This window comes from Tetrao urogallus (assembly GCF_951394365.1).
Source record: "Tetrao urogallus genome assembly, chromosome: 1".
Classification (NCBI taxonomy): domain Eukaryota; kingdom Metazoa; phylum Chordata; class Aves; order Galliformes; family Phasianidae; genus Tetrao; species Tetrao urogallus.
This window is the reverse complement of record NC_136813.1, coordinates 61,537,215-61,681,393: the sequence shown is the minus strand read 5'-3', so window position 1 is coordinate 61,681,393 and position 144,179 is coordinate 61,537,215. Positions and strand designations below refer to the sequence as shown.

Here is a 144,179-nt window from a genome sequence, read left to right as displayed (position 1 = left end):
GCAGTGCCATTTCTATTCTTTTTGCATTTCTTTTGTGCACTGCCTTTATTTATCAGCACTGGATTGAAATAGTGCTGATGTACCGAAGCTATGTGGCCCACAATGAAACTACAGAAGGTAAGAAATATGGTATAAAATTACTATTCTTCACTTTTATCCTATTGTCTTTTGTTCTCTGAGTTAATCTGGTGTGGGCTAACCCATTAATTCAATTCTCTTAATAACCCTGTTCTGCAGCTCCGAAAAGGACCTGAGGGTCCCGATGGACACCAGGTTGAACATGAGTCAACTATGTGCCCTAGCTGCTAAGAATGCTTAGTATTCTTGGCTGCATTCAGCAAAGTATTGCCAGCTGATCTTTCTGCTGGCAAGAGGTGATCTTTCTGCTTCAGTCAGCTTTGGTGAAGCCTCACTTGGAGCACTGTGTCCAGTTCTGGCCTTCCCAGTATGAGGGACATGGATGTACTGGAGAGAGTCCAATGGAGGGTCACAAAGATGATCAAAAGAGTAGGTTTTCCTCTGAGGAGGGACTGAGAGGTCTGGACCTGTTCAGCCTGGATAAGAGGCAATTCAGGGCGATCTAGTCAATGTGTACAAATACTTGAGAATAGGGTGTACAAAAGTTGAAGCTAGTCTCTTTTCAGTGGAGTCCAGTGCCAGGACAAGAGGCTATGGGCACAAACTGAAGCACAGGGGGTTCCCTCTGAACACAGGGCAACACTTCTGTACTGTGCAGGTAACAGAGCACTGGCACAGGCTGCCCAGAGTCTGTGGGGTCTCCTCCTTGGAGATGGAGCCAACAGCTGCCTGGCCACAAACCTGGGCACCCTGTTCTGGGTGGCCCTGCTGAGCAGGGCCAGAGGGACACAGAGGGCCCTGCCAGCATCAGCCATCCTGTGGTTATGTGAAATAAGATAATGAGGAACACAAGCTTAGTGCGCTTTGAGGCAGTTTTTGCTTTCTGGAAGTTACGTTGACTATCACGATTTTACATCAGTGATCAACTTTTTCAAATTTCAAGTCTCTGTAGCAGCATTGCCACATCATCTCAGCTAAAATGGGCCTCCGACATATTAGGTAGCAAAAAATGTATCAGAAATCACAGTGCCTACTTCAGTGAATTTAGCATTTAATTTTCTCTAGTGGATTTAAATAAATCTGATAGAAATTACCCAAGGAAATTTTTATAAAAATCCTTGAGTCTTGATGCATCTTGAGATATATAATATATGAGTTTACTTTCGTGTTTCCATAGGTGTATTTCAATTATGTGTGAGTACCAAATACATTTATCTATGTATCTATTAATACATAAATGGTGAAGCAATTCTGCCTTTTCGGAAAGTATTGTTGTAAGCTCTAGGACATCTGTCAAAAGTTATTTGGGAAATCACTTAAAATTTCCCCTCTGCTTGGTAGCAGATTGCTTTAAGAACCTCTGGAAAGTCCCCTTCGACCTTACAATATTTGTCAGCAGGACAGAGACAGGCCTGGCAAGATTTGTACATTGAAGTTTAAGACCCTTTTGTATCTCATGCGTCTTCTGTCCTACTCCTTGACTCCAGTGTACTGCATGTGCACAACCCCATTTATGGCATGGGGGGCATGAAGTGTGCAGACTAGATATGCCTATTCAGCAGGTTTTATGCCTGAAGATGACTCACCCCAAAGATGTTCTCACCTCATATGGATGTCTATCAATTTACTTGAGATTTGAAACGGCTTGCTCATAAAGCAAAAAAGCAAAAATTTGATGTCATTTTGCCATTTCTTCCTTTCCATCATTCCTTCTCTCCCACTCCTATTAGCACAGCATTAGAAAATTGAAGAACCACAGAAGCTGGTAGGGACCCTGGAAGTCATTTAATTCAAGTTACTGCTGAAAGCAGAGCCAGCCTAGATTGGATGGTTTTGGACCTTGTTCATCCAAGTTTTGCATGCCTCAGGAGATAGACAATTCACAACATCTCAGAACAACCTGTTCCAGTGCTTGACCATTTTTGCAGTGATAAGTTTTTTTACTAACTTCTAATGGGGATTTTAATTATTGCTGCTTGTATTCGTAGCCTTCTCTGCTATCACTCTGGGCCTCAGAGAAATCTCTCTCCATCATCTCTGTACCCGTTCAATAGTTAGCTAAAAACAGCAGTAAGCTCATTCTTTATCTCACACCTTTCTAACCCTTGATCTTCCTCCATAGCTAATTAAGATACACTTCTTAAAAATCTTGCCTCTCCCACAGGGAGAAAGAAACAGTGAAGAAGCTGGGGAATTAACGTTTATAGACAAATTTTACAGTAACTTTGCTTAACTAACATCATTTCCAACATTTTGAGCATCTGAAACATATGTCCCCAAAGTTTCTCAGGCTGTACTGAGAAACTCTCCTGTACTGTTTCCTGTTCTGGAAAAAATATCCTAATTGTGCTAACTATGTATGCATTTTTTAAATTGTTTTTGCAGTAGTGATGCTAAAAAGAAAAGCAACAACAACAACAACAAAAACCGTTATGTATTTATCAATGGTGGTTGTCTAATAAGATTGCAGTGACCTCTATGGGTGAAATGAGGAAAATATCTGGCTTGTTTTGCAAAGAATTTATTGTCATTTAAAAGTGGCGTTCAAAGAATCTTTAGATCAGGGTGTAGCTGGACATTTCAGCTAAACCAATCTAGTGATCCACTGCCCCACCTCCAAGCCATGTGTGTTTGCTGTTGCTGATTCACTCTTTTGGGCCTACATTGGCTCAAGTTAGCAGTAAAATAGCCCAGCAGAAGGTAATAGATAACTAGAGAGCTAGTTCTGTGGTACGAACTTCTGTTACCACAAGAGTTTCAACACTCTTACAAGGAAATGGCAGAAGTGTATGGCCAGGAGCACTGGGGATAGTCTCAGCCTCTAAGCTGAATTTTCCAATTTTCACGCCCATGTTTTCTTTTGATAATATACTTTCTGTTATCTGCTAGTTATGAATGTAGTTGTTCAACCCCAACTCATGCGGGTCATTAATTTTCCACATGCATTTCCTTTGCTCCCAGGGTTCCATATGATTTCTTCTGATCCTTATGATCCTAATCTAACACCTAGGGTTAGAAATCACAATGTTAGCATTGAGAGATAAGATTCAATGCTATTACCTATGTGACTGTGCAGGGATTAGATGTCTCAGTTCCTGTTCTGTGAAATGAGATCAACATGGTGAAATCTAGAGAGCTTTTCAGCTCATTCTGCAGAAACACCCCATGGAATATGAATCAGCTGATTAAATAAAGATATCTGCTGTCATTTGACTTGCCTGAGAATATCCTACTATTCCAAAATATTTGGGTCTCCAATAGCGCCTATGTAAAATTTGGCAATCTCATCAACCAGCCTCAGGGCATCTCAAATAGCATTAGGAGCATTCATATTCATATTGCACTGAGATCAATGTGCCTTTTGCATCATGAGCAATTTCTTACGTTCTCTTTCATCTTCCCTCAAGTGCAGCTCATATTTCATTTAGCAAATAGGTTTCTTTTGTTTTGTTGATAGGAATGGGTAAAATCTGGGGCATTAGTACCAGAATGTTTCAGAGCTGAGAGTTCTTTATGTATTCAGCAGTAGCACTTTGCAAACATTCTTTAAATGCGACTGGAGCAAAGTTCAGGAGCTGGATAGTACTCTGTTTCTGAGCTCATATTTGAATCAGATTTAATCTTTGCCACTTCCGCCCTTCTCTCTGATTAGAAATAGCAGTGTATGAAAAGAGCATATCTTTCACAACAGCTAACATCCAGGGACATTGTTCCTCCCAGCTTTTTAAAGTAAAATTCACTATATTTATAAAGCAGATTGGGCATTTGTGACTATCTTTGGACTCAGCATTTGGGTGAATGACAAAAAAGGTTGGGAATCATTTCCTAGAGCATAGAATTTTCCTGGGAGGTGCCAGATCTCCCACTGGTTAAAATTGGCACATAGATGTAAAAATACAAAAAAAAAAAAAAAAGTGCCTAATTTAAACTTTCTTGCATTGGTCATCTGCAATGTCCTCATTTACTTTGGTAGCATATGTCTACAGAGAAGAAAATGGAGAGACAAACTTGGCTTTGTGTAACTGAACTGCTGTTCTTCATGACTGCTTTATAAGTTTCAGTTTGTGTTGGGTCTGCTTAAATAGGTAGCAAATGTATAGAACATAAATGGAATTATTGCATTAAGTAAGAAGCTGAATACTTCAGACACCTGTTAATGTATGCTGTGTTACTTATATATATATATTTATTTCTTTCAGATGGCAAAGAATTTGATGCCTTTGTATCCTATGCAAAAACAGACTCTTCTGAAAGTAACTCTGCTTTTATTAGCGAGGAAAAATTTGCCCTGGAGATCCTTCCAGACATGCTTGAAAACAAATACGGATACAAGTTATGCATTCTTGAAAGAGATATTCTTCCAGGAGGAGGTAAGGTTCCTGTGGTTGGCAGAAGGTCTTCAGTTCCTTGTAATATTATTTTCTTTCCTAAAACCTTATGCACTAGTTCAACAAATGGTATGCTTTGGCACAGGAGTTTCTGCTCATATCTTGCCATGTTTGGTCTTTTTACCTGGTCTCTGCAACCAAGGAATGTGTATATTTGAGTGTGGTTGTTGAGGAGGCTCTGGGCAGCCTGATCTAGTAGTTGGCAACCCTGCACATAGCAGGGGATTTGAAACTAGATAGTCATTATGATCCTTTTCAACCCATTCCATTCCTTTCCTTTCCATTCTATAAGGTACTTGGCTGAGACAAAGCTTCTCATCCAAGAATTTATTCACAGGCAGACTCTGTTCTGAAAAATGAATACCCTGAATTTTTCATTAGTTACTTTCTGACTCACCTTGGTCAGTGCCACTAGCAATAACTGGAAGTCCTGAGTACCTCTCCCTGGGAGAGACAGACAAATCCAAGTGTCCTTTGATAACTTGCTTGAATGTGCTGTGGTTGTGATCTCAGCTGTGCCCTTCACCTTTTGAGCATCCAGTTATGTTCTCAAAGCTGCATAAAAATGGCAATGATACCCTCTGATCATGAACGGTTTTAAGGTTAATGCGGTTGCTCAGCACTTCTATTTCTGGTTTTCTATGTATTTCTGTATTTCTGTATTTCTGGTGATTATCCATTCTTAAATGAACTGATTTGGATAAAAAGTCCAATACACTTCACAATAACAATTGTAATTTCTTCTCCAGCATACACAGATGAAGTTGTTACAGCTATTAAACAAAGTAGAAGAACAATCATTATTCTGAGCCCAGCCTATGTCAGCGGACCAAACATCTTTGAACTGCAGGCAGCAGTGAACTGTGCACTGGAAGACAAAAAAATCAAATTGGTTTTAATAAAGTTCCAAGCTTTCCAGGAGCCAGAGACCTTGCCTCCAGTAGTTAAGAAGGCTCTTCGAATTTTACCAGTCATTACCTGGAAGCCTTCCATTTCTACTGCTCCAAACAAAAAGTTCTGGAAATACATGCACTACCACATGCCCGTGAATACCACTAAGGTGTTGCGAAATTGCAGCCTAAAGGGCTTTTTCCAAAGGTTATTCAGCCTGGTACATCGATAGCACAAATTTCACAGAGGAATGACTGCTATCTCAGGAGTTAATGGATTTAAACTTTTTTTTTTTTTTTTTTTTTTTTTTACATCAGCAGACTACTCTGGACTGTCACTTGAGCCAGCAATATCTCACTCTAGAACTCTGAGAAGGGCTGCAGTGCAAACATGCACACAGCAAAACTATGTGGCACTTCTCACACATGTATATGTAAGCTATCTTTAGTAAGTTATTATTAGGATATTTATTATGTTGTTTTGCAATGATGTTGAGACATGCAAATGTTCTTCTCTTTCCGTTGTTTTTCTGTTGAAGCATTTTCATACTTTTTTTTCCCTAGAAAAAAGATTAAAAAAAGAATTCCTGAGAAATCTTGTAGTTTAATTTTCTGCGCAGTTCTGCAGGACAAATCCAAGCTCTATATGTGAGTTACCTCTTCCTTGGAGAATACCAAGGATGAAAGCTCTAGGATGCTCCCACATCTAGGTATGCTGAAGGATTTGAGACAAGGAGGAATGCTGTGTCAGGGCTGATCCCAGGAACGACTATCCTTCATGAAGTGGGATAAGGCATTTCTACCAGCTCTGAAACATTTTGCACTCAGAAACAATTTGCATTCTGCTGATCCCATGCGGCAAGGGTCACTCATGCGTCCTACCAAAACTGCTGAACATCATGGCACTAAATCCCATGATTTTCACAGCTAGTGGGCTTCCAAGGGCTCTGAAACATCTGTTTTTTTCTTGAAGACCTCTGCCAAAGTTCATACCACTTACCCTCAAAGCAACTTGCAATCTGTGTGTATGGCTATACCTAAGCAAAATGCAGTGGTTCCTGTTCAGAAGAAAATCTTCTTCTGTTGTCTTCTTTTGGACTCCAAGTGGTCAAATCAGATCAGCTGAGATAATCAGCCTTTTTTTTTTTTTTTTTTTTTTTTTTAAATAACGCTTGTTATTATGTGCCAAGTGAAATACATGCCTTTAAAAGAGGTAACAAGTTTCTAAAGGAGAATGTAATTTGCGTGGCCCTCCACCAGATGTCCCAACTGCAAACCCTGCCGATCACGTTTATTTGCACACCGAGTGGTTTTGTTACAAGGTGAGACAGAAGCAGGGAGCAGTGCCAAGAGTGGTACCTGCAGTGCAGCTGCTCTAGGGAGGCAGACAGGGACTGAAGGAAGCAGAAGAAGGCATGGAGCCTGTCCTGCCCATCTGATACTGTTTTCCTATGCTACCCTTACTGCCTGAATAGTGCACATCGGTGATTTTTATAGTTATTAGTGGGAAAAATATCAGAGAGGCTGGAAAAATAATGTGTCCGGAAAGCTCGTTACTTTTCAGCAGAGTGATGCTGTGTCTGGGGTTTATCTGGGTCTGAGGAACCTGCAGAACTGGTATCTTCATATAAACTTCAGCTTCATCTGTAATACGAGGAGCAGTGCAGGTACGTTAGGGCTTTTAAAAGGGCCTCTAATAAGAAACTGAAGGAGTAGTGAGGAAGAAATGACTGTGGCTATGAGCAGTGGGAATTAACAGGTGTGAGTGTTGTGTGCTTTCTTGCACCCCTCTATATGCTCTATAACAGATAGCCACAGCCCTCAACATGGGCTCTCCTGCCTTTGAACATATGAAGATGCTGAGTTACTTGCTGTCACTGTTGACTCTGGCATGCCCTTCTGCTGCTGCTTATTTGGATGAGCCTAGCCTGGGTAGTAGTTTGTTGCCTCACTATGAACATGATCGTGCTGATGCTGTTGACTCTTCACAAAATAAGAGGCTGCAGGTTTTCACAGTGGACTACAACAATGTGCAGATTCCATATGAAGTCACTCTTTGGATACTTCTTGCTTCTCTTGCAAAAATAGGTAAGTGGAAGTGGTGTTTTGGATCCTCCTTTATTGGTAAGAATTTAAAAACATACCGTGTAACCAAGTATCTTGCATAGTCTTTTGTGCTAGGGACTGTTTTTCTGTCCTATCCTGGAAAGAATAGGTCATTATAATGACAATGACAAACTTTCACCTCTTAATGCTTTCAAATTATTGAAATAAGTATATGATTTCTAACTCTCATTTCTCTTGGGCTGTCTATGCTAATGTGTAGCAATGGATATCCTCCTCACACTGCTGTCCATCCTTTGTTCTAATATTCAAATATCTTGCGATGAATATTAAATATCACAAGACTATACAATCTGACACAGCTGTAGAAATCAGGAAAGCAGCTGACTGAAACCTCAGTTGTACTTACTTTGGGAAGGAGGAAAGTAAGAACCCTTCTGTCATGTGAATAATAAGAAGCAATTTCCTATAAACTTATGTTTTAAATGTTTGTTGTTTAATGTTGCTCAGAAAGCAACATCAGAGGAGGGTGGTGAAGCCTGAACGGATACTGGTCATAGGAAAAGCAGCATAAATGCCTATAGAATATACTTCAATACATCTAGCTTCTCCTGGGGCTCAGTGTACATATCTGAAAGAAGAGAGACAACTCTTGGAGAAATAGGGACTGTAATTAATAAAAAAAAAAAATGCTCACCCTGTGTCTTATGCATCTATATGACTGGACTTAAGTTGATTTTGGCTTTTTGGAACTAAAGCAGCAATATGAAATAAATGAAGATGATTGCAGTAACGAAGAGCTACACATAAGTGATTTCCCTGCCCTTTTGAAGTTCAGTGGGATTTTCAGGCACTCCTATAGAATGGGCAGAAGAATGGGAAGAAGAATCCCTTTATTTGATAAAACTGATAGAAGTCTTGAACACGATTTAAAAATGAAATTAAAATTAATTAAATTTATTTTTAATCAAAATAATTAAAATGCGATAGTAGTGTTATGATCATAGCATACTTTAAGGTAAAAATAAGTATATTTCCCAAATAAATAATATTAAATTTCAGAAAAACGTGTTTTTGTTTCTTTTACTTTTGAACATGAATAATTCACGCATCACAAAAATGCAAACTTGTCACTGGCTGCTAAAGTTATGAGATGAAATTTCATCTTGCTTTAAGTATGAAAACAGGCCCATTGGATTGCACACAGAAGCACAGAATGGCTGAGGTTGGAGGGTACCTCAGGAGGCCATCTGGTCCAACCACCATTCAACAGAGACACCTAGATCTAGATGACCATTTATGACTGTCTTTGTCTCATTCTCATTCATGTGAACTCTGAACAATTCCTTACATTTTGAGATAAGGCATCTCTTATTCACAATATGACTAATTATGCAATCCCTAATACAGCAACTGGATGAGGCATTATTAGATACTATCTCAGTGTTGGTACCAATACTCATGTCAAATGTGCAGAATTACATAAACCCACAGTAGCAGGGCATCAAGGTAGGTTGGAAGAGATCCATACCCATAACATTTATAAGTTAAATGTAGCTCTTTCTCTCTAAAATGTCCTGGCTGCATCTATATTTTAAAGGGAAGGCACACTGTGGCAGCAAGCTGTGCCCAACTATCCATGCTGCGTCAGTGCAGACGAGCTCTTTCTGAACTTCTGCCCATGTCCGACAGCCTTCTCCCAGGCAGTGTCCAGGCAACCTATGGGTCAGGGTCTGTTCTTGCAGGCAGATCAGATATGTCTGTTTGTTTTCTGGGGCAGAGAAGAGCATCTGGCTGTCTGGATGTAAGCTGAACCTTTTTGATGGGAAATCTCTTTGGACTGCTTCATTTGGTAGTGTAGACTGAACTTTTATTTTTAGCAAGGAGAAAACCTTCCCAGGATCCACTGTTTTCTATTATTTGATGTCAATAGCTCTTTCAACTCAGCTGAAACCACTGTTGTTGTTTTGGTTTTTTTTTCTTTCTTTTTTTTTTTTTTTTCCACGAAACTAGCTCATAAAGTTCTTTACAGAGTACTGTTTACCTTATGTAGAAACTAGAACTCCCAGAAAAGCAAGGTTAGTCAGCTTGTACAAAGCATTATGTGGCCATGCCTTGATTCCTGGTGATAACGAAGCTGCTTTGTATTTTGTGGTGTTCACGAGTATTCACTTGCTCAGCCTGTGGGTCATCTGGTGTCTGGGAAATTATTCAAGGTGTTTCTGGAAGTGGAAGGAGATGGGCAGACCTTAGCATCTGTGCTGCTTGCTCCCTGCTCCCTTGGGCTTATCCTGGTTCCTGGTCAGCCCAAACCCAGGATTGTTTCATTTTGAAGGGAATGGTGCTACTTGTGCATTTACTTTTGTAATAGTAAAACTAGAACCTGACAATATGAAGACTAAGTGTTTGAAGGCAGGTAAAACACATCTGACTTCAGGCTAACTTAAATGTTTTATTAAAGGTTTCCGTCTCTATCACCGATTACCAAGACTCATGCCTGAAAGCTGCATCCTGATTGCCATTGGAGCACTAGTTGGAGCGATCATCTTTGGTACTGACCACAAATCCCCACCGGTGATGAACACAAGTATTTACTTCTTGTATCTCCTTCCACCCATTGTGCTGGAAGAGGGTTATTTCATGCCAACTCGTCCATTCTTTGAAAACCTTGGGTCCATCTTGTGGTGGTCCGTGCTAGGATCTCTGCTGAACTCATTTGGGATTGGCCTCTCCCTCTATGGCATTTGCCAGATTGAAGTCTTTGGTCTGACTGACCTGAACCTGCTGCAGAACCTGCTCTTTGGCAGCATGATCTCAGCTGTGGATCCTGTGGCAGCTCTGGAAGTTTTTGAAGAAGCTTCTGTTAATGAGCAGCTTCACATGATGATTTTTGGAGAATCACTGCTGAATGATGGCATAACTGTGGTGAGTTTCTTTCCAGTCTTCATCTGCTTCTCTTAGGACTCTTTTTGCTTGTAGGGTTATTGGATGCAGGGCATTGGCAACTTTGTGAAGATCTTTGATGCAGTATAATATGCATATTCTACTGGTAACTCACAATTAATTTTGATGTATGTAAAAACTACATCTTATATTAATTCTTTCATAAACATTTCATTTTCAAGCCACTGAAAGAAATATTGTTTCTAGTTAGACATTAAGACAGCACACCCTAATCTTGCATTCACTAAATTGAAAGGATAAGTGAAAGCAGATTTTGCTGATAGGAACACACTCGGTGTTGTGCAAGCAAATAAATAGAAAACTGTACTCCTTTAGGACTGAGAGCAGCAGGGATAGCAATGCAAGAGATCCTCCTTTGTCTTATGCCTTAGAGAGCACTCAGCAAAAAAATGGACAGCCTCTGGTAGCCTTGATCCCTTCCAGGAAATTCTCCAGAGACCTTAGACAGGAATTTCAGAAACCATGAATGATTTTGCTAAACTGTTTCTATTGATAAAATAATTGTCATCAAATAAGTATTCACCTTTCTTGAAAATCTTGTTCCAAGTACTCAAAACAGTGCTTTGCTTTTCATTTTTAAAAAAGAGGGTTTTTTGTGATTTGTATGTTTTTGACAGAGCTCCTTTTCTACTACTTTCCCCATTTTCCCTATGCTTTTACTGAAGTATGGAGCAACTAGAAATTCTAGCTGTGGACTAGTAGAACCCACATGTTTTTCAAACAAGCAGGAAATTCATTAGGCGGGGATCAACAGGAGTGTTTATGTGCTGAAAGTTAAGTACAGGTTAAGGAGTTTTGCTCGATATGATCTTTACAGAATTTAAATCACAGGAATCTAAAACACATAAAAAGTATCGAGATACAGTTATACATTGGGTACAGCAGAACCTGGACTTGTAAAAGCTGTACGGAGTTCACTGCTCAAAGGCTTCATGGGAGAAATACAGCTCATGAGTAATGTTTAGTGGAAAAAGAATGAAATAATTTATTGCAGCCATAGCCCAGTGATCATAAATCCTTCACCTTGGTGAATCAGAGATATAAGGCAAAAGTAGAATTAAGGGACAAATGTTACTTAAACTTGCATACATACTGCTTATGCGTTATAGATGTAACTAACAAAGCACAGTCCATCTATCACTGCCACCTGTCTTTTGGTTCCTTCCAGTGTAGACTTCAGAAAGTAGTATCTGTTCTTCATTCTGGAATAACTTGTTCGGTCTGTTGTCTGCCTGGCTTTCTACCCTGTCTTTCCTTTGTTCCCATCTGTGTTTATGATGTGGGTCCTGAGAATTCATGATGTGAGAATTTATGTGAGCTTTCAGTCAGGATCCTGTTACAGTGTAAATTTATAGTGTCAGAAAGTCTTAAAAAACAGAGGTGTTTAGGTATTCTTATACAGCACAAGGTGTGTTAGCAAAGGAAACAAAAGGGAGGTCTCTCTACATGACTGTGAGGTCCCTTTGCCCCATGCACCTCCTCATTAAATCTCTTAAAGCAGCTACATGGCAATCCATTTGTTGACTTATCTGTTTCATTTCTGTATCAGTCACCTCTCAAGACATTTTCTGGGCATTCAGATTTGCAAAATCTCTATCAAGCCATATGCAGAGAAGTCTAGACTATTTATCATGTTGATGGAGCCCAAATAGATTGCTTTTTCCTCTTTCACACTTCACTTACTATTTTGAAATCTTTTAAACTGTTCTTACATTACCATTTCCTCCTTGTTTCTCTCTTACCAGCTTTATTTGACTTAACATGTCTAAAAGGCAGTACCACCTAGATACAATAAATAAAGCTCAAGGTTGAACAAGTGAAGGACCCTAATTTTGTTGCAAAGGGTTTCAAGTTTCTGTAATTCAATTCCTGCATGTGCCCAGTCCATTTCATCTTGACAGGAGCTGAGCACATGTGCATCAGAAAACTTGATATTTCACCTGTCCACTTCATTTCTGATCTCAGAAACCCTGAGAACACCTGTGTACCATGTCATACTGAAAATGAAGCTGCAGAGACCATTTTCTCTAATGGTGTCCTCTCTTTGTGTGCAGTCACAGAGCTGTTAAAAAATCTCAAGCATGATGGAGATCCAATAAAAATAATTTCTGTTTGAATGAATTTGAGTTTACCTCTCTGATGTCTCTAGGAAAGCTTTGACCATTAGATGTGTTAGGGAGGAGAATGGAGATACTCCACCTGTCATTGAAGTTGACACATTGTGTTTAAAATAAATTAAAATTCATGTGATCTAAAAGAGGAAATAAAGCGTTTTCATGGCTGCCTATGTTAGTAGTTAAGGCAGTCATCTGAAAATCTTTGCTTCCAGAGCTCCTGATGTGAGCACTGTGTGCAGTGTTCGAGTCCTGTCAACTGCTGAAGCAGCAGCCAGAGCAGAGAGCCCAGCACCAGGAGACATGCATGAAAATGTAATGTTTGCTCTTCTTCACCCTGGCTCTATCAGTCATTTAGTGGTACACTGCTACATGGTAGTGTCTCCTCCAAAAAACGCAAAGCATGACATTCACAAAGTTAAGTGAGGGCAACTATCAATCCATGCCTTCTTTGTGAGCGACCCAAGGCATCCTGAGCTGTTCCAAGCTTTTCTGCCATATAAGGAAATATGGTATTTCTTCTGCTAGTAGAAACACCCCAAGTTAACTTTGTCGAACAACTTTTATATGGAGGCTTACTTCTGTGATGCCCAAAGTAAACCGTTGTAAAGAACAGTTTATTCTCACAAAACACACTGCCAGGAGGAAAAAAAAAAAAAAAAAAAAAAAAAAGAAATAATGTCACATTTCAATGATTTTCACTTTTATGCTGATATTTTTTGTGTTTTTGTCTGTCCCCCAGAAATATTATCAATGAGACTCCTGGAGAACAGCCAGTTTGACAGCTCAAGGTCATACACTCCCAGCAGCAATTTAAGATGGGATAGTAGCTGGGGAATAATTATTATCCTAATGAGCTTGATTCTTCTATCTGAAAATATCTACTTTAATCTTCTTAATAGTCTCCTGAAATTAACTGTATGAAGAAGAAAGAACAAAGAAGAACAGATAAGATCAATGACTTTCCTCTGTTTTGATGGAACTAATGCTTTGGTACAACAGCTGCAGTGGACCGGAGTCTTTAGTTGTTCCCAAAATTCTCTTGAAAACTGAAAGATGACTCCCATATACTAGACATTCCCTGTAAATAGATCTGACAGGACTTAATGGTAGTCAACTGTCAGCAGCTTCTAAGAACTTTTTACTACTACCCCATTCTTTCAATTAGTTTTTAAAAGATGGATGAAATTACAACAGAATTGAGATTTTTCAACGTGAACTTCTGCAGAAGAGAACTATTAATAATATGAGCATGTTAAATTTATCTGATCTAGACTACATAAATGGAATCATCTTTTATTTCCTACTTAAGGTTGTGAAGAAGGTTAAGTGGCATTAAATATAAAACATGTGAGAGTACAGAGATTGTGAACTTCCCCTCCCAAACTTCCCCCTACAAAACATGTAGGGATCAGTGTGGGTGGGGCAACTGAGTGTAGCTCTGAAAGAGAGTATTAAAAGTAAAGAGGTTTAGAGTCAGACCGGTGCTTATTTCAGTCAGGCTGGGAAAGTGTCTTTTGGGTATTTCTTTGTGTAAATGCAGTTGTGACAGCCATTCACTCTGGATTATTCAGTGTCAATCAGCATAGACCATAATTATTGTATTAACAAGACAATTCATTAAAACTTTGATTAACTAAGTATTCTACTTTAACACCAATAACAGAACTGTAATAACTGTACTTATCTAGCTAGAAGAAATCCGAATCTGAGGTTGCCATTTATTTCCCCTTCCCTTCCCTTCCCTTCCCTTCCCTTCCCTTCCCTTCCCTTCCCTTCCCTTCCCTTCCCTTCCCTTCCCTTCCCTTCCCTTCCCTTCCCTTCCCTTCCCTTCCCTTCCCTTCCCTTCCCTTCCCTTCCCTTCCCTTCCCTTCCCTTCCCTTCCCTTCCCTTCCCTTCCCTTCCCTTCCCTTCCCTTCCCTTCCCTTCCCTTCCCTTCCCTTCCCTTCCCTTCCCTTCCCTTCCCTTCCCTTCCCTTCCCTTCCCTTCCCTTCCTCCTGCTTCCTTTCCCATTGGAGATGTGATGTTAAGCGATTTTTATGCATCAAGCACTACTGAAGGACATTTGATATTTCAGAGTCCACCCAATGAAGTGTGTTCAATTTACAGATCATACAGACAAGGTAAACAGGATTTATGTAAGAAGTACATTTTGCAGTTTCTGCCCTGCCCCATCATGAGTCAGAAAGAGAATGTGAGAGTGCATGTGGGCATGGTAAGGTACTCAGCTGAGCTTTGAACATCTGATACAAAAACCAAAAAAGCAAGAGTATTTTTCAGGTACATTAATTACATTTGATCCCTGAGAGTTTTACTCTTTTTACATAACCATAAACCTACTCTCCATTTTTTTGCCATTTTCAGAATACTTGGAAAGAACCTAGTTTGGGATGTGTTATGAGCCATCTGAGATTTTAATATTACTTTGCTGATTTGCCTAAAGCAATATCTGGCACACGTACGTGCATAGATACATGTATCAAATGAGTAAGTCTGCAAGCTTCTGAAAGACACCTGGCAGCTATCATCTCCTCATTTTGCACACAGGTGTTATACAACATCTTCATCGCCTTCACCCAGATGCACAAGTACGAAGAGATTGAATCCATTGATATCCTTGCTGGCTTTGCTCGCTTCTTTGTTGTGGGACTGGGTGGCATGCTGTTTGGTGTTGTCTTCGGGTTTGTTTCAGCCCTCATGACTCGATTCACCCACAACGTCTCCGCTATCGAACCCCTGCTGGTCTTCATGTTCAGCTACCTGTCATACTTGTGTGCTGAAATCCTTTACGTCTCAGGTATCTTGGCGTGAGTATTCCTTGTGCCTTTTCAGATGCTCTCTTGGGGAAAGGGGCAATGTTTCATGGAGATGGTTTACTTGAGATTGATGTTGTACTAATATCAACATTTTCAGCCTCAGGCCTACAGTAAACAGCTTCTAAGTGGTCTGTAAGTGCAGTGATAATTAGGAGAAGCAAGCCTACACTCAGTGTAGGCAGAGATGTACTACTGAGGAATAGATATCTGTGCTGACAATTTTTTTTTTATTTTTGCCCCCTGGAAAAAAAAAAATCTTACAAACTGTGAGTATGATGTCTGCTGTTGCCACCAATTGACAGTTTTCTGTTCCACAGAGCATGAGGGAACAGTCTACCTCTGGTAGAACCAGTTCAGTGAGAGAATGGATTCATAATAGACTTGTGTATGTGCCTTTATGCTAAGCATTCAACACTGGATAAGAATAGAGATGAAAAGTAATGAATGGAAATTTAAAAACTTAGGAATGTTAGGGTTATTGCTCTTGTGTATAGTTTTGAAAATCATTTATGACATGATTTATTGGAATTACACTAGGTTTGAGTAGCATTACTGGAAGAAGAGAAAGGAATAGGGGGTAAAAGTGAGAGACATTAGGGTAAGACTTCTCGTAAGGAGATTCGAAGGATTCTGCACCTAACAACTCTTCAGAAGAAGGAAATGTAAAGAACAGGTCATTTGGCAAGGTAGCTAAACCTGTAGCTAATGTGAGATGCTATGGAGATCAGTGATCAGATAGTGGGTGGCTTTGAGCTCATGTGCCAGTGGAGTCTTTGTGGATTTTGGTCTCTTGGAGGACAGGAATCTCCAGAAAGTTGCTTCCTGCTGGGGGCAATTCAGTTGACAAAGGTAATAAATAAAAGTATGTAACTGTTGAGGTATTTACATCTGCTCATTTCTACCTATCAAACTCAGGTTTGGTTAGCTTCAGAGAATGACTGGCTTTGTACTAACTCTGGAAAGCCAGATTAGAATATTATCCATATTAAACAATTATTTAGATAAGAAATGAGTTTCTCTGAGCTATGAGACAAAGGAATTGAGTCTTGGGCTTTGTTTTTTGTCTCCAACATCTTTGCTCTTAGGTATCTGAGATACTTAACCCTAACCCTAAAGTTAGGGGGATGAGCAGGATGAGACCTACTACATAGTGAGCACTAATACCACATGGGCTCTTTCCTACCAGCACTGCCCAGAATACTGCTTCCTTGCCTACCCATTACACTATACTACATACCTCTATATTCTCTTACTTGTGATTTTCATTAGAGCACTGAAGTTATTAGTAATAAAAAATGTTAATATAATTGGGATTTATTATTCTTACTGCTTCATTAAGAAAATTATTGCTTGTTTTGGGATGGGAACTTATTGTCACCCTTCTAAATTACTGAGGAATTCATTCATTTTTCACTTATATCATGAAAGTTGATTATGCATGTATCTCTGAAAGTCAACAATATTAAAATTTAATGCCTAATGACATTGCCTTAGAATGTCCTTGGACCTGCTCAGTTCTACCCAGAATACCCTTGAGATTTCTTCAACAGAAATTAAAAGAACAGAAACTAGATAAAGGCTTATTTAGTGAGCAGTCAATGTTCTCCAAATTTACAAGTTTGGAAAAATATCATCACAAGAAGCCCCCAAAGACTAAATAACATCAACAAAATTAGATAGATGATGGGATATATTATTAGCCTTGCACTAAATCTATCTAATTATCTACAGCTGTGGAAAATGAAGGAGATAAGAGTAAACTGTTCAGTAGTCCTGCTTGAAGACTACTGCTCAACATGAATATGACAAGTATCTGTGTTGGGTCATGGCTGATATCTCTGAAACTGGCTCTAGCTTGAGTAACAAAGACTAAAGAGTGGAAAAAAATTCCTTTCCTTCCTTAGGAGCATTTTCCACACCCTGGTTAACTAAAAGGAATGAAGGACTTATCTGTAGGGTAATTAAATTTTCCCCTGCTGTGCAGCAGTGGACTTCTATGGGAGGAGAATTTCTGAAGCTTGTCCTGGTCCTGCTGATCTGCCAACCAGCTGGCAAGGACTCACTGGAGTCTTTGATCCCTGCATAGAACTACAGCCGTGTTCTCTTTGCCTTGCACCTCAAGGCAAAGATCACTCAGAGGCAGGTTATGTCCCTCTAATTAATACAGCCACAGCCTGGTACAAAATTGACTGCCCTTTGTTTGATACTCAAATATTTGATGCTTGGTGGTTGTGCATTATGCATTCAGAATAAAAAGGACTTTGAACAGGAATGTGATATCCTCATTTCCCCTCAAGGGAAGCTGACTGATTTGCTTCCTTTTTCCTGTATACAAAATGGATTCATAAAGCTGAATGAGTTCTTTTACTTAACTGAAATAGCTAGCATTATTGAAGAAATAAAATGCTACATTATACTAGGCAGGTTAAGATTTGATAGTGAAGACTATGAATGCAGTCTCAAGTTGCTATTAAATCAAGAACAAACAAACAAACAACAACAAAAGCAGTTTGTGGTTGCTCTCTGATGTTTTACCTCCTACAGGATGACAGCATGTGCAGTGACTATGAAAAAATATGTGGAGGAGAATGTTTCCCAGAATTCCTACACAACAATAAAATACTTCATGAAGATGTTGAGCAGCGTCAGCGAGACCCTGATCTTTGTTTTCATGGGAGTGTCTACAGTGGGGAAAAATCATGAGTGGAACTGGGCTTTTATTTGCTTCACTCTGCTTTTCTGCCTCATTTGGAGGACACTAAGTAAGTCAGTTTTTGCAGACAACCTGGTCTGCATCTCTGAAAGAAATCTTTTAGTGCAAAGGTATGTTAGAAAAACTGGTGCAGACTGGTATAACCAGTTTAATAATGAATTTACTAGGTATGCATTACTGACAGCTTCATTTCATATATCCCCACATGCAGAAAAAGAAGGAAAAACGTCAAACAAATCTTAATGCCAGTTTTCAATCACAGACTACATGATTAAGTAAGAATAGAACATATTAAGCAAAATTGAAACATTGTCATGATTATGCCTATACAGAAGCAGACATCTTAGTTAACTATATGCCCGTGGATAAGTGGGCTTCACAGTATTTTCATCACATTGTGTAACCGTTTAGCCAGCTGCCGACCTGTACCCCACGTCCTTTTCTTCTAGGCAGATTTCCAGCTGCATTTCCTCAAGTCGATAGCACTGCACAAGGTTGCAATCCACGCTATACTAATGATCTTTACAAGTCAGTTTGGACACTGAGGTTTTAAACCACTAGAAAGTAGTGCCTATGAAATTATTCAATTTCTGCATGCAGTATTTTCCTGTTCTTACAAAGGTCTCCTACTTCCTCATCTATGAGACTATGATTCCTTGAGCATGGGCAGAGGATTTCCTAGAGGATGTCACAATAGCTGTGGGACACCATTTCTCATCTTCTCCTGATCACAAGGATGGGACAGCAGAAACTTTGAAAAGTTGAGAAAGACAGAATGGGAAGACAAGGAAGATGAACTGTGCTCTTTATAAAAGAACAGATTGAATGTATGGAGCTTTCCCTTGGCAAAGGTGACAAGCCAACAGAAAGCATGTGCACAATAATCGGAGGATCAGTGGTTCAGAGAGACCAGTACATCTGATGTTTTAATAGCTGTCTACTGCAGATCTTCTGATCTAGAAAAGGAGACAGACAAAGCATTGCTTATGCACTGGAGAAAGTATTACAGGCCCTTATACTCATGGGAGATTTTAACTATGCCAGTATATGTTAGAAGGGCAATATGGCTATCCAGGAGTTTTCTGAAAAATGTTGAACAAAATTTCTTGATGCATTTGTCAATGAGACAACCATGAATTATGCTTTGTCTTTTCTTCTACTCACATAGAAGGAAGGAACATCTGAAGATGTGAAGATATGTGTGACCAGCAGGTTAAGGGAGGTGATTCTGCCCCTCTACCCTGCTCTCATGAGCTCCCACTTGGAGTACTATGTCCAATTCTGGTCCTTCAACACAAGAAGGACATGAAACTGTTGGAGAGGGTCCAGAGGAGGGCCACGAAGATGATCAGAAGGCTGGAGCACCTTCCCTACAGCAACAGGCTGAAAGAGTTGGTGCTCTCCAGATTGGAGAAGAGAAGGCTCTGGAAGGACTTTGTAGTGGCCTTGTAGTACCTGAAGGGGGTCTCCAGGAAAGCTGGGGAGGGACTTTTCTTAGGGAAATGTGGCAACAGGACAACAGAGAATGGTTTTAAACTGGAAGAGAAATAGATTTAGACTAGATATTAGGAAGGAATTCTTTTCTGTGAGGGTGGTGAGACGCTGGAACCTTTTGCCCAGGGAGGCTGTGAATGTGTTCAAGGCTAGACTGGATGGGGCTTTGAGTAACTTGGTCTAGTGGGAGGTGTCCCTGTCTGTAGCATGGGGCTGGAACTAGATGATCTTAAGGGTCCCTTCCAACTAAGACCGTTCTGTGATTCTATTATTCTGTGATTCTAGTGACATCCCTCACGGCTCAGTGGAGGGATCAGCATAGCTTTCATTAATGACCTGGAGGGTGGAATGGAGTGTACACTCAGCGAGTTTGCAGCTGACATCAAGCTGAAGGGAGTAGTCAATATAATGGATGGCAAGGCTAATATTCTATGAGAACTGAAGAGACTGGAAAAAAAGTTCTGAAGGAGAGCTCCCAAAGCTCAGAAAAAGCAATGTAGAATCCCTACATCTTGGTTGCAGTCTTGGTTGCATCTTGGTTGCAATCACTCTATGTACTAACACAGGCTGGAATTAGCTTTGTAGAGAATGACCTCACTAGGTAGACAACAGGCTGAACAAAAGTTGAAGTGTGCCTTTTTGGTAAAGAGAAACAACTGCATCCTGCACTTCACTAGCAAGTGTGTAGCCAGTAGGTCCAAGGAAGAATTTCTTCCTCTCTATTCAGCAACAGTAAGAGTATTTGCTGTGTCTGGAGTGCTGTGTTCAGTTTGGACTTCCTGGTAAAGAGGTCATGGATTAAGTGCAGTAGAGGCTGCCAAAGTGGTGAGCACTGGACGTACAAGAAGAGCCTGAGAGCTGGCTCTGCTCAGCCTAAAAAAGAGGTAGCTTGGAGTAGACCCTATTGATATCTACAAGTAGTCGGTCAGAGGATAGAAAGATGATGAAGCCAGACTTCACAGAGGTGCAGTAGGATAAGAGACAGCAGATACAGATACTGGAACACTAAAATTCTTAATTAGAGAGTAGGAAATAATTTCTTAATGTAAGAGTGCTCCACTGTTATAAATGCAGCACAGCTCTCAGTCCTTGAGTGCATTCAAGACTAGATTGGAACTCTGAACAGCCTGATCTGATTAGATGCTTTGAGCAGGAGTTTGAACTAGATGACCTTCAAAGTTCGTTTCCAACCGACAGTACTCTGAGTCTGGGACCAACTAAGTTGGCACTGAGGAACTGACATTCAGATGACATTTTGTAGAATTCTGAAGTGGTTCATTCCAAACTCAAATAGAAAAACAAAGCAGGAAGAAATAGTAGTTTGACTCTCAAAGTTGATAGAAGTTTCAAGATCTTTGAAATTCAAGACCTGGAGGAAGGCGTTTAACTAGAGGAAAAAGAGGAAGATCTATGGAGATTCAAAAATATGCATGAGAACAGCCCTGTTATATGGTGTTGACACAAGTACTCAACCACAGAGGTGATATGACTCTTGCAGGCTGACAGCAAGAAGGCAGCAATTATTAAATATTTTCTTTCTAATTTTGGACAAAGCATAGTCTGTAAGTTTTTAAAAGCTTAATTTTGGAGTCCATATAGAAATATCCTTCAGACAAAGACAGCAAAATTGCTTTTGTAATACAAAGGTCACTTTTCTGCCACGTTCGTTTATCTCTCGGACACCTAGGTGAGTGCTAGAGTTTTCTTGAGGAAGGCCAAAATATTTGTCTTGAACTTGCTTGCCAAAATGATTGCATCATTTTCTCTGTAGCTTGAATAAAGTAAAAAGAATTGGCCCAGAGGTGACACCTCATATAACACAGTTTCAATGTGAGTAGTTGATGTCTAGCATAGTGTATTAGGTTTGTCTGCCCAATATTCAACATTTATTTCTGCAGCGTAACAGTTTACACAAAATCATAAGACACATGTCTTATGATAAAGAAGATTAAGAGAAACTCAAGCAGTTCACTAAATGTACTCTATAAAGCAAAAAACTGCAGCCCTTGCACAGCCACAGACTGTCTGATTAACTTTTTATTAACAGGGAAATGAAAGCAAAGAAATAAACAGAATTACAGAGACGATAAACTGGGGGATTCAAAATTAAAATGCTATTACTTTCTGCCTTTCAGGACATGTTAATAAATAACTGTTCAAACATTTTGGGCAGATCATGTGCAGAAAGCAGGAAACATTGCAAGGGAAAGCACACGAAAAAATGTTTTCTAGTGGTTTACCTTTTTTTCACAACATTTCAAAGAACTGTTCAATATAAGTATAGGAAGTAAATATTTTCCCCTAATCTCACTTCAAAACCCATATGTACATTTAAAACTTGAAGCAGTTAGTAAATATACTATTTTACTAAGATGTTTTTTCACATAAGGCAGATACAGCAGTTGATCAAAGAGAACTTACCAAAAAAAAACCAAAAATCAAAAGAAATGTCTGTCAACAGCTTCCTAGGACAAGATGTCGTTTTGTTTTAAATAATCTTTTCCTGCTTGCCTACTAGTAATGCTTTTTGTTCATTTGTTTGTTTTTGTTGTTGTTTGTTTTTTGGCCTTTCTAGGTGTATTTGCCCTCTTCTATGTTAGTAACAAGTTCCGAACGTATCCTTTCACCTTCAAAGACCAACTCATTATTTCCTACAGTGGTCTTCGAGGAGCCAGCAGCTTTTCTCTTGCGTTCTTGCTTCCAGTGAAACTCTTCCCAAGAAAAAAATTGTTCATTACTGCTACACTTGTTGTTATATATTTCACCGTGTTCATCCAGGTAACTGTATTTCTTAATGAGTTGCTTTCACATATCTGAGGTGATTAGTTTATTCCACTTGGCTTACAGTGCCCTCCAAGGAGGAACTGGATCTTCTGGATGTCCCATGCTCTTTATTTCCCCATACAAAGATTTCATATACTTTAGAGTGCCCATGAAACTCTACACACTTGTGGTTAGGCACTTAGATCCCATCAGAATGTTTCAATAAACCAGTTTTGTTTCTGTATCCCCTTTTTAAATGCCAGATTCTCTAGTTGTGCAATAGGTAATTGGGAGCAGCTGAAAATGGTTTCAACATTACAAAAAATAATAATTTTGAAAATATTGAAGTGTCAGGATTGTGGGGACCTTGAAAAGACAATGTTTTCATTCAAGTGAAGTTTTTTTTGTGTGAAATTTGACAAAGAGTCACTTACTTTACATAGTTAAAATGCCTTGATAAATATGATATTGACTTTAAAAATAGCCATATATATATATTAAGTTTTTGAGTTTTAATCCTCTTCCAGTTTAACCCCTAATTACTCTCTAAGAGAAAAATTTTATGACAGATTAAAATGAAATCCATTTACTTGCTTTCTCTTTCTCTTTCTTTTTCTTTTTTTCTTTCTTTCTTTTTTTTTTTTTTTTTAATGTTTATTAACATTTTAACATCTCAGCTCATTTTTTCCAAATGCAGGGAATCACGATTGGACCATTGGTCAGATATCTGGATGTTAAAAAGACCAACAAAAAGGAGTCCATCAATGAAGAAATTCACATGCGAGTAAGTTTTTGGTATCAGTAGCTGGTACTCTAAAAAGAAGAAAAGAAAGGGTGTTTTAACTCTGGATGCAGTTTAGAAAATTTGGAGGAAATTCTAGGCATAATATTTAAAACATGATTTTTCATTTGAACCCATAGTAACTGTCATATTTGTACCATAATAGTCACAGCATAGCAGATCTCTTACATCTGGATACTTGTAACTGTGGTAGGAAAGACACATAAAAGTAGAATTTATTAAATGCACTTATCATCCTTTCCAGCTAGATTTGTCAGATACCTTTGTTGTTATCTTTTGATTGCTTATAAACACTGACACCTTAAAGTTTTAAAGTTTTACTGAACTGAAATGTGTTGAACCATTGGTCTGCAAATTTCACTCCAAATTATTCTGAATAATGGTGTTTTTCCCGTTCAAACATTTGCTTTAGCTCTCAAGTTACCAATATACAAAATAACAAAAAACTGCTCAAACCGACAGTAGCACTAAACAAAATATAAGTACATGCTTTCCTTTTCACAGTAGGAATGTATCCAAAATTAACTAAAAGTTGTGCCTTAAACACATTCAAGGACACTGGCAAAATCAGAAAATCTCAACTGATTTCAACTTGAGGTGAACTTAATTCTTGCTATTTCAGCTTTTACACTTAGCTTTGAATAAACTAAGTTTTGTTTAAAATCAAAATGTATGAAGAATTGGTCATTTTCTATCTATTTCTGTAATGCTGGAAACACACAAAATAAAGATGACTGAAGATTCTGATTGTAGTGATGCCGTTCTCATATGCAAAATCATCAGAGGATTTGCAGTCTCAGGGTAAAATTTATAGTGTAGAGTACCTGCCCTCATGCACGTGGAAGGATGTCAGGTATGCTGAGAGGAGACTTGTGTGACAAACCCAATAATTTAGGTTTTGGTTGTGGTAGACAAAGAAGAGAATGCTGCTTGGATGCTCAGTACTGTTTTCTACTGGGAACAGTCCTTTACATGGGTCTGTGTTTTGCTAGGTGATGGTAAGATTATGGTATATTGACAGAATTACCACTTCAATCAACATATTGACACAGCAGCCAAGCACAGGACCCGTGACAGTGCATAATGGGATATTGGCCCTGATTTTTAGATGTTTTCAGAATTAACTCACCCTCCCCATTTAATAATCTCAAGATCTTGTCAACAGTTGCATATTTGAGGTGACACCATTTTCTCATAATGACCGCTTTTTTTTTCTCTAGTTGATGGATCATTTGAAGGCTGGTGTTGAAGATATATGTGGACATTGGAGTCATTACCAGCTGAGAGATAAGTAAGCATATCTTACTCAGACTGTTACAATAAAATAGCCTATCATCTGTGATGTAAAATAAAAAAAAGTAAATAAAATAAGAAATCCATCTTATGCCCCACGAGGCAAAAATAGCATGAAAATACTTGAGACATGCAATGTCTCTTTTTAAAGGCGAACTCCTGAGTAACAACTCTCTTGCGAGTGCAGTGCCTATATGCTGTCCGCTAAAATGCTTCTGCACAAACACGGAGAAAATGAACCCTTCTTAAAGAAAAACACAGTAGATAAACTCATGTTGCCTGCCTCAGCTTTGGATGCTGTGTGTATGCTTTGGCATAAATCTTTGATTTGTGTCAGTGCTTCCTTAGGATTTAGATTGGATTTGAAGTAGGGAGTGGTGTTTCACTGCCTCTCTCTTTAAGCCTCTTTGGCAAATATTATCCTTTGTAGGTGAAAACGAATTCAGTGATAGTTACCCATTTGTTCTTACAGGTCTTTGTACTCAGTCAGCTTTAAATACATAGCATGCAACATATATAACACTGCAGGAAATAGTGGAATATAAGTATCTATTAGCACAAGTTGAGCTTCAAGTTAGTCTTTACTCAGAAACCACAGAACCTGTGATAGGTCTTCTATGAGCAAGATAAGGTGATTTTTTTTTAAGTTTTGTGGATCCAGGCATTGCTCAGAAGAGACCAACCCAACATTCTGAGCTGCCTTCTTCCCCAAGTGATTGCAGTGGTCATGCTGGCCAGCACCTCAGCATGTGAATGGAGGTGTAGAGACATACCTTCCTTTTTCTCAGAAGCTATGGGCTAAATGTTGTCCTTTAGGCTGTGCTTAGACTTCTGTGCCTGAGTCCTTTGACTTACCTTTCAGTACTGGAATCCAGTAATCCAGATTGGTGTCTGCTGGGTCATGTTGCAGCAGCCATTACAACTGGGTTTTTCCCTATGGGAGTGTGAAGAAGAAGGCTAGTTTATATACAGTTCATGTCCCATCAGGGTATGAAGATGCAGATAGGGCACATAACTGGACCTGGATGCCAAAATGTCTTTCTGGTTCTCAAAGTAGAGATAGCTTTAGGCTACCCCCTGAGGCTACATCAATGCCTGTGCGGCCAATAGGCTGAACAAATCACTCCTGAAGCAGTAATTCCACTCAAATAACTGCATTTCCACATTCCAGTGAGAAAAAAGTATTATTTCCTCTAGAATGCACATCTTGGCAACTATGATAATTTTGTCCTTTTTTTTTTTTGTGAATGTAATGTTTCAGTTCAGAAGCAGAATCAAATAGCACATTGTATGTGAAAACATTTAATGTAAGATAATTGTATTCGCTAGATTTTTCTCTATAGCTTTAAAGATGCCTAGCATATATGTGTCAGAATTAATTTGATAACCAGATTCAGATAACTAGAATTAATTAGATAAATAGATTAAAAAGAGATAACACTCCAAATAGCTGCCTGGTACACAGAAAAACATAAAGAGCTCCATTTTCGGTGGAAACTTTTATATACCTGTCTTTTCTATTAAAGTATAAAGACCAGATTTTAAGAAAGGAAAATGTGCAAACTCTATTGCTTTTTCTTAGCATTGTGGAATGCATTACCTTGCTGTGATAATATGTTCCTTTGATGGAAAGCTGTAAGAGAATTTGCTGCTGTGCTGATAAACATCTGCCTGAAAGGACATACCTGTTCCAAACCACACACATACATTCACACTTAAATTATGCCATACATTAGAGATATTTTTCAATCTGCAGCATGCGTGTACATAGCATTTTGAGGTCCATTCAACCCCTCTGACATTCAGAATACAAAGAAATATATTTTCTCTGCTCTAATTGTTGGGATTCAAAATTATCAGCAGCATAATGGGCCCAAAATACTTCAGGGGCATTTGGAGTATTATTGGTGGCTGGCTGAATAGGCCAGGATTACTGTAAGAGCAGCTGCTGCTGTTATGCTCTATTAGAATACAATGTTTGTATGAAAGCATGGAAACTGGCCACGGTCTTTTCTTACAAATGTGGTAGGGTTATATGCAAACACATTCCCAGCCCTTTTTTTTTGTTTTGTTTTGTTTTTGTTTGTTTGTTTGTTTTGTTTTGATTGTAGCTTTATTCTTTCTGTCGTCCAGTGGGTTTCACAATCTCTATGGACCAGCAAACCACACCAAATGTGCCCCAAAAAGTCTCTGTTCACTTGCACTTCAGGGGTCCACAGGCGCCTCCAATTTAGATTCAGTTTCTACTGCTAATTTATGTGTGCACATTTGAATGAACATCAGCTTATTTCCACAGAAATAACAACAACAACAACAACAACGAAAAATTTCCCTACCCTTTATTTTGGCATCTCTTTTACAGATTTAAGAAGTTTGACAACAAGTATTTGAAGAAAATCTTAATTCGGGAACATCAACCCAAATCCAGCATTGTGTCATTGTATAAAAAGATGGAAATAAAACTGGCCATTGAGATGGCTGAGAATGCCATGAGAATTTCAGAATCTTCTACAGCTTCTTTACAGTGAGTATGGGATTCTTTATCCTTTGCAGAGTAAGGACAAGATGGAAGGAGAGAACAAAGAGGAACCACCCAAGAAATTTTATGACTTTAACAGAGAAGTCAGATAAAGACAGTAGTGAGAAGAGAAGGTGTTTTGGGCCAGCACTTTGGCACTCATCATATTTGCACATTGATTCTTTGTTCATAGAGTGAAAATTAAGAATAACTACCTTTTTTTTTTCTTTTTTTCTTTTTTTTTTTTTCTTTTTTTTTCCTTTCTATATTTTTCTTCAGTGATGGGCAGTTTGGAAGAGACATCATGAGTCAGGTATGGAAGGGTTTTGCTCATCACTGCCAGCTGCTGAGAGAAGTGAAGGAGAGGATAGAGGAAAGGTCTTGATTCCAGTATCTCAAGCAGAAGAGAACAAATTTCCTTCTAGCATTTGCAGGTTTTTTTACTTCAGATTTCAGTCCCTCAAATTTTCTTATATTTTGGTACTTCTGTACCCAGCACTAGCAGAAAATGGTTGCAGAGAAGACAAGAAAATGGAAAAAGAGACAGGAGGGGACACAGAGAACACTTTCTGAAACTTACTCTGGATTTTCAGCAGGGAAAATAAGAAATTTATATCAGTAAGGTTTCCTAGTTTTCTCAGTACACTAAATGAATGCTAGTTCTCCCAAGGCATATGCCCTTTCATTTTGCAGCATCCTTTGGCATGGGCCAGCATATCTTCTTTAGTGAATGCTCTTCTCACATCACCCCAAAAAGTTCAAGTAACAACTGGAATTTAAACTAAAATCTCTCTTGAAACTGACATAATCGTGTCAAGATTCATCTACTTTCTTGAAACTGAAGTCAGTTTGCTGTGTAAGACCTAGCCCTTCTCTTTCTAAGTCATTCTTTGCCAAATGGATCATATTAAAAGAGATTGTGTGTCTGCAGGCTCCTTTCTGTCTGCTGTATTCCCTTAACTGCTCTGAGTCTAGAGTAAATGTGCAAGGTTGGTAGACTGTCTATGGTAAACAAACAATTTTCCTTTCTTTTTTCGACAGAAAGAGAAAATAAGACAAATTGCCTCAGATTAGTTCAGAAATTCTCTCCTGAGATAAGTATTTAGATCAAAAAATATTCTACAATAAACAGCTGAGATGATAGACTAAGATTTGTCAGCTCTACTTTAGCTGCAAATGAATTTTACTGTGCATCAGTCTGTGATGTACAGTTTTTCCTACTGAGATAGCCTTTTTAAAAATAAAATGTCACCTTTAAAAAAGGTGTAGCTTTCCTGTAGCTTGGAAACTTTCTGGTCCTTGGGGGCTACAAGAGTGTTTCAGGAAAATACAAGCTTTCTCAACTCTGTTCTTGAAAAGGTATCTGGTGCTGAGCCCTGGAGGAGGCAGAATAGTGAGCTAATTGGATCTGTGGTCTGAGCCAATGCAGCAGTTCTTATACCTCTGTTCTTTTGAGTAATTAACTAAACTTGCCTAAGACTAACATGTTTCTGAATGAGAGCGTGTGTAAATAGATTGATTAAATATTGTCTGTTCTTAGATGGGATACAAAAATCTGGCCATGAGCCCGTAGCAATTTGAAGCCAATTTCCACCTTATACCATATAAAGCAGTATTTGCAGTGCCATGGTAGTGAGAAAAATGATCAGCAACTCTGGTCACTTCAGTCGTGTTAGAGACACATGGGGAAATACTCTATAACAATCAAGGCAGCTGTCCAATGCTGTGGATTAGCTCTGTGCTCGGGTATTGAATTCACGTGGGTGGGAGTCCTGTAGGTGAAGTTAGTATTCAATATGCAGTAAGCGTTTTCAGTGTGAACTGGAGAAATGGAAATAGAACATTATGTTATGATGGCTTGGAGAATATCAGTCTTAGAAGTAAGGATTTTAATGGCAAAAACATAGCCAAGCAAATACAATTAAAACTGTGTTTTTATGGTTGCATTTTGGGGAAATACTCCCTATAAATACCTATTAGAGAGATGTTTAACTTCTGGCATTTTATTTATTTAACTCACTTCAAGAGATAGGCTATAAGCCTTCAAATGACTTAGGACTGGTCACTTTTTCTGTATTGACATGTGGACAAGTATGCAACTAGAAATGTAAATAGGTAATCTGATGTCATCTGCTCATTATTTCCTCCTGTTTGCTCCCATCTTCAAGTTGCAAAGGCCTAATGGAGACACCGGGTGAAATGAGGATCAGAAAGGTTATTCCCTGTGACATCAACATCGTTTGTATCAGCTATGGTTATTCAATTTGCTGTACAAAAGCAATCCAACGCTGTGTTTTAGAGAGCAGTACAAGTTAACAGGCTGATTGCCATTAGCTTATGTTTGCTTTCACAGTTGTGCCCTAGCTTCTCAGTCCCTGTCTTATCCAAAGAGAACTTCGAATAGGGGCTGCTGAGAGACTAGTTTCCTTGCTCTGGAAAGTAGCATACATGGGCTGTCCTACAGCCTGGGATATGCCAGACTCAATAAGGCAAAAAGGTGCACTGAAAATACTCACATAAGCCTGGGAATTTGGAAGCATAAATGATCCTCTCAGTGTTATCCCTGAGAGCTGGAAGCAAGTAAAACCTATCCAAACAACCAACTAACCAACCAATCAAACAAAAAAGCTAGCTGGATTGAAATTAGATGTTTCTGTTGGTCTGTTTTCCCTGCTGGTAAATATCTAGGTTTGTTGTTGCTGGTACTGGGAATTGATCAGTGTCAGTCATACCTTAGTTGGGATAGATTTCTTGAAGCTGAGATAAGATTCATGGTAAAATTCAGAAAAAGAGTACATTTATTTCCCTCTGTCTTCTTTTATTATAGTACAAAATATGGTAATCTTGTTAAACTAGCTGTGATTGCAAAATTCAAGCATTCAAGCAACATTCAGATGATTACAGCATATTCTTAATTAAATTTCAATCTACCTTCCTTTGCTGTTAAAATTTATTACAGAGGGAGTAAAAATTGGGTACACAAAACTCTGGCAATACTGTACATTGATAATAATCTGTTCTTTAATTGCACAGTTTGCAAGCAGAACTTTAAGGACATCATTTAGTTGAGAATAAAGACATGATAAAAGTTTAAATAAGAGAAAAGAAGGAAAATGGAGAAAGGAAAAAAACAGAAACAAAAAGATGAACTCGACTGATTCATCCTGGATAATGACTTTCTTCTTTTCCTTTCTTTTCTTGGGAACCAAACGCTATCTCTCACACAGACTGATTTAGTAAACCCAGTTAATGTTTCACAGCAGCCTTCATCTTTGTTTTGCTAGTGAAAAGGCCAGGCAGTTACAAATGACTATGCACTTCTTGTCCCAGTTTGCTAAAAAATGCAAAGATTACCATCTTTTAGGTAGTTCTTTCATTTTAAATGGAGAAATGGGCACAACACCAAAGAAACCCTGCATGTTCTCCTAGTCACAGAGTAGATCTCTCAGACTTTTCATTTAAGATGTGCTTTATTTCTTAAGGATGTGCTGAAGAGGAGTTAAAGCCAGGAGGACAGCAAAGCCCAGACCCTAATGAAGAACAGATTCAAACAGAGGAAGAAACTGGAATGCCTGCCTGTTGGCTGCTCAGTCCAACATATGGGGAGTTTCTGATCACCCTTGTGTATTGATAAAACTCAGGAAGGAGTCAAGTCTGCTGTAATTCATTCAGCTTTGAACGATTTTGTGGCAACACTGCTCACTGAAGGGCTCTTCACAGTCTTAATGCTGAAATCAGTTCATGCTCTGTTTGATGACAAGAGCATTTAATCAGCTTAATATTGTATTTAAACTTTTTTATTTACAGGCACTGTAGAAACCGGCGTGATACCAAGCTCTCCCCTGCAGAGGTGGAGTCCATGAGGGATGTCCTGGCCCATAACCTGTACCAAGTGCGACAAAGGGTGCGTGAGCAACCTGCTGTCATGCAGTATTTGCTGATTGAAGGCTTTTGTTTACCCTCCCCACCTCATGGCAAGGGTGATGGTAGTGGTGGGACCAGCAGCAGCTGTGCAGAGAAGGCAAGGAGTTCTGCCTAAGTGGAAAAATGGAAAGCAGGGTTTTCCACCAGCTCTGACAGCAGTGGGAAAAGCCAAGAATATCCAGGAGTGAGCTGTAGAGGTCAGGCTTCCCTCACTGAACCTGCAACTTAGAAACAGCTTTTGAGGCTGACCTTCCAACCTTGTCCTTACAGGCACCCATGACCTGTAGCCTGCTCCTGCTGAAGTTCACCCATCCCTATAGCCACGTGTGCCACCTGCCTCACCCTAGTTCAGCCCGTAGTTCAGCCCGTAGTTCAGCCCGTGTATTTGAAGCAGCAGGCACAGGCATGTTATATGTGTGACACCAAAAAGGCATAGCACAGCCTCTCGGGGACCCAGCATTCTGCCCAGGTATGGGAAATTGGGCAGGTGCCTTGTTTGTCAGGACAGTAGATGGTGGCAGATGGCACTGGCAGCTGCTGAGGAACCCTGGGGTAGCAAGGCTTTTTTGGGGAACAACAGGATGGCAGGTCGCCAGCAGCCATGAAACTGCAGTGCGGAGTGGTAAACATCATGTAACTGAAAGTCAGTTGGGAGGCAGGCTGCTGCATCCTCCCTCTGCGTGGGAGTTGCAGCTTCCCCTCGCCAAAGGAGGAAAAAAGAAAAATTCCACATCCTCTGCAGCTTTGTCTGACAGGCTTTTGCTGCTCCCCTCAAAAATAATACCTTACTGGGGATTTGTTTTACCAAAATTTGTACAGATTCCAATGCAACCCAAGACATCCTATCTACTTAATTCAGTCTTGAACCCAGAATATGCAACTGTACAACTGAGTGATCTCATGCAGCAATGAGTTGGAGAGGATATATTACAGTAACCTTGAAATTATGCAGATAAACTAAGCTAACTCACATAACATACATTAGCTAGAAAACATTATGCCCTGCTCATTTAAATATGTCACTATTAATATGATATTCATTCTCAATTTTGTTTGATTTGCCATGGCCAATTATCCTTATAATATTAATTTCTTATCTTTCCAGTAACAATTTGCATATATGGCTGCCTTCATTTAGATAGCTGAAATGAACTCTCTCTTTTCAAAATCAATTACAATAATGACCATTAGTGCCAGTCACTTCCTATGTGGCATTGAAAACTGTGTGCTTTGGAAATGAAAGATTGGAAGTAAAGTAATATTGCTTCTAATACTTCACTTTAAACTTTGAAGGCATGGGGATACTTTGCCCTGCCAGACCAATTTCAGAAGGAACCAATTCAGGTGAGATTTAGGCTAGATTCTGCACTTAAGTTTCTCTTGTCTTAAAATCCTCTGTTAAACATTTATTTTTATTTATTTTTTAAGTCAGAGAATTATTCTCTTCTCCTCTGTTTCACAAGATATTAGCAATAAATTAAGAAGCTTATCCTAAAAAAAAAAAGTTCAGTGCTAGGGTAATATTGAGGTATAATATTAAGGGATTAAGTTCCAAATATGGAAAGCAAACTGAGCTGTGCATTGCTTTCAGGAGATACTCTCTAAGCATTACCTTTACATCTCAACATATCTGCAACTTGCTCTGGCTCAGTAATATTAATACCAAAGTTCAGAGATGGGTTAACAAGCTATCCTGAGACCTACCTGAGATCTGTTACTCCCAATTCCATGACCAGAAGAGGGCTGAGAAAGGGAGGCCAAGCTCAGAGGTGCTGACAGGCTTGTGCAGGTGGATATGTTTTATGGTGCACTTTGAGCTGACATGAGTCTACCAAAAAGGACATTGAAATCATAGTATCAAGGTTGGAAAAAACACTAAGATCACCTCATTCAACCACCAATCTACTGCCACCATGCCCACTGAACTATGTTCCACAGTGCCACATCCACATGTTTTTTGAAGACTTCCAGGAACAGTGACTCCACCAGCTCCCAGGGCAGCCTGTGCCACTGCCTCACCACTTTTTCTGAGAAGGAATTTTTTCCTGATATCCAACCTGAAATGCACCCTTGCTGAGCAGGAGCAAGGTTAGTGAGGCTGCCTTTTTGCTCAAGGTACAGAAGAGACTCCTATCAAGTTGGTAGTGTGCCCTTGGCCGTGCTATCTTTGGTCTGCACAGCTTCTCCTTATTAACATCACATGTGCAAAGGGAACTAACAGGGTGTGCTTTCTGTTACAGGCATCATCATACAACCGCCACAACCTGCCTTCCAACGCCAGCGAGAAACAGGCCCAGGAAATCCTCATCCGTCGGCAGCACAGCCTGAGGCAGAGTTGTAGGAAAGGAAATAGCTTACCTTGTGGAACACCGGTACCTGTTATGCAAACTGCTATTCCTGTAATCAAAACACTAAAAAGTGCCTCTGCTTCTCTGTAAACAGAGCAAGAGGCACCCATCTGTATATGCTTTTTGCAACAATTAAAGTGGATGTTCTCTTCAACATGGTCATACAGCATCTTAACAGAAAAAGTCCTTCACTTAGCATGTGGACAGCAGCATTTCTTATGCCTTCCTTTTTATACCTTGGTCAGAAATCACCTACTGTGGCTGTAAGAAGTAATGTAACTTGCATTGCGGTCTCATGTGCAAAATAAGAGTAAGATTTTTCTGATCAAATGTTGACATTAGATAGCATAGACATTTACAGCTGAGATAATCACAGTTCAAGAAGAAAAGCAAGTTCTTGCTGGACAAAGTTCCATTTAATTCTTAGTTGTTACCTGAAATAGGATAGGTGAATCTTAGAAGAGCATATTCCTATTCTTTGACTAAACACTAATTTTCACCAGAGGTGAAGTTGTGATAAACTCATTTTTTTTCTGTACACAGGTTAATGCCACAAGCGTGCGCTACCTCTCCTTGCCGCAGGGCCACAGTGGCCAGCCCACTAGGCAGAAAGCCAGGCATGTTACTTTTACAGGTAATGGAAATGTTTTGTGCTGTATTCTGCCCTAGCAGTGAGATAATTGGCCAGTTGTTTGATGGATTTAACAGTACTCAATGAATACTCGCAAGGAAGTCTCTGGTCTCTTTAAATGAGCTACACCCTTCTCTCCTATCTTTTTATCTCCACTGTTTATATGGTTATGACTTGCAGTTTCTGTCTTGTTCCAGCACCGCCTACTTTTCTGTAATTTCCTCTTGCACAAATACCCCTGTGATCCCTGCAATTTAACACGTGCATGATGACTTCCGTGTAAGCCCAAGAAAGGAAACCATTTCCTTCAGCCCCATGGACAAAACTGTAAGCACATTTGTTAGGAGATTCTTATGTCACTAGCCTGATAAGTCTGAGGATGACATACTTCCGTGCCCACATCTCTATTTCCCAGGACAGTGAGGTTGAGAAGGAGTTCCCAGTAGCACACCCACGTACCATAATTCAGCATACACATACACACAGCCAGCCACCCCAAGTAGCACAGCACTCACACAATCACACAGCACTAACAGCTTCTTCCTGTTTCCTGTAGTGGAAAACTGTGCATACATACACATGTGAACACACAGTCCCCCAACACGAGCATGCACAGAGTAGATCCCTCTGTAACTGGCACTGGACATTCAGTCTTGCCCCTATCTGTCTCCTGATTTCCCTAGTCTCCCCTTGCTTTGCACTCAGGGATACATGCATACAAACCCGTCTCACTGGTACCTTGTCTGGGCTATGGCCCTACCAGTAGTGACCCTACCAGTAGTCAGTCACAGACCCCGTGCTCTCTCTAATCACTGATCTGGACCTCCTGGTCCATCCAATAGCTAACCCACAGACCTGATCTCTTCAGCATCTGCTATGGTTGCTCCAACATTTACTTCTTAAGCCTCTTATCCTACTGCCTGTGATAGCTAGCAATTTTGCACTGACGTGCATCTACACATTATGTATGAACCTCAGTCTTTCTGACTGCTGTACTCAGACCTTCATACACACATATGCACACTATACAGGGAGCTGCTCTCTCAGGAAAACAGAAGTAGAGTTTAGCAACAATATGGACCAGACAGTCTCGATATGGCATATGGCATGGCTGCACACACATACTGATCAGACTATATTTACATGCAACCATCTCCTTTGTATCCCATTCTTCCTCTATTTTTTTCTGCTCTTGTTCCTCCCCAAACCATACTGATCCTTCACATTACCCACTTATGATTCCTTCCCTAAACATCCTACTGTAAGTAGTGTATGATCCCAAAATACTGTCCCATGGTATCCCAGCAATTACCTCATATCTTCTTTCTTTTTCTCAGCTTGCTTTCTGTGAACATTTCTTTAGTAATTATTGGACAAACCAAACATCTAGTCATTACTTTTGGAGGTGGTCAGGGGTGGAGCAACATGGAATTGCCCAATGAAATATGCAACAGTAGTGTCAGAGAAAACATGGAATTTAGGACTTGAATAGTCATCAGTGTCTCCTTCTGTAACGTCTCTGACTCCTTTCTGAGCTTTCATTGTGATTCTGAAATATAATCAACTATCTCTGAAAATCACTCTTCATTTCTGGCCAAATTAACTGGAAGAGATTAAAACCATGTTTTTAATCATCATCTTCATATCAAACATTGGATGACAAAGATATTCCATGCAGGTGCAAAATTTTTTCTTCCTTTTCTTTCTGTTTTGCTCTGAAATAAATTAAATCAGAAGAGATTTCTGTAGATAAATCATCCCCCTCGTGCTAGGCACTTACACATGTGGTGGAGGCAGAGCAGAAACCCATCTATTTAGAAGTGAAGATCAAAATTATTCTAGCTGGGGGTTTCAATTTTATTATTATTTTTTTTCTTGAAGAACAAGTTCTTTCAAGTTGTCTGGACATCATGGTGGGGAATATACTTTTTTAGTGTTTTTCTAAAAAACTCAAATTTTTCTACACATCAGCCTCAAACCTAGAAGCCTTTCACACACTGTCAAAGGCTCAAGTCTTGCTAGCACAGATAGGTACATTATTTTAGTGGAGTGATGAGTAAATCCTGAAGCGTTTAACATAGATGTGTTTTTACTAGTAGCTAGGCCTGCATTTGAGACCTCTCTTGTGATATATTTGAATAATTAGGCTTCTTGGTATTGTTTTTGACTTCATTAAACTCCACAAAATATTCTGTAATGCTCTTAGAAAATCAATTATATATGAAATTCAAGGCTGAATGCACTGTGCTATAGTCTCTGTCCAACAAATAATTCAAAATGAACTCATCTAAATATAGTCTTATTACTTCTTGCTTCTACTAGAGTGTAAAGATTTTCCTGCAGTTACAGGGGTCTTTTTAAAAATTATCAGATGGAAGGGAAAGCTGGGTGGGGAGTCATAAAGGTATAGAAATCAAATACTTCAAATAATTTAGAATTGAATTTACTCTGAAATGAACATTCAGTTAACATTTTCTTATTCTATGATCTGTTGTAAAATGGTTTGGGTTGGAAGAGACCTTAGCATTCACACCACTTGAAATGTCTACAGCAGAAGGGAGACCTAGAGGTCTTTCTGGAGTAAGCACCCTCCAGCAAGCTTGGTTTAACTTATACATAGCACAAGCAAAAATTTTAGCAAATGAGAGGACAGAAGTGACTGTGAATATATAGATCCTTAAACTAACAGCTCTTCCTGTCATTCATTAAATAAGTCATTTCTTTGGCAGAATATATCAGTCATAGCTTGTGGCACTGTTGTCCTTGACGAACTAAGTAGAAACCCTTTAAATTGGAAAATATCTATTCTGTCTTATTGCTCATGGGTGATTGTGGTATGTCCACATGGCCTAACAGAAGAAGGTTCTGATGGTAAAAATTTGTGCTCCTACTCAGTGGAATTAAGTGGAAGTGCATGTCCTCTTGTTTTGTGCCAGTGATCTAATCAACATTAAATGTAGATAACTTAATAGTTATTAAGTTGTAATAATTTTGTACGTTTTGACTGTGTGACTATACCTAATGCCTGCATCTGGTATAATTTTATTCTTCATGCAGCTTTATCTCCCAAAACTTCCTAGATTTTTATGAGTTGTTTCTTAAATTAATTAATTTGCTAGTGAGTAGTCAGATTACATTTGGCCTTAAAAAGAGTAAAACATTTTGTGAACTCATCAGGATAAAAGAGACAGTTAGGGACTACTGCAGTCACATTTTTATTGTGTACTTGTAGCGCTGCAAGCTGGTAGGAGTAGGTCTGACACACCCAAAGTAATCAAAGCTCCATAAAGTCAAACTTGAAACTGGTTTCAAGTGAAACTGTTTTCTTCCCAGTTGTTAATAACAGGTGACTGGTTATCTTGATTTTCAGTGGTTCTAGGGTCTTTGTGGTCACTTTTTGATTTCTGCTGTGAGCTTTACAATGTTTTTCAAACATTGCACTAGATATATTCATGAAATCAGTAGAAAGTTGAAAGATACATGAAAGAACACTCTTGTCTGAGGAGGTATGAGTTGCTTCGTTAGATAAAGAAAGATATCTGAGTGTGTTTTCTTATTAGGGTTTCAGAGTAGAGGCAAGATCAATAAGATCTTTTAAACATTAGCATTGGGATGAAAGTAAAGATTTATGGTTATTTTTAGATCTTGTCTGTTCTCTTATTCTATAACAATTACTTAAAATCTTTCCATTTCAAGATTTAAAACCATTATGTTGTATAATACTGAATACCCTTTAACTGCCCTTGTCAACACCATGGTGTTTCTCGTTTTTTTTCCTTCATCATAAAAATTCTGTATTTTCTTTCAGATAACCCTAGAAGTATCTCTGAGGCTGGGATCCCAGTAAAGTTCAAAGCCCAGCCCCGACTACGGCCACTCGCAGCAAAGCACAGCCAGGAGGAGCTGGTTCCAATGGCACGCTTGGATAGATGCGACCATTTGTCCCATTTGTCAGGTCGAAGAGGAAATACGATCAATCGTCATCATTTCACCAGAGCAGACAATCGAGCTGCAATATCAAAGCCTCGAGGCATTGTGAAAAAACGACAGGGGTATGAGTCAGAAGAAGAGACAGCAATGATGGCACCAGCCAGGCCATTAGATATATGAGGAGCAGAGAAGAGCAATGTTTGATTCTCAAGGGCCATTTGTGCACTGTTCCAGAGAAAATAACAAAGCTCTTATATGAACCAAACCACAATTTTCCTTTTGGGACCAGTGCAGTCATTCTCAGATCACTTTTAAGTACTGTATCAAGGTACTTAGCAGCTCGAGGAAGATTCAAATTCTTATATGTTTATATTAAACTGGCTTTTTGGCAAAACAATGCAGGAAAGAGAGAAACATGATCTTCATAGGGATTTGGGTATGGATTGAGGTAACAACAGTTGGACATTTGCAGTGTTCTAGTTGAGAGCTGATATTGCCTTCTTCTGTTCTAAACTATGAAACTATAAACTATCCAGGGGAAAGAATCACAGGGATGTGGTTAAGACATGGGTTCTCAGATTGGTAACTTCAGACCTCTAGGCAAGTTGAACCTCAGAGTAGCTGAGATGTTCCAAGTAAGAATGGGGAAAAGGCATTTTGATGGCTCCTAAATACCACTGAAGATGCCTGGAAGGGTACATAAATGAAAATAATTCCTTAGTGGTCATTTTAAGCTCTTGGATATCCACCAGGATTTCAGGTTTTGGCTTTGGAAAAATGCCTGAAGTGAGTTATAGGATGGTCTGGGATTCCTGCAACTTCAGCGCGGAGGCATCACCCACCTACAATGTTTTTAGATGAAGAAAAGAGATATTCTAGTACTAACAAATCCAGAGAGAACTCTTCTGGGAGGGGTGCTGTTTGGAAACTAACACAAAGCTCATATTTTTCAAATATGAGACAGCGAAGGTGTACAAAATAGACATGTGCTTACAGCTCTGGTTTAGTGAGGCAGAGGTTTTTGTCATGGAGAAGCTAACCTCCATCTCTCACTTCCACCTTGCCGAGGGTGCCCAAATCACTAGGCTACTCTTTGCACTGAAGCTGGATCTGCACCTTCAGTGAGAACCAAGAGTTGGACAAAAAGGAAAGGAGAATCTAGTCTGACTTTGTATCCTGCTGGCTAGCAGGAAATAAAGGCTTTGTGTTGTGCTGCCAGGTTTTTAGGATTGTAGAAGCATAGAATCCTCAGAGCTGAAAGGTACCTTTTAAGGTCATCTAGTCTGACTCTCCTGCAATGAACAGGGATATCCACAAGTAGTTAACACTGCCTGGAACCTGGTCTGTCCTGGCCTTGAATGTATCCAAGGAAAGGGGCATCCACCACCTCTCTGGCAATCTGTTCCTTACCACCCCCACTGTGAGAGACTTTTACCTTATATCCAACCTAAATCTCTCCTCTTTAAGTTTGAAACAATTCCCCTTTTCTCTGTCACTACAGACCCCGCTGAAGAGTCTGTCCTCTTCTTTCCTGTAGCTCCCCTTTAGGAAAGAATAGAAATCGTTTCTAATTCTCAATAGAAAGGATGTTTGCCTGTATGTTGCGCAGAGGAGCAATTGCTAAAAAGGCAGAAATGACAAGGGACACCTTCACTTGAGCCCCTGGCCTCCTAGCTCTTCTGCTGAGCATCCTTTTCAGTAAACTCCATGCAATCATTTGCTAATTTCAACAGCAGATCTCCCTAGTGGTAAGGACAGAGGAAGCAAGAAGCTGTGGGCCTGGGATATATTAGTTGAAGTCTAAACTGCCAATTAAAAACACTGGTCAACTAGCACCTCTGTCTGAGCTTCTTTCTGCAAAATGGAAGTGGTGTCACCAGAGTTGTAGAACTGTAGGTGAGCAGATTTTAAACAAAGGAATAATTTGGGTCCAGAAGTGCATAAACTCACCCTTACAGCTGCACTAAAGTCTGCAGCTGAAAAGTGCACTAAGTTTAGTCACTTTCTTCAAGTTTTGCTCTTCTACTCTAAGCTTGCTTAGCTATCCAGCATGAGATCTGTAAATGTACTGCAGGAAGCAGAAAGATAAGAGGTAGTGATGACAGTGACGCCTTTCTGGTTCTGGGGGAAGATCTTACTGTTAAGCACTTGCCCAAAACATCTTTGAAGAGTAAGTTATGACTTCATCACATTTCATACAATGGATCTCTGATTCAGCGGAGGTAGTGTCTAAACTAACAAATTTGGAAGGCATTACTGGAGAAATTAAAAATAAAAGCTTTCTTTTTTCCCATATTTGAAGGGTTTTGTTTTTTTTTTTTATATATTTAGCAGATAATAATGAATCATCTGTACTGAAACTGTACTCAGCTTTCTGAATCTTAAATTCTGTTTGCATTTCTTCATTGTGCCAGACAAATTATCCAACTTCCTTTTATGAAAGGGTAAGCTTCATCTTTTGTACTGTCGATGAGCAAACAAACACAATATCGGAAAATCAACAAACAAACCCTGCTCACCGAATATGTGTTTCTTAATGTCTTTAAATAAAATCCTTATGCCAGATGTCAATCCTACAGCAAATTATACCGACATACAATGAATTTCAATGAAAACATTATTTTAAGGAAGAAAAAGAGTTATCATAGTGCAATTGATTTTCTGTGGAACACCCAGTTGCAATGTGAAATTTAACTGAGGGCAAAATCAGGTGAGCGGTTGCACAGCTGATGTAGGTGCATGGAAGGGGGAATGGAGAGATGGGATCTGTTTCTGCATGACGGGGTCAGGAGGAGGTAGGATCTCCAAAACCAGCAGTGAGTGATGTGGATTGGAGGCAAACACTGAGGATACTGATGGATAGAAAGTGGTACTCTGAGAGAAGAGTGAAGAGAGGATACTATCCTGTCTTCAAAGGGAGGCTCGGGAGAGAGACCTAAACAGGAATTACTGTGTGCTGCAAATTCATCATTTCCTCTTAAGAAGATTTAATCAACAGTTTGTCTGGGGAAACTGGAGAGTTACAAAAACTCTGTGTGAGATGAGGAAGGTGAATAGGACTGTAGAGTGGAACAGAACTAGACATGGATCATGAGAAAATATGTACGTTTTGGACAGGGTATTTTTGGAAGACATGCTTAAAACTGACTCCCAGATTTTTTATTGAGTTTAATAAAAGTTGTAGAGCATTTTTATAGTTACCCATTGTAAGTAGGGAGCAAAGCATTCAATTTCCAGTGACCATTTATATCAGAACTGGATAAAAATAATCAAGTCTTTCTAAAATATAAATCAAGCTAGTACATAGCAGGAGGCATATCTCCCACTTTTGGTTCATTTCCTAATCTTTCTTCTCAGGAAATCAGTGAGCCAGATCTTCAGAGAGTGTAAAGCCTTAGAGCATACAGGAGTTAGTAGAGCTCTCCCAGCTTTTGCTGTCTGGTCCCCAGACATGTAAAGTTTATTGTTAATTTGCTTTCCTAGCAATGTGACAGTAGTTCTGGAAGAAAATTTCTTTCTGCGCCATTAGTTGCAGATAATGGGCCTGCTGGCCATTAGCCAAGAAACCATGCTGCATATACCTATACAAAATATGTTCCAATGTATAATGTTGCACTGTTTGTTCGTTTTCATGGTTATTTCATACTTGTGGAAATGAAATTCTCCTTGAAGAATCATATCACTTATGTTTTAAATGGCAATAACTGCGGTAATGTTTCATTACAGGTAAATAATACTGTGTCTGTAGACTCGCAGACCTTGTCTGTAGAGAAAACTGAAGTGTTTTAGGGCAGGAGTTTAGATCCTCTGCTGGTTTGTAAGTCCTCATGTGTGGGGGCATTCCTAAACACCAGCTTCAGCCACATCCTGGAAATGTGTAAGTCTCTTCAAGGTCTCCTTTTCAGACTGGTCCAGAGCTACTGTTTACCCAGGAATTTAAATTGCACTGTGATTTAAAGTGAATTGGCACAGAAACTCAGAAAAAAACAGGCAGAAAAGCGCTGTGCGTATCAACCCAGCAAGAGGCAAACTGAAAGACAAACTAAGTTTGGATGTACTTAGAGAAATTAAGGAAGATTTGATGGTTTTCAGAAAAGTTGGCCAGGGTTTCAGGCTGGATACTTGTAGAGAAGAAGTAACTGTGATCATTTTCAGCATGCAAATGATAGCTTAATCCGTGTTTACGGGTGAGGTAGTTAGAGTTTAGAGGACAAGTGATATCTAATGTTAAATCATCAAGTCACTGTTGATAAATTTATTGACTTTTAAAAAAGAAATGATGAAAATAATTGTGATTATTATTTTATTGCTCATATGTGGGTTTTGAATATCAACATTTTCAGGGGTTTTCCTGTAGCCTTTAGAACCTTTTAATTATCATATTTGAATAGAAAGTGCTATTTAAATGCCTGTGTGAGACTCTGGAAGGTCTGTTAAATGTCTCTAAGCTTCCTTTCTTTATAGCCTCCTTTCTTAATTTTCTGTCTACGTACATGAATCAAACTCAAACATTAAGAGTGGAAAAACAGATTACCCTATCTTTATATTTTATTTGCTTTTTAGGTAGGACAATTACGTTTATTGTTTTATCAAACTCACCTTAAAATTTAGGGTGTCACGGTAACATGAGTAATACTCTGAATCAGTTGGGACTGGAAATATACTGGACTAAGTTAGCTAATTTATTTCCTTTTGATAATCTCTCTTAATGTTACCACAAGTGAAACTCTTTTTTTCTTTTCTGCTTTGGTTTCAAGAGTGAACTTTCATGGTTAACAATAGTTCTTGTTTATTCCTAGCCCATCCTTCCTCTTGAAACAATGGGATTTTTTGTTACCTTTCAGTCATAAGAAATGAGACATAGTCTGAATGCAACAGTGCCAAGCTCAGATTTTGAGGCTACCTTTTCTTTGGCAAATGGTAATCATGCCATTAGAGGGCAGCTGGTCAGTAGTAGATATTCAAACTGAACATCAGCCATGACTTCTTTCACACTGTCCTTGTAGCAGCAAGAGACACCTTGCAAGAAGTGAGCCACATTGAGCTGAGGGCACTAAGTGTCAGTCATCCACGTCTGCAAGCATGGTTGAGTCACTAGACATCTGCACAATGCCTTCCCATCAGAAACTTATTCTGCTAACTACAAAATTGTCAAGAACTGTAGAATTACAGAATGATTTGGGTTGGAAGGTATCTCACAGCCCACCCAGCTCCCATCCTTGCTGTGGGCAGGGCTGCCCCCCACCAGCTCAGGCTGCCCAGGGCCCCATCCAACCTGGTCTTGAGCTCCTCCAGGGATGGGGCACCACAGCTTCTCTGGGCAGCTGTGCCAATGCCTCAAGAAGCCTGAAATCAAACTGTTTTTGCTAGCATGTACCTCAAGTACTATTTTCGACTTGCTAGTAGATACTGGGTTGAACACCATTTGTTCCTTACTTTACTGTATTATCAGCAGTGAGAAGGAGTGAAAATCATATGGTGTATGCAAATATCAAAATAAAAGAGCCCTTTTTCTTTGCATGTTTGTTTTTTGGTTTTTGTTTTCTTAGAATCTTGAAGTAAAACTTCTAGCCTTCTAGCTAACCTTATTCATGCCTTTCTTAAGAATATTTTTTCCATCACGGAAGCTTGCACTGCGTGAGGAAAAAAGTGCAAACAGAAACCAGCAGCCCAAAAATATTCAGCCTCAATTTTATACGATGAATACTGAGAATATTTGCACAGTGTCTTCCAGGTCTGCTTGCACACAAACCACAGATAGCTTAGAGGGGCGGCATCTTGAGAATTATGTCAGCGTTAAAAGCCCGTGCAAAAGGTGGAGAAACTTGCACAAAACAAATGAGCCGTGGGCGTATCTCACACAGGAACAGTGCCAGGAACCAAGCATGAGATTCGGGTCCCTTGACCCTATGTCTGCCTTTACTTCCCTTAGGCTTCAGGTGACTGAAACCAACAGAAAGAAACAAAGGAACAAGCTGGAACTGTTCCTTCAGCTCTTTCCATACACACACACACAAAAGAGAAACAATCTGCACAGCAGTGACATTGCGCACCACCTGAAGACGGGCATCAAGATCTGCTGCTTAAAAACATTTAGTGTAAGAAAACACCAAAAATTTTGTCATATTTAAAATGTATGTAATGTAAAGAAAATAAAATTCTTCACTTGTTTTTCCCATGATTGTTCTTTTCCAAGAACAAAGTCTGCTCTGCGTGTTTTCCAGAGCAACAAAAAACACTGAAGGGACTTGTGAGGGATAAATATATTATGGGAAATATAATTCTTACCTTTGAAGCTGAATCAGAAACTCTTGGAATTTATTTCTCCTTCTCTACTATTGTTGAGTAAGGAACAGAGATTGCAGGTATTTGATTTGTGTTAGAACTAGGACAAATCTCTTCAGCTTTCTACGTGTCAGTTTTCTCACATGTAAAATGAAGTCACTCAGGGCTATGTCATACAGACGTGACCCAAACTATGAGAGGTGCTAGATTTGGCATGGAAACTCTGGGAACCTTCTGCTCATTGGATCAGCAGATGGAGTGCAGAGATGGACTTGAGGCAGCCTTATGGCAGCTGGACTGCACTCTTGGGGCTGGAGTCCATGGGCATCAGTTCAAGGCAGCCAGTGGCTCACATCTTTGAACAAACATGGATGGCTGCTTTGCAATGTTCTGGCAAGAGATTTAGACTCCATCAGCTCCAATTGGAGCTCAGACACCTACCCCACTAGTAGGCATCTTCATGGTGAACATCTAAACACATCTGTCCAAAGTGGAAATCCACTGTCCTGATCCTTTAAGCAGTTTTGACAGCTATGAATGAATGTCATCTTTTCAAAAGTAGACATTATGACTACTTTGGTTCTGAGATGAGTTTTATTTTCCTGATAAATAAACTGAGGTATTTCTGCTTGTACACATAAAAAGGTAATTTATATTTTTAACAGTGTCTCACTGTGTACAACTCCTATATTCTCTTTAGTTCTGAAGGAGCTTTGTCTGCATTTTTGGCTCAATCTGCTGTAATGGATTTTGCAATAGAAAACTGCAAGGCTCACATTACTGCTAGCTCAAATGGACCTTTTGGCTTGAATTCCTCTTAATGATAAATATTGCCAAATTTTTCTTCATCATTTTCTTAATTATGCAAACGTGGATTTAGATGAAAGTGATGACTGCTGATAAATTTGTTAACCAAGCCTTAGTGATCTGAAAGTGCTCTTTCAGAAATTTTTCTCTTATTCTTCCCTGGTGCAAAAATTTTTATCCTGAATTACCAAGAGCTGCAGAGCAGATATGACTGCTGGTGCCAAGACCAGATTTGCTGGATTTCCTTGCTTGTAGGAAATGAAAAGAAAGGGAAATATAGCGACAAAACTTAAAATATCACTGTAATAAAAACTGCATAAATTACATTAAGTTCCAAGGATCAAAAGAGATTTTTTTCAATATTTTCCTATCAATTATTATTATTGTTGCTTTTATTTTCAACCTCACAATATTATGCACGAATTTTCTCAAACCAGTCTCTAAAGAGTAAACCAAAACTCTGCTAAAAGAGAGCATTAGTTGTTCTGTTTTATCTCTGGAAAAGGCGTGCTTTCACCAAGGAGCAAAAGAGCGGCAGTGACCTCTGTTGATGGAATTAAGCAACATATTTAAAGAGTCAAAAAGGGTAGGCAACACATTTAAATCCTCTGCTAGGACTGAAGAAGGTCAAAAGTAAACAGTACAAAGGGAAGCTTTCAGGTCGCACATGAAAAAGAGTATTTCCCAACACTCTCTGAAGCCAGATTCTTCATGAGGATGGCTGCTTTTTTTTTTAGATAATTAGTTCACTTTTAGTGTGGAATTCTCACTATTGGCATGAAGATTAATATAGACACTAGCAGAGTTTTTTTTTTTTCAAATGTTGTATTACATTCCAGTAGTTGTCATTGCCAAAAGGAAAACATCATGCTTGTATGTATTCCGTGATTTGAATTTAGTGGCCGGCTCTTTGTGCCAGCCTGACACACTGGATTCTTGAAGTTTTGAGGCAAATAAGCCTTCCACTTGGCAGGCTGCCTGTTTCAGAGACAAGTGTCTAGGAACTGTCATGCCCTTATGGCCAAGAATTTGGAACATGTCTTTATCTGCTAGTTCTGATGTGGGAAAATAATTAAACACGTAAATGCCCGCGAGGATCTGAACCTTAATGCTTAACTTCAAGGTTGGGAGTAGTCTCATTAAAGAAAAGCACATAAAGATTAATCTATACAGCTCAAGTTATTGAAATCAATAAGAAAACTTCCATCAAAGGCCAAGCAGATAATGGAAATCAGGTTATTACATCCTTGGCTTTTTTTTAGACTTGTGCTTTTTCTAAGGACAGTGCAAAACAGCAGCATAAATTAGGAGGATCAGAGCTCCAAACTGTTAAATTTATTTTGTGGTTTCATGCTGTCCAGTAAATAACTAATACCCACATTTTTGGCTTTTCCAGGAGCCACAGCAATACAGATTGTTGTATTTTTCCTTCTATATCTAGTATTATGGATGGAAGGTCCAACCATGATCACAAAGCTGGGGGTTTCCTAAACTCAGGTATTTTAGTTTCTTAATGCCTTCAGCTGGGCATCAGAAGCTTTAATTTTAGTCTGCTTTTCAGAACTAGTTCTATCCCCCGATCCTAAAATATCCTTCTTGTGAAAAACAAATGCATATTGATAATGGCACATTATTATTAAGATGATTCATTATCGTATCTTCATTAAGGCTTCATAAAGAATTACTTCTACAAGAGAAATGAAAATCTCAGTTTATTTTGTTTTTAATATTATAAAATCAATCAGAAACTGAAATAATAAACCAGTGCACCATGATACCATTAACTGGATCTTAGAGTTGTACTTGCGGTGCCAGTGTAAGAAAATTGATCCTGGTTTGCATACATTGTAGATAATGAAAAGTTTATGGCACATTATAAAAAATACACAGTAAGACCATTGTATTGTATTATAGCTACTTATATGAGGATTTTGTGCTGTCATCGAGGCATCAAGACATCAAGGAAACGTTGATGTATCTTCCATATATAACTAACCATACTGAAAAACACCTCTGGGGACTTGTGGGGAATTATGTCTGTGTTTTTTGCTCTGCATAAATCCAACAAATTTTTGTGATGAGTAGTCAGGATGGCAAACACAGCTGGATGAACCTTGGATCAATGATTTCTTTCACTCAGTACACTGAGCATCTTACAAAGACCTCTACACGATAAGGTGTCCAGTTACTCTGTCACTTCTCTCATGATGCCCCAGGACTCTATTCCTGGGGCAACTTATATACAAGTAAACCAATTCTTTATTAGTAAATAAGTAAATTAATTCTTCATTCAGAACCATTCTATATAATTACTTTCTTCCAAATTTGCCTTGCAATGGAATAATTAATATATGTTTTTAAGTTGATTGATGCAATTCCAAGAAACATTTGTGATATTGAATTTAGTCACAGTTTTTTACACTGGAAGTTGAAATAACCCATTCTTTGGTACCTATGTGGCGCCCCAGTTCCATATGTACTATCTTTACTGTCTCAGGTATGGTTTAGGCAGAAGATTGAGAATCAAAGAGAATTTAAATATCTCATTGCCATTTTTCTGTTGTTCATTCTTATTACCCGCCATTCAGGCTTAATAATGTAAGCTTTTTTTCCACTTTACTTTTCTTGTCCATTTATGAACAAGTTCCTGAGTGATTATTTATATACTGTTCTTCAGAGGTCAGCACTCATGGCTTATCTTGTAGGAAAAAAAAAAAAAAAAGTCAGCAGTCATCTTTTTCTTACATCTGGCAAAGTATCTTTTTTCATACAATTATAACTCAAATTGTTTGACAGGAATTTGTCCAAAGTTAAAGAATATCTTTGGATGGAGATTAAAATGGAAAATTACATCTTCAGAGATGTACTTTTCTTTAAATTACTAGTATGTGAAAACTGTTTTGGAACTTTAATTGCTGCTACAGACTTACTACAAAATAAACTTTGTTATAAACCCTGGCTGATCCTTATCTATAACCAAAAATCTCCACAATGGCAAGAGTATAATACAGGGTGAAATCATGCTTGAAATTTGGAATTTTTTTGCCACCAAATTTAATGAGACAAAATTTTCTCTTTCCAAAAAACTTTCCTTAAACTTCTCCTACTGCATGCATGTGGAGATTACCCAGATCCTGTAATAATTGCTTGATTTTTTACAGTGAGAAGACTTACATACTTTTTGGTTTTGGCACCACACAGAAACATTTGGGCATGATTTCTCAGAGAAAACTGGACAGTCCAAACCCAGAGTTTGAGTGACCTCCTGAGTTGGAAGCCAGCTCCTCTGCTCAGTGCCAGCTCTGAACCCTAACAATTATGCCTGTTTCCATAAACTGCAGCTGAATCTGCTTTTTTTTTTTTTTTTTTTTTTTTTTTTTTTTTTTTTTTTTTTTACCATTGGGATTTTGGTAACTTTCATCTCTCTGGTTGTGCTGTTTCAACATGTTCCAGGTGGGACAAACCTTGAGAAGGCTTCCTCAAAAGCTACCAGAGTAGCAACCACAGCTAAGTAGATAGATAAAATCTCTTCTAATCACAGAAGTGTGGAATGGTTGAGGTTGGAAAGGACCTCTGGAGGTCATCTAGTTCAACTCCTAAATGATGTCTTTTTTCTCCTTCTTGTGAGTTGTCACTTGGAGAGGACCTGGGCAACATAAACAGCCACATCTCTTCTTAGCAACAGTCAAAACTCAAATTTCTTCCCAGCACTATAAGAAAAAGTTCTGAATGGTTATAAAGTGGTACATGCAGTGAATGATGAGGGAAGAGGCACCATATTCAGATGGGCCTGTGATTGTAATAACAGCAGTAGGAGAAAATAAGGGTTTAAAATCCACCACATCTGGCTTCAGGCATGTCAGCCCTGACCTCCTTTCATGATCAGCAGTAAGAGTCAGTACTGGGGGCAGAGACTGATGGCCCTATAGTGTAATGATTTCCAGGAGTCCTAAATAGAGCCCAGGATAACAAGCTGGGCTATAGGGGCACATGAACAACGTGGAAAATAAAATAATATCTACCTTTTACTGATGCACTGGAGGTGTTTTAATAGATTTTTGTGTCTCCACGAGCAGCATCATCTGTACAAATGTTCTATGATTCCAAGACTGAACCTGTAAGGAGTTGTTAAAAGCATATTGATAGTTGGTGTCATAGATTTCCATTAGCTCTAGAAAATCCAGAGCAGCCTTATCAACATCTGTATCATGGATTCTGTACCTATAAAATAGCCCAGTTATTTTACTCGAATAACATATCTGTTCCTATGTGAATTGTCCTGAGCTTTTCTGAGAATCCCTCTGCCAGGGCTGAAGGACATGGAGGATCAAAGATATTAGCCTTCTGCTATTGGAATTCAAGCAACTTCAACTTTTAAGTTTTGACTTCTGCAATAGAAAACGTGGATCAGGCTGCTTTCTTTTTCCTCCCTGAGGTTTTTCAGAAAACTAGCTGCTCTGGTTTATTTCTAAACAGTGTGGGATGGGCTTTGCTGCCATTACAGGACCAGCACCACTACACTCATCTAGCTGAGAAACATATCACTTACGTGACACATTTCTGTTCTCACAAAGCAACCCAAAGGTGATTGCATAGGACAGATTGTAGCCTCTGCTCCTCTCCTTGGAACTGTTATTGCTATTTTCCTGGCATTTCACCTGAAAATGAAGAAGCTGGTTTATTTATCTCCTTGTATCAACAGATGATATAATTCATTGGCCAATCTTATCACTAGGAATTTTGCTTTTTTTTTTTTTTTTTTTTCCTGTACAGTTCTTTGTCAGGAGATACAGATGGAACATCACTCAGGAAAAGTTAAAAAAAAATAGAATGCCAACTAAGAATCTAGTCAGTGATCATGAATATCATTGCTCCACTTTTTTTTCCACAGGGAGATGTTCCAAGAAAGACTGTTGCACAAGACAGCAGAGAACCAGGGTCAAATACAAGGAAATGGAAACAAGCATATCAATAAGCAACACTGTCTTGACATTGAGTACATTCATTTGTTTTAAACATTGGGATGCATTCTACCATTCCTTTGAACTCTCCTATTTTACTTTCTGTAACAATGACTAGGACTGAGATCTCTAGGAAAACACAAGAGATTCCACCACACCCTTGCCATTACCTTTAGGACAGCCAAAAAAACCTGCAAGAAATCAATATTTTTCTTTACCTAATTACATATACAAACATATTTTAAGAGCTATATATAAAACAAATAATTATTCCAAAGTACAATCATTCATGTTGAAGTCTAATATTATCAAGTACGTAGGTGGCAAAGTGCTTCTCCTTTTTTGGTCAAGTACAACCTATCAGAATGGGGCCACTCTTGCCTGTGGTTAGAATTTTTTTCCTTTTGCTGTACAGCTTTTTCTCCAATTAAAAGGTATACTTACATTTTGATCTCCATATGTCATTGTGGGATCAAATTCTGCCTTTTTTATTTTTTATTTTTTTAATATAACTTGCAAATGCTTGAGATTAAGTCAGTCAGGAACTTTGACATTTAAGTTTCTATGCTGAGCTAAATGATTTAAAAATACAGGAGCAGGTTACAATTGCTATATCAGCATTCATGAAGAAAGGGAGGAATCCTTTAAATTGTAGCTGTGTCAATCAAAGATAATTACATGGAGAGTATATAAGATATAAATAAAATTTTACACGCACATGTGCATGGAAATTTATAGCATTTGTATAAAACACCTATACATAGAAAGAAAAGAGGCTGAGTGTTAGACCATGCAGAAACAGTGAACTTGCTCTCCACCCAACTACAGCCAGCATGCCACTATAGTCAAATGCAGAGTGTAGGTATGTTATGAGGCCAAGTGATACTGATGATGAACGAAGGACCTTGACCTCTGAAGGCACAATTAAAACTTGTTCTATGAAAAGGCTGATCTATCTTTCCAGTGATATGCTACAAATCTTGAATTTCACAGGCTTATCAAGTGTCATTGAGATTAACTGAAGTCATTTCACTTGTACAGAGAAAATTCGCCATCTTCCTCATGGTGCTAGTGTACACTGCTCATTTCTACAATAGCCAGCAACCATTAGTTAACTAACTTTTCACTCATCTGAAAGGTTTCCAATCAAGTTCTCATCTTTTATATTCTTCTTGGCTTCCATGTGCCTCTTCCCCCTTAAAACATCACCATATTTATTTGAAAACTTTCTTAATATTGCTAAATTGTATTATTACTATTGATTCTTAATTGGAAAACTCTGATAATGGCAACATTTTACATTTTCTCTGAGCTCTTTTGAAAAGTTACAAGGCATTGTGTCCAGCCTTGTCATCTCTGAGTTCAAGCAAAAGGTCTTTCTACTAAGAAACAGAATAAAACAAGTATTTTGCTGCTTGACAGCCACTGCAATTGAGTATTTCAGATAGAGGCTCTGTTTAACATCATTGAACATGCTTGTGGTACCTCATAAACTCAAACCTCCTGTTCTTTGGGTGATCATCAACATAAAGCCAACATTCTAATGGAAAATAAAATAAAATTTTAATAAAATAAAAAAAATATTAAAAATTAAAAATAATTTAAAAGAAAAGCATTTTTCATTCATTTCTGACCTGATTGTTCTGTTCTAACTTCCCCAAGGACGTGTGTGAGGAGGTGAAGAAGGTTTTAGTTTTACACATGACCTGGGAACAACAAAACTGCACTAATTTCTTTCAAAAACAAGGCATCTATGACATTCCGTGTAAAATTTAAAGCCAGACTTCCACCAAGCCATGTGGAAAACCTATGTGCTAACAACAGCTGTCTGCTGCTCGTAAAACCAATCAGCTGAGATAGACAGTGAAATATTCTGCGAGGATTTTTTTAACCCTTCGCAATGAAAACAGTGACATAAAAGTTGCCAGCAGTGACCAATGAACTTCAGTGACCAAAACAAAACAAACAACAACAAAACAGAAAATCAAGGGGATAAGCAGGGCATAAACTTAAATCACAGAAAACAAGTAAGTTTCATCAACTCTTGAAATGCGTATTTCTGAACCTGGAAAATTATAGATAATATAAGTAAAATATCACCTACTGTGTCTTTCTCTTTGTCCTGGATAACATGCATTCACCTCTGACCTCTGCAAATACAGTATTGTATACAGACGTTTAATTTTTGGGGGGCTGCGGAGGATTTAAGCAATTTCTTTTGTGTGTGTTCTTGCTAAAGGATGTTTCCCCCCAGTTCTCAGTGATGATTAATGCTGTTCAGCCCTGAACCAACACAGAGTGGGTGTATCCATGTTTCACATGTAGGTTCTTGGCAAAAAGGGGTGAGACAAGAGGGTGGGAGAAACAAGGGGCTGGTGAGAAATGAGCTTGGTTATAGAGTAGTCTGCAACTCTGACTATAGGGTGATGTTCTTGTAGTTTCTAAACTCTTCCTGAAAATCTCAGTCCTTTAACAAAATCACTTACCAATGGCCTACATCTAACCCACCATACCTATACAGAAGAGCTCATGGCTGTGGAGGCAGAGGCTGACCTCATGTTGTGCTGATGTGCTGGGTGCAAGCACACAGAAGAAAGCTCCTGGGCCAGAGGAACTGGTCATTATGGGCCAGACTGGGGATAAGGCAGCAGTTAGTTTCATTCAAGACAGACCATGCCTTGGACATAATTTTACTTGCTTCATAACTGCTTAATAAACAAGACAACATTCATAATTATTTTTTCTTTAGGTGAAAAAAAACCCCAACATCTAAAATCCACTGCATTTTGAAAGGAAGTGTTTGTTATACATGCCTGTACCATCTGTCTGCTAACAAAAAGCAAGCTTGAAATGTAGCTTAGCAGAAAGACTCCTCACACTTCAGAACATGGGCAGCCTTTGCCTTGCCAAGTCACCAAATCCAATGCTTGAATTCACAGGGATGCATTTAAAATTACACTTCCCAAGAAGTTAAACATTTAAATGGGTATTTCTGTATTCATGACAGTGACAATTCCAGGCTAGAGAGCAATGACTATTTCTGACACCTCATGTGGGGACACAGTCTCAGAAATCATTCAACAACCAAGTGTTCTGGTGCAGAATGAGCTAAAGAGGGAATTTACCGTTTAAACATTAAACCTGTCGCTTAGGTATTAAACAATGAGGTTGTTCTAATCCCTAAGGGATGGAGAACAGTCTGTCATCTTTGGTTTTGGGTTTCCAGCAAATGTGCATAACAATGTAGTTTTTCCAGTGATATCAAGGTCACTTAAAGCACAAGTAATGAAAGAAAGGAGAAACTGCACAAAAATCCCCTCACTTCTGCCTGTGTTGTCATGAGCAGATTGAGTACACTTTTCTTACGAGGAACAAGCAAAAAACTAACTTCACAGATTATTAGCCTTTGTGGGTTATAACATCCCTCTAGAAATACCAGTGATCTCTCCTGCAGTAGTTGATGGAGGGTGCAGTGCAGTGTGTGTTCTTCCAGATGAGGTTTAATTCTGATGCCCTGTAGCACCACAAAACCCTCTCCATTATTTGTCACAAAGCAAGAAGTGCCATCCCAGGGCTGAACCTGCCAGAGGTGCTTACTCATGGGGACCAGAAACCATGAGCATAAAGATCCTGGCTGGGGAAGGTCTGGGGAGAACTCTTTAGGAGAGCACCCACATGCAATGCAATTGCCCTGACACCAGCTTAGCTCTGCCCTGAACCCACAAACGGAGGAGCTCTGCAGGCTGCTCCTGCCTTCACTCCCCAACCTCTGGCAGATGAGGTACCCATGCCCTTTCTCAATCTCTTCCAATGTAAATTCAAGGTTGTGGAGAAACTACCGTTAACGTCGTAAAGGCATTAAATCAGCTTACCAAAGTTCAGGCCCATACACCTAAATTGCTGCCATTAAAGTAACTATCTCTGGAAGGCACAGCACCTTGGTAGAACCAATTTATGGGGACAGTTGCCAAGCAGCCCTGGAAAGAGCTGTGGAAAAAAAAGCACATCCTCAATAGGCTATTGATTTCACAAAATAAATCACTTAATAGCCGAGATACACTTCTGCTAATTAATGGATTTAGAGACAGTTACATGGTCAAGGCCATGATGGCACAGCCCTAGGAAAAAGAACTTTGGCTCTAGTGGAAGAGAGATTTCAAGAAATGTTTGCTAAGATAATTCTGAGAGTGCGTTGCTGGTGCCCCTCCCTGAATAAAACGACGATCAGTCAAGCATGTTTGTGTTTTATAATCCTCAGATTTCCCTTGAAGCTATTTCTGTATAAGTAAAAAAGTCTCTCTCACCTCTTTGGTGTTTGTTTTCTCTTAACTTGGAGCATTTTGGTTACATGTGTCACAGATATATCTCTTCCATGCAGTACTGCCCTTCCCATGCAGCTGCGGATGTTGAAAAGATCTCCCTTTACCTGAGGTAACATGAAAACCCCCTTCTTTGTTCACATAGAAATACTTTAATTGTTAACAACGTTATTTTAGTAATGCACTAATGCATTTTAGCAAAATGTCCTGTGTTTAAGTCTCTTGTATTAAACTTCAGGAGAAAATAGAGAAAATCTTTCTGTCTGTTTTAAAGAAGTGGCTAAAAAAGAAAAGTTTATTCCTCTCTTCTAAGCCAGGAAAACAGACACTCAAGCTCAGGCTGAATGGGGCTCTGAGCACCTCATGTAACTAACTGTAGGTATCCCTGTTCATTGCAGAAGAGTTGGACTAGATGGCCTTTAAGAGTCCCTTCCAACTCAAATAATTCTATGATTCTATGAAAGCTACAATACTGTACTGTGGATGGTCAGAGAAATCTTAGTAGTAAGCAATCTCAAAGATCCTCTGAACAGAACTCATTGTAGTATTTCTGTAGAGTATCAGCAGAATGTCTTTTTCTTTCTTTCTATTTCTTTTTTCAATCTGCTGAAAATGTCTGTATAAAACAACAATTAAAATGATGGGCAAGCATTTATTAATAAATTTATGATTTCACTGCAGTCTTTTTTTTTTTTTTTTTTTTTTTTTTTTTTTTTTTTTATTGTGTTTACTAGAAATCACCAAAGATATTGCTCCCAGGAGATCCACTTTTGAAATAGTCAGAGTAGCTTTTTCTAGAAATGTTTTCCTGATCCCAAAGGTCAGAAAATAAGAACAAAGAGCTGAGGGAGCTGGGGCTGTTCAGCCTGGAGCAGAGAAGGCTCCAGGGAGACCTGCGAGTATCAGGTCCTATCAATATCTAAAGGGGGGGCTGTAAAATGGGAGGGGACAGGCTCTAGCAGAGTCTGCTGTGACAGGACATGAGGAAATGGTTTTCAGTTAGAAGAGATTTAGGTTGGACACAAGGAATAAGTTTTTTACAATAAGGGTGGTGAAGCACTGGCACAGATTGCCCAGAGAGGTGATGGATGGTGTCCCTGGAGACATCCAAGATCAGGCTGGACGGGGTTCTGAGCAACCTGATCAACCTGCAGGTATCCCTGTTCGTTGCAGGAGAGTTGGACTAGCTGGTCTCTAAGCATTCCTTCCAACTCAAACTATTCTGTGATTCAGACTTCAGACTTCATACCTAAAAACAGAGTTAATTTCTGATACAGTGATAATTCTCATTTTGTAAAATCAATCTGTTTTTATTTCATTATGAAAGCAGTTTTGACAGCTGCAATACAGACAGATTTTTTTCCTACCACATAGCTAAAGCAGGATTAATATTAACTGCTGATGTAAAACCATATGACTCAAAGTGAAAAAGCCCCAGCAAAAGGAAAATCCAGTTGCCATGACTCTCAATGGTTCAAAGCACACCCAACTACTGCAAACCCGTGTGGTAGTGGTGACTCCCATGAGCACACTGCGGGTACCAGAGCTGTTCCTTGCTCTAGTAGTAACTGACAGCAGTAATCAATAGATGGATTAAAAGGTAAATACAGTAAATTATGTGGGTTACTCTCTTGATGTATAAAACAGCATGTATTCTGTCACGTGAAGCACTGTTAGCACTGTCTCTGATAGAACAGGCAATGCAGAGTAGAACAAGGGATGAAAGTACACACGGGTGCAGATGGCAGGGTGCAGTGGGGGCAATGAAGCATTGGTGGGTGTATGGTGGGAAGGCCCTTATGTCTCAGCTGCATTCAGGCGTGATTCTGTTTGTGCTGTCCATGAAACAGTGCGGAGCGACCTGACACCAAATTGTTCTGAGGCAGGAGCAGATGCATTGAGCTGTCAGGGGCAGAGCCATGACGAGGCGCCGCGGTGCCGGGGACACACCTGCACATCTCCTTGGCTGGGAGACCCCCCCTTCTCTGATGGGCTGTCTTGTGCCTTGGGAACATTCTTCTCCGTATTACAATTTCCCCAAGAGCAGAGTCCCCAACATCTCCAGGACCAGCGAGGGTACAGAACTTCAGCACAGGACTGGTGGAGATGGAAAGCAGCATGAGCTGCAGACACTGACCCTCAGCATCTCATATCACGCTCAGGTACATGGCACCTATGTCAACAAGCTTGAAAGCCAAATATTCCCTGCTGTATGGTGTGTCATGAAGCAGAGGTAATTCCCATCTCAGTGCTAGATAAACTCAGCTATATAATCTACCAAAAAATAGATAATTTATTTTGGCATAACAATAATTGGTATCAGCTCTAGTAAGTGCTTGCTGCCCACATTCTCTTCACTCTCATTGTCTATCAAGGTCTGTGTCAATGTACTTACTATCTCTATTTTTATCACTGCAGTGGAAATCACCAGTATCAAGATTAATTACGTCTTTCACTCATTTTATTTTTTTTCACATTTACCAGCTTCTCACTTTTCATATCAAAGAAAAGAAAAAAGGGACGAGGAGAGGAGAGGAGAGGAGAGGAGAGGAGAGGAGAGGAGAGGAGAGGAGAGGAGAGGAGAGGAGAGGAGAGGAGAGGAGAGGAGAGGAGAGGAGAGGAGAGGAGAGGAGAGGAGAGGAGAGGAGAGGAGAGGAGAGGAGAGGAGAGGAGAGGAGAGGAGAGGAGAGGAGAGGAGAGGAGAGGGAAAACAAAAAAAGGAGAAGAAATGACAAGAAGAAAAAGGAAAAGGAGAACAAACAGAGCAGCAATGAAAAATGTTTCCCATGAGAAGAGCTCTTCCATCACATCTGTGGGCTTTAGGACCTTCCCACCCAATGCCTTCTTTCCCCTCTTGTGGCAAATTGAAAACCCTCAGCTTGTTGGTCAAATGGGCATTATGAAGTGTTACTAGAGAACAGGGCAATTGTGAGTCATGCTGTCTTGATCTAACCAATTCTTTTCCACTGACATTACTGAAGCTGATGCTCAGTTCACTGTGATATCCTAAGGCACAAGTCAGATAACTGGAGAGGATGTGTAGCACTGCTCTTTTCATAGAATCACAGAATGATAGAATCATAGAATCACAGTATCATAGTATCATAGAATCCTTAGAGTTGGAAGGGACCTCTGAAGGCCACCTAGTCCAACTCCCCTACAAAGAACAGGAACAGGTTGCCCAGAGCCTTATCCAGACTAGCCTCATTAGTCTCCAGGGGTGACACACTTACCACAACACTAGGTAATAACCTGTTCCTGTCTCACCATCCTCACTGTAAAAGATTTTTTCCTTATATCCACCCTAAATCCACCCTCCCTGAGCATGACGTTAGGACAGCAGTTACTGACACTTTTGCAGCAGTATTTTCCAGAAAGATTTTCTTCATTTGCAGGAAAAGTCGTAAGAAGAGACATGGATCTTATGATTTTAGAATGAATTCCATTTGTGATTTACAGTATGGTTTGTATGTGAGAGAACACTGTCTACTTCCTTCACCTGAAGGCTAAGCTTCTCCTCTCACGGGCAGTATTCTGACTGGATCTGAAGATTCAGGAATGAAAGAGTATCATAAACTCATAGAATCACAGAATTGTTTGGGTTGGAAGGGACCTCAAAGCCCACCCACCCTGCCATGGGCAGAGCTGCCCTCCACCAGTTCTGGTTTCCCAGGGTCCCATCCAACCTAGCCTTGAGTACCTCCAGAGATGGGCCACAGGTTCTACGGGCAGTCTGCTCCAAGTATTTTTTTTAATTTTTTATTTATTTTCCTTGCCCCTATAAAGAGAATGTCCTCAGAAGTACCGATGTTCAGTTGTTTCCCTCATTTCAAAGAATATACTGTAACAAGTAACAGGATGTGTTAAGCTATCGCATGCAACCATAGGGCTAAATGATGTGTATGCCGGCTAGAAATTTAAATGTGTTCTCCTGAATGACTTGTATATAAAATAGAAAAGTCTTTTATTGGTGACATGCTTTGAAATTTGTCGTCAGAACCCCAGGTTTAGTGCCCTGCTTTTAGGTTCTGAGGTAAATAAATGGTAGCCACAGACGTTTAGCTTTTTGAGTCAGAGCTTTAGTCTTAATTCATAGACAGAACCATAGAGTCATTAAGTTTGGAAAAGATCTCTCAGATCTTTGGTCCAACCATCAGCCCACTCCCATCACTCCCATTAACCACGTCCCTCAGTACCACATCCATACAGTTCTTCAGCACCTCCAGAAACCATGACTCTACCACTTCCCTGGGCAGCCTGTGCCACTGGTTTTGGTTTGTTTGAGGTCAAGGAAGATAGATAGACTTTGCCATAAAGCCATGTACAGCAGTGTGTGCCAATAAAGATTTTATTAGTTTGAACTTTGGAATACCACATTACTCATAAGTGATGATGTTGTGTGTAAATCCATTGTTTCAGGAAATACAGGAGGCTGATGCTCAGTGTAATGTGAGAGAATCCTTGCCCTGCTGAAAGACGAGACCAATTTCCGGTGCCTTCAGCACGAGCAGAATTTTGCCAGTGACATGTTCAGTAGCAGCAACACACACACACACACATACTTATGCACAAGTATATATGCATACATGTATGTAGGCTGCACCGAAAATAGTGTCTTTTATTTATTTTCATGGAAACTACAATAAAGAGCATAATAATATTATGTGACAGAGCAAATTCTCAACAAACACTACTTTTCAACATAGTCACCACTGTTAGCTACGCGTTTTCACCAGAAATGAACAAGAGCCTGCATGCCATGCTCATAAAAGTGACACCAGTGGAGGTGACCCACTGTCACCACTTCTAAAGGCACGACCCACCATCACACTGTGCTCACATCCAGTGTTTGGTGTCCATAAACGTTTAGTAAGTGCTGATGAATGTTAATGAGTGCCATTTTTGCATGTGGAGGGATTTGATGACACACCTGTGCTCCATCCGCGCTTCCACGTCAGACACCATTCTGTCAGACCACCCCTCTGCTGCCATCTGTCACATGACAATAGCATGTAATGGAATATTGGTGGGAAGGTTCAGCCTCTACTGCCATCCCACCCACATCTGCCTCTGATGTAATGGGCCAGCATCATAACATAGGAGGCATTACTTCTGGAGCAGCCTCCACATAAATAAACATATAGATATGTGCGTGTGTGTGTTCTCAAATTTTGGCATTGTATAGGCAACATACATAATATATATCAGTTAATATATACACTTATACATATTTTAGATATAGTATATTCTATACTATATAGCATACATATAGATACATACACACATACACATCCATCGACGTCTGTAGCGCCTCACTCCCTCCTGCCGTACGTACGCACACACGCACACACAACACTCCTTTCGACTAACTCAGACTTCGGCACTCGGGCTCCCGGCCCCAGCACCACCGCGCCGTCTGACAGCGGCTGGGCGGCGGCCGGGGGCAGCGGGGGCGGCCCCGGGTCTCGCGGAGAGCCGGGCGGGGGCTCGCCCAGTCACCGGCGGGAGGCGGAGCCGGCGGGGCCGCGGCGGCGGCAGGTGTCCGCGGCGCTGGCGGCGGGATGGTGGCGGCGGCCGGCGCGGGGCCGTAGGGCGGCGGCGGGACCGGCAGCGGGGCGGCGGTGGGGGCGCCATGGGCGGCGGCGGTGGTGGCCCCCCGCGCCGCGGCGCGCCGCGGAAGCTGCTGGCGGTGCTGGCGGTGCTGGCGGCCACGGTGGCGGAGGCGCGGGGCACCGCGGGGAGTCAAGCGCCCGGCGCGGCGGCGATGGGTACCGGCACCCCGCCGAGCCCCAGCGGCACCGCCTTCGAGGAGACGCGGCTGCACGTCTTCACCTTGGACTACCCCCACGTGCAGATCCCCTTCGAGATCACCCTCTGGATCCTGCTCGCCTCCCTCGCCAAGATCGGTGAGCGCGGCCCAAGGGGACTCCCGTGCTCCGCAGCCCGGGACCGCCGCGGGAGCCCGGCGCGGGGGGCGCGGGGCGGGGCTGGGCTCCCGGGGTCGGCGATGCCACTTCTCAGCGTCACGCCCCGGGACGGGCTCGTTCGGAGGGTTTGGGGTGGGAAGGTGTAGGTGAGCACCGGTTACCTGCAGCCCGCTAAAGCACGGGCTGGTAGGATTGGAAAGCCGGGAGTTCAGCCGGGCACGGCAGGGTGTTCCCTTGATCGCTCTGCTGCCGTCGGAGCTCTGTTTTCTTCCTCTTAAAATAACACCGCCTATAATGACAGTTTCCTAACAGAACAACAGATCGATGGAGAGCAAATATTTATGAGGAAGACTCCTCGTTGTACTTTCCCCACCATTCACTCGTGTCCCGAGAAAGATAGAAAGTGCGGCACTGAATGAGTGAGAAAGGCTGCTTATTCCCTCATGTGGAAATTATTTGTATTGCATAGTTTCACTGTTTTGTGTGGTTTACAGACCATGTGTCTAATGAGCTTTCTGTACCCCAGACCGAATAAACAGGTACAGCAGAATCATCTAAAGATGTCAGGAAAATGCATACTTGAGACCTATTTTAGAGTCAGTAAAACTGCATATGATGGACTCTGTCTCAACTAAAAGATAATGGCAGGGATAGAGCTGTAGAAACCCAATAAAAAGGTCTGCACTTCCTTGGTTTAAATGGGAAATCTCATTTTGCATCACAGATTTGGCTGGTCCTGTGGGCAGCCAGGAGTTGGATTCGATGCTCCTTGTTGGTCTCTTCCAACTCCAGTTATCCTATTCTGTGATTTCAGTCAAAGCTGTGGTCATACTTTGATAGAACAGCTTGATAAAACTTTGACTGACTTCTTTTGACATTTAAATGGGGTCACATTATTTACACATTACATGTCAGGTAGTTGAGTTTCTGCAAAAATGAACATTGCTCTCCAGCCACAGTCAGCATTGAGCTGGGGGCCTGATCCTCCACCCCAGTACCTCACTGTAGCTTCATTGCTTTGTGCAGAAATACCTTTATCTTGAAGCCAGCCATTCAGGCTGCACATCTGAATGCATTAAAGGTGCATACTTAGCATTGAGAATGAATGTAGGTGTTTGCAGAATCAGGATATACTTCCAGAGTGATGCACTCAGATAAATCATGAACTGTCATGGCCAGAACATGAGGGATTTGGGAAAGAACTCAGCCAGTCGAGTGCTGCAGATTTGCTCCAGCTTCTGAGCCTATAGATACAGCAAGAACTGTTGAATCAACTAACATTTTGTTTGCTTCATTAACAATTAAAGGAAATCCATCTGAAACATGTCAGCACATACATATGCAGTAATAGATTCTGCAGGACTGTATACATTGTAACTGTCATGGCATTTTGCTAGTGCGCTGGCATCTAAAAACTAAGAAAATCAGAGTTGCCTACTTTTACTTCCCAAGCTGACTGCAGAGCAATGAATAAGCTAGGAGTGTAAATGAGGAGAAATGCCTATAATTGTCAAATCCCTTCAGCTACACCAAACGAAGGCTGATGTGGCGGATGTAGGGCACTGTCTCTGCTGTTAGCAGCATGCTGCAAGCAACCAGGGCCAGGTCCCAGGTGTGGCCACACCAGCTCCACCACGCCTACCTTAAGGGCCCCGGCTGTGGGGCTGGAATTAGGAACATCCAGTTCTGGCTCCCAGGCTCTGGCTGTGCTCCTTATCCAGTGACTGCATCATGCGCACCTGCCCAGTGCGGGATCTCATTGCTCCCAAGCCTAAGTCTGTAGGACAGGGTGGTTTGCCTCAGTTCAAAGGGATGGAGAGGAGTGTTGAGCCCCTTCTGCAAGGCAGCTCTCGGGGACATCCCTCTCTCCACGTTTCTTCCAGGCAGCGCAGGCATTCTGCCTGTGTCGTGCCACCTCAGGGCGCGCACACTGCCCAGGAAAGTTGGGTGCTTAATCTGGCATCACACATTCCTTTCTGGGGCTGGGCACAAGGTGCTTACTTACAGCACTGCTGAGCAGCAAACCTTTATGAACAGAGCCCTGAGTTCTGCTCAGCTGCAGGAAGCATGGAAGATAAGGTCACGTTTAATAACAGCACTCACCACATCCTTAGGATCCCAAAGAACTGTATCCTAACACTTGCTTACTGCCTCTTTGAAAGAAAATGCATGTTTTTGCAGAAGTGCAGTTCGGTTGAAGTGGGAGCATTCGAAGATATGCTCTTTGTTATGAGGGATATCTAACTAAAAGGCTTCTCAGATCCCCTGATTGTAGACTAGGATTATCAAGAGCACAAAGGACAGCATAAGAAAGGAAAAGTTGTCAGGGAGATCCTAAGCATTTTGGTGAAGTACATAGAAATCAGGAGCTTAGTATTTATATTCCAACAGAGAGCAAGAGCACCTTTTGAAATCTAAGAAATTGCCTTGAGCAGAATTGCTAATTTCTGTCTACCTCTAGTTACTTATCTTGTGTGGTGATACCATACATGAGGTGTGTCAGGAACATGCTGATGAGCTCACAGGTGCATTAGGTGGAATCCAATGCACCCCAAACATGCTGTAATCTCTAAGCAGTGAGACTGGTCTGCTTACTGCCCCGTATAGCTGGACTCCTGTGCCCCTAAACTTAGAAAACGTTGTCTAACTCACCCAGATTGTTGTTACTTATATGCTTAATCACAAGCACAATTAGAAGTGCTGCCTCTCAGACCTGACCTGATGCCCCATCCCTGGAGGTGCTCAAGGCCAGGTTGAATGGGGCCCTGGGCAGCCTGAGCTGGTGGGGGGCAGCCCTGCCTATGGCAGGGTTTGGGGCTTGGTGAGCTGTGAGGTCCCTTCCAGCCCAAAGCATTCTATGATGCCCTTCCAGCACTTCTCTCCCTAATAAAAGGTTCTTCTGAATAAAACTGTTCAGCACCAGCACCTGAACCCTGAGAGTTGGACCACTCACACGTAATCGAAAGTACATGTCTCGGTGGCATTGTCAGCAACAGAAAACACTGGACTTCACCCAAGAATAGAAAACCAGGACTCCAAGGTCCTTTCAGCTTGAAGAATATTGAACTTGCACATTAGGCAATGCCCAGTGGCCTGAGGGTAAACATCTTCCATGCTTCTACTGCATAGTCAGGAGTCCAAGAACAAGGTCAGAAGAGGAGAAAGTAGCTATGATCTTGGGTTCAGCCAAAGGTCATTCATGTGCTGCATAGTGGGAGCCCTTCAAGAATGAGGTAGAGTACCAATTGCTCTAGGAAGGTATGAACTTTCTAAAGAGTGACTTGTAAAGGAAAAAAACAAGAAAAAGATTTTTATTTTATGTTCATAATAGACATTTCATTGCTTTTGCATTAGACCTGCTTGGAAGCTTTTTTTTTTTTTTTTTTTTTTTTTTTTTTTTTTTTTTTTTCCCTCATTAAAAGCTGCATTTGTATAAATACCCTTGTTTTCATTTTTTATTGAAAAAAAAGGTTTTAAGATACTTTCCAAGAGCTTTTAAATCTTCCAGCAAAAACTGTTTGCTCAGGAGAATCTTCTTAATCACTCTGTCAGAAATTTTGGCATCCCGCCACTGCAGAAATGAAGACAGACAATAATATGTTCAAGTGGAAGTGTCTGAAAGGTGAAGAGACGAGTGTGCAAGAGGCAATTCTTATCTTCCCAGGGTCATTACCTGCTCTACTCATACAGCAGACTGGATCCTAGTGATTCCTGTTCCAAAGAATGATAGTGAATTTAGCAATCCTAATGCGTCACAAGGCTGTTTCCGTATATTAAAAAGCACTCTGTTCATCCAGAAGGGAGAAAGGAGGCTTGAGCTGCTTGTTTTTAAAAACAGCTTTAATAGTTATTGAAAACATAAGTAAAATTCTGTAGATTAGAGCAACTTCCCCCTTAGTCTTGTTTAACCATTTGTTTTCCATAATTGTAAAGTCAGGCTTTCTTTTGCCTGGAAAAAAATCAGTGATGAAAGGAGAATTAACAGAATAAGTTACAAGATACAGAAGCCTCAGACTGGGAACCTGGATGCGAACTGTTCCAAGTTTGCAGAAGTTTAACTGTTTCGACTACAGGTGTGAATTTTACTGAAATAGTTTTACTGAAATAGACGCCCGTTATTACCACACCCAGTGTTTCCGCGCAGCTCTCATTTAAAATAATTTAAATGCTTTTTACTTAGGCGGGAATTGTAGGATCTTGTGGGTGTGGATAGTTTTCTATATAATTATATGGGCCAAATATAGATAAGGAGGAGCCTGTAAAAGATTGGTATCGCCACGACCTGGAATGTGACCTTTGTGCATAGGGTTGACCATTCCATTAGATTGGCCAAAGTAAGTTCCTTTCAAACATCTGTCATTCATTACTGGAAGTCACCCCTACAATAATCAACTTCTGAAAGTAATTGGAATCTTTAAATCAAAACTACATGGCTTTGAGAACTTTAGTAGGCAGTGGAACACTCAACCATTAGGTCTTCATCCAGAGCATTTTTTTAAACATTTTTTTTATCACTATGCACAGATTTTTGTGACAGACTCTTGGAACTACCATAATTCATATAATAGAGAAGGATTAATATAATAATACAAGCTGCAATTTATTGTCCCTTTATAGAAAACATACGTCTTCTTGTTGTTGTGGAATCAATTTGGAGGCTCTGTTAAAGAGTAATGTGGCTGATGATGCTTCCTCATGGTCACTGAGAAAGTGCCTTGGCTGAGTGGATGCAGGTCACGTGCTAGTGCCTTTGGTTTTCAGACTCAAGAAACCTAAAAATAAAAAGAATGTGTTAGTTTCTTAAGTTCCTTTGTGAAGCTGTGCATGGAGGACGGGGTAGCTATCCTGATTTTTTTTTCTCTACCTAGCTGTCACTTGTCCTTTAGAAGCCTTTGGAAGTGTTCCTGTTGGATTCTAAGTTACAAACAACCACAACAGTAACAATACAGCAACTAAGGAGCTCGAAAAAAGCAACAAAAAGCGACAATGTAGTTTCACAAACAAAGCATCAGTTGCTCTACCAACCTAGCTATTAGCAGGAAACTCTAGCTATTAAACTGCTTCTCCATCAAATTAATTGAATTAACTATGCTGGATGACAGGTTTACATTGGCCTGTGATGGTGGGCCATTTCAGTCTTGTCAGTGAAAATGAAACTGCTCTGCAGTTGATGTTTGTTTACTACAGAGACTAAGATAACAGAATGTAGAGCAGTTGTTTGGATTCTTTGCAAATAACTTTTTCATTTTCTTGTGTTTGAATTTCCTTTGAAGGCTTCCATCTCTATCACAAGTTGCCCTCAATAGTACCTGAAAGCTGTCTCCTTATTCTGGTTGGATTGCTTCTTGGAGGGATTATTTTTGGAGCAGAGGAGAAGTCCCCACCTGTAATGAACAGTGATGTGTTTTTCTTATATCTCCTACCACCAATTGTACTCGATGCTGGATATTTCATGCCAACTCGTCTTTTCTTTGAGAACTTTGGTACTATATTCTGGTATGCCGTGGTGGGCACTCTTTGGAATGCCATTGGCATTGGAATTTCACTTTTTGGAATTTGCCAAATCAGTGCATTTGGTTTGACTGATATCACCTTGCTGCAGAATTTGCTCTTTGGCAGCCTTATTTCAGCTGTGGATCCTGTGGCAGTACTGGCTGTGTTTGAAAATATCCATGTCAATGAGCAGCTCTACATCCTGGTGTTTGGAGAATCGTTGCTGAATGATGCTATAACTGTGGTAAGTTACCTGATAAATGATTAGTTGATTAAAATGATAAATGATTGCTTGTATGCCACTATGTGGCCTGTTTGAACGTATGTGGTTATTGCAGTTTGCCAAAAGAGGAAAATCAGTAAGTGCTAATGCATCTACGTAGTTCTCTGAACTTTAGATTTAGGAACTACAATAGTCTAGCTACAGCAGAGCAATGAGTAATGGTACCATATTTGTTCAAGTCATTTTACTACCTGACCTCTTTAGTTTCTGTATCTTTGAATTCTATCACTTCTGTAATCTTAAACTGGAGGCTTGCCTCGCCTGCAGAACTAATTGGATGGGACAGGCAAAAGGGCCAGTGTGAGTTGTTCTGTGTATTCTTAGGGAGAATGGGTGAGTTATTGAGCTACCATGAGCATGGGATCCAGGCAATGCCAGGTGTTCACATGTGTCTGTCTTGTTCCGACTGCCCAGAGCCCACCTGTACATTCTCCCAAGTTACAGATGAGCCAGGAAAGCCACCTGGAGGTAGCAGTTTCTAATCATTAACCAGCTGCATCAGGTTTGTGGTGCTGACCTGAGGACAGAAATCTGTAAATTCCATTAACACTCCCAGTGCCCCTTGTTTGTACCTGATGACACTGTGTCTGGAACATTACTCCCATTTATCTATACCTTACTTGAAATCCTGCCTATGTTAACTATGTCATGGCATGCTTTATGTTTGTGAGCCTTGGAAATCCATTTTTTTCATATGACAGAATGATCAGGAAGATTGATGAATTGGGTCCTCACCTTCACTTTCTCTGGCTTCTTATCAACTGTCCCACTCCTTACAGAATTCTGCTGCAGTTTTCCTCCTTTCTGGGGCATTCCCTCACCTGCTTAACACCTGTGTGTCTCAAGCTTTTAATCCGAGCCTTGGTACTGATAATTTCTTATATGCCCTGAGGCGTACTGTTCTATACAGTCTATGCTTTACCAGACTCTGTCGCATCCCCTTGTGTGGCCTTGACTTGAAGCCTAGCTGTACTCATCAGCTTATACCTACATCTGCCTGTTACTACTGAACTGGCACCTAAGACAGTCGGGGAAAACAGTGGGTGTAAATTCTGAGTTTCAAACAGTTCAGCCATGGCTGTGTCTGTCTATACTCACTCTTAATGAGTACACATAAAAAGGAATCCTTTTTGTATTATTTTTCAAAAGGAAAAAAAGGGTTACTTTAATGTTAATAAAAACATTTTATTTTTTTATTTTTCCTTCCAAAATTGCTTTTTCCGATAACAAAATCAATTGCCTTTCTACAGGAACAGCAGTTAATCTAGCAAGTTTTGCTAGCAAAGCACTTCATCTTGATGGTGGAAATGTGTGTGCATGCCAATGCCCAGTGGTGGGATACTTCATGGCACCTTTTTCTTAGGCTCTGGCATGGCACTGATTTGTGGCTTTCCTGTAGGCATCATTGTTGCCTTCTTCAGAATCCTTTCTCACGAAGTGCCTGCCCAGGTGCCCCACCATGGGGAGAGGTACTCTCAGGAGCCTGTAGGGCCAACCCAGCAGGTACACTGGCTGTACTTTTATTCATGGGAAGTGAAAGGGATTTAGAGTCTGTTCGGTTTTAATTCCCAGCTATTGCTTAGCGGTGATTCCGGGCAGGAGACCAAGTGGTTTCCACATGCTAAGCACTGGTCTGTTAATGGCTCCTTGTTATGGTTTTGCACACCTGCAATCGTGCTTAAACTCAAACTGCAACTCAGGCCATCTCATGAGGCTGCTCTGGAGTGCCCTGGGTAGACCTTGCTTCCACACCATGGCGGGGCTGCTGGAGCAGTCCTTGCTGCAGAGGCCTGTGGTGGGACGAGGGATGGGGCAGGAGGGGTGCTGAAGTCAGGCTGGCCTGACTCCAGTAAACATGCTTCCTAAATACTTAAAGCTCTTCATCCTGCTAACGTGCTTGCACTGCTGGGCTGCTGCTTTTCTTAGGAAAGCAGCATCACCTGTGCTTTCCCTTTTCAGGAAACTTGCTATCCCACCTTCGTTTTAGCTATAAAGCGGGGTGTACATTCTCAGAAATCTTGTCTCTGCTGTGCTTCTCATATGGCTTTCATGCCTAACTGGTTTCACAATTTGGATGATCCCACTGGTGAAATTTTGAAGCTTGAATTTAGTTGAGGACAATATTTGCCAGTCAGTTGTATTGCTTCTCATTTGGTGCCTTACCACCCACCTGGTTCAGTGACAGCTACTATGTGGATGCTAAATGGCAAAATCACAGTTGAAGCTGAGTTTTAGAGGTTCAAATTCCAATTTTGGGCTTAAAATCACACAGAAGGAGCCAGTTTCATTACAATAATATTATTCCTGAATTAAAAAACATTACAGCAGCACTCTGCATTCTACCTCTACCAAAAACATTATTTTTATATTATTTATATTATTTATACTTTTGAGTAATTTCAGAATTAAAAACAACTGAAAACTGATGAAAATAAGTAATTAGTGTCTAGGAGGAGCATATATACTCTGAGACATGATTAGAACCATTAGTGACTGATGCCTCCTTGGTGTAACCTTCAGCGAGTTCAGCTAAAGGATGTTGAGTAAATCTTGAACTTGAATAAAAACAGTTTGCATGCCAAGTGCATTGCAAAATGCGGCTGGTGTTACTGTTGTTTAACTCACCTGAAAGCTTAATGAGAGTTGAACTACCTATGCAGTAAAAGGGAATGGAACCTGATTGTGATCTCATGTACAGTAGTGCAAATAAAGAACAATAAGAAGGAGTTTAAAATCATTTTCTTGACATTCTGTAGTCCTAGCTACTGCTTCCAGCATGGCATGGTTTTCATGTACATTGCATTTCTTCTTTCAAATAAGTTGTGACAGTAGACTCTAGATTTATGTCTATGCTGGAAACAGGCTCCATTCTGTTTGCAGGTTGAGTTCTTTGCGGTTGAGATGAGGTGATGCTATGGAAAGTCTGTTGCTTGAGTAGGTCAAAATTATATGCTTTACAAGCAGCTGTCAGTGACCTTTCTTCAGATACTTGCCAAACATATATATAAATTTATATACACACTTATATAGTTACTTTTGAAAATGTAAAACAAGGCTTTTTGACTCACAGAAAATGATCATGTTCCAAAATCCATACCGTGGTAGATGAGATTTTACAGGTGTCTTGAAGAACAGTGCAATACAGGGGCAATTGCAAGTGCCAAGAGGTGACTCAGGGAGACTTCTCTCCTTTCTTGACACAAAACAGCAGTTGTTTTTTTTTTTCAGCCTGTGATTCAGGGAGCCCTGTGAGTCTGTGGAATGAAGGGTCTTTGTAAAATGAAAAATGAAGGCACACCTTGTCAGGAGGCTTAATTCTGGTATGCTTCTTCTGGTATGCAAATTCATAAGGTCTAGAAATCAAAACATTGAAAACCATTGGAGCATATGACATTACTTTCCTGTCCATTTCCTTTTGTGTGTGAATGGGACATAAATATCGAGGAACAGGGCAAAAAAAAAAGCCTTGCAGCAGGAAGGTGAATGGGTTTGCCCAGGTGAAAAATACACTTCTCCCAGGTGGACTCATCCTGAGAGCATCACGCTTATGAAGCAAGCAGCTCATGCTCCTGCTCTTCCCCTGCTTGTTGCTCTGAAGTGGAAATCAGAAATTACTGGTGACCCTGCTATGTTTGATTTACCCTTGTTTTTTTCACGCTTGTGCTGCAATATGTTTTTTTTCTTTTTCAGTTTTCTTTCCTTTTTTCTTTCATTTAGCTCAAAGGACCCTTATTAGTCCATGTCTTCAATTACTCTTTACTGAGGACTTTTACCTATGTAAGTCTTCTCAAATTTGGCTAAGAAGAGCTGTGAAGCTAATTTTCTGTCATGTGAGAGAGAGCAAGGCTGCAAAGGCGACAATTCCCTCCCTGTATTCAAATACCTACAATGTTGGCACAATGCAAGTACTGATAAAAGATTGTTCTTTCAAATAGCATTTCTGATAGAGAAGTCTATTTGATTCGCTAAGAAGTCCATAAAGAAAGCAGATATTTAACTCCTGTAAGCTGCCCAAGCTGGTATTTGTTATGAACATGGTGGCTAAACCTGTGACCCCAGTTTCTACTTCTGGCTTAGGTGTGCTCTGTGCTCGGAATAGGACCAAACTGTGGCCTGTACACAGAGATCATGTAGCCATCGTGATATCACAAGGCTGGAAGCACACATGTAACATTGGGCAATGCTTGAATCTTCCAAATATATCTGCAACTGTGAAAACCATTTAAGATTTTTTTAAAGAGTGATTTTTTAAAGATTGATTCCATTGTTGTCTTTTTAGTAGTAACTACTGATTAGAGGAACTTGGACTTTATGTTATTGTTTTAGGTATAGAGAGAAAAGGAGATCTGATCAAGAAAATATTATAATCCCATTCACCTTATTTATTTAGGAGGGCAGTTGTAAGAATTTTGAAAATGAAACTGGGCAAATACACAGGTCTTCTATGGGAATTAAATCCAAATCTCTAGAAATAATATGAAGTTCAGAAAGTCCTTAAACTATTGGATTCCAAATGGTTAGTATATCAGAGAAAGGCCACTTCATGGATGCCATGTTTCATGTAATCTCTGGGGTGGCTGCAGTCCAGTGTTTCTCAAAAATGGATTCAAGGTAGACAGAGAAAGACAAAGTCCAACCATGAAGCAGAGAAATGCAATGGCACAAAGGGAAATTAAGAAGAATTCTGAAACATAATGTGCTTTCTTTTTCTCATAGGTCCTGTACAATTTGTTCAAGTCTTTCTGCCAGATGCGCACAATTCAGGTTATTGACATATTCGCTGGGATTGCTAACTTCTTTATAGTGGGGATCGGTGGAGTATTGATTGGAATCCTTTTGGGATTTGTAGCAGCCTTTACCACCCGTTTCACCCATAAAATCCGAGTGATTGAGCCACTTTTTGTCTTCCTGTACAGTTACTTGTCATACATAACAGCTGAAATGTTTCATCTCTCGGGCATCATGGCGTAAGTACTCCAAACTTCAGTAATAATAGCATCCAAGTAAGAATGGGAACTGCAGAGAGGACAAGATTTTGCAAAACCCTGCCATATAGCCTCATTCCACTGTGCATGGCAGTGGAGCTGGCTTGAGGATTTGTGGCTTCTCCCATTCTGCTCCCACCCCATTGTCTCAGCTTGCCACCACACCAGCTGTGTCACTAAAACTGCCTGTGGCATCGCACCATAAACCATATCTTTGAAACGTTTCAAATTAAAAATAATCCCTAGTATTTTTGGTGGGGTTATTTTTACTCCAGATCAGTTGGGTGACCCGTGTCCTCACGAGACCCTGCCACTGGTCACACAGGCATGGCCCAGGGGTGGCACACAACGATGTGGGGGCAGCCATGGCAGGCAGGGAGTGGCAGTGGTAGCTGCAAACCTCATGAGCTGGCTTTGCTGCTGATGCCAAGATATTGTGAAACTGCATCTTTGTGTAGTCATGTGAGCAGCCAGCAAATGCCATTCAGTGGAGACAATGCATGTGTCATCCAGGCAAACTCCTGCTGTGTTACAAATACAGTAAGATTTGCAGAATCTAGTCCTATGATGATATAAACGTTCAGTTTAATAACTTGATACATGTACCTGTGTGTTACAATGCTCTCTGAATACATTGTTATGTACAAAATAATATTATTCTTCCTGCTGCTAACAGATAAAAATATTTTCCCTCTGTGGGCTTTCTGTCCTGGACTTCAAAAAAGAGACAGCATAGCCTTTTTCTTGATGCTGTTTATACTCTAACAGCTTCATCTTTAGAAAGAGCCTTTATGACACTTGATATGCCTAAACGGTTTTCTCAGGTTCCAAGTAATATTTTTAAAAGGCTGACCTTCTTTAATGACTTTGTGTTGTTCTAGCAGCAAATGTGAGTCATTCAGGATAAGAAACATAGATATTTGAGAGCCTCTATGTTATTACTGAGTGTCACTAAAACTCGATAATTCCTGATTTGATAATTATCCTGTAAGAATGTGAAGATATGTTTGATATCATAGCCCTGACAGTATAAGGTTTTCTGGGTCTGATAAACAATTTACATGGAAACTGACGGCTGATAAAAAAATAAATATGCCAGGAAACCACAAGGGTCAGTACTTTAATGTAAGTAAAGAGCTAAGGATTGCATGAGTTTCTTTCTTTGATATGAGCCTAAATAAAGCAACGTATGTATCCACTTTGACCGAGTTCATATATGAGCCATCTCTTTCCCCACCTTCTATTCATAGCATTTGTGTGGTTTCTAGTTTCCTCCACTTCTTAAGTCAAATGTTCTTGACATCCTATGATCAAATACTCAAAGGGCTTCAAAGCCAAATATGTGTGGCTAAACTGCACATGGAAAAAGTTGTATCAGCATGCAGGAAAATACTAAACTGGACATTCTGCATCCGGGATAAAATAGGAAGGGCAGAGTGGGAACCAGCACAGTATTGCTTCATGTGGCACCAGCGAGCTATTCATTTCTGTTTGCAATGGCAACCCTTGAATGGGTGCAAAACAGTGTACGAAGCCTCCAGGTTTTTTTGTTTTGTTTTGTGTTTTTCATCCAGCAGTATGACAGAAAATTAGTTATCTTTAAAAATCCTATGCATGTTTTGACTCTAAGTAGACTTCAAAACAGCTGAGGGAGCTGAATACCTTGGTGGCACTGGTGGGAAGGAGGAGGGAACCTCTGCAGAGGTGTAGACACTCTGATACCATAGGACATACAGCATAGCCCCCTTTCTGCAGTGATGCTGAGCACCTGCAGCTCCCATAACCCCCACATCACCTTGGAGGGAACTGGTATTGTTCAGTCTGGAGAATAGGCTCAGGGGAGAACTTATCGCTCCCTACAGCTACCTGAAAGGAGACTATGGTGAGGCTGACCCCTTCTCCAAGGTAACAGTGAAAGGACAAGAGGTGATGGCCTGAAGTTGAGCCAGTGGATTTTCAGGCTGGATATTAGGAAAAATTAACAGGATGCCCAGAGAGGTGATGGAGTCACTGTCCCTGGAGATATTGAAGAGCCAACAGTTTGGATGTGGCACTGAGGGATATGGTTAGTGGGCGTGGTGGGGATTGGCTGATAGCTGGACTAAATAATGTTAGTGGTTTTCTCTAGCCTTAATGATTCTATGATTCTGTACCCTGTGCTCTTTGCATTTACTTAGGCTTTGAACTCTGGAGAGTATTCTGCCCTGTGTTGTAGTGCAGCGTAGTGCTGATCCCTGATGCCATGCTCTGCAGTGAGTGCACTGGTCCCAGTCACTCAGTTCTGGTCTCAGAGTCAGCCTGAGCCAAATGACCTTGAGATGCCCCTTGCAACCTGGTTTGTTCCAGGATTCTGTGGTCATTTGTAGCTCAGCCTGTAGGGAAGAAATGCCCAGTTTCCCTCCTTTCACCTGTACCCCATGTGCTGAACTACTGATACCCTCTTCCTTCGTATCCAGATTCTTAAAGATTCACTGCAAGGTCTTGCACATACATTCTGTGCCACGCTTCAGGCAGAAAACATGAACACGTAATGTTTTATAGCATATAAAAGACATATGCACAGAGTGCCTTTTTCCTGTGCAAGCAGGAAATCATTGGCAAAAAGGAGCAGAGGGAAATGAGAGGTGCTTTCTTGTTTCTCTGATAAGTCCGCATACTCGCTCTGGGGACAGATGATTCCTGAAGCACCCATGTGTTGTCCATGCACAGGGTCACTCGGCCAAAATATCTCCAAGGCTGACTCAGTCCTCACCAGCTGCTGTGAAAAAGTGCTCTGCAACAGAGGAAGGAGGTCCTCCTGTAACTAGAGCCGGGCTGGAATCAGGATTGGGGTGCGAAAACTACAGATGTAAATCTGAACTTTACCTGCCTGGTTCCCATTTCTAATTATAATGCTGTATTCCCTGCTTACTCATTTGTTATGAAGGCAGTGAAGTGGCAAGACTATTAATTTTTTATTTTATTATTATTATTAATTTTTTTGCAACAGTGATTTAGCAGGCTGAAAGGAAAAACACTGAAACTACTGTAAAGTTAGTAGGTCAGGGAAACTTGAGGATTGAACACAGGGGCCTAGTTTATTGCACTCCTGACAGAAACTCTACTGTTTGTACAGGAGTGCTCTTCAGTGGCATAAAAGGCTGCAAGTTAATTGCAACTACTGTTTTTCCCTCCATTTCTTGATAAAGGCAACTGCCTCAGGTCACATAAATCAAAGCTAGAAGTGAACAGTGATTAGCTGTGGAATAGTACTTATTAGTATTTAATTGTACTTAATAGTACAAAGAATGTACAACGCTATTTGTTATACTGGTGAATCATCTCAGCTGTCAGCACTAATTGGATAAATGCAAAATGTGACTGAAAAGGGTATTCTATATATAAGAGCATAGTCCCTTTAAATTCCTGTAGTTAAACGTGGTAGGTGTTTTAGGTTACAGCTTATAAAGATCCAGATTAATCTAGTGACAGATTCTTACCAGACATCTATTTCAGTGTCTCCATTACCTCAGAATCCAAAAACAAACTGTTCGGAGCTTCCTTCCTCACTCCCCAAGCTGCAGGGCTTTCCTAAATGGGCGTAATCATGAAAACTATTTATTTTAAGGGGGTAATAAATAGTACTAACTGTTGTGTTTTTTCTTTGATGCAGACCCTACAGCCGTAACGCTTCGGACAGTGTGCTGCAGCTGTGAGACCCTGAAATGACCATGTGTCTGAAAGGGGCTGTTTTGCAGCCTGCCCATTGCTTTCTTGCTAAATTGCCTTTACTGTCCCTGCACTTGCCCCAGTGCCATCCATACTGTGTGTGCGGTTGATTGAAGGTAGCCAGGACTTGTTACACCTGTACAGTTAAACTTCACAGGAGGGCTATCATTGGCCGTGACATAACCTGACATATCTGTAGTCCTATCAGTGCAGTCTCTGTCTTGACAAGAGCTGATTTGCCAATGAAGGAGTTCTGGAGGGTTAAAATGATAAGGAGATCTGATACCCTTCTTCACATTTACTTTTGAAGCTGCTGAACTGAAGAACCCAGGAATATTTCCAAGGCTTGAGTATATGTTCCTGGCTGGATCATCAGTACATGCCAGGACAAAATCCATGTATAGCCAAGATCCTCTACCACTTTCTTCCAGAGGTGTATGGGCATATATATATTTGGGATCTATGGTGGCATCTATTCTGAGATCCTTTTGGAGCTACTGCTCATTCTGAGATTCCGCTTTCCACTTTGCAAAAAAGTTTTTCATGGAATTGTTGGAAGTTGGAGTGGACCTCTAAAGTTCACCTAATCCAACTCTTCTGCAATGAACAAGGGCACCTACAGCTCAATCATGTTGCTCAGAGCCCCATCCATCCTGATCTTGAACGTCTTCTGGGAAGGGGCATCCACCACCTCTCTGGGCAACCTGTGCCAGTGCCTCACCACAGAATCATATAATCACAGGATGGCCTGGGTTGGAAGGGTTCTCAAGGATCATGAATCTCCAATCCCCTCCTGCTATAGTCAGGGCCAACAGCCTCCACACTGAACACTAGACCAGGCTGCCCAGGGCCCTATCCAACCTGGCCTTGAACACCTCCAGGGACGGGGCATCCACAACCTCTCTGGGCAGCCTGTTCCAGCACCTCACCACTCTCTCTGTAAAGAACTTCCCCCTGACATCCAACCTAAATCTTCCCTCCCTCAACTTAAAACCATTTCCCCTTGTCCTGCTGTTATCTACCCTTTCAAAGAGTTGACTCCCCTCCTGTTTGTAGGCTCCTTTCAGGTACTGAAGGGCTGCAATGAGATCACCCTGCAGCCTTCTTTTCTTCCGGCTGACCAAAACCAGATCCCTCAGCCTGTCTTTGTAGGGGAGATGCTCCAGCCCTCTGATCATCTTTGTCGCCCTCCTCTGGACTCCCTGATTAGAGAAATTACGCTTACTAACACAGGCCTAGAGAATGGACATATAGGCATAGTAAGCCCTATCTGTTCTTTCACTTATTAGATGATATCCCCATTTCATTCTTTTTTGGGTGCTTTAAATGCTTAACAGAAGGTTGTGTTTTTCTCCTCTGAGGCCTTGCTCAGCTCTATGCATATGGAAATCAAGCAGTAGCCTAGAATGGAGAAGTTTTCTGTGGCCTTGCTGCTTATGTTCCCTGGAAAAAGGAGCTGGCTGCTGTCATTGTCATCGAGAGGGAAATGATTTGGTGGGCAAACTACTAATGGGAAGGGAGTGCAGTCCTGCCCCAGGGCTTAAGTTGCCATCCTGTCTGTATCTGAATAATGTCTTTCTGATGTCCTTCAGCAGCAATAGGAGTAGCAATTCCTGTTCTCCGGAGCTGTTCTGGCTCTCCTCAGCTCTGCCTATCTCTAAGCGCATAGTTTGAGTGACCTCTGAACATTGCATGTGGATTTGGAAGATGGCAAAACTCTCCATACTCTTATGTGTTCTCAGAAAACTTCCTATCGTGGAGAAAAAAAAAGAAAAAAATCACGTGCCCCGAACAGGATTTCACTAAATCTATAACTTCGAGATTTGTTGGTGGTGGAATAAGTCATACTTTGTATCTTAAAGAGCAGTATGGAAAAGTGAAAAGCCAATGAAACAGAGGATTGTGTTTCCCTTTCAGGATTACAGCTTGTGCCATGACCATGAATAAATATGTGGAGGAAAATGTTTCCCAAAAATCCTATACAACAATAAAATATTTCATGAAGATGTTGAGCAGTGTCAGTGAGACCCTGATCTTCATTTTCATGGGAGTGTCTACAGTTGGAAAGAACCATGAGTGGAACTGGGCCTTCGTTAGCTTCACTCTCCTGTTCTGTTTAATCTGGAGAGCACTGGGTAAGCAAGTCTCAGAGCATTTGTCATGTTATCTGCAAGTGATACTTCCTACCTTTCTTCCAACAGAAAATGACAATATTTAGAAAGCCCCATAATCTTGTTTGTAACATATCCTAGATCTCAGGGTTGGCTTCCATCTTGCCCCAAAATGAAATCCAGAAATCATTTTGATCTTGGTCCTGCCCATCTGAAGTCAGAGGCAACCAAGTTTGTTAATTTGAGTGAATGTATCTAATTACTCATTTCTTTACAAACACTTTTCTTAAAAGAATATGCTATTCTGCTCAAACTTTATGCTGAAAAATACCCTGACTGCCCCTACTCCTGGCACCTAGGCTTGCTCCCTTATGCCCTGCCCTTATGTTTTCTCCAGCCTGCTGCATCTCTGTAGCCTGTGCCTTTGGTACACCACCATGCATTGATATTTTCTTGTTCCATTCCCAGTCCTCCATCTTTCCTGTCTAAGGAAATAAAGTTAAGTAACTGAGTAGGATTGTGAAGATACTTCAATCACAGCACAGATTGTTGGAGGTGGAAAGCCAAAGTGCCCCAATGTAACATAACTCCCATTAAAAAAAGTTTAGGATTCTGGCCCATGCTGAAACAAGACTTACTACAGCATTAGAAGTGGCTGTCTCGTGGATATCAGTTAGGTGCTTCAGGTCCTAAATCAAGCTGGCCTGAGGTCACTAAATATGATTAAGAAGAATTAAAAATCTTTCTTTGGTGGTGTTTCAAGCTGCTGTGTAACATTTTATTCCTTCAATAACATGCAAGTGCAGGTGTTTCAGAACAAGTACTGGCACTGTGGGAGATTTCAGTGTGATTTTGATTTCCTTTTTTCTCTTTCTTGTATTTTCACTTTTTTTTTTTCCTCAGGTGTTTTTGTTCTGACTCAGATCATTAACGTGTTCCGGACAATACCTCTCACTTTTAAGGACCAATTTATTATTGCCTATGGAGGCCTTCGAGGAGCTATTTGCTTTTCACTTGTATTTCTGCTTCCTCCTTCTGTGTTCCCCAGGAAGAAATTGTTCATCACTGCTGTTATCGTGGTGATATTTTTTACCGTTTTTATTCAGGTAATGCCTTTCCTCTTCTGGACCTTTTCTTTCTCAGGCAAGATGTAAATAAGCTGTGGGTAGAAAAATAGATGTCCTAAATTACTGGAAGGAATGTACTTGAAGTAACATACTTCTATATTGCTCCATGGTCATACTTAAGAAAAAAAAGCTATGCAGTCAGCGGACAGATAGCAAAACTATGTCAGATATTAAGTACTTAGGTGAATATTTAAGTAGTATTAAGCATTTAGGACCCAATGAGGTTGGAGTAGGGATTAAAGATAATCTGGGTAAAGCCCCAGTACTAATTCCTTGTTAGAATATTTAAGTTGTATGTTTACTAAGGAGCTGGGTATTGGGTGCAGAGAAGAGTGGAAAGAGGAACGGAAAGCACTTAAGTGCACTGAAAAGTGAACTGCAACATTTTAATCTGGGTGTTAAGCAGTAATATTGAATACCAGTTGAATATCCATTCAAAAAGCACCACTGATGTGAAAGAATGTGAAGAACAGATCTCTGGTATCACATTGGTCATGGAGAACTGGCCTGAATGAACCCGAGGAATGAGAAGAAGGAAGTGAACACTGACTTCGGAGGATAGAATACTTTAAAATGTGGATGTATCAGGAATGTGTTATGAAATGCATTGGGGTTTACTAAAGAGAAACCTGATATCATTCTTTGATAAAGAAATTTGAGAGTAATCTCATAAAACTAGATTATTGTAAAAGTTTCCCTTTTTTTAAATTTTTTTATTTTATTTTATTTTATTTTATTTTAGGGATGCGGTGGAAGACAGGGGAGCCGTACAGGAGATTATTAGCTTAACTGTTAGTAACACATAGGTTTAGCTTGGCTTTCAGGTAATTGCAAAGTGAATGAGGAAGTGAGGAAGGAGCTAGCAATTTCTCCTATAAAGGGAAATAGACATATAGGGCAGTTTGGGTCTGAGGATGTCTAGTGCAACCTCATGCCCAGAACAAGGCCATCTGCAAAACAAGATTGACTTACTCATGAAGATGGCCAGTTTTATTAAGTATCTCCATGAATGGAGATTCCCCAGCCTCTCTTGGCAGCAGCTTCAGTGCTCAACCACCCTCATGAAATGATAGGCTGATGAGTTGTTGTTGACAGAATTCTTCAAAAGGTGATTCCAGGGGATGGTTTTGTTTAATATTGTTGTTACTGACCGTAACATAGGAGTTTTTTGGTGCTGATGTTTCTTAATGATGGGCCTTGGAAGGTGACAACATGATGGCATTAAAGCATTAACAACATGAAGCATTAACTAGAAAGAAAATAGTAAATGGGGACCAATATGATGGAAATAGAATGAACTTTAATAGCGGCATGTGCAAGTGTTGTTCTTTCTAGGACATTCTTAACTTTAATAAATAAATACACACCTCTCATTTGGAAAAAGAATAAAAAGGGAAAAAGACACAGGTGCATTGGTTGATAATGTGCTGGAGCTTAAGCCACCAATGCACTCCAGGCATTAGAAAGATGTATTGAGACAGGTGTTTCCAACAGAGAACAGAGCTGTGTTCTAGAGTAATCACATTGGACTGGTAAGCTTGTTGTGTGAAAGAAGACCAGAATGTCTCGGTCTTGGCAAAATGAAGGAGAAGAGGGAATGTAATTACTGTTTATATCAGGGAGTGAACATCAGGGAAGGAGGAGCACTGTTTAAGCTAAAAACACAATGTTGGCAGAAGAACAAAGTGGTACAAAGTGACCATGGTGTAATTAAGAGGCAGCTTTCTAATTATCAGAACAATGAGGTTCAGGAGAAGTGTTCCATGTGAGCAATGGGGCAAAGAAACCTAACTATTTTTGAGATAAAGTTTAATTTGTTTATGAAAGCAACTACGGGGCACAGTTGTCCTGGATAGTGAAATCAACATGATCTCAACATGATGAGATTTCTCTCCTCTGTCGGTATGCCTGTACAAGTAAACAGTGATGTCAATTCTTCCACAAATAATTGTTCAAAAATCATTATATCATTCTGGGTCAGCCAAAACTTTTGTTCTTTCTCTGAGAACTGTGTAGTATGGATACATATTTACCAAAAGCCTTTGTGTACTGGGTCTGGTCTGTGCCACTGTTGAGGCTACCTGAAGGTTACTCAACACAAATCCCATTAGCAGTACGTCATTTACTCATCTTGAGCCTCTCTGCTTTTAGACAGTGGGACTTTCTTTTCTTCTGTTGTATCAGTGGAGTTTGTGTGTTGACAAGAACTTTGCGACTGTGTGCAACACCTGCTTATTACAAGAATTATTTGCTATTAGGATTGTCAGACTGGATTTTTGGGAGCTAAAAGAAACATTTTAGGAGCTAAAATGTTATCCACTGCCATTTTCACTGCTTTGACAGAGATGGAGAAGATTGAAAGGTTTTGTTCTTCCTTAATATTTATGGAAAAACACAGAAGGATTTGCTTTTTTCTTCACAGGGAATAACAATTCGTCCGCTGGTGGAGTTCCTTGATGTTAAAAGGTCAAATAAAAAGCAGCCTGCTGTCAGCGAAGAAATTTATAACAGGGTATGTTGTAGCTTCATTGTCACAGATGAAACCTTCGTAGAGATGAAATTCCCAATGGCTTTCAATATGATAAGGATTTAATGCACAGCATTACAGAGAAACATGCATTCTTTAAGATTTCTTTTCTAAATCTGTTTTAATCAAAACAACCACAAAGTTTATATTTTACTCTTGGTATGTATCAAAATTATCATTATTAGGTATTTTTTAATTTGAGATCTTCACTTGGTTTTGCTCACTTGTTGAGGTAAATTGTCTTTTTGTAATCTGTTTCACATAGGAGATCTGTGTTATTTTAGAACTTGACTATGTTAAGAAACCTTTGGCAATTTAATTACACTACATTGTAGTTGAGGTAGTCTAATTAAACACATGTAAAATCCTCCTAAAGACACATTTAAACTTCCTGAACTCTCACATCATCACTGTCTTAATAGATTTGTATTTTGAATGCATGTCTCTAATGATGGTGGTTCATTAGCTGTGCGTTTTCATGAATGTAATTATCCTTGCAACAAATCAGCTGCAAAAACCCAGTGATTTTAAATTCCAAAAATGAGGAATAATAAGGGTCTCATCCAGTAGAGAACAGAATCTAGGCACCCAAAAATTCAGTCATTTCTGAGCTTACCCATTCAATATATCTAGCAGGATTTCCCCCTGAAATTTAGAGACCCCTTCTATGGTACTTGAATCAAGAGCACAGTTGGCTGTGAGCTGCTGTGAGTATCCATTGAGATCTTAGCTGAATCGATTTACCCTTTTGTAACTGGCAAAAAACTGAGGAAGAATGTGGTTCTAATACCAGTTGCTCAGGACATTTTGAGGTGAGGCTGGACCACAGTACCCCGAAACAGGAGCTCAGGATGTTGGTTATGGCAGATCTGTCCTGTGCATACAGAAGGGCAGTGCTGGCAGGGCTGTCTCCTCCACAAAGTCACACCTGACTCGCTGTCAAACCTGGGGAAGTCCCTGGAGAAGTTCCAGGCTTAGCTCCAAGCAATTGGAGAACTTGAAAGAAATGAAAATGTGGCAAAAACAACTCCAGATTTAGTCAGGAGCTCAGCAAGTTTGATGTTGTAGAGATTGGCTTCTGTCTTTCTGGGTCTATGAGCTCCAGGGGAGAGCAGGAACCAGGTGTCCCCCTGGGCATGTGAGTGAGGGAAAAACTGACCCCTTTCAATATCTGTAAGCCAGGCCCGTGCTTATTTGCTTAGACTGCATTTAATTAAGCATCGTCCTGAACTCTGCCTTGACTTTTCTGTTTCGAAGTAAGTTGAAAATTAAAGTCTAATGGTAAGCCAAATTATATCCATATATTTATGTAATGAATCAACATTTCTTATTTAGTTCTTTGATCACGTGAAGACAGGAATTGAAGATGTGTGTGGACATTGGGGTCACAACTTCTGGAGAGATAAGTAAGAACGGCATTTAAAACTCTCTCTTTGTTATAGAGGGAAGAATGAACTGGCTCTGCAGCAACAAATTAAAGCTGCTGGGCATCAGATTTCGTTTTCAGCATTTTATTCTTGAACGCAGATGGTTGTTTTTAGAACGCGTGGGTTACAAAGAGAGAGCGGTAAAACAATGTCTTTTTAACTAAACCACAAGCAAGTAGTACAAAATTTCCAGCTGGGAAAAAGCACAGCCCTTTGGTCCCAGGGTAGATTATTCTACCTTCTGAGGGTGTGGGTAATCTCACTGTTTCTGACGGTTTCAGAGCATTTCCTGCATGTCTGCTGAGCTTTTGATCCTGAGCTGGCTTTCCTGCTGCAAACTATCTGTCTCCGTGGTGTTAAGTGAGGGGTTAGTTCCCTAGCTGATGAGAAACAAGCAAAAGCTCTGGGACTTCCGCTAGGAAGATCAAGGCACGGCTGGCATGAGGCACATGAAGGATCCTAATGGCAGGCAGCTCCACAGTTCCTGATGGTATTATTTAAAACTCAGCATCAGTTAAGAGGATTACCAGTGGCTATACCTGAATTATTTATGTGTGCAGCTGAGCTGCTGAATCATCATCATTGTTTGTTTGGATCTTACTCCCTTTTCTCAGAAGCACATTCTTTTTCACCCAAATCCTTCAGAAACAAAGCAAGGGCATTGCTCACCCACCTTCTGGTCATTGCTCTGACAAGAATTTAAGCATTTTATACAAAGAGAAACAGCATCAGTAGCAGAGTCTGAGGATCCCTCTCCAAATGACTTGAGGGCATGGCTGAAGATGCTGTCCTGACAGATGGATGACATGGCTACAGCTTTTCTTAGCTTGGTTCTCCTCCAGTTTGTGTGAGATCTTTAACCAACAGATTACAGACTGAAGGAGGGTACCACCTCTTCATGACCTTCTGAAACATTTTTGACTGAATTTCAAGAATAATTTCAGAATGGCTGGAGTGCAGGATATTTTCTGACAAACAAAGTCACTCTGCTCCAATCAATATTTTTTCACTAAGCATCTAAGAGGGCTGAAGTTGCTCTAAATAATAGGAGAACTTCCAAAATTTTACAAGGGCAGGCTAAAGTTTCAAAGAAAAAGCAGTGGGTGCAAACGTAGACCTTTTATTTGTTATTACAGTAAATATTTAATGTTCCCTTTGTCTCCATGAAAATGGAGAATTAGAAATAATATTGTGCAATAGCACAGAGTACATAGAAGCTAAAAGTTGCTGCTAGGGACACTGTGCTTTAGCAGATTAACCAAAACATAGGTTAAGACTATCTGAAGCAAGGATGAATTTGACCTTTTATTATGATACCCAGCGGTAAGTTACAAATACGAACAGACACATTCCCGAGGAATAAAATCCTTCACGATCGCTTTAGCAACAGTATAGAAACATTCCTCAGCTCTGCCTAGTAAAAATTAACTGGTTGGGTTGGTTTGCTTCATGCACAGGTTTAAAAAGTTTGACAATAAATACCTGCGAAGACTTCTCATCCGGGAGAACCAGCCCAAATCCAGCATTGTTTCTTTGTACAAGAAGCTGGAAATAAAGCATGCCATCGAGATGGCAGAGAGTGGCATGATAAGCAAGGTGCCTTCATCAGTGTCTCTCAGGTAAGGCAGACAGGCCTTTTCAACTCAGTGTTACAGCAGGGCCACATTGTGTACTTCACAGTCTGGTCCGTAGGCAGGATAATTGCTTTGACTTAGGACATTCTGTGTCCTAATATCACATGAACAGTAACCAGACGTGGAACTGGATCATTTTGCAGCAGCTCACATACAAAGCATGAGTGAGCCTTGTTCTTCCGGAGCGTGTAGTTTTTCAGGGGCAGCTGCATCCAGCTTCCAGGGAACATCGCTGTGCTATGTGGGGCTGAACTGGGTTTGATCCCGTGCCTGCACATCTGATGCCAGGAGCTACAGGGGAGCCTGAAGGATGTTGTGAAAAGTGCCTTAGTCGAATTTACAGCTCTGTGCAATCGATACAGATTTCAGAGGGTCGGTTTTGACCCTTATCACTTGAGTCAAATGAGATCAAGGTTTTGTTCTCACCCACTACATTTTCACCTTTTCCTCAGTTGTTTTAGAATGCTGTTTCCAATACAAAAGAAACAGTTAAAACGTAATTTCTAATCATAAAAACAAAAATATTCTCTCTTTCTCATTTTTTGTGTGTATCTTCCTGGGTTTTATTCTTCCACAGTGAATATCATGAAGGGAAAATAAAGCCACTCTCCCCCACTGAGATGGAAAACATGCGGGAAATACTAACAAAGAATCTCTACCAAATACGTCATCGAGTAAGAATAAAGTTTTGCATACGTAAATATCCCTCTACTCTTCAACTATACTTCTTACCTTCATTAAATATCTTTGGGCAAGTGTAGTTTCTGCTGTACAATATGTATCATTTAATGCTGTTATTTACTTCTATTGCCTATGAATAAATGTCTATAACATTTTCAGCAATATATGCATACTCCTTCATGTAAACAGTTATTTCATTTTATACTGTTGATAAACTTAATGTTTTTGCATATTACCTGCAATATACTTCCATTACTTAAAAAGGATCATAGGTGCAAATTCAACCCAATCTTGTCCCACTTCTATTAGTTTTTTGTTCACTTTACAATATGTGATTAGATTTCTCATTTGCCTCCAGTTGTGAAGTTGCTTGTATTAAGTGCAGAGGTGATGAGCTGGAAAAATAGTGAAATAAAAGCAAAAGGACATTTCACAAAAACCATCCTGTGGCTAAGTAGTTAGAATGTCTGTGCCCTTGGAAGACGTTCAAAAGTTGAGCTTGTCTCAGCTTGCTGGAGGTAAAAATGACTTTCCCCTAGGTGACTCACCCTATCACTTTCAAATGTGCATCCTCCATTGACATATTGACTGAGCAAGTACAACGTGGGGATAAGCACTGTATTAAGCCAGCTTTTTCCAACTGCTCTTTCGTTATAAATATTGGCAGGCTTAAAAAACAAACAGGTGCTCATGAAGCCTCTGACTAAAAAAAAATCTGGCGTAGTTATTGCCCTTGTTCTTAATTGTCTTTAACGTGACTTTATTTGCAAGACTTCATGGTAATTATTAAAATAACAAAGCAAAAAGGCCTGTTTTGCAATGTGCATAGAGATCAACACATTTGTGCTTTTCAGAAAGTAACCACAGCTTTTCTATTTCAGACCATGTCATATAACCGACATAGCCTGGCTGCAGATGCAAATGAGAAGCAGGCCAAAGAAATTCTGATCCGTCGCCGACACAGCCTTAGGGAGAGCCTACGGAAAACTAACAGCCTGTCAAGGGAAAGACCGGTATTTGCCCTTTAGTTGATTTATAGAAAACAGTTCTCCATAGCTATATGCCATGCAGAAAAAATCTTCTGAAATGCAGGAAAAATAAATCCCCAACTTGAAAGACAGCTGCATGTATAATGTTGCACTTACACCCTGAAATGCACACCTAGGCCTCTTAGTTTGCATTGAACCCTTCTGAAAAGCTTCCATATTGTAGAATGTAATATGGAAGTGGGACCTGCTGTCATGATTTTATCTCAGAGGAACTGAGAAGGCTTCATACCCAGTGTACCTCTATGGCATGGTGAGAATTCTCTATCAGAATTCTGATGAAGAGTTGATGACTGAGAAGACAACTATGGCTTTGAGATAAACAAATTCCTTGCAAAAGGAATTTGCAAAATTCCAAAATGTGGGAAGGAGGAGAGCTTCTGGTCACACCAAAAAGTGTGAACACTTCATTTGAAAAATGCTGTGGGCTCCTTAGGATTCTTAAAAAGTGGCCAGTGCTTCAGGTTTTGACACAGGATAGGAAAACCACTACAATATGCAAGAAATGGTGTGTCATGGTGACAGCTGACTTTCTGAAGCAGTCCTTTTATATCAGACTGTTTTTGAAAAGAGCACACTGATTAAACAGTAAATCCGAAGCCCCCCTTTTAACTCTGAAGGAAATTAATCCCCCTATAAATAGGTATTTTCAAGTTGCAGGAACACTTAGTGACCTCTACCTTCACTGATGCAGTTGTCCTTTAGCTACTGAGGCTGCTGCTGCTGATGTCCACAATAAATGTTATATCTCATTTGTGACCATTACCTGGGTTACCTGTGGCATTAGTTGTAACAGTAAGTCTGTTTCTGAATGATTTTTTTCCTTCTCAACCACAGTTACTTATATTGATTTTTTAGGGGGAGTAATGAAGAGGCTTGGCAGTAGTAAGGCATTTTTTTGGGTCTGAGAGAGAGGTGGTGTATGTCAGCTTTTTCAAACTCACAGACTGTAATTTTAAAAATAATTGTCCTTGAGTAAATGATCATCCAGTTTCAACCCTTCTGCTACACGCAGGGTTGCCAACCACCAGACCAGGCTGCCCAGAGACACATCCAGCCTTGAATGCCTCCGGGGATGGGGCATCCACAGCCTCCTTGGGCAACCTGTTCCAGTGCGTCACCACCCTCTGTGTGAAAAACTTCCTCCTAATATCTAACCTAAATGTCCTCTGTCACAGTTTAAAACCATTCCCCCTTGTCCTATCACTATCTACCCTCATAAACAGCCATTCCCCCTCCTGTTCATATGCTTCCTTAGATTACTGGAAGGCTGCCATGAGGTCTGCCTTCTCTTCTCCAAGCTAAACAATCCCAGTCCTTCATCCTTTCCTTGTAGGAGAGGTGCTGCAGCCCTTTGATCATCAAAGGAAGGATACCCTTAAGAAATTTCTAAATTTTTAAGAATGGTCCTGTCCTGGAAAGAACCTCATATGTTCCAGGAAGCATGAGGTGCACTCTGCACCTAGAGACTGCAGAGTTTAAACTTGGGAAAACAAGGCTTCTGTGACCTGAGCTGGTAAACAGTCACACTGGTGCCCAGCTTCCCCATCATCCTGAGCGTGATTAATCAACTGTGTAAAGTCATTTGTATGTATAAAACATTTGTGGGGGTAGAATACAGATTAGCTTTTGTGCCCGAGCTTCAGTCTCAGCCTAATTTTTCCAGCTGAGTAATAAAGTTCCAAAACAGAACTGCACAAAATGAAGCTATGTTTGCCTTCCACTGAAAAACCTGTGCAGGTAAAGCTAGAGTCTGAGAGCATACATTTATTAACTCTGATCTCAGAGGGCATAGCAGTAGGTTTTGCTTTGATTGAACTGCTTGAGATTACTCAGTCCTTACCTTAGTTAGTAAAGACCTCAACCAGCAGTAAGTGTTAACTTGAGTATGTAATAAAAGATCACATATTAGCTAATCCCAAACTACTTGCGAGCCCTTGAGCTACGTAAGCCTATTCAAGCCTCAGCTGTGTATCTCAACATGCATTATGCAAGTACTTCAGTCTGCTGTGTCTTAATGATTCTGTTATTCTTTGCACAGGCTGCTGCAAATACAAAAAGATTTCTTTCACTTCCTAAAAACACTAAGCTCCCAGAGAAACTACGTGTGAGAAACAAAACATCTTCCAGAGGTAATGGAAAATTTTTTGCCCTCTTGTGTGCTGCACTCATTTTGCCTACATAAAAGGAAGGTTTTTCCAGGGATGATGTACAGGAATTAGTATTTCAATTTCTAAAAGATATGAACTACTTTATCTGCAAGGTCTAGAATTTTTCTAGCACTTGTACTAAAACAGGTATTTTATTGTGAAGAAATGCCCCAACAAACAGTCCTGTGGAGTCCTTAGCCTAAAACATTTGCAGCAGAATTGCTGATTCTTTGTATCTTTATTGAATAATATCCAAATCTACCTGTTAGATTATGACCCTATGTGGTTTCTTTTCTCACTGAGATCAGAGTAGGCAGTGCCCTGAGAACCAAAACAGTGAGGAAAATGAGTATGTGATGAGTGATATATAGATCTCACGTAGAAATTTTCAAAATTCTCTGCTTAACAACCTAAATGTCTTTTTTTTTTTTATGCCTAAACTCACTAATGTGTCATTTTGGAGTTCTTGAATTATAAAATTAAAAAATAAAAATAAAAATCCAGAGGAATGCAACTATCTGATGTAAAAAGTTTGATTAGTTTTGTACATTACTTTTGCTTGTTACCATTTGCATGACCACGCTTATGCCATGAACAGGAACAGTCTCTTGGTGGGATTAAATCTCTACACACTCACTAAAATTCCCTGACCACACCCCAGACCAACTAATTTCCTACACTTCCAAATTAATTTAGCAATAGACTATGTCTTTGTCTGTTGCTAATTAAATCTTTGCTCTCCTGAGTGCAGGATGTCTTTTATTCTGTAGTTATGTCTACAGAGGTCACCTACTGTCACCTAGCATTAAATACTAAAGAGGAAATGTGCCTCCAGATTATTCAATTGTCAAAAAAATGTACAGTTTGATATATCTAGGAGGAAAAAAGCCTGCAAACATAATCTGATGAAGACCTTCCTTGATACAAAATTATCTGGGTGAATGGATAACTATGTGGTGATAGGTTTTGTTGACCTCTTTCTCACCTTTTAAAAAGAAATAATATGCAGGCTACTAATGGAAGCTGTGCTTATGACAGTTGCACAATGTGCTGTTCTTTGCTTTGATTTGTTTGAAATCCATATCTGACTTAAATCTGAGAACAAATTTGAGTCATTCATAAATAATTCTTAACATGAGTATTGAGTGACTGAAACGTGCCAGTTTTGTTGAAGGTATTGGTCAATTAAAAAGAAGGAAAAAGTTCTTCATTGAGTGGGTAGTCGGGCACTGAAACAAGGCAGTGGTCACAGCCCCAAGCTGCCAGAGCTCAAAAAGCATTTGGACACTGCTCTCAGACACAGGATTTGAATTTTGGGTGATCCCGTGTGGAACCAGGATTTGGACTCCATGATCCTCGTGGACCCCTTCCAACTTGGGATATTCTGTGCTTCTTAGTCTGCTGCAAAAACATATTGCACATCTACACAGCCTGATTGTTCCCAGCTTAGTTTACCTGATAGTGATCACTGCATTCCTTAAATGATTATCCCAGCTTTCCCTTGGCATTTTCTGCTCTGCTGCAAGCAGGTGAAGGAGTCTGTGGCAAGCTGAGATTTGCACGGTGGTTGTCCTTTGATACTGTACATTCTGGCATCTTAAGGATAGGATGTTTCCTTTCATCTGGTCAATTGCCCTCCTTTGTTTGGTCAAGCATTGATGCTTCTTTTCCAAAGCCCAGTTTTTCTAGAGTCCCTGGAAATGCCTCAGATTAGGCTTGTTATGTGAGGATAAAAAAATCTCATTTCTTTGTCTTGCTTAGGCGCCACTAGGGACTAGACCCTAAGTAACTCAGGGTCAGGTGTATTCCATTTATTCCGTGTCCTGACAGATCTGAAAAGCTTAGAGAAATGTCAGCTTAAAAAGAGTAGCACCCTTTGACAGTGGAAGATTTCTAAATGTCACTGTTTTGAGGAAAGGGATGTTTGTAAGTCAAATCTTAAAGTGTTTGATGCTGGGCCTAATCTCAAAGCAATGAATTTAAGAAACACAGTTAACCTTTTTACTATGGCTGTTGCTGCTCAGTGTGCTGTTGTATGAGTATTCCTGAAACACAAACATTTCACAGCTAAAATCTTTATTTTGTTTTCAATTAACAGTGGGTGACAGCAGTGACTCTGAAATGGATGCCACTACTACAGTGCTCAATTTAAGACCCAGAGCAGGAAAAATCTTGAGAGAGCAGAGACTGAGACAGCAGCGGCCACCCTCTGAGTTTAGCATGGAGTGGAAGAATGAAGTTGATGGAAGCCAGAATGGACAAGGAGAGCAGCAGGAGCCAGGCAGCCTGCCTCAGCCATCCATTGGGTTCAGGCAGCCGCTGCTGACAAGACCAAGATTTGGCACTTTGAGCAGGGAAGATTTGACTGCAGACCATGGGTTGGCAAGACCTGTGCCACCACCACGATTAGTTAGGCAGGCATCACAAGGGGAAAGGCAGAGAAGTAAGCCTGAGAACCAGCCATACTGAACATAGCAAAGATTGAACTGTTGATATCAAACCGTGGATGTACCAAATTCAGATTCTAAACTATCTGATCAGACGACGGGATCCATTAAAGAGAAGACAAACTTCAATGTGGATCTAAGCATTTCCATTTGGGTAAAGCCAATGCCATTAACTAAGTGAAAGGAATACTGCAGCAATTGCAAAACTGAAGACATAAAAAAAATATCTATTTTATAGATAACTTATGGCAATGCTTTGATTACATTATTTCCACTATTAAATAGGATGGAAATGTGCCTTATCACATCATCTCGTGGAACCAAATCATGCAGGCTCAATACCCAGCTATCCAGTGAAAATCACTGTTGAAAGTCCAGTGATGAAGGGATTCTTTGCAGAAATCTGTGTCATTTCAGATTTTATTTATGATCAAATGATATTTGTTTTGACCAGAGCATTAATATGAGTAACACTGAAAATTGCACAATGCACCTATGATATAGACTTTGTAAGAAGCATAAATATATTCCTGAAGCCCAATTTGTTTGAAGAGCCATGATGTGGAAAAGAGGAAGAAGAGAAGGAACAAGCTATAGGAGGAGAATTGCATGTGCAGTTCATAGAAGTTGCAACAAAGACAAGACCTGAATAGCTTGAACTTTTAGTTTCTGAATTTTTGCCAATATGTAGCTTTTAAAACGGTACTGAAAATCACCAAGGGAAATCTAAATGACTTTGATTGTCACTAATGTCAGTAAGAGCTGAGGGTACCTAAAGGTATACCAGAAGCCCTAAAATAGGAAACTTCAGGTAGATGACTAGTTCTCCTGTTCAAGATTGCTTTTTGCACCTTAGCATCTTTGCAGTGCAAACATGGCAGTAGAATAGTTGTGGAGCTCTGCACATAGAAAACTGAGCGGTGTCCTGTTTGAGTCAGGGACCACTGAGACTCAAGAAAGCTCCTTCCCTCGTGCTTGTGATCCTATTTTCTTTTTATTTCTTCATCTATAAAAGGGGAAGGATATCCTTTCTTTCTCTCCCACTGATTTGTTTGTACAGAAAAGTAGCACTCCAGGGGCTCTGGAATCAGTTGCAGTCACTGTGCACCTTAATAGCACTCATAAGAAACGCAGACTTTCTTCATCCCAGCATAAATAGCAGTCACTTAAGAACACATGGGTAGGAAGGATGCATTAAAATAAATGATACTTAATAGGTCTCAGGAATTTGCACTTTCTGTCCCACTTTATCCTAAGTTTTGAGCTTGCTTCAGCACAGATACACATTTCAGCACAATGCAAAAATCATTTTAATTCTTCTTGTTACAAGATTCGTAACTTTCATTTGAGAATGTACACTGTGAAATCATAATTTTTCATTAGCACATTTCTAAATCTGTGGGCAATAAGATTCACTTTTTTATTTAAGCTTCTTTTGAGAGGACTATTAAAAATCAGAATTTGCTTTTAAAATCACAAGGTAGATTTCTTTGAAAAAATTTGTGGGCAGGGATGGTAAATGAGCTTAAAAAGGGATGATGACTTAACAGCTATTCCAAGATATTCATTTCATGTACGTATTTGAAATGCCAAACTTGCCTAATGTCTTTTATTGGCTCATGTCTTTTAATTGTTTTACTGTGTTCCAAGTATGTAATTTCTGCCAGATGCAAACTTTAAGCTGTGGAGAGATGGGTAGGTCAACCCTAGGAATCTTGGTCAGATATTCATGGCTGTTCTCAAAAAAAATTTGTGGAAAGCATTACTTATCTACCCTTTAATGGTCACCTCCTGTTTGGGAATAAAACTGGGCTCAAACAAGCTAATAAGCTTTAAAATCAAATGTGATTGTCTTTCTACATGGAAAATATGTTTCAGCTGTAAAGTTGTCAGCAAGCACTTTGTCACTGTGTTACTGACAGAACGATTGAATAAGAAAGAGGCCTTGAATTTGGATTTCGTTATTGAAACTTCTTTGCAGATTGGACTGTTTAGGTTAGGTGTTTTATAGCAGACCCACCTGAAATCTGACCAAATAAATACAAAATGTTGCACATCAACCTTCAATTAGTTCCCTGCAGAGCTTCTCCTTCATACGCTGTTAATGATAAATTGACTTGTGTCTGGGGAAAGATGTCTTATTTTAAGAATTGTTGTTGGATTTGTTGGCATAATTTTAAACAGTGAATGCGGGTTTCAGGAACCTGACAGCTTTGCTTGTCGCCCGTTAATGCAGCATATGCTTGGATCATTGGTACTTAAACTAGGCTCCCCATAGCAAAAGCACAAAGTTGGAGGATGTTTGATGTAATAGGGTCCTAAGCTCTTCGTGCTTCAAAACACACCAATATTTTGTTACTCTTTCATAACACTTTGAAAGCCACAGAAGATGAGCAGTAAGGCAAATCTCCAGGATGGTTACACTGTGAAGCAGAATCACGGGTCTCCTGAGACTTGCACTCCTCCCAGGTACTCTCTCCCTTCCCCTCTGCTGCTTATCACCCTTTTCAGGCTCTTTTCTGCAGCTGCTGGTCCAGAGCTAGTCACCTACAGAAGCTGCTTCCCTGGGCATTTGAATTTCAGTAACAAAGAGAACAGCAAGTGATATAGGCTATGTCCCAGGTAGTCCATCTCATTCAGCTCTTGCTCTCATTTAAGTCTCATGTTTGAAGTTCGTTTCTTCCTTATTCTTTTACTTCCCTGCAAAAGGAAAACAAATTCAGTAGCACTTCTGGCTCTTCCTAAAATGTCCATCAAGCTTCAGCTTGTGGAGGAGATTTTTCCTTAAGGTTGTAGCAAAGAAAAGTTTTCCTGCTAGAGAACGAGATGCCCAATAAATCTGTCCTTGAGCACCATCTGATGGGGAAAATCATGTATTGACTGGGAACGTTTTTTGCTTTGGAAAAACACATCTTCAGCAGTGACTGGGACATTTGCCAGATCCACAGGGGTTGTTTTTTTTTTGTTGTTTCCTGATGGACTCCTCAGTGAAATCTGTATTATCAATATTTTACTGCCTTTTAAATGCCCAGCTGTCCAGTTTTAGGGATGAGAATGTAGAGAATACATTGTGTAAGCCCTTTCTGTGATTCTGAAATTCAGCTGCTGAATTTGAAATTGGAAGTAATTAGGATAAGAAAAGTGGCAAAGCAAAGGCTAGAGTGTAGACAGACACCAGTTACCTGTTCTAACCAGATATCTGACAATGAAAGCAACAATAATTTGCTGTAAGAGACCAGATTTTAAGGGCTTTGCTACCTGGTACTAAAGTGTAATGCAAGGTCCACTGAAAGCACAGGTATTTTGTTAAATAAGACCATGCTGCCTAACAATCTAGCAACTTGAGAACATCCTCTGTTGAAGCTGCATATAAATAACATAGGGGAACAAACTAGGTTGAAAATTTGGCCAAAATAACATGCTATTCTGCATGCTATTCTGAATAGTGCCTTAGGATCTCTGGAAGTAAACACAGTGCATCAGCTTTTTCAAGAGATGCCAAGTTCATCAGATCCAAACACCAGCAACATTTTAAGGCTGACACTGCAAGTAGTTTTTCAGCTGGTCGCCATTCTCAGAATTGTTCTGCCAACTTCTCTCGGCTTCTGAAGAGAAGATGAAAGATCTTGAAATCAGCTAGAGGAATGCTTTTTGTACTTCAAGAGCTCTGATTCTATAAAACTGTGCTTTTGAACATGCTTACAGCACAGCTATACTGGCTGTGTTTTAATACTATACACAGTGTATAGTAACACTACTATACACCGTGCCAGCCAGGCCAACAATAGATTAGAGGAGTAGCCTGGCAAATAAAATGCAGGAGGTATCAAGTCCAGGCAGTAGAAGGAGGATCTGCTATAGGACACAATAGAGAGGTAAGTCATAGGCTACCTAACTCACCTTATTCAGGTGCTATTTAAATTCTGGAGAGAAAGGACTAACAGTCCTAAAGTGATTTAGCATACTATGATGTAATTTGTACTTTCTAGATAAAGCTGTAGCTGTACTTGACACTGTCAATTGTGTGAACCACCATGAGGAAGCTGTCTTAGGACACTCAAAAGGTTTAATATCCCTCTTGGCTTGTTAGATGGCCAGTTAAACAGGAAGCTACTTGAAAAAAAAATCAAAATTGTTAATAAAAATATATGGCAGCTTCAGCTTGATTCTCCTGCAAACATTTAAAAATACCTCAGCATTTGGAAGCTGATCAGATTTGGGTTTGTTAAGTCTCTCTTGGATACTGTGCTGCACTGCTTGAAAGTTAACTTCATCAGAATTCCTCCTGCAGGTGCTAGGCAGTTTTCTAATAGGACAACACAATGGATATTGGGTTAGCATCATTTCTAAGGCAAGTACTGATGCATTTCCTGTACAGGCACACAGGAGCGATTGTGGAAGCTCTGGAAGCCTCTGTGTCCTGTAACATTCAACAGGATATCAGTGAGTAAACACAGGAGGGAATACAACAGTTATGGGGATTACTCCATTTCTTTATCTGAAATGTGCTGGGCTTTACATTTGTGTGTTGTGAATTGAACCCACATTCTCATTGCAAAAGGTTTTGTTTCAAGAAGTAAATTTTGGAAGCAAGAAGGTAAATTCATTTTAAATACTGCAAGTTATTTCACTATTATTTTACATCATTTCCAAAATCTGTTTACTACATTTGAGAGAACAGTCCCTGTTCCAAAGCTTTTGTCAGAAATAACTCCTAGATGTTAATATTGAGTTAAAAATAACTGTAAATGTATCTTAATTCCTCCTTGTAGGTTGAACTATGAGGTTTTCAAGGCTTACCTTTAAAAAAAAAAAGCTCCCTTAGCTATTTTATTTCGCATAGGGAAGAGATCTGAGCTCCACTCAAAATAGGTTGATTCTCAAAATTCAGGCCACAAATAACTGCCTTGCAAGATTCCTGCACAGCTATTTGTAAGTATTCAAAAAGTATCTGTTGGAGTGTATGAAACAGTAACCAAAATGCAAAATATATTTATTTATATAGAAAATAACAAATTGAGTATCTCTCATAACCCATCAGTTATTTTACAGAAAAATTATGCACTGTATATGCAGCTCCTTCAGCGTCAGCTGATCATGAAGATAAGTGCTAAAAAAATGAAAATTTCAAATGATAAACAAAACCATAACCAACACATCTGAGAAAACTAACTCAAAGAGTGAGCAAGGGAAAAATCTCATTTTGCAGTTATTTCAAGGTTGAACTTTCCACCTAAAGACACACACCTTTAGTCCTGGATCTTTAGTCCTTTGGAATCTTGAGATCCCAGAACTGGATTCAAGAAACTGCTGAGTAATTCAGTGTAGCCCCAAACAGCTGCAGCTTCTCCTCCCTCAACTTCAAGGGAGTCACACCTTCTCCTCCAGGGATGTCACTTACTCATCTTGCTGAATTTTATCATGGCAACCAAGAGACAACACAAGGGATTTAAATGAGGTCTCCACACACTAGGAATGCTTGCTTTCAGCATCCCGTCTCAAAACTGGTGAGTTCATTCTTTGCCTTTCTTTCTTCTTTTCCATTCACTGTCAGGTGACTTCTTGGTTGAATCCTAGGGCTCCTTCACCTTTTACGTGAAAAGTTTATTATTATAAGTAACAATTAGACCACGAAGAAAAAAAAATTTGCACCTCTTTAAATTGACCATCTGTATTTCACACCATAGTTTCAGCAGAGTGAACAAAAAAAACAAAAAAAAAACCCAAAAAAACAGTGACAAAATGATAAAAGTAGATCGTAACTTCATTTTATTACTTTTCCTTAATTAATAAATAAGTAAATAAATAAAATAGTGCAACTTTTCTGTAACTGAGGCTTTCCAAAGAAATGTTTGCACAGACCTTTATTTTGGCCTACAATTAAGAACCTTTTGTTCTGTAGCATTACTTGTAATGTCCCTGAGATCACAACCTCCTAAAGGTTTCTCAATGCAAATATTAATTTCATTTTTATTTAGTGTGTATTGAGACCTACTTTTCAAACAAAAACATTAAATGTGTAGGCTTTGAAGCTTTTATAAGCAGAAAAGTAACATTCCGGGAGTTTTACAGTAAAGCTGTATTTTGTGGTGTTTACAGAGTTTAGCTTTAAACAGTGCAGCAACTCTAAAATGTTGTTACCTAGTATAACCAATAAGCATAATAAAAATTACTAAATCTTTCAAATATGTTTATTTTTGAGAAATTCTCCACCTTCCCTTTTAACTTTTGCTACAGTTGCAAAACAGAAAACCCTGGTTTACAGAAGGATAGTTTTAGTTGCTATTTGAAAATATGGATTGAAAGAGGATAGGAAATGTTGGGTGAGAATTGAAGCATCTGCCAAGCAAAACAAGGAGATAACATACTTAAAAATGCCTCAAGTTCCTCTAGTAAATTCAACATAGATCATTGCAGTAATTATGTATGATGATAGCTACTGAAATCATAGCAGCAATAAAACATTTATTATGTCAACATATAAAATTAACTCAGAGTTCTCTATATTCTCATGGTGGCATCACTGAAATGACTGAGGTTTCAACAAGGACTTACACAATCTCAGGCACTGAAAAAGAAGGAAGTGCAGAACATTACCTGTGACTCTCTTGAAGTAGCAACATCATTTGCACAGATGTGTTGAGGGAGACAGCCAAATGGTTATTAATGCAAAATTCGACGTAGTGGATGGTAGCTTCGAGTAGTTTTAGAAAAAGTGCATGGAACATCACCAGTGCAAAGTATGTTTCAAAACAAATTCAAACAGCGACTAGTGAGCAATATGTGCTTGAACAACAAATAGCAAAGTTGCAAAGTACTACAACTCTCACTACAGCTCTGAGAGTAAAGTCATTACTTAAGCAGTTCAGACCAAGACTGAAATATAAATAAATATTTTTCGTCCTGTCACTAAAATGTCACCTATGCCTCCAGAGATGAGAGAGAATGTATTTACTCAAAGTCACCTTTGAACTCTTGCTAGTTTCTCCAGCACATCTTGAACAGTCAATCAAAAGACTTGAGAAGCAAATTTATTCTTAAAATGAAGGCAGGAAAACTGCACAGGAAGCATTAGAAGATAATTTATGACAAAGTTTCTCAGTAAAGTTATCACTAAACACAAACTAGCAGTTCAAGTTTCAGTAAAGTTTAGGTTCAGTCTCAGTTTCAGTCTGAATGACTCCATGTTATTCCAAAATTGTCCATTTTAAGCTTGCTAATACAAAATTAGCATACATCCACATCTGTTGCCTGGGAAAGATGGTAATCAAGGCCAGATGGCTACCTTAAATTTCAAAGACAATGTACACTCAACAAAATCATATAAACAAACATCTTGTTAATTATCTATTGTCACAGCAGAAAATGGCAACAGACCACAGCATAAGAAATTAAGCCTGGTAAGTTATGATCCAAATTTTCCTGATAAAATAATAAAAGCTCACCTCTAATTAAATAACACAAATTAACTTGTCTGTACATTTTACAAGATATCAGTCTAAATTCTGTTTCAAAATCAGCTACAAACAGCATCTGTGTACGTAAGTCATTCTTCTATTCCCTCCAAGAAAGTTAAAAGTTCTTAAAAAAAACCCAGCCAGTGCTATACATTAACACTTGTCCCTCTTGTAAGAATTCTAGTGGTCCCAGTTCAGAAAGACAACTGTCCTGCAGCATTTATTTCTATGTGTGTATATATACACTTGTCCCTGCATCAACAAAATTGGCCCTCTTAAATGATCCTGTTCCTACTGTACAGGTCTGGCAGGTGTATGTATCAACCCTGGTTGATTCACTGTGCTTCTTCTGTAAAATACATCCGTGCAATCCAAATTTGCAGCTATTACTGATTTTTTAACTTAACATTTCCACTACTACAATATTTTTGCTTGTTTATGTTCATTATGAGAATAGCTATTAAAGCTAAGACAACCCCCAGACTTGGAGGGCCGCAGGGACTGAATTCCTGAGCAATTCCAGAAAGGAGTGGGGCAATTATACGTCCCACTGATGTCACAGACTGTCCAACACCCAGGAGCGTACCGCTGGCCTCATTGCCACCAATGGTCAATTCGAGGTCAATGATGCAAGTACGACCTATAGTAGTCGAAAAGGCTAAGAATGTGGAAGACAAAACGACCATCCACATGCCAGGTGCTGATGCATACAGAAGAATCAACACGCAGGTAAAAGTGCTAGAGTGCAACAGAAGTCTGTAAGTGTTGTGCTGATACAGTCTTGTTATTGGTCCAAGAAGACAACCAGCCAGAACTCCAAGTGTACTGCTATAGCTCATTAGGTATCCAGAGAACAGGGGTTTCACCCCAAATCTCTCATCCAAAGCCAGAGTAAAATTACTGTAGTACAGCAGAATAGCAACAGACATCAGTAACCGTATTAAAAATATATCCCACAAATCAGATGATGCAATTTCTTTAATCCTCTTCAGCACTGTTGTAATTTGGACCCACGGAGACTGGAAAGGCACATCATTTACCATAGCTCCATTAGTTACTGGTTTCAAGTGCGAGTCACAATCTCTTTTTGCTGAGGAATTGTCTGTCCTTTTCTTGCCATGTTCATGTTTCTTGTTGACAATGTTTTCTTCATTCCAGGGTAACATCCAGACAAGACCTATACAGACAAAAATATTAGTTGATTGCATTTAATTGCATAATTTTTACACCGTTTCCCATTAGTCTGATGGTAACAGTTTAGAGAGTGTAAAAAACAAAGTTTAAAAAGGAATTGAACTACTTTTTAAAAATCACTGTAAAAATTACAAGGATTACATATAGTGTTATTCACAGTTCAACTTCAAATGCAATGAAAGCAAGGAAGGAAAGCATTGAGACAACACACAGCATGCAAACCTAAGGGCTGAAGCCAGAACTCTGATTTTCAGTTGTCATCTTTGGGCACTTAAGTTCCTATTCCCATGCTTGTAAAAGCAATATAAATAATTTAACAGAGAAGCAACTGGAGGCTATCTGCTTCAAAATTCCTATTCTTCTCAACAGCCGTGTATTCATAATACAAAACATGTATGCCAAATATGATAAGAAACACTACAAATTCCAGGTATTACAAACAGCATAAATACACAAGAGTGGAGCAAAAAAAGATACAAAAACCTACCAGCATTCAAAAGGAAGATAGAGGCACAGATGAAAGACGTTTGATAAAAGCCATTTTCCAACTCCGTAAGGTAGCCACCAACAACAGGCCCCAGAATGAAGCCCACACCAGAGGCTGCATTGAAACGGCCCATTACTAAAGGGCGGTCTCTCTCAGAAACCAAGTCGGAAAGCAGGGCTTTAGAGATGGAAAGTGTGTGTTTGAAAATACCTGCAACATAAATAAAAACCCAAAATGCAAAAGATTAAAAATCACGTAAGCTATCTGAAGTATCAACGTAAAACTTGTACAATTCCTGTAATTAATATTACAGATCAAAAATTCTTCGTGCTAGAATCATGCAGTGTGTTGAGCCACAATCACGGTCCTGCTTGTACAAGGATTTGGAAGTAGCTATCTAAATTACTTAGGCATTTGTTTTAAGGGAACATTCCTCCAACCCTACATGGAAGGATAAGTAAATAAGCTTGTGCTGGAGCACTCTAGGAATAGCATAGCCTCTAAAATAGGATCCTGTGGGTAAAGGTGGAGTAGAAATGGCTTGTTTGTTTATAAACGTAGCTCAGTAGCAACTTTGCTGAGTATGGAGATTTCCAGGATTACAAGGCATTATAAGAGACTGGTGTGGGCAGACAAGTGTGCTGCGGGAATAGCAATAGCACAAACTTTTATATTCCTTCACCCTGACCAGAGCAATGCTATCCATCACAGGCACAGTGCTGTTAGAACTAAAAATCATTACTTCTATTGTGTAATCAAATACCAACCACATCATTCATTGGCAATTTTTCTTTAAGTAAAGAAACAGTATGAAGAGCTCCTAGACCAGGACCATAGGCCACAAAAGTACCCTTTTGTAAATGTGTTCCAAGTAAAAGCAATGCTTATTATATCAGAATATGTAAGTAGCATATCAGAATACATGATAAATATTCAGCTACTGTAAGAATTGATACAAACCTTGCCACAAACTTAGTTTCAGTGTTGCAAACACACTTGCTTTGGCACCTATTCTATTGAAGTGCTGACCTAAATTTTCAGCCAGATTTTGCAGTTATCACTTTGAAATATGCAATCAGCATAAGAGAAAATCAATAATGAACCAGTTCATTCATAATTCCATTCTGCCTAGTGAGCGCAGAGTGAGGTCACGATTTCCAGAAGATATACCAGGTATTTCTAATGACTAACAGTACAACTTTCAAGGAATTGCTGCACTCCAGTCCTACAAAATTCAGCTACTTAAAGCGGTATAAAAATTTTGACAGTTTGAATACATATTTCAATTGTTAGAAAAATCATAAGAATGTTTAACCTGTAGAAATGCCTCTATTACCAGGGTCCAGTAGGTACTGCTGGATGATGCTATGTCGGTACCTACATATCACCACTTCTCTAGTAGTAATTCTCAAGCTGAGACAACACGAAATTTAAGCTGCAAAACGCCAAGTGTTTACTCACCTATGGGGACTCTAGAAAGGGCAAACAGGAACACAGTGGTGCACGTTCCAAGAAGGAAGTAACCCAGTGCACTGAGAAGAATACAAGTAAGCAGAGAGTACCGTCTTCCTACTATATCACTCCAGCAGCCCTTCACAAAACAGGAAATTAAGAACATTTTATAACATTTAACTACGTACAATGAACAATCAGTTTATCTAAGTTAAACTGAGAAAGAAGTTCAAAAGACTGTTAGCAGAAGCTTCATAAGCTTATTACACAACTTTACTAAGTGCATGAAGTCTGGAAGTGATGAGCAGAGTTCTGCCCTGCTGGGAGTGCATCTGCTGAAACTGTACTCTATTTCATGCCATGTAGAGGGATTTTTTTATTTTTATTTTTTTTAATACTTTCTCCCTTTAAAAACCACAATCCTGGCAATAAACATCGTCAAATACTACTATTACTAGCACTCCAAACACATTAGCACAACCAACCACAAATATTAGGTAACTATGCTCAGACACTTGCTGAGCATCCTAAAAGGAACAGGAGGAGTTTGTCATCCCAAAGCAGATGAACAGTAAGTAGATATGAGAAGGGAGAACAGCAAACTTGCTGTAGTATGTTTATAAAACAGCTTGATTCCAAGAAGCAAGTAGATTTTTCAAGAAGTATGTAAAGGTCTTGCAGTTCACAGAAAATGCCACATTAGAGAAGCAAATTATCCCAGGTGTCCTATAGCACAAACTCTGAAAGGCTTTTTCACAAGATGCTCAAAATCTGCTCTCCTGAGAGACAGGAGATAGCAGGATAAAATTAAAGGTTTTCCTGTTTAAATACAGGGATCTATGGTATTCAAAAGTAAAGCATGCTTTCAGGATGCATGGCCTTGACAAAGTTCAAAGACACACGACATGAGAGCTTAGGCCGTATGGGAGATTACAAGACACTGCTTATTAAGCAGGGAAAGCAAGCTCTCTATAACAGGCTTACAAAGAGCTGACTCATGGAGATTGCTCTCTGGATGGGCTACTGAATTAAGAGAACTGTTTTACTACTGCTTACATTGGAGACAGAATGGCCCGGGTTGGAAGGGACCACAAGGATCATGAATCTCCAACTCACCTGGCACAGGCAGGGCCACCAACCTCCCTGTTTGATACTAGACCAGGCTGGGGAGGTTGGAAAATAAAGCAAAACAAAAAAAAAACAAAAACAAACAAGGAGACAACCATGTTTGATTGAGAATTAGCTCAATAGAGATAGAGAATTAGATCCCCCCATAAAATCCATAGAAATGACAATGTACTTAAAAACACAGTGTTAGAACTCACCACAAACGTGCTGGAAAACAGTTGCATTATACCATAGAGAGATCCTAAAACAAACAAGTAAAATACCAACAGTAAAAATTATTATTTTCTTCTATGAAAACTGCATGAAATTTTAAATGAGAAAACGTGAAAATAATTCTGGGAATAATTTACTAAAAGAAGAGGAAAGGATGAAGCTTAAAAAACAAGGGAAATAGTTTAAGGAATGGGAAAAAAAGCCCATAATAAAGCAACTGCTAATCAAACTTACACAACTTTGTAATGTAGAAGGATGTTGCTTTGGGTGGTGCATTAAGCAAAAGAGATCTCAGCATTTGTGATTCCTTTCTCAGAATCAGAAGAGAATTTCATTACTGGGAGGCTGTAATTACTTTCCATTCAGCTCTTCAACGTATTACAAGGCACCACAGAAACCCTAAAGAAACCACACACCCTACTCTTTCATTTGGGAGTCTCAGTTTAGCTGCAGTTAGTGACAGAAGAGAAGCAGAAAAGACAAGCACATAGAAACATCTACCAAACCTTTTCATTTATAAGAATACATCTCAAAATCTATTTTTTTTTTTCAAGTTTAAATCAAAGCAGATGAAAATGTATTTTTGATGAATCAGTGCTTAAAGTGCCACCGCCTCAGAGCAGAATGAGAGTTATTTCACAAAAATTGCTCCCATCCAAAATAAAAATAAGTAAAGAAAGAAAGAACAACAAGCCCAAGTCGACCACATATAGGTAAGAAGAATACCATAATTCTATATCACAGCAAACCATAAACAGTACTACAATATATAAATAAGATCCTTAGAATCCCGGAATTTCAACTTAACATCATTTTAAGACAGAATTCCAAACCTTCAGAATTTACTGATAAATAAGTTTCTAAGGATGACAAACACTTCTGCTAAAAGGTAGCTACAAGGAATTTAACTGAATTGGAAGCAATCAAGGGCATTGGAAAGCTGAGGAGAACCAGCTGTAGACACATTGTCTGCAAAGCCTGCAAATAACAATAAAAAATAAAACCAGCAGCTCTGGCTCCCAAGGTTGCTGAGATGTGAATTCTTGGATGCTGAAGAAACCAGGTCGGCTGGAAAAGCACCTGTACAAGTGTTGTACAAGTACTGTAAGACTTCCTTCTTCTTTCCAAGAATGTACTTTCCCAGACATCTGCTTTTGGCAACCAACAGGTTGTGAGCTTGCATAGATCTTTGCATCAAACACAGCATGGTTTTCCTTACTTTTCTATTTGGAATTTGGCACTACTTTTTATCACTCTACTAGCAAGGAAGAATTATGCTATAACATCCAATTTACAGGAAGGTACATTTCAGTTCTCATCATCTTATTCTTTGGTAAATCAATTGATTATTGCAACTCACCTATTATTCCAGCAACTGTATGACTTGCTCCTAGAGATTTGATGTGAAGATTCATTAAAGGAACAACCATACTCACACCGAATAAATCCTGAAAAGAAGGCAGGAAAATTTTTAATAAGTGATGATTTCTATAAAGATGGTAGCAAACTGTTTTAAGAACAGTCAGTCCGCATTTCAAAAGTTTTAAATGTCTTCTATATCAGTACAGGATTCAAAGAAAATTCTTCATGGCTAATGTGGTATGTCACAACCTCTACAGTGTACCCTGTAATGGACAAAATTAAAACTACACAGGAAGATAAAGGAAAGGTCTGCCTCACAGAGGAGTGAAACTTATAACGTTAAGACTCATCCTTCCTGCACATACAAACATTCTGAAGATATATATCTAAATAATATATTTTTTTTATTTCTGTCACCTAAAACAATCTGTGCTTGGGTACAAGGAAAATCTACAGTATTTTCACTATCAACCAGGATGAGGAAGAAAGGAAAAAGTTGAGCTTTCTGTATAACTTCAGAAATGTAAGGACAGAAACATTAAAAAAAAATATCATGAAGTGTAAGTAGAAAACTTTTTGTATAAGGGCAAAGGACACTACCCACCCTGAAAGGTACACGAATCTTCTACTCAGTTCTTTTGACACTTTATCTTTTGTTGAGCTAGCCACATTAACCCAATAGTTCCTTCACTATGTGCTCCCGGCATGAGTCCTTTACCAGAGCTGAACCTTACAGAAGAGAGCTATTGAAGCAAGATCACCTTTTATCACTGACTGCTGCAGCTTCAGCAGACTACCTAGCTGTTCATAGCACACCCACAGTCAGAGTAACTGTAACAACGCACGTTACTAAATTCTTGCAGTCTATCATTAAGTACCTTAGAATGGAAACAAGAAATAAGGACATTAAATATATTAGCATGAGTGAAAAGCCCACACAGCTTACTAAAATTGTTAGTAAAACAGCATCAGAGCTCAGAAAACTATTCCATATACTAGTATATAGAATCATGGAATAACAATAATTCACACTGAAGGGATCTCAGGTTTCTAGTCATGCTCTCAGCAGGGCAAGCTTTGAGTACACACCCTCAAGCTTTATCCAGTCTTGTCCTAAAAATCTTCTAGGACAGAGACTGCACAACTTCTCTGGCAGCCTTTCCTACTGCTTGGCTGTCCTCATGTGAAAAGATGTGTCTGTGTCTCAGTACAGGAGAGACATGGACCTGTTAGAGTGCATCCAGAGGAGGGCCACAAAAATTATCCAAGGGATAGATCACCTCACCTGCCTACAAGGACAGGCTGAAAGCTAGGGCTGTTCAGTCTCGAGAGGAGAAGGCTACACAGTGATCTGATAGCAGCCTTTCATTATTTAAAGAGGAGCTACAAGAAAGAAGGGCACACAGACCCTTTAGCATCATCTGCTGTGATAGGACTAGGGGAAACAGTTTCTAACTAAAAGAGAGGAGATTTAAGCTAGATACAAGGAAAACGTTTTTCACAGTGAGGTTGGTGAGGCACTGGCACAGACCAGAGAGCTTGTGGATGTCCCATCCCTGAAGACGTGCAAGGTCAGGCCGGACAGGGCTCTGAGCAACCTAATCCAGCTGTAGGTGTCCCTGTTCATTGCAGGGGGGTTGGACCTGATAAGCTTTAAAGGTCCCTTCCAACTCAAGCAATTCTATGATTCTTTGAGGAAGGCCTTCTTGCAATTACAGTGAGAGGTTCTGACTGCATACAGGACCTTTGTCCCTCTTTCCTTTGCCATGCACCACACTAAGGAGCCGGCTCCATCTTCTTGGTAACCTCCTTACCCATGTAGAAAAGGCTGCTGTCAGGCTCCCCTCAGCCTCTCCTCACAAGGCAACCTCTCTAGGCATCCTGGTGGCCCTTCAAAGCTCACTCCTTCCTGGGCACAGTATTTTAGATGCATTCTCACAAGTACTGATTGAGGGAAGGTCATTTCCTTGTTTGTACAGCTCGAGATGCTGCTGACTGCCTTTCAATCGGGGCACCCCTCTGTGTTTGGAAAAGGTTATTTCTTGCTGACTGCAGGACATGGTAGTTGTCCATGTTGAGTTTCATAAGGCTATTGTCAGCCCATCTATTCAGCCTGCCTAGAATCACAGAATCATTAAGGCTGGAAAAGACCTCTCAGATTGTCTTGTCCAACCATCAACCAATCTCATCACGCCCACTAAACCATGTCTTTCTTTGCCACAGGTGCCCCTTGGGTAGCATCCATGTCCTAAACTGCACCCCACACTGAAATGTCATCTGAAAACGTGAAGAGACTGTGGATCTGCCACTTTACCTGGGTCAAAGGTAAAGGTATTAAAAAGTCCAGATCTCAGGACACACATAGGTGGTACTGGACTTGTCACTGGCATGCAGGTTGTGCAAGACCCATTAATCATTCTTCTGCAATAGGTTGTTATCTCATTTAAAATTTCTTATGTCAAACGTTAATGACACTGCATTTGCCGGCTACAGGAAGATTGTGTAACAGGTAACATGTTGCTCTTTATTACATTTCACCACAATCTAAACTTTTAAACTGCGCTAATTTCTTGCTGGCTTTCAGAATGTACTACATGCTTTATGTCAAAGTATCACAGAGGAGGTATGAAGACACAAAAGTTGTTACTACGCTCTTTGTCCATTATATTATTTTGTAGGATAGAATAATAGAATACTGAGTTGGAAGGGACCTCTGAAGGCCACTTAGTCCAACTCCCTTGCAGCACGCATAGATATCCACAGCTAGATCAGGTTGCTCAGACTTCATCCAGCCTCAACTTGAAAGTTTCCAGGAGTGAGGCATCGACCACAACACTAGGTAACCTGTTCCAGTGCCTCACCACCTTCATTAGAAAAGAGATCTTCCTTATATCTAACCTAAATCTAGCCTCCCTGAGCTTGAGACCATTTTCCCTTGTTCCATCACCACAGATTCTGCTAAAGAATCTGTCCCCTTCTTTCCTGTAGTTCTCCTTTAGATACTGAGGGCTGCGATCAGGCCACCTCATTGCCTTCTCTTCTCCAGGATGCACAGACGCAGCGCTCTCAGCCTGTACTCATAGGAGAGGCGTTCCATCCCTTGGTTCATTTCATTTAAGTTCTTTACTGTGAGAGTGGTGAGGTGCTGGAACAGGCTGCCCAGAGAGGTTGTGGATGCCCTGTCCCTAGAGGTGTTCAAGGCCAGAATGGATGGGGCCCTGGGCAGCCTGATCTAGCATTAAATGTGGAGGTTGCTGACCCTGCATATGGCAGGGGGGTTGGAGATTCATGATCCTTGAAGTCCCTTCCAACCCTGGCCATTCTGTGGCCCTTCTCTGGATGCACTCCAACAAGTCTGTGTCTCTCCTGTAGTGAGGACTGCACACATGGACGCAGCACTCCAGAATATCAGTTCAAGGACTGAAAAAAAGCAGAGTGTTTTTACGCCCAATATAAAGGTCACAGGGCAAATCCAACTGCTACGCTGCACTGTCGCAACAAGCATTCAAGCCCCAGAAAGGAGTCAGAGCCTTAAAACGGAGTAACTTCATCAGTAGGGCTAAGGGGGAACCCAGTGGAAGCCCAGATCGGACCGCAGGGCCGTTTTCTGCCCAACTTCGGATTCTGAGGGAACCAACGCTGCCCGGCGCAGCTCCCCCACCACCGCCACCGCTGCCACCGCGAGTACGGCCCCTCCGACGGCCGCCGGGAGCCCCGGCAGAGGGCCCCAGACCACAGGGCCGCCGCGGCCGGCTCATGCGAGGCTAGGAAGGATTTCCCCCTCACCATCACGGCCGCCCACTCCACGCAGCCGGCTCGCCGCTTACCAGGAAGCCCACGGCGTACAAACAGCGCACGAAGCGCCGTGCCGCCGCCGGGCTAGTCGCGGCTTCCCGGCATCCATCCTCCTCCATCCGGCCGGCGACTGCCCCGGGCCCGCAGCACCCCGCAGCGGCAGTGCTGGGCATGCGCAATGCCGGGGAACGACGGAAACATGGCGGGGGGGGAAGGGGGGGGGCGAACGGTTGGTGGTTGAGGGTGCTGTCGTAACTTGGGCGTTTTGTTTGTGTCAGCGATTATGTTTGTGTCAGCAGCTAAATTTGTGTTTGTTCCCCTTCAGGCGGGGGAGGAAGGTCGCTTCAGTTTGTGGAGTCTTTCAGAATCCTTGCCTTCCCCTGCTCACCTGTAGGAATTTGCCCTTCCTGTCACTTCTTGTGTGTTTGTGGGGAGATTCTCGTTGTGCCTGTCACCACAGGGCCCGAGGCCCCGAGCAAAGCAGAAACGGAGGAGGTTTGGAAGCAGAAGTAAGCCCTAGCAGAGTGGTGATGGTTCTCTTTGCAGTCCTCCTGGCTGCTGTAGAAAGATGGTTTTTAAATCTGTATGCTTCTCGTTCTGCCTCCCCTCCATGGGAAGCAGCCCTGTCTGACTGACACATCCTGGGAAGATAGGCATTCCAGTTTCTTCTTGAAATGTACATAGTTAGAATAGAATCATTAAGGCTGGGAAAGACCTCTCAGATCACCCAGTCCAACTGTCAGCCGACCCTTACCATGCCCGCTGACCACATCTCTCATTGCCACATCCACGCGGTTCTTGAACACCTCCAGGGATGGTGACTGCACCACCTCGCTGGGCTGCCTGTGCTACTGCCTCACCACTCTTTCTGAGATGTTTCCTAATATCCAACATGAACCTCCCCTGGCATAACTTGAGGCCATACTCTCCCACCGATTACATGCGAGAAGAGGTCAACCCCCCACCTTGCCACAACCTCCTTTCAGGTCATTGTAGAGAGTGATAATATCTCCCCCGAGCCTCCTCTTCTCCAGGCTGAACAATCCCAGTTCTCTCAGCCACTCTCCATAAGAGCTGTACTCCAGATCCTTCACATCTTCGTTGGCCTTCTCTGGACACAGTCCTCAGCCTTAATGTCTTTCTTGTAGTGAGGGGCCCATTATTAGTGATTATTTCGTTATCTCTGAGAAGCTGCTTTTGAAAAATGATGATGATGTTTACATTTTAAACATAAGCACCAGTTAAAATTAGAGAATGTCAGTTGTTGATTGATTAATGGGATAACTTCAGTTCTATCCTCATGTTTTAATGAGAAATAAGTATCACAAGGTCGAGGGTCTTCAACAGAATTAGGTCACAAAACAGGAGAAGGGGAGAAGGGGAGAAGGGTACGTCATTTTCCTCACTGTTCTGAATAGTTAAGCTAAAAGGAAAAAAAGCTTGAAAGCAAGAGATATTCCTAAATACGTGTCTTATTTATAAGATACCAGAAAGGATAGCCCAGTGTATGCATAGGGACAAAGACACTATTGATTTCCCAGGTAACTGAGCTGTTTGATATCCCAGTGCTTGAAATATTTTGGAGTTCACCCCATTTAGCTCTTTCACTTTGAATAGCATTCTCTCAGAATAATGATATTTTTAAAATTTTGGATATAGCATTACTGAGAATCACAATTACATACACTTCCTCTGAAATACAACAAAATGCACTGAAGTATTGAAGTATTGGAGTATCATGAGAATTGACACTACTTTGTCAGTCTGCTCTCTATTATTCTGATTTGGTCACTTCAACTCTGATAGAAGAAATGGAAATGGTCTGAAGGCTGTCAACTATTAAAGTGGATGATTAAAAGATGTTGTGAGGGTTTAGATAGTGTTTCTGGATTATAAGACAGATTGACTCTGGTACCCAACTGAGACCAGCTGAAAAAGTTGAGATTCTTTGTAAATGTTAGCCTCTGCGACAAGTCTAGAAAGCAATTAGTAATTCTACTTTCTCTTCAGATTGTGAAGATCCAAATGATCTAATATAATGGGGACAGAATACTTTAGGCTGCCCCAAAGTTCTTGTCAATAAGAACTGATTTTTAGTTTTGTCTGCTATTTGCATCTACCCTATTGCAGAATGGCTTGTAAAGCAGACAGAACTTAGTTTTTGATTGCTTCAATAACATTTTCAGTGCCAACTGTTATGGATCAAAAACAAAAACAAAACAAAACAAAACAAAAACAAACAAAAAAACCCACTCATATAGGTGTCTGTTCTTTTAACAGATTTCTTACTGCTTTTGTGCTGGCAAACTTGATTAAATTATTTAAAAAGTCGTGCTTCTGTCTTTTTTTGCATAATGTGTAAGAAAAGATGTGTAATATATAATGTATAATATACATATATACACATATAATGTATAATAATGTATAATAACATAGTAAAGATCTCTGTTGCCTTTGAACAGTCTTACTGTAAGATACTTGACTTTCTACTGGATGGTTCTTTAATTAAATCAGTAAAGCTATACACACTCAGAAATGGAAAACAGCATGTGGATTCAGAATTTTTGGATATGTCTCCAGATTGAAGTTGTGAATGGAGACTCATCTCTCAAGAAGTACATCTAGATGGTCCTCTTGTTTCTTACTTTTTTTTCCCTTACTTAGAAGCAGCAGTAGTATCAAAATTATGTGGTGTGAATACTAATTCACTGTTATGACTAGTTATGGTATAACTGAGGGATAATATTTGATAATGGGAGGTGGTTCTAAAAATGAGCTTTAATAGCAGGAAAAGCTTATCTTATGATGTGAGGTTACTATACATCTAACTCTCCTCAAGCTTGCCTCAGATTATGAATGAGCAAAGAGGTACGCTGGGGGAGAATGTCTGAGGTACAGTTTGCTAATGAGAAAAAGGGATACAGGATCTGCAGTCCTTCACTAAAAACATCTGCTGTGGCAAATGCTAATGTGTCTCCTGCTAAGGAAGGAGTTGAAGTAGTCTGTACCTATCCTTCCTCAGCCAACTTGGAGCTGTGTGTGCTTCAAGCCGAGATAAGGTGAAAGCTCTGATGGAAGTCATCTGAAATCTAACGGAGTTCTCTAAAAAGATCCCTTCATTCCTTTATCAGGGGAGAAAATTTAAACCTTATAAATTGTCAGATAAAGTTCTTAAAATTATTTTGTAAGGCAGATCTATGACAACTGCAGAAATTCATTGCAGTAAATGGAACATATTCATGAATTCCTTCCTGCGTTACAAATAGGAAATTTCAAGACACCAAAATGCACCACCTGTCATCAAATATAGCAAATCTTACAATGACTTACTTCATTCTGTTTTGCAGCTTCAGATCGTTACAGTAACATTTGTCACTCATTTCAACTTTTCATATACAAAGTGAGCCCAGTAGAAAAAGTTACAATCTGGTGGTCCAGAACATTTTGAGAGGCAGTGTAAAGGAACGAGAGTTTGGAAGCTTCTGAAAATATTAAAGACATTTAAAGTGTAATCTTTCTGAAAAGATCTTTGGATTTAAGGGATATAGGAAGAAATCTTCTAATTGATTTTCTGCCTCAAAACTATAAATTGTGGGCAAGACAGAATGACCTAAAAAGCATTCCTAAGCATTTTTTTAAGGAAGAAACTATTTCAGCCACTGGGCCTAATTCTCCCATTCTGGAGTCTTCTTTCAATTGGTTTCCATGGTTCTTTCAATTAGTGCTTAAAAGATAAAATAATTATGTCAGGAACAATTTAGATATCACTGATGCTGTTTTAGAACAGAGAATGGCCTTGGTAAGTTCTTTACACTCCAGTCCATTTCCTGTCATACTGCAGTTCTCTTATTTCACTCCTCCCCAACCTATGTATTGCTTTTTTTATTTCTAAAGCCTTGGGAGCTACAAAGATGGAAATGTACAGAAAAGACTGGAGGATGTTTTCTCAGTTTTCCTGACTAAAATCCTAAAATAGGAAGCAAAAGTGCTGTGTAAGCCCACGTAAGACAAAAGTGGACATGCTGAAGAAAGGGGCAGCTCTTCATGTCAGACCATTTCTGTAGTTCAGGCACATGATTGTTTCCATGGGAGATTGCCTGGAACACCTAAAATTAGTTAACTCATTCATGTCTGAGAAAAATGCATGCAGGGGTGTGTCATTCCCTAATAGCACTGCAGTAATGGTATTGTCCCTGATTTCCTGTATTTTAAGATGAGAGCACTCATCAAGGATGTGGGTAAACCAGATGCACCCTCACATACCTTTGACGATTCTACTTATCTTGTCCAACTTACAGGAACATAGATTTATCAGAACATGAATCAGTACTTTGACTCAGTTGAAACTGTTCTACCTTCCCATGTTGTTTACCTGTATTATCCGCTGTAGATATAATGTACAATATATTGCAGAGTACGATATGTGAAACAGTGATCCACTTGTATTTACACTAGCGTTTTATGGAGTTTTCCTTACCTCCCACACAATAAATAAGTATAATAAAAGATGTAATCAGAGAATCATAGAATCTCAAGGTTGGAAAGGACCTACAAGGCCATCTAGTCCAACCATCTTCCCATTGCCATTGCTTCCACAAGCTACTAAACCATATCTGGTAGTTCCTCATTCAGACGCCTCTTGAAAACTGCCAGGGGCGGCAACTCCATGACCTCTCTGGGCAGCCATTCCAGTGCCTGACCACTCTCTGAGAGAAAAAGTTTTTCCTTTATGTCTAAATCTCCTCTGGTACAACTTATGGCCATTTCCTTGGGTCCTGTTTGTTGCCTGGGAGAAGAGGCCAAACCCCTTCTCTACAAAACCTCCCTTCAGGAAGGTGTATATTCTATATTTTGTATTATATTTGTATTATATATGTATTTGTAATATTAATAATGTATTAAAATACTATATATATGTATATATATATATATATTAAAATATGTAGGTATGATGGCTCATTAAAAAGATTGTTCTCATTAGTGTAATAGTGTTCCTGTTGAAACTCTAACTGGCTTAGGTCAGAAGTGTAGTTACTGTATGTATAGTTACTATCATCCCTTCATGAGTTATGCATTTCAGCATAGCAGTTCTGCAGAATGAATGACTTGGTGATATCTGTGTTCAGAATGGCTTGATTTCAATCCATGTGTAGATAACTTCTGCTCTACAATCTCTACTCAGGATTTATGAGATTCAACAATGTGCCCTTGCCACAAAGGCAGCTGCCTTTGTTATCTTGGTCTGCATTAGGAGGGATGTTGCCAGCACATCTGGAGAGTTGGTTCTTCCCCTGAGCACTGTTGAGGCCACATATGAAGAACTGTGTCCAGATCTAGGAACAAGAGAGTCATGACCATACTGGAAAGAGTCCAACAAAGGGCCACAAAAAGAAAAATAAATAAGACAGTGCAGAGCCTTTTCTGTTCTGAAAGGTTGAGAGAGGTTGGCTGTTCAGCCAAGAGAAGGCTCAGGGGGATTTCTTCTGTGCTGCATGCCTGTCAGTCTGACCTTGGTGCCAGGAAGGTCATGTAACAGAATCATCTTGAGTGCCATCACATGGCACATAGCAGAAAATCAGGTGATCAGACCCAGTTGACATTGGTTTATGGTAGGCAGTTCCTCAGTAAGTTTGCAGATGACACCAAGTTGGGAGGAAATGTTGATCTGTTTGAGCGTAGGAAAGTTCTGCAGGGGGATCTGGGTAGTCTGGATTGATGAGCTACATACAATTGTATGGCATTCAACAAAGTTAAATGCTGGATCCTAAGCCTGTGCAACCTCTTGCAGTGGGATAGCCCTGGGGAAAAGCGGCTGGAAGTCCGACCAGCGGAAAAGAACCTGGGGATGCTTGTCAACAGATGGCTGAACATGAGTCAGCAGTGTGCCCAAGTGGCTGAGGAGGACAATGGCAACTGGGCTTGCATCAGAAATAGTGTAGCCAGCGGGACTAGGGAAGTACTCAGCACTGGTTAGACTGCTGCTCGAGTACTGTGTTCACTTTTAGATTGTTCACTACCAGAATTGAGTTAGTTGAGCATGTGCAGAGAAGAGCAATGAAGCTAGTGAAAGGACTAGAAAACAAGAGTTATAAGGAGTGGCTGAGGGAACTGAAGTTGGTTTTTCTGTAGAAGAGGCTTCCTGAAAGGAGGCTGCAGCAAGTACTGTGTTGGTCTCTTTTCTCAGGTGACAAGGGACAGGATGTGAGGAAACATCTTCCAAATTGAGCCAAGGGAGTTCTAGATTGGATATCAGGAAGAATTTCTTCATGGAAAGTGTGGTAAGGCATCAGAACTGGTGGAGTCCCCATTCCTGGAAATATTTAAGAGAGGGATGGATATAGAACTTAGGGCTGTGGTTTAGCAGTGGACTTGTTAGTTAGGTAAATAGTTGGACTTTATGATCTTAAATGTCTTTTTAAACTTACATTGTTTTATGATTTTATATAAATACCTAAAGGGAGGGTACAAAGAGGACAGAGCCAGGCTCTTTCCAGTGATGCCTGGTGACAGGATAGGAAACAATGGGCATCCTTTCTTACTGTGAGAATGAGAAAGCACTATCACAGGTTTCTCAGAGAGGTTGTGGAGTTCTTCCACCTTGGAGATCTTCAAATGCCACCTGGACATTATCCTGGGCAAGCATCTCTAGATGGTTCTGCTTGAGTAAGAGATTGGATCAGATGACCTGCAGAGCTCCTTTCCAACCTCAAGCATTCTGTAATTCTGCAATAAGTGACCTGGTTCTGCTTGAGTAAGAGATTGGATCAGATGACCTGCAGAGCTCCTTTCCAACCTCAAGCATTCTGTAATTCTGCAGTAAGTGACCTGATTAACTATAGTATTAATTTTGAAGTGATCACATCTCAAACTAATAATTCCAGGCCCCCTTTTAGTCAGTGGAGAAAAAAAGTCATTAAAAAATAAAGGAATGCACTTTTAGGGTGTGATTCATTGTATATTGAACTAGTCATCCAAAAATAGATCAGGTGGACTGTGTCCTAGAAGTGCCAGTGTAACTGTAAAGGAAAACTGAGGTGACAAGTTTAATTGAAGGCAGCTACACTGAAACTGTTTAGTGTTAGGTAAGATGAATCCCAGCCAAGGACTTAATAGACAAGTTGTTCTATATACTCTGTATGTCTGCCCAGCACACTGCTGACAATTTATCTTGTTGGTGCAATGTATAATGTGCTACCCAGCTGGGAAGGATGGACAGGATAAATATCTGAATCAGTGGATGAGATATACTGTAGATGTTCAAAATGTTTTTCTTCAGCAATAAATGGGCTTCAGGATTTCAGAAGGACCCAGTTCTGAGGCAGCTAGAGAAACTGTTTTTTGGTATGTAGTGAGACATGCAGATGTTTCTAAAAGTCTGTTTTAGATCATGGACGTATCTGCCAGCACAGATAAGAAGCTGCTTGCCAATTCCAAATGTACACACATGACATTTACTCAATCACACATAAACATAAACAAGCAAATAAACAGCCCCCTCCTCCCATAAACTAATCAAGCTTTTTCTCCTTCAGATAGAAAAGGAAGAAAGAAATAGCCTGCTATTGTTTTGTTTTTAATTATTTTCTATTTTTAAATATGAGGAGGGGCTCAGATAATGTATTGATGCTGGAACCATTTAGATATTTAAGTAAACAAAAATATGCAGATTTAGGAATTAGTTTAGCCTTATCTGCAAAAGAAAATTAAACAGAAATAAAATCATAAAACTTATGCCAGATTTGTTCAATGAGACTGGAATATATCCATTACGGAGAGCCTTCAATCTTCACGCTATGAATCAACAAAATCAATGACTGTTGGGAGTAATTGGCCAAATTGATTGTATGTTAAAACTGATTTAATTATATCATTGTCATTATGGTTGGGATAAATTTGGCTTTGATTTTAAAGTGTCAATCTTTCTGTAGAAATTCTGTAGGAGTGTTGGAAGGAATTGGGGAATTAACTTGTTTAAGAATCATATTAATGGTTGTTTTTATTTGATAAGCCTAGCCCAATTTTCACTGCATTGAACATTTTTATATTCTGTAGAGGAACATTCAGAATTTAATTTAATTTAAGAAAATGCACCCTGGGACTTTCTGTGAGCATTTAAGTAGTGTAAAAGGTGAATTTTTATGATGATATAACAGATATGAATATGTCTCCTGATTCATTTCTGCCATAGTCAGGCATAGTACTGGAGATGTTAGACTATTTGGAAGGTAGTGCTGCCAGAGAATGTGCCATAAACATAAAAAAGAATAATTAAAATAGATCCTCTCAGGAAGAACATTCTATGCTGAGACCAGGATGCATGTATGGTATATTAAAAATAAATACTTTTACTACATAGTCAGAGCTTCAGCTGTCATTTGAATGCAGTGAAACTCTTCATACAGACTGATTTCTGTGAAGCTACACATGAAAGTATGTTACTTCCATGCAGAAATGAGTTCATAGAGTCACTGATGTGTTTTCTTTTATCTGACCTGAAGTCACCTGAAGGCAGGTAGGTGCAGTAAGAATGAAACCAACCATTTTATTTCTTTCATTATTTGTGTTCAGTGGCTGTCAGGAGACTGGAATTCTCTTTTCACTTCAGATATAACATTGAAAAAGGCATTTTGTCACTGTGTGCTACAGTTTCCTTGTTGCTTCCTATGAATAGCAGCTTGCTTCCTATGAATAGCAGCACATAATAAAAGCATTTGTATTATTTTCACTGAATTCTGCCATGCCTTTTGCAATACTTATACATAATCTTGTCCAATTAGTATTCTCTTCTATAGTGTCTTTTACAGCAAGGATGCTGAGGCACTGGAACAGGTCGCCCAAAGATGTAGTTGATGCCCCATCCCTGGAGACATTCAGGATGAGGCTGGATAAGGCCTTGGGCAACCTGATCTAGCTGTGGAGTCCCTGTTAACTGCAGGGGAGTTGGACTAGATGACTTTCAAAGGTCCCTTCCAACTCTAAGGATTCTATGATTCTATGGAGTGGCAGCTGAAAGCCAGTAGGATACCTTGAGAAATCAGTGGAGATAGGTGTCTACATGAGGGAATGAACTGAGTTCTTTGGGTGTAGGTCATGCTAAACCTGTCTTCAGGCTCCACCATTTTTATTTATTAGAGCTGTATTGACTGTAATGCATAGACATGTAGCTCACATGAAATTGTTTGGATCTGGACAGGTAAGTCCTGCACTGAATCTGACTTTTCCATTGTTCTTTTTCTGATTTTTTTTTTCTACAATTTTTTTTCTAAGGGGCAAGTAGGTGTTTTCGGAAAGCATGCTCAAAAATATGCATTATTTTCTCACACATTCTTACAATCCTGGAGTCAGTAAGGTTGGAAAAGATCACTAAGGCCGTCTAGTCTAACCATCAACCCATCCACACTATGTCCACTAACAATATGCCTCACTGCCACATCAGCACATTTCTTGAATACCTCCAGGGGCAGTGACTCCCAGGGCATTCTACATATTTTTCTTCTTTTCCTGGATAAATTTTTTATTTATTTTTCTTTAATAGCATACTCTCCAAAGATCACCACCTTCAGGTATAGCAAAAATGTACTACAACAGTGTCTGTCAGGGAAAGAAAATACAACAAAAAAAGTTTGTTTGACTGGAAATTTATTTACTGTTTTGTGTCAGCAGTGTCTAAAAAAGTCAGAAATGCTTGTGTTAAATTACTATAGTGTCAAATTTGAATAGAATATGAATTGTAACTTGCAAATATGGCATTAGGCAGATGATGGAGTGTTACAAAAACACTGAGGACACATCTCTGGTTCATTTGTCTGGATATTCGAGAGGGCAGAATCAGTCTCTTCTGTTAGTTTCCTTCAGTACACTCCTGTACTGCCCGAGCAGACAGTAGCAGTAGGAATACCAGTTTAGAGAGCTAAGTCTGATGCAAAAAAATCTGTGGCAAATACTTTCTAGGGTGAATTGACTTCATCTTTCTCTTGATCCCAGCATTTCCCAATTTAGGAAGATAATGGAATATTATTTACTCTGCTGATAGATAATGCCAGTGGAATGTCACTGGGTAAGACTGCAGGATCCACTGTATAGTGTAAACTCAACGAATTTCTACAGGAGCTTGCTCTGTGGTCCACTGGAGATGCTAAGGAAGGACTGCTTGGCATGACAAGAAATTGTTGGAAAAGCCTTTTTCTTGAGCAGCGAGTCCTTAGAGTTTATATATGTCACCCAATCACCTTCCAAAATGGCCAAAACATACATGTGGAAAAGTGTCTTCTTTTTGAAAAAAGATTAATGTTGCTGTACAAGTGTGGGGAGCTGTGGTACAGGTATAAATTTCTAAAACTAAGTGCACTTATAATACCTCCAGATCAGGACTTCTCAAAGGCATCTCTGTGATTTGGCTACCATGTTTTCAAAGTTTCATAAAAAATCTCAGCCTTTATTTAGTAAAGTGGCTGCTAGTAACTTCCAAAGTGATGTGTGTGTTTCATTCCCTGCTAGTAGCCAGGGAACCTTTCACTACCGGTACTGGATCTTAGAAGCCCTTATTGCACCTCTGCACTCTGTATCATGTTTTGGATGGACTGACAGGGCTATTGCAGCTCCAGCTCCACTGAAGTTCATGTACCAGCTGCAATAATATTTCAAGTCGATCCTTGATTAGTTAGGGGAAGGTCAGCTATTTCTGACTGGCCTCGCCCAGACAGAGAAACAGAATGAAGCTCTGCCATCAGTGTCCTAAAATAGATGGCCCTTTTCATCTGTCAGGCTTGAGCCAGCCACACGGAACACGAATTAGGAGACACAAATCAATTCACAGGGCATTGGGAAACACAGCAGAAAGTCAAGCAAAGAGAAACTTCTTCAGATATGAGCCGTACTCTCCAAACTACTTTCTAGCCACTTGCCTAGTAATTTTCTTTTTTTTCTTAAGTAACTAGAAAAGAAATTGCTTTTTTTTTTTTTTTTTTTTTTTTTTTTTTTTTTTAAGTTCAATAATGAAACTGAGTGTGGGAATATTTTTTGGAGGTTTATTCGCAGCTCTAGGAGTTTTGCTCTTTTTGGTGGCATTTGGAACTGATTATTGGCTTCTTTCTACAGAAGTAGGAAGGTGTTCAAAAGCACCTGAGGATGTTGGGGTTAGTATGGATTTTTATTTATAATTTCTTGGATTTATTTATTTCATACGGATTGAATTTTGTATGAATTTTTGAACATACTCATACTGACATTCTGGAGGCTTTTAAGCCTACTTCAAAACCTCTTGTAAACAGCTGTAATCAAGTCTAAAATTCATTAAATTTTTATGATACTACTTTTGCAGTATGACATTCTCTCACTATAACTGTGAACTATAACTGTGTAGAGAGGCTATAGCTAACCTCTGTTCAGACAGGCTGTGTGTCATTGTAATGGTGTTATTTTTTACATATCTTAATTTCACTTGAGCTTCATTTTTTCAGCTGTTTGAAAAATAGTATGATAAAGGCTTTCATTTTTATTTTTACTTTTCATAGACTGAGATGGCCACGTTTCATCATGAAGGTTTCTTCTGGAGGTGCTGGTTTAGTGGAAATATAAGAGAGCATAACACCAGCATGTGGAAGTTCTGGTACAGTAAGTAATACCTTTCTTTTTATGTTATCTACAATAGTTGGATCTCAAAGCTGTGGAGCTTTTCTTAGTGCTGATGGGTCACTGAATTTCATTTGGTCTCTTCAGTGATCAGGTTCTTTATCTTCAAACAAATTCAAAAGCGACAAACACTTTTAAAATCCGTACTAAAGGATATCCCAGGACAAAATCCACCATGTTTAACTATCAGCTTACTCTTTCAGTAGTAGCCTGTCATCTTAACTGAGAGTCCATTTTTATCAAGACAGTCTCTTGCTGTGTTGTTAATGGTCTGCTCATTTTCATAAAGCATGGGAAAAGAGCCTCATGCTTAGGACAAGTCCATGAGTCTTGCAGTTTCTCCAGCTGATTCTATGAGTAGGTGAGAATGGTGTAGGGCACATCTCCTTCAGAAAAAAACCTCTACTAAATGTGTGGATGACCTGTTTTCTTTCAATATGTGGCAGGATTCTGGAAGATGGTATTTGCCACCAAAATTTCAAATGAAGAAAAGGTTGCAAATCTTACCTTGTTGTGTTTGACCCAACCTGTGAGATATAGTTATCCCTCACCTTATTGCTGAGTTTTAAGAAACCTAGTGAAAAACAGATGCTTTCATACAATTTTAACTTCAGTAACCCATATTTTGCTAAATACATTGCTTGGATATGCTGTAATGAGCAAGAAATAATTAACTCTCGCAACAGAAAAATGCATATGCATGTAAAAGCATATGTATGTGTTGCAGTGTACCAGATCCTTCCCTTCAACCAGGCTGCTTTACTGTTCCTGTAGTACAAATCTGAGCTGCCCTTTAAGGAGTATCCCTGGCAGAAGATCAAGGCTGCTGTCTCTTACGAAAGCAAAATCCACTGCAAAGCTACTACGAGGGAACACTGAATCTTGTCCTATGAAACTCTGCTTATCAATTTGAAGAACAGTCTTAGGACATTAAATTCTCAAAGCAGTAAAATATTAATAATGATCTTTCTTTTTCTTTTAGCCAATCAGGCACCTTCTAAGATTTGTACACATGCTTACCTCTCACCATTTCCTCATATCCGAGATGAACACAACTCAACTTCTTATGACTCTGCAGTCAGTAAGTATTTTTTTTTTGCTGCAAATGGATACAATGCCCATAATTTCAAGAAAACAATTCAGATGCTTCAGTGCAGAACTGCATTATCTATCCACTCAGTTTAATTAATACAGTTTTGGTGTTTCATACTTCTCAGACTTTTACAACATGCATATTTAAGACACTGTTTAGCAAAGCACTTAAATGAATGCGTAGCTGTAAGTATGATAGCAGAATGGAAATCATTTCTATAAGCAGAAACATTTCCTTTTCGTGCTTTTTTTCTTCAAAATAAAAAGTATCTTTCTTAGGATGAATGCTTTAAACAATTACTTCTTCTCATGTATTCCAATTAAACCGTTTCTTGTTAAATAAATAAATCACATGTGGAAATATATTGCATTTTTACCTTATGAGCAATGAAGACAGGGGCCTTGTTACAGTCTAATTTTATTCAACTATCTCAGATATACTGCACTGAATGCTGGAGGTACCAGTTTCTCTCAACTGACACAGACACTGAATATTATGTGCCATACATGAATAATATAAACTAACACTATATTACTGTGAAGTATTGTTCTGTGAATTAAATTCTAGTATTTTAAAATATTTACTATATTAAGCTGATATTAATACCAAGAAACTGGTGCAGTAACAGAGATACATACATACATATATATATATATATATGTATGTAAGATACAGAGCACTGAAAACCTTGTGTTTGAATACATAAGGAAAGCTCTGGAAAGCTCTGTTTTTTCTACTCAGCTCAAAAAATTGGTCACATTTCATCAGATCAAGGGCTTTTTTCAAATGTATTTTTAAGACTATTGCTTCTGATGGTTATTTCATATAATTTTTAAAATAATCTGTGACATATGAATGCTGCTTGTATCTGAGCCTACTGACTCAATGACTTAAGTGATATCTGAAACTGTAATTATACCTTTGCTAACTTTGAAGTGTCTTTCTAATCCATTTTTTATGCTGCAAAAATGAGAAGGAAAAGAATTTGTGTTGGTAACAGTTCTGTTAATCTTTAGAAATTATGAACTGTTTGTCCACGAAGAATTCATACCTTACCATTCAGAGTCAGAGATCTAATCTGTAATGTTGAAGCACATCTAGAACAGTTTATCTTTTCATTTGAAAATGACAGAGCCATCTGCTCCTAATAATCTAGACAAAGTTGGTATTCAACCATGCACTCATACATTCACAAAGGATCTTCAAATCATATTGCATGATTACATAGAAGTGGACAAACAAAGAAGAAGAAAGGAGTAGGAATATCATCAAAAGTTTAATTAATTTCAGTTAATATTTGCCAAAAGAACACTGCTCAAATATAATTTTCCTATCTATATTTCATATTAGGAGATTAAAAATAGGCAGAACTGTACTATAGATACTGGCACAGGTAGAGAATATTCAGAGCCATTCCTGCTGTATAAATAGATACAGTTGGATTGCTTTGGATCTCATTAAAACTAGAGAGTTTTTTTTGTGCCTCCAGTTCATTTTCAGCATCCAAACGGAATTATTTACCAGAGCAGGTATACTTGCTTAAGAATCTTTCACAACTTTTTATTAAGAAAGTTATATCATCATCTCTTCTATTAGTACAAACACTCAGTTTCCTTTTAGTGTACTTTGACAGGCCTGCCCATCATATTTGGCTTTTTAAAACCTCACAGAATCTACAATTACTAAATTAAGAAGTACTGAGAGTTATTGCCTTCTTGATTCACAGTGAAGGAAATGCTTTTCTGTAAAAGATAGCGGTGAAAACTCTCCATTTGACTTCGTGAGGAAAAATAGTTTGTCAACTATTTGTACATCCACATGGCTGAATCTAATATTCTCATATTAGATATGAGAATATCTCAATAAAAGAATAAAAAAGCACAGAATGAAAGGGCACTACCAAGAAATTGGGGTTATTGTTCCTTTTTTTTTTTTTTTTTTTTTTTTTTTTTTTTTGGTTCTGCTACTGTACCTTGATAGAATATTTCCATTTTTGTGGATAACAGTTTTGTCAAAATGTTCACTTTTGGGGATAAAAAAAGTCTACCACACACTTCTTCAGAATGATTTTTCACTTTGTTTTTAGAGAGATCCTCAAGTTTTATTTTTATTAGGAGTGTATAAGAAGAAATATGCTGTCATCTGAAAAATATTCAATTTGCTGAAAAATAAACAGCTGAATAAAAAGCTTTAAATTTCATTAGAGAAATCAAATGTGTATGTACAACACAATTTTCTTAAAAACTCAAGCCTTCTGTTAAGAGAACTTTCTCAGCAAGAAAAGGCATGTGAATTCTTTTATAGACAGTTTGGCTTAAGAGGCAGTGGGGCCTTATCAGAGCAAATTAGCTTTGATTGAAGCCCCCAGTGCAAACAGAAGCATAGTTTGTAGCTGGAATGCTATGTTACCATTCAGTTAGAATAGCTCAGGCAAACATAAGTTTCCCGAGGAACCATGAAATCTTGGATGAATTTTGATTGGAATGAGTGGACCAAGTTCTCTATTGCAATAATTTCTTTGGCTTTAGTATCAGTAACAGTTTGGCTCAGATATTTTTTTTCTAAGATATAATTAAAATGAAGCTAAATCTATCCTCTCTTAACTTATTTACATCCTTTCATATATTGGTTTTAAGGTGTGTATGTGACATATTCCAAAAGACTCAAACACAAAAGATTTCAAAGTCTAAAGTGTTAGTGTGCTTTACTCAAAAGGCTTGGTTCAAGCTGGTGAGGAGACTTAGACTATGAGCTCTTGGTGCCAAGAGTTACAGTCTTATTCAAATGCATATTTTAATGTCTCATGTTTCCTTTCACCATTACTGTCAGATGCATGATCTGCTTGGAAGGGTTAGAAAAGACTTATTTGAAATTGCAGTTTTCTGTATCTTAATCTCAATTATTATGGCTTTATTCATGCTCTAGTTTTGTTAAGTATTATGGTGGAGAGAGGAGGACTTTACCTACCTGCAGTGTAAGCTTCAATCAATAGCTGTGCTAGCCATCATTTACAGTTAATGGACTTAAAGAAATTTGCAGTCAATGCCATTTGTCTTAACCTGAAATAGGAATCTAAGTGAAGTCAGGGGAATCCTGTCTCCAGTGGCTTTCTGTGATGTTACAATGGTTTATGGTGACACCCATGCCAGTGTGCAGCTATTAAGCAGTCAGACAGCACTTCATTGTGTCACCAGCAGATTCATTTCTGTGATGATTCACAAACATAAGTGAAACAGACTGAAAGCTAGAAATAAAAAAAAAAGTTAGACCATACAGTGAAAGTACTGGAGTAGTGATCTTTTATTTATTTTATTTGAAATATATTATTCTAAAATATACCTATAAAAAACATACACATACGTATAATCATAATTAGATCAGTTATCCCATCATGCTATTTTGAAAACATAATAGTATAGTACTTAAATAAAAATTCATTGCAAGCTAAGTTAATTAATGGTATCACATCACTGGTTTACTTAACAGTGACATTCAAGGCTCTCACACTTTTATAAAAAATCTCTTGTACTACCTGACAATACTAGAACTGTTTTGAAAAATGTTTGAAGTCCTTACTCATACAAGTAGTCCTGTTTGTCTGAAGTGTGATAATTTCTAAGGAAAAGAGGTGCAAGATCTAGCACTTCCTCAGATCATTAATTTTATTTTTGAGGGGTGTTTTTTTTCCGAAGTTTATTTGGAAGTAAACAGTAGTTTCTTAACTTTGTAAATTGCCTCAGTGCCGCCTGAAGCTACATTTGGAGCCATTTAATGGAGTGCTCTGGCACTTCAGTTTAATACTCTGATCTGTAGCTGCTAGTACATTTTTCCTTGCCTTTATATCTTATTTAGTCCAGTCTTGGGCACATTGCCAGTGTTGAAGTAGTGCCTATGATATGCAATGCAGAATGTTTGCAGAACTGAAGAGAAATTCTGGTTCAGCAACTATTGCATCTATAATAGTGTTATCAAATTTACTGGCGTGTTTGTTACTGGGCTAAAATTAACCTAATGTAATCTAGGAAATATCAGCAATGAAATCTGAAAATAATAATTGTTTAGTGAAATGCTAGAAGTAGCCTATTTTTAGGGGAAAAAATGCTGTTATGTAAGATGGTCATATAATTGTTCATGAGAAATTGTAACGCAGTACATTTACTGAGGGAGAACTCCCCAGCCACTAAGCAGTAATGAAGCAGGAAGTATTTAAAAAAGCAATATATTCATACTACAAATACTGTATTTGTTTTACTGTTAAGGTTATTTGAAAAAAAAAAAAAAAGGATTATTACTACTATGGCATAGTAAAGGATACTTAGTGAAACTGGAACAGTTTCACAAGGTTTACTGTGTTGCCTCACGCTTCTGATGGGAGCTGTGATGTTGTTTACAGTGGTTTATCTGCAGAGAAGATGCTTCTGATTTAGAGCAGCTCAGGCACTTACCTTTCATTGTACTTTATATTGTGGGTGGCGTTTTGATGCCTGTTGTCAAAAGTACTTTGATATCTCTTACATTAAATAGTAAGCATGTTCTAAAATACTCTGTATAGTCAAATCACAGGAAAGGTTCACTTTAGGACTTAAATTTATTGGTAAAAATTTTTGGCAAGTTCTCCAAGTCATTTTAACTGTTATTAGCAATGAAGCACTGTACTCACACAAACATTCTTCAAAAAGACTTTCAGCTTTGTAGTGCGTTCAATATTAAACAGATTTTTTTTTGTTGTTGTTTTGATTTAGTTCTTGGTCATACAATGTTGGGCCAAGTCCTTTCCATTGTTGAGATTTTGAAACTCCTGAAGCCAGCAAGGGCAATAAAATATGTGATATATATCTGTGAGGTTGATATCAGTATCTCTAGTAGTAAGTAGATGTGTGCCACGTGGTGTTATGAGCTAAGCTTGATCCTGAATAGCTGACTATGTAACTTCTGAGGTGTGCATTGCAACCACATAAAAACTATCATGCCTTTTAGGTGGCATGACTGTGTAATTTCTCAAATGCATTATTGCTTCCTTTTCACATCATGCACCAGTAACATCTTAAAACATGAAACTGTGGCTTGAGTTTATTGTGGATCTGGAATCCACAAAAGGAGCCTTTTCATAACTAAACTATTTCTCCATAATGCACTCCCTTGCTCAAAACCCAATACTATGGCTACTTTTCAAATGATGCAGAAGTCTCTTGAAGAATCTGACTTAGGATGTTTTTGGAGAAAAGCAGTAGCAAGGCAGAATTACAGGTCATGCAATTTTGGAGGGATATATTGCAGCTGTGCTATTCCCGCAGCATATAGGTTGAAGGTGCAGAGCTCAAAGACAAACATACCAGCTGTACTCCTGTTGTCCTCTAAGTACTGTCTTATTTTTAGGCCTGCCTGTCACTACCAAGACAAATGTTGTACCCTGATGAAGGGACAGCTTACCAAGACAAGTTATACATCTCTCTGTTTAGCACTCTAGAGCAGTGATACCTAAGGTTAACACTGCAAATATGTTTATTACAGACTGTGTGGTAATGGTTATACTTTATTTCTTCCACTGCAGGAAATACTTGGAATAATATACCTAATTGAGGTAGATAAGTCTGACATACCTGTGAAGTAAATTTACTTAGTACCTACTACCTTTTGCAGAGGTGAATTCCTTGTTGTCTGGCCAGAAAATGGGCAGTCTTATGAACTACTTCAGCAATACTTGAAATATGCAGACTTCTCTTAACACCTTATATGGGTGCACTGAACAACTATTCATTAAAGCAGACTGCTTGGATCACAGTATCATTCCTTTTCAGGGGCTATAAAGAACCATAATTCAAAAAGCATTTTCTGTTGCTTTTTAGCTGTCATGGTTCACCTCAATCTCAGAGCAGTGATTCTATTGACTTAGAAAGTTTATTATTAGGTAGGCTTATTTCAACTAGCTCTTTTTTGTTCATCTGTTTATGCCAGCTAAACTAATGACAGCAATAGGGTTACACTGTAATTTTGACTTATTAGCCCCATGGGAATTGCTCATCTAAACAGAGAAGGTGGGAAACTGGTCTAAGCAAAAATTGTCTGAATATGAAGTAAGTGAAGTCTTCTTTGCAAAAAAAACGGTTGCCTTTTAACTGCTTTAGTAAATCATAGAATCGTTAAGGTTAGAAAAGACCTCTCAGATCATCTAGTCCAACCATCCACTACCACCAATATTACTCACTAAACCATGTCCCTAATAATTACACCTACCCTTTCCTTAAACACCTCCAGTAATGTTGTCCCCACTACCTCCCTGGGCAGCCTGTTTCAGTGCCTCACTACTCTTTCTGAGAAGAAATTTTTTGTAACATCCCACCTGAAATTCCCCTGGCACAACTTGAGGCCATTACCTCTTGTTCTATCTCTGTTACCTGGGAGAAAAGACCCCACCTCACCTTAGCCTCCTTTCAGGCAGTTGTAGAGAGCCATAAGGTCTCCCATGAACCTCTTCTTCTCCAGACTGAACAATTCCAGTTCTCTCAGCCTCTCCCCATAAGATTATTGCTCCAGACTCCTCACAGCTTCACTGCCCTTCTCTGGACACACTCCAGGGTCTCTTAAGATGTTTCCTTGGACTTATGCCACAAAGGATCTTAATGTCTTGTAGATTGTGGGGGTAGGATTTTGCATAAAAAGATAGATTAGGGAACTCTGCAGATTTTTTACCTATCTTCTTTATTTTCTAATTGATGTTTAATGATAGATTGCTGGATAAACAACTGTTAGGATTGTCAGAATACCCCCACAGTTCTCTAGAGAAAATAATTATTTATAGAGGAATACAATGGAAGGTTATGCCAGAAGATAGCTAGGTCAAATCAGTATTTCACTTATAATGCATAAAATAGTTATTCTGTCCAAGCAGAGAAACTGCCTATCTCTTCTATAGTCACAAAGAGGTTTAAACATTTTTCCATCAATTATATTTGTACTCCTTTTGTGTTTATTTTTCAGGAATATTTGAGCAAATCAAGCTTTTCTGGTAATATTTCACTAAAAGCTTATGTCAGGAGCAGATAATGAAACTGCACACTGATTTCATTATGCTGTAGAAGCTTATGTCCTCTTCCATCTCTAGAAACACTGCTGTATAACTTCAGCGAGTGACCATAATGATATTGAAGTAAGCCCTTTCAGAGTTCATTTTGGCCAATGTGCCCTGTTATGTAGCATGACTTTGAAGTACCTTGGGCCATCCATGTAAAATAGTTGGGTGGTTATAGGCTGATTTAGCAGTATTAGGTTTTAAATGAGGAAGTAATGTCCCATGGACTTGGGGACTGCAATGGAGCTTAACAAAGTAGCCCCATGAGTAAAATAATATGAAATTGCTTCAAAGACCCAAGACTGAAGGACTTAGGAGATTTACTTTCTCTAGCCTCCATTCACTGTCCATTTGCATCAAGTGAATCATTAAACTATGTGTTTAACTTTAAACAGGTTCCTAAATCCCCTAAGAATTTGAGTACTTAAAGCATAACACACACTTAACTGCTTAGCTGAACCAGAGCCTTACTTCTCACCTACTATTTATTTATTTGTTTACATAGAAGGAAGCCGTGTATTGGATATGAACCAAAAAAACAGTTTTATTCCTCTGCCAGCTAATTTCAGACACATTCATCTTCCCTATGCCCAAATCTGCTGATCAGTGTGGCGGAAAATCATGTCTCTGAGTCTTTGCCTGGATTAAAAAGGGCGTTATTTTAAAAGTGTGGCTAATGTGATGTGGTGAATGTGATCTAACTAGCACATACATATATAAGGCTGAGATAAGCAAGATGATGTGTATTTTAACATGAGTTAAGCTGGTCAAGTTGAAAACTGTAGATTTTTGAAACATATTGATGGGAAGCACAAGCTGATAACATGTAGTTCACCTTCAGATTTCAGATGAGAGCAAACCTGAATTATTCCAGAAGCTGGCTTTAGCAGGCAGGATGGATTTGAAACTTTCAGGATATGAACCAGTATAATAGTTACTTAGTTGTGTTTTGCTATAACAGTAAGTAGGTGCTGTCAAATGATAAGTGGCAGTTTCTTTTGTGACTCACTTTTTCTGACGTGCCAGCTGGCTTATGTGCTTTCCCTCAGTTGGGTGGAAATGTTTTTCACTGACTGAATTGTCAGTGCTTCAAGATTTTCTGAACTGACGATGGAGATCTTTGCAACTCATAATTTTACTAATGGGTTCTGTTAATGTACCAATTTTTAAATTCATGGGAGAAATTTATGTCAGTCTTGTAGCATTTATAAAATGATGACTTTGTTAAATGGATGTGCAATTAAGCAGCTAAAAAATAGTTGTTAGAAAGACTCTTTTGGCCAGAGTATGTCACAAAACTCTCGGCTAATTTATCACCAGCTGCATCCATTAATTAAGCACTGCTTGGCACTGTCTAGCAGGGACTTCTGAAACATCAAATTCTAATAAAATAAAAGGAACTTTAGAGTGGAAACAGCCTGGTTTAAAAATTGCTTTTCAAGTTAACTTTTTTTTTCTAAAGTTTCTAAGGTTTCTCTTCTTTCCTGCTTTAGATTTCCTTTTGTTGTATATAAACTAATAAGAACGATGTACTTGAAAGTTATAGAGAACTTACAGATTGCTTTTGGTGATAGGAACTGAGCACTGAGAAAGTCATAATGTTACAGTTCTCTGTTTCTCCCAGTCAATTTTGGTAAAACAATTAGATCCAGCCAGTCCAATCATTTCTCCCAAAGAATCTTTGCTGCAAAAGATCTGATCTTTTTTTTCATAAATTTTGTCAAGTTACTGTTTTTCAAGTCACTGTCTAAATGTTAAGCAGGTAGACTTCATTTGAGGTAACATAAACCCTGTTTTCCATGATCACCAGATAAGAACTGGGTTCTGAATCTCCTTTGATCCACGTGACACATAATGCACATGCACAGTGGAATGAATGTTTGGTTTGTCAATAAGTGGAAGAGTGGAAAAGAAAAATCTTTATTAGCCAAATACATAACTTGTTTAAGTTCTAAGTAAGTGTGATATGCATTCTTTTTCTTTCTTTTTTTCCAGTTTATCGAGGTTTTTGGACAGTTCTTATGCTCCTGGGAGTGATCACTATTGTGATGGCTAGTTTTCTGATCATCTGTGCAGCTCCTTTTGCCAGCCACATTCTGTACAAAGTAGGAGGAGGCTTTTACATTATTGCTGGTGAGTATATTGTTTGCTCCATCAATTAAGGCATTAGAATAGAAAGGATAAGGTATTTCTCCCCATTTTCTGTAACAAAAATTATACAATCATGGTTTAAAAAAAAAAAGAAATTTGTGCCTCTGTGCTTTGACTTGAGGAGCATCTGCCTAGGGTGCAATTCTTTCTACTGTTATCTGAAGCCATTCAGAAAGCTACCTTTTGATTACAATAAAAAATTAAGAAGTACAGGACCATTCATGGAATCACTGCATTTTCAATCTACTTATTGAGCAGGAAAAGGCATGTATCTTTAGGGATACAGCCTTGTAGGATTCTCAAGGACTTCTGCTAAGGAGCTTTTTTTAGTCAGGGACACAAAGACAGTGAAGGTGGTAATGGGAGATTCTAAAGAAGCTGAAAGACACAGCATATTCACATGACAAGTATAGGAGACGTGTTTTGTATGTGACTGGAGTACACAAAATAGTTGTCAAATATGAGTAAGTGGGAGCTCTAAACTTCTCTGAATGAAATACAGAATTCAGTAAATTCGGAATATTCAGTAAATAACTGAATTTTCTCTTTCCTCATAATCCACACATAATTTGTAGCATCCTCCCAAGATTGAGCTGATACAGCCAGCTTTCTGGGGCACTGTTCTGTTAACTTTGACAAGTCTGGAAAGATGTAAAAGACAATAGTTTTTTAGGATATAAACGACAGTATGTGCTCATCATTAACCTAGTTTGTACGCATCTTGGTGTTGTGGGGCAGAACACTCACGCCAAGATCAAAAGGCTTGAACTCTATTTCTAATTCTATTATTGACCTACTAACCTGCTTACCTTCTTCATATTGCATATATGCATACACATGCTGATAAGATCATAATTTCCTCTTAAAACACTTTCAGTGAAATGTGAAGTGTTTTACAATATTGTTGCTGAAAAAACTCTGGAATATTTGCATTTGCTCCTTTGGGAATTACTCCTCCACACTTTTAAAACGCATGTAAAAATATTCATGATCTGTTGGAAATTCTAAGGTATTTCATTACTTTTGTTCACTGATTTGCTAATTAAAAGCTCTTGTGAGTCCTGCTCATTTGCTACATTTTTAATCTGTGAAAATCTCTGCTGTCTCTAGAAAGTGTTAGAGACTATAAGGGAGGAAATGGTAAGACACCAGGAACTAGCAAGGAGACCTCTGAAGTGAAGTGTACTTTCTCCACTCTGGGTCAGTTAGTCTGCCCTAGTTTAAGCAAGTTAGATTCCACAAGTCTAGGCTAGTCACCCTTGGCTTCCCTAAGGCCTGCTGAAGGCAATAACAATAGTCATTAAAAGTCAAAACTTTAGCTAGGAAGTTCTCCAGCTGGCAATTAATTTCATCCCAGAGGAGGGGCTAAGCTATTCTGAAGGGGGCTCAGATGAACATACTATCGAATCATAGAATCATCTAGGTTGGAAAAGACCTTCAAGATCACCAAGTCAAATAATCTGCCTGACCCAAGCCCCATCACTAAACCTTGTCACTTACTGCCACAACCACACATCTCTTCAATCCCTCCAGGGATGCAGACTCCACACTCCTGGGCAGCATGTTCCAATGCTTTGCCAAGCTCCTTGTGAATAAAGTTTGCTTAATGTTCAATCTAAATTTCTGCTGGCATAACTTATTCTATCACTTGTTATCTGACAAAAGAAACCAACACCCTCCTTGTTGAAACTTCCTTTCATGTAGTTGTAGAGCAATGAGATGACAGCTGCTCCTCGTAAGCCTTGTTTTCTAGTCCCTTTACCAGCTTCATTGAGCAGAGCTGTTTTATTTAAGATATTACTGTCTTTCTTGTTGAAAAGCAAGAGCATTTAGTAAAATCCTGCTATGATTTCCCAAAAGAAAGTGGTGACAACAGAGTACAGGACCCAATAGGCTAGCATAAGATATTTTAGCTTGGATGTGGAGATAGAGATCCTGACAGCTCTTCTGCATCTGCTCCATCATACCAGTAGGACAGAGATGCTTGGGAAATGTACTTACCTAAATATCATTATCCTATTCAAAACTTCAGAGCATCTACAAAATCATACCCAAAAGTTTGATGCTCTCAGCTCTTCTCACAAGTCAGCATACTCACATAACCAAGGTGTCTAAGACATGTCCATAACTTGCTGCCAAAGTGCGATTAGCAGTTATACTGGAAGTAGGCTGTTGAGAAGGAAGTTAGTCACCACAGTTTTTTTCTGTGAAAGTCTGAAAGCAGAAGATAGGAAGATTGTTCACATTCTTACTTTTGTGTGTCCTTAAAGAATACAAGATGAAGCAATTTTAATAGCTACTACTGGACTGAAGTATTTGTATCCTTTTGCAATCTTAATTGACAAAATGGGTACAGACAATTCACCTAATTTCTGCTAAAGAAGAATGTTTTGCCTTACAAAACACTTGACAGAGCCTGTGGGAGAGCCTAAGCAGAGATCCTGAATGACATAGAATAAATTTCAGTTGTAAAAAACCTCTTACGGCAATCACATTTCATTTCCCATTCTCAGCAGAGCTGGCTTCAAAAATAAGGCAGCACAGAGCCTTATCTAGTCAAGTTTTGAAAATATCCACTAATTGAAAACACAGCATCTTTGAGTACTTGTCCTACTTTGTCCAGTTTGTGATTTTTTTCCATGTGTTCACCTGACATTTTCCTTGCTGCAAATTGTAACCATTATGTCTAATCCTTTCACTGTGCACTTCTCTGAAGACTTTATCTCCTATTTTCTCTATACCTCCATTTAGAAAGATAAAGACTGTTTTCTTCCTTAGACTAAAACTTGCCAGATGAGCCTCTTCTTGTCCTCCATCCCTCTAACAACCATTTTGGTAGTCATCAGTTTAACAGTATCACTCTTTCACGTGTGAGTTTCAAACTGGACACAGTGTTCCAGGTATGCTGTCACAAGTGCTGAGTAAAGGGCAATAGTAGTACTTTGAGAGCTGCTGATGGTGCTTTTATTAAGTGCGGCTCTATATGAGCCTGACTTTCCTTTTTGCTGGACCCTGCTAAAATCTTGCACATTGATAGGGATCATTCTTGTGCTTTAAGGAAATTGCCAATGAGCAACAGCCAGTTCTTTAGGATCCTCTGTCCTTCAAGGTAGCCTTTGCCCCTCAAAATAATCTCCCTTAGGATCCTGTCTACCAATTCCCCGAACAGGCTGAAGTCAGTTCCCCTGAAATTCTGGCTCCTAAATCTCCTGTTTACCTGCTGCATTTCTCCTAGGATACTAAACTATTTTATGGTCATTATAGCCATAGCTAGCACCATCTATCATATCCCTGATCAGCTTTTTCTTATTTAAGTAACAAGTCCATCATATTTTTTCCATTAGTTTGTCTGTTCCAAACATATCAGAAAAAGTCATTGTTGATGCAGTCCAGCTACTTCGTGGATTGCTTGCACTCTGTAGTGTTGCCCTTATAGCAGATTCTGAGATTGCCGAGTTGCCTGATGGATCTTCTCTCACCCCAATAGTCTTCATGTCTCTGAGAAAGGGTCTCATGGATACAGAAGCCTAAATCCTGATTGCAACTCTAGCCACAAAGGCAAGAGCTGATGCACAGTGCATGCCACGTTTTGCCCAAGTCTTTGAGCAGCAGGTTTGAGACCATCATCACTTGGGCACCCATGCTCTTACCTCTCACTGTTGGTGCTCTCTAGGAACACACTTGAGGACTGAAGGTCTCACTGCCAGTGTCACTGGTTCCCATGTAGATGAGCTACAAGGGGGTTATACTTCAAAACAAAGCAGTCTCTGAAGCTTTTGTTCCAGTGTCATAGATCTTGGCTTCAGAAAAGGCGAAAAACTACTCAAAGAGAAATTCTCCTGCCTGATCTGTGGCAGAGTCACAGAACTGCCTTTTGATCACCTCAATCTTTAAGAAAATCTTCAAGGTTCTTTTATTGAGCAGTGCTTTTGAACTACTAAATGAAGAAACACACACAATTAGTATTTGTGGCAGCTTATTGACTAGCAGCTTTCCATGTTAAGCTTTCAAATTTCACCTGAGCTTGCACATGGAACTAGATATGCTATGCCAGGGGGAAAAAAAGCACATATTAGTTCAACAGTACCACAGTCAATGACTCGAGCTGTCTCTTTGCAACCTCATTTCCATATCTTCAACATCAAAGGATGAAGCAAAAGCAGCTAAAGTAGTGCAAACTGTAAGAAGCCCTATGGTTTCTTCAAATACTATAAGACGAGAAAGTTGCTATAACATTATTACTAAGAGAGTTCTCAGTAAAATCCGGATTATTCTAGGGCTGTTCTTGCAAGATGTCTGGATGGCGGTTAGAGCTTTCCTGTTGTACTGATAAGAAAGCAAGACCTCAGGGTGTGCATAGAACATTAGAGAATCACACCCTTGTGAAGATTACAAATTTCTGCTTCCTGCCAAAAGAGAAAAAAACCTTCAATCTTAGCTACTAGATGAGGACAAAATCTGTCTTCAGACATATGTGCCAACTCCCATAATTCTAAAGTGGGATCCTCGGCATATACTTTGGAGTGGAATGTAAACAGTACTTTTCAAATAAAGGTCACAAGAGGCCAGAATAAGTGGATCTATAATAAGGACAGGGACAAAAAATTAATTGAAATATATATACATACACATAGTTGTGCAAGTTTTCCTCAAATGAGAGTTCTAAACTTCTAGGCAGAAGTTAAAACTCACATCATTCTTTCTAGCACCTGTTGTCTTTGTGTCTGCATAGTAAAAGATTCATGCCATAAACAGCCATTCACCATTGACAAGTGAAAGGCATTTCTACGTGGGAAGAATAAGTAGTAAAGGCCAGCAAACTGCTTCTTGAATTCATAAACATTTCTAAAGGTTCCGTATTCTTTTTCTTCTGCAATATGCAAAAGTATTGGTTTGAAACAAATTCAAAAGAATAAAAGCTAAAGACAGAAATGAGTGACCTCAGAGAAGTCCATGTCTTATCACACTGCACAGAGCTGTGTATCAAACATATGTGTTCTTTAAAAAAATGCAAAATGGAAGGAAAAAAAAAGGGAGGAGGAGGGAAGTATTTACTTGTCTTAATCTCTCTCAGACATACTTCACGTTCTAGGAATAATTTTCCCCATCATTCCTGAGTCATGCAACTGCTGTTTTATTTTATAGTCACTAGAAGCCAAGGGCAAATGGACAGCTGCATGCTATGGAAAAGGTCTAAATGCTGAAAATGTAGAAATGCATCATCGTACACATTGTTCCTAAAAATATCTGCTTTTTTTGAAATTGAGGTCTGGTTTTTTTGTTTGTTTGTTTGTTTGTTTAATTTCGGCAGTTTTGCCTGAGAAGTTGACTATGTGAGTTCATGACATTCATGATAGCATGTGCAAAAGTGTAGGGATAGATTTCCCAGAATAAAAATATACTAATGTTACCATATTCTCCTTCATAATGAGCAAGCATCCCTTATTAAAGTTGAAATGGATGCTTACTCAACTCCTGTTGGCATGACTAATATTCTGAAGGAAAGAGACAAACTGGTGAAGGAAACTTGTGGATACAGAGGAAGGATGGAATAGCAGTAGTTATATAAATAAAAGGTTTCTCCCTGTTGTCTTCCACAAGCAGCATAAACTTTATGTAAGAAAATACTCTCCAGCAGGAAGGAGTCTAACTCTGATCTCTCCTTAGTTTTGCATAGGCATGGCTGATGTTTGCGAGTTACTAGCATTTCAGTGATGTTCAGTCCAAATCTTGTGATTGGGGATGATGTAAAGAAATAGATTATTTTTCTACTTTTAGCAATACATGATTTTTCTTCAAAAATATTGAATTCTCTATACATATATTGAGGCAGGCAGAAAAAGGAAGCTTAGAGGGATCTCATAATTGTCTATAAATACCTGAAGGGAGGATGCAGTGATGACTGAGCCAGTCTCCTCCCAGTGGTGACCAGTGCCAAGGCAAGAGGCTGTGGGCACAAACTGGAACACAAGAGGCTCTCTCTGAATACCAGGCAGCACTTCTTTGTTCTGCAGATAATGGAACACTGGCACAGTCTGCCCAGAGGTGGTGGGATCCTTTCCTTGGACATCTCCAGGAACCACCTGGACTCTGGGCACCCTGCTGTAGGTGGCCCTACTGGAGCAGGGAGTGGGCCAGATGGCCTTCATAGGTGCCTTCAAACTCAGCCATTGAGTGACTATGTGATCTTCCAGTGAGCTAGTTTAAAATACTTAAACAGACCACGGTAGATTATTTTTCATCAAGATTTTGTGGTTACTACAATGCCTTTGGTTTAAATACATTGCAGTGAATGTACTTTTCACTTTTCACTTTCATTCTACTTTTCAGTGGAATGTACATTCACCAGCCCAGAAGGCCAACCTTATCCTGGGCTGCATCAAAAGAAGTGTGGCCAGCAGGGCAAAGGAGGTGATCCTGCTCCTCTACTCTGCACTGGTGGGACCTCGCCTGGAATACTGTGTCCTCATGCAGTCCTCAGTACAGGAGAGACACAGAGCTGGGAGTACGTCCAGAGGAGGGCCACAAAAATGATCCAAGGGATGGAACACCTCTTCTGTGAGGAAAGAATGAGACTGCTGAGGCTGTTCAGCCTCGAGAACAGAAGGCCCCAGAGACACTTGATAGTAGTCTTTCATTATCTAAATGGGAGCTATAAGAAAGAAGAGGGATAGACTCTTTTTAGCAGGGTCTGTTGTGATAGGATAACGGGAAATGGTTTCAAAATAAAAGAGGGGAGACTTAGACTGGATATAAAGAAGAAGCATTTTATAGTAAGGGTAGTGAGGCACTGAAACAGGATGCCCAGAGAGGTGGTGGATGCCCCATCCCTCAAGGTCTCTCAAAGTCAGGCTAGATGGGGATCTGAGCACCTGATCTAGGTGTAGGTGTCCCTGTCCATTGCAAGGGAGTTGGACTCAATGACCTTTAAGCGTCCCTTCCAACTCAAACAATTCTATGATTCTAGTATAAATAACAAAAGCACAGCATTGCAGAAGTAGTGTAGATATATGTACAAGGTTGCAGGATGGATAGACAAAAGAAGGATGCTTATTATAAATGCCTGTGTTATGTGTTAAGCAAATCTGAACTGGCTTTGAGAAGCAAATCTCCTTTGAAAGCCAGAATAGTACCTGAATATTTAAAACCTCTGAATCTCGGGTTGTTTTTTTTCTATGGCTCTCTTCTTTTCCCCCTCAAAACAGATATAAACCCTACTTTTGATCTACATTTTTGCATTTTTGTAGTCAGCATATAAAGTAGTGACTGCTAATTGACATGCCTATTACAGTTCATAATTAATGTCCCAATTAATGTCCTGTGGTCTTCAAAAACTATCTCATGTTATATGTATCTGAATCTTACGTACTACCCAGTCCACTGAACAAATTATGGTCTGTTTTTGATACTACTTCTCTTTCAAACTTTTCTTGAAGTTAACATCTGTTTTGTTAAAATGCGACAGTGCGAACTGACGTGAAGTTATATCTTCTGAAAAGAAACAATTCTTTTAGAATCTAACAACCAGCTAAATATTCAAACTATAGTAACCTTTCTTTAAGCTCATAACTTGCCTTTGAATTGGGTGTTTTGATGCAGTCAGTGTGGATGCCAGGAGGAAAAACCCTTCAAGTCAGAGACTTGCACATTTAAGCACAACCTGAAGTGCTTAATGGATGGAAAGGAAGCAATGCCCCTGGCCCTAAACATCAAACATTTTCAGCAGATGCATTAGTGATAATGGAAGTACATGATCTGCTTTCCTGTTCTCACCACTGCTTCTAATGTACTCTAACATCTCAGGAAACAAAACCACACTGACAAAATGGAGGGCCTATTTGTGAAAAAATGTTTCTGTTTCCCTTTTGCAAGGGAAACCATTTGTAACATAGAGGAGCCTCAGCAAGCTCCCCTGTAAGAGCTTAACTGCCATGGAATCATAAATCTGTGAAAATTAGACAAGATGAGCAGTAACAAATGAAATCTATCGGAGCCAATGTGACTTGGCCAGTTTTTACTTAGCCTGATTCCTTTGCTTAAGACATTTCTTGAAAACACCGAACAATATACCTACTAATTAGCTTCCATTAGTAGATAGTGAGAGCCCTTAAATACTCTTTCAGTGCCTAATTAACTAAGAAGGTTTACATATTCTCCACTCCTTTTTCTTCTTTTTTAAAGGACATTTATCTCTGCTTGACATACATTTCTTGAGCAAATTTCCATACCCAGCAATTTGCCACAGACGTGTGTTAGCAGCTTGCTGTGAAATCACCTGATGGATTTCAGCTTAGCTGAAGTTGTTTTACCACTGGCAGCACTGGCTTGCTATTTTGCACCTATGTACAGTCAGCTCTAGTTTAACCACTGAGGTGTTTCTTCAGACTGCCTGAAGAATAAGGGGTGCCCTTTTTGAGATTAAAGCACCTCTCAAAGACTTTTGTTTTGATCCTTCCATACTAACTGGGCTGCTTATCTTTGTGTCTGCCCAGGATGCTGGACGTCAAAAGTGTTCCAGATGTTCAAAGCCTTGTACTTATCTGACGCCATAATAAGGCAATATACATCACTGCTTTCTGTATTTATTATTCGTTTGGATTAAGGTTGCCCCAGCGTAGAGGATAAATTGAAGATTATGGGCTTTTGAAAAGAAACTGCCACAGTATCTGAAGAGATAAATTCCAATGTTTGATTGGGTTTTTCCATCTTATCAATGTATTTTTCCAAATAATTGAGTTGTTTGTGGGACATTTTTTTTTGTTGACGTTTTGAAACATTAAACAAACTCCATGCCTAAGAATTTCTTTTATGAAGTTGGATCAGAATCTTCTCACTTTTTGCATCAAAACTTATGAGCTCTGTTTGGATCTAATTTGCCTTTGTTGCCTATGTTATCTGTTACATGCTCTGTTACAAAAATCTTCTGCTCCATTTGACTTTTATTTGGAATCTTCAATTTAATTTACTTTTTTATTTTTTACATCTGACTCTGAGGTGATCCCTCCTTATGATTGTTTCAACAGTTGTATGTTTAATACAACTGTAGCACTAAATACTGTCAAAATTTTGTTTTTCTTGGGTAAAATGCTTCCAAAATTGAATGTATGTCTTCGAGTGCTGAGGGTTGGGTTTTTCCCTTCACTGTTCATTTTTTAAACTTTGTCAAGGATTCAAGCCTGTGCAAAAAATGTAATCCTGGAAATATATTACTGTATTTCATAGACAGGAAAAGTGCCTGCCTCCTTCTTATTTTAAGTTTTTCTCTTCTCTTTCAGTCTCTTAGAAATTGCAAATCCTTTGGGATTTTCGGTCATGTTTTGATTATGCCTCAGGTTAACTACTTCAGCTTATTTTTTCCATGGGCTTCAAAAGACAATGATCATAAACACTGAGTTGTGAGCTTTCACCTGTCAAATGTTCAGGACATCCAGAATGTAAACTTATTACATTTTGACAATAAAGCAACAACAAGAATGTCAACAGATCGCCATCATCAACTGTGGAAGCCAACCTGTCTGATCTTGCCTGAAGCAAATGGGAGATTGATGCAACTCCTATTGCTCCCCATTAAGTGGATAGTAATGGCAGGGAAAGGCAGTGATGAGGGAGCATCTCAGGATGGGGATAAGGAATGGGAACCATGAAGGAATACCTGGATGAGTGGATCTGGAGGCAAATGCCTCTTTGTGGATACTTTCAAAGTGCATTTATGGATTTTGTCACAAGTGTCACATTTGTTCAGGGCTGTATTGTAATAAGTATTTAGCAGGACTGGGAAGAGACCTCAAGCACCTTAGACTTGTACTCTGCTCTCTTCAGCCTGTAGATTTAGGTTTGGCAGTAAGTGTTCCCAGAAGTACTGCATTGCCTTATGGTTGTAATGAAGTATATGTGTCATCAGAGGAAAAGATAGGTGGTGTGCCCCTAATATTTTAATGTTAGAATAGATAGCCCTGCTATCCATGTACTATGACAGCTGAAGCTCAGGGAGCAAGTGGGTACAGGCTGGAGCATGCAAAAAATTCGGACTTGTGCCTTCAGCTTTCCAGTGAATCTTCTGCTGGAGCATCTGTGCTTCAGGCTTGCCTTTCCGAAGTGTCCACATTCCTCTAAACTAAAATAAAAGATTAGGCATGCAACTGATACTTTGGAAAGCATTTTCTTCTTAAATCTCCTTCTGGTTTATAGTAACAAAGAGATTAGCAAAATTTGTAAGTACATGTGCTCCTATTGCTATCATGTGTATACAATCCAAAGGCCTTTCAGAGGAGTGGCTGGGAGAAGGTTGTGAATTATGAAGTGGATTAATTCCAGGAAACTCTTGTATTCACTCTGAAGTTGACACTAATACCTGCTTCATAGTGGTTACTTCATTATTATTGGGTTTTGTTCATATACCAGCAATTTCTTTTCTAATGTGGAAGATTTTGACCGAAATATATTTGAATTTGTCTGCATAATACTTGATAAGAATACTCCAAATATTCCAAACAAAGTGCTTCTCATTAAAAAAGAGGCAAAAATGTAGAGAGGTGATGAGAATAGAAAGATTTCCTACCCCTTACTGTTTTTCCCCTTATATGTCATCCAAAAGACTGTGATAGAAACAATATCAAAGTATGGGAAGCATACATAGAATTTATTTTCCAGGTCACCCCATCCCACCTTTTCTCCTTCCACCTTCTCTGGCTTCTGAATTCAAAGCAGTGAATTTTATCCTCAAACATGACTGTGCCACAGTCTGCACACCAAAGCCAAACGTACCCTTTGCCACGAGATCGTGACTTTCATTGCAGATCAGAAGCAAGGCAGAGAAATAAAGAAGCTTGTTAGAAGAAGCCAAGGGCAAAAAATACCCAGTAGTGGCTGACTGCCTTGCAGAGGGGCTGCAACATGGATGGATTTCTAGGTATTACTGTAACCAATAAATGCACTCAGCATTTGTCTCACAATCTGTTGTTAAAACTGGATGTTTCTTTTCCAGGTGTCTTGTTTTCACTGGTAGTCGTGATGTATGTCATCTGGGTCCAGGCGATGGCTGATCTTGAAAACTACACAAACATGAAAAAAATGGATTGCCCAGACTTTGCTGTTTATGTACGCTATGGCTGGTCTTTCATGCTGGCTCCAATAGGAGTATTTTTTGCTTTATTAGCAGGCATGCTGTTCTTGTTGGTAGGGCGTGCCATTTATTTAAATTCAGACTAGACATACACTGCCAAACGGAGTATAGGAATCCTAATGAAACTTCATGACACAATTTTGTGTATCATTACCGTTATGACAATCCTAAGTATGCAGGCACACTTACGGAATTTCTTCTGTTACTTGTTTAACAGTAAAGGACACAAAACTCAACACAGGAAGAAACCACCTTTAATACCCCTTTTAATTCTATAGGAAGTACACACATAATTCTCCACAGTGTATTATTTGCAGCATTTTTGCAGTTTTGCAAACCAGAAGAAGACAAAAATATTCTGCAACCAAAAGCCCAATATGAAATGGGCCAAATCAACATTTTATACATTTGTCTTTTAGTACTGATCATGTGCTTCTACTTGTGGAGAATGGTACAAGATGGAGGGAAAACAAATGTTCAAACACAGTAATTAAATCTACTTCCTCTCCTGTTTTCCACTACTTGCCTTAGCTTTGATGCAACCAAACATCTGCAGTCTATAAAAATAGAGTGCAGTTGTTCATGAAGAGTCCATGGGAAGAGGGCAAGAAAGAAGACAATTGCAGTGAATAGCAATTTGGTGCTAGTCTGTACGTGTAAAAGCTTAACTGCTTCTGTTACATTTCTCCTTTCTGTATGGATTTGCTGATGCTGTATACTCGTGTATTCTGAAATTCATGTTTGTTGCATGATTTTGTAAGCCAAAATACCATATCTAAATCACTAGTTAACCTTATGCCAAAAACTGTACTTTGAATTATAGCTTTAATATTTTAATCAAGTATTTGATTTATTTTTGAAATCTGGGAGTAATTGGCTCCTCCCAGAAACATTTCCCTGGTGATGTAACACGAAAGATTTACTGTGATGGTAACACCCAGAGTATGAAAATGTATATTTTATGTAGCCAACATTTTCTTAAATATTAAAAATCTGCATTACAAACCAGATCTGGCCTGGCTGCTAATCATCCCCTGGAAAGCAACAAGACAAGCAAAGGCAGCAAGGGAGGAGGATCTGGTTCTGTGCTGTAGAAGTAGCTTGTTCTTGGTATATGTGAATGTAAGATGGAGTGAGGATGGGACTATATGCATGGTATAGAAAAGATGGGGTGGAGAACTACGAGGAAACTTACTTTGTCTGGCATTGGGCCCAAACTGAAATTAAATCCGTCTGAGAGTGTGTTCATTTTCACTTTGTAACCTAATAACTCAATGGAACTGATGGGGAAAAATAAAGACTGCATGTTGGTTTCTTCTCGTTTGTAATGCTTAATTCCACAGCTGTTCTGAATACTAAAAGCATCACTAAAAGGCAGGAAAGGAGTGCCCACCTAGAAGATGTGGTAAGCTAGATTGGATATTGCTTCAATTTCAGGAGCTTTTGTGATTGGAAGGTTTCCAAACTCCCCTGCTACTTATTTATTTTTCCATCACCAAGATTAGCTTGATACAATATAGAACAGGAAGAAATAAGGGCAGGGGGTAGAGGAGCACGGAACTCTGATGTTTGGAATAATTACCAAATCACAAAAATATTTTTATAGGCTACTAACATGATGTTTTTAATTACTGTGTACGAGGGTATGATGGGTGAATTTTAACCAAATATTCATAAACTTATACATGAACTCCACATAAATGATAGCCATCTTGAGAACATTAGGTTTACACCGTAATGCCCTTGGTTAATCAGGAAACGCTGAAATTTACCCTTCCTCTGCTGCACATGGTGTTATACACCTGCCTTTAATTACACAATTGCATACTGTTTCTCAAATAATACAGTCTGTTGGTATTTACCCCTTTACAGTCTAGGACACTCAACAGTAATTGGGGAGGTAAATTCAATAATTGGGAGTCATTGGGCTGCACACCCCTCCTGAAGCCTGTCGGTTCTCTGCGGGGGGGAGGCCTTCTACACAAGAGCTTAGAGGAGGCAAAACACTTGAGCCACTTTCTTGCAAGCTTTAGAAGCTGGAGGAATTGAGAGGTGCCTCAGAGCTGGACTTCTTCCAGGAACTTAGCCATGTGTGCAGCAGCAACTAATAAACTCTGCAAGGAATGAGCCAAAGGCTCCTGTGGAGCCCTTAATTCAGCCCATGTGCATCTTCAGGGCTCTCTCCATTAGTCAGCTAAATTAGCTACACTCCTATGGGCAAGACACCATCTCTCAGAGGCAGCTCTTTGGGTCAGGCTGCGGGAGTAATGGCCATTGAACATCCAAGGTGTTTCTGACAGTTCTCTTAGAAACTTCAGGGAGCCTTTCTGGCGTCAGTAGAAATTGCTTAAGCCCTCGTAAATTCTTCACTCAGACTTAAACTTTTGGCACTAGTCTGTAGCTCTATCCATTTGCTTTAATTGGATACCATTTTCTTCTCCTAATGGTAGACCTGAGAGATTCCTTCTGAGAGGTACAGACAGGTTGTTTGCGCACACCAAGACAGGGGTTTCACTGAGCACATGTGATGTACAAGTGACAAGTAGCTGTCATAGACCAGGGTGTTGGGTGGTAGGGAAGCATTTCCATGTAAATGTTACCTAAAAGAATATTCTTACCTTTGTACTTCTGGTTTCATTAAAATCTATGTGCACAGGAATGGTTTTCATAGAATCATAGAATCACAGAATGGTCTGGGCTGAAAAGGACCACAGTGATCGTCTAGTTTCAACTGCCCTGCTATGTGCAGAGTTGCCAACCACCAGACCAGGCTGCCCAGAGTTTGTCAGAACTGTGGGAAGACAGACCAGCTAGGGAGACTCCCTCTGTGGCACTCTTCCAGACATTTTTTGTTTTCGTCCAGAAAATCCTTGTCGATGATACAGGGATTATCATGATTAAAACTGGGTAAAAGATCGTAAAGGGGATTAGATACTGTAATCAAAATATTCTGTGAAATTGGTCAAAGAACTCCATTCCCTGCAAAACTATTGGTTTTGGGGGTTGTTTTTAATTGCCTTGCTGGCTCAACAGCCTGTGATCGAATCAGCAGAGATTTTTTTTTTAAAGTCACGTGTCTGGAAAAGTGTTGGTGAAAGGAATGGGTAGGTAAGAAAGATTTTTTTATTAGTTTCAATCTGATCATCTGATTGTCCAGAGCAAATCTGGTGAGGACAGTGACTGCCCACAGCGGCAGTGCAAAAACAAGGGGATGGAGGCAAGAAGAAAGGCTGATTGTCCCTCTGCACTGCTCTCTGCCAGCCTGCTGTGCAGCTGTTGCGGATTCCCAGGGGGCATGCTGACACGATGCAGCAAAGGCAGCTGCTGACACAAACAGACGGGAAAGGATGTGCCCCTGGTTTATCCTTGATACTCATTGGGGTGGCTGCTGGAAGTTTCTCTGTAGTTGACCTTGATGAAACGTGTGGTCATCTGTTGACGTTTATGTTAGGGAGCTAAAGCAATATTTGCCTTTTAGGAAATGCATCATAAAGGCTGATCTGTTTCTCTGCAGGATGTCTCTGCAGCTGGGTCTGCACTCTGTGGCGAGCTAATAAGCTGCTAGTAGGACGCTCACAAGTAGTGCCTGTGCTGCTGTCTCCATTCATACAAAATCCTAGCTCTCTGCCACATACATTGCGTTCATTACTAAGAAGTCAGATTGAACTTCTTAAAAGAGCTATTTATCTTCTGATGGAACAACTGGGTTTTCTTCTCTCTCTCCTGTTCCAATCGCTACTTCCAGTGGTGTGATTTCCACACAGGGAAGACAAAATAAAATATGCTGAAATTCTGCTGTGTTCACTTTTAGAGAAAACATGGATTCCTGCTGCTGAAGTCCACAGAGATGCTAAAGTCAATAATATATAAGCAATTATCTAGGATCTAAAGTTTCAGGAGGGATGAAGAATTCTTAAGCATAGACAGCACCACTTTTTCATCTGTGTGTCTTAATCAGTTTGCTAGTCTGTCCTTCTAGTCCAAAATGTTGGTCATCTACACAGGAAACACATTAGCAATAGGGATCAGAAGAGCATTTTGGCATGAAAGTAAGAAGGAAAGGAGGGCTGGCAGCATCCTCCTGTCTGACACCTCTAAACTCTGCATCTGGTATTTCCCTAAGATGGACCTCATGGCATGCTACCATGCTACCAGGCTTTGCTGTGAGGATAAAAGGAGTGCCTGGAGCAGAAGTCACCCCAGCTTATTTGCTGTAGATTTGTTCCTTACCCTTTCCTAAAAATGGTCAAGGATGCATTTGGTAGACAATAAGGGGAATATGTACACATGCAAGGTGCTTTCATGCTAGAAAGCAGTGACTCTGAATATGGTTTCAGCAATGAGACAGTCTCGGTGCCATCACGATGATATTTCACA

The 144,179-nt window shown here is 39.7% G+C and overlaps 5 protein-coding genes across 5 annotated transcripts in view; 4 read left to right on the top strand and 1 right to left on the bottom strand.

Annotated features, from left to right (window-relative positions):
* Positions 1 to 5,589, top strand: part of IL18RAP (interleukin 18 receptor accessory protein) — a gene marked incomplete at both ends in the record, with an annotated part of 12,988 nt that extends 7,399 nt beyond the window's left edge. The window contains 3 exons of the mRNA XM_079543412.1: positions 1 to 117; positions 4,278 to 4,448; positions 5,216 to 5,589. The exon at positions 1 to 117 is cut by the window's left edge and continues 21 nt beyond it. Of these exons, the coding sequence (XP_079399538.1) occupies positions 1 to 117; positions 4,278 to 4,448; positions 5,216 to 5,589 (662 nt within the window). The remainder of the gene's footprint in view (positions 118 to 4,277; positions 4,449 to 5,215) is intronic.
* Positions 5,590 to 7,182: 1,593 nt separating this feature from the next.
* Positions 7,183 to 37,910, top strand: SLC9A4 (solute carrier family 9 member A4; the record flags this gene model as incomplete). Its single annotated transcript, XM_079535058.1, has 12 exons — positions 7,183 to 7,444; positions 9,882 to 10,345; positions 15,046 to 15,305; positions 17,859 to 18,076; positions 22,097 to 22,299; positions 22,982 to 23,068; positions 24,307 to 24,377; positions 26,742 to 26,903; positions 30,705 to 30,801; positions 33,062 to 33,193; positions 33,713 to 33,803; positions 37,609 to 37,910. The coding sequence occupies 12 exons, from the start codon at positions 7,183 to 7,185 to the stop codon at positions 37,908 to 37,910; spliced, it is 2,349 nt and encodes a 782-aa protein (XP_079391184.1).
* A 21,824-nt stretch (positions 37,911 to 59,734) lies between these two features.
* Positions 59,735 to 89,670, top strand: LOC306952265 (sodium/hydrogen exchanger 2-like; the record flags this gene model as incomplete). The annotated part of the gene is made up of 12 exons (XM_079542935.1): positions 59,735 to 60,008; positions 65,303 to 65,766; positions 70,522 to 70,772; positions 76,416 to 76,633; positions 77,513 to 77,715; positions 80,159 to 80,248; positions 81,599 to 81,669; positions 83,148 to 83,309; positions 83,902 to 83,998; positions 84,887 to 85,018; positions 87,093 to 87,183; positions 89,300 to 89,670. 12 exons carry the CDS (start codon positions 59,735 to 59,737, stop codon positions 89,668 to 89,670), a joined length of 2,424 nt encoding a protein of 807 aa, XP_079399061.1.
* A 7,821-nt stretch (positions 89,671 to 97,491) lies between these two features.
* MFSD9 (major facilitator superfamily domain containing 9) lies at positions 97,492 to 106,855 on the bottom strand (the record flags this gene model as incomplete). Its single annotated transcript, XM_079550509.1, has 6 exons — positions 97,492 to 98,282; positions 98,787 to 98,996; positions 100,248 to 100,377; positions 101,564 to 101,607; positions 102,940 to 103,027; positions 106,769 to 106,855. The coding sequence occupies 6 exons, from the start codon at positions 106,853 to 106,855 to the stop codon at positions 97,492 to 97,494; spliced, it is 1,350 nt and encodes a 449-aa protein (XP_079406635.1).
* Positions 106,856 to 117,730: 10,875 nt separating this feature from the next.
* Positions 117,731 to 139,888, top strand: TMEM182 (transmembrane protein 182; the record flags this gene model as incomplete). Its single annotated transcript, XM_079543030.1, has 5 exons — positions 117,731 to 117,871; positions 118,250 to 118,349; positions 119,350 to 119,448; positions 128,525 to 128,662; positions 139,665 to 139,888. 5 exons carry the CDS (start codon positions 117,731 to 117,733, stop codon positions 139,886 to 139,888), a joined length of 702 nt encoding a protein of 233 aa, XP_079399156.1.
* Between the last annotated feature and the right edge of the window lie 4,291 nt (positions 139,889 to 144,179).